The sequence below is a fragment of the Suncus etruscus genome, chromosome 4 (assembly GCF_024139225.1).
Source record: "Suncus etruscus isolate mSunEtr1 chromosome 4, mSunEtr1.pri.cur, whole genome shotgun sequence".
NCBI lineage: Eukaryota > Metazoa > Chordata > Mammalia > Eulipotyphla > Soricidae > Suncus > Suncus etruscus.
This window is the reverse complement of record NC_064851.1, coordinates 47,943,079-48,087,257: the sequence shown is the minus strand read 5'-3', so window position 1 is coordinate 48,087,257 and position 144,179 is coordinate 47,943,079. Positions and strand designations below refer to the sequence as shown.

Genomic DNA, 144,179 nt, shown 5'->3' with positions numbered 1-144,179 from the left:
TTTTGATTACTATAGCTTTATAGTATAGTTTCAAGTTAGGTAAGGAGATGCCTCCCAGCTTTTTGTTTTTCAGTATGTGTTTGGCTATCCTGGGTCTTTTGTGGTTCCAGATAAATTTTGTGACTGATTGTTCTATTTCTTTAAAGAATGGTGTCTGGATTTGGATAGGGATTGCATTAAATCTATATAGTAGTTTGGGTAGGATAGTCATTTTGATTATGTTAATTCTACCTATCCATGAGCATGGGATGTTCTTCCATTTCTTTAGATCGTCTTCAATTTCTTTCTGAAGCGTTTTGAAGTTTTCCTGGTATAGATCTTTCACTTCCCTTGTAAGGTTGATTCCTAGGTACCTGATATTTTTTGATACTATTTTAAATGGTATTGTATTTTTAATCTCTCTCTCCTCGATTTCGTTGTTTGTATATAGAAACGCTACTGTCTTTTGTGTATTGACTTTGTATCCAGCCACTTTGCTGTATTGGTTAATTGTTTCTAGGAGTTTTACTGTGGACTCTTTGGGGTTTTCGATGTATATCATCATATCATCTGCAAATAGAGATAGTTTGTGTTCCTCTTTCCCAATTTGGATTCCTTTGATTCCCTTCTCTTGTCGAATTGCTATTGCTAGGACTTCTAAGGTTATATTGAATAAGAGTGGAGAGAGTGGACAGCCTTGCCTAGTTCCTGACCTTAGTGGGAATGCTTCTAGTTTCTCGCCATTAAGTATAATGTTGGCTGTAGGCTTTTCATAAATAGCTGTAACTATCTTGAGGAAGGTTCCTTCTAACCCTATTTTGCTGAGTGTCTTTAACATGAAAGGGTGTTGGATTTTGTCAAACGCCTTCTCTGCATCGATTGATATGATCATGTGGTTTTTGTTTTTCTTGTTGTTGATGTGATGTATAATGTTAATTGATTTGCGTATGTTGAACCAACCTTGCATTCCTGGTATGAATCCCACTTGGTCATGATGTATGATCTTTTTGATGAAGAGCTGGATTCGGTTTGCTAAGATTTTGTTGAGTATCTTTGCATCTATGTTCATTAGTGAGATTGGTCTGTAGTTTTCTTTCTTAGTGATGTCTTTGCCATCTTTGGGGATGAGTGTGATATTTGCCTCATAGAAGGAGTTAGGAAGGATTCCTGTTTTTTCTATGGTTTGGAAGAGCCTATGAAAAAGTGGTAGTAAATCTTCTCGGAATGTTTGGTAGATAGAATTCGCCTGTAAATCCGTCTGGGCCTGGGCTTTTGTTCTTAGGGAGTTTTTTAATTACATCTTCAATTTCCTCTGAGGTGATTGGTCTGTTTAGGCTTTCTAGTTCTTCTTTGTCCAGTCTTGGAAGAGGGTTTTTCTCCAGGAATCTGTCGATTTCTCCTGGGTTCTCTATCCTAGCTGAGTAGAGTTGCTCATAATATGATCTCATGATATGTTGTATTTCTTGGGGTTCTGTTGTAATATCTCCCCTTTCATTTGTGATCCTACTGATTTGGGTGTTTTCCCTCTTTTTTTTTTGGTGAGTTTTGCCAGTGGTTTGTCTATCTTGTTTATTTTTTCGAAAAACCAACTCCTGGTCTCATTGATTTTTTGTATTGTTTTCTTAGTTTCTATGCTGTTTATTTCTGCTCTGGTTTTTATTATTTCTTGCCTTCTGGTTGTGGTTGGGTTTCTCTGTTGCTGTTGTTCCAATTCTTTGAGGTGATCTTTTAAACTGTTGGTTTTGTTATTTTCCTGTTTCTTGACATAGGCCTGTATTGCTATGAGTTTTCCCCCTAATTACTGCTTTTGCTGTGTCCCACAAATTTTGACATGTTGTCTCTTCATTATCATTTGTCTCAAGGAATCTTTTTATTTCTTCCTTGAGTTGCTCTTTGATCCAGCTGTTGTTGAGCAGCATGTTGTTTAATCTCCAGGTATTAGTTTTTCTCCATTGCTTCTTCTTGACCCCAATTTTGAGCTCTGTTGCATAGTGATCTGAAAGGGTACTTCTAATGATCCTTACCATCCTGGTCTTATGTAGGTTGGCTTTGTTTCCTAAGACATGGTCTATTCTGGAGAAGGTTCCATGTGGACTTGAGAAGAATGTGTATTCTGTTTTCTGAGGGTGGAGGGCTCTATATAAGTCTATTAGTCCTAAATCTTCTAATTTTTCATTCAGAGCTCTTATTTCTTTGCTACTTTTCTGTTTGGTGGATCTGTCCAGTGGTGATATTGGAGTATTGAGGTCCCCTACTATTATCACATTTCCCTTCATGTGTTTCTCCAGGTTTACGAGCAGTTGCCTCACATATTTTGCTGACTCTACATTAGGTGCATAGATATTGACCAGGGTTAGTGTTTCTTGATCTAGTGTTCCCCTGATCAGTAAGTAGTGACCCTCTTTATCTCTGATCACTTTCTTGAGATTGAAAGTGATTTGGTCTGATATAAGAATGGCTGTCCCTGCTCTTTTTTGTTTTCCATTGGCTTGAATAATTACTTTCCATCCTTTTATTCTAAGCCTGTGCTTATCCTGCATCTGTAGATGTGTTTCTTGCAGACAGCAGAAGTCCGGTTTATTTTTCCTAATCCAGTTCTCTACGATGCGTCTTTTAATTGGGGAGTTTAGGCCATTAACATTTAGGGAGATTATTGAGAGAGAGGACTGTTGTGCAGTTGTGTTGTGTAAGGTGGTTTTTGTTACAATCGGGGGTTTGGATTGTGTAATTCATCTCTGAGTAGGTCGTTTAGGATCGGTTTTGTTTGCACAAATAGCTCTAGTTCGGTCTTGTTTGAGAATGTTTTTAGTCTGTCCTCCCATATGAATGATAGTTTTGCTGGGTATTGGACTCTAGGTTGGAAGTTTTTTTCATTCAGTCGTTTAAATATGTTATTCCACTGTCTTCTTGCTTGAATTATTTCGACTGGGAGATCTGGTTTGATTCTTATGTCCCTACCTTTGTATTTGAGGTTTTTTTTCTCTCTTATTGCTTTAAGAAGTTCCTCTTTCTCTTTTTTTGCCATTTGGATTACTATATGTCTTGGTGTTGGTTTATTGGGGTCTATTTTATTAGGGACCCTCTTGATCTCCTGTATTTGCCCTGAAGTTTCATTCCAGAGGGTGGGGAAGTTCTCTGCTATTATCTCTCTGACTATTTGTTCTTCCCCTTTCCCTATTTCCTCCCCTTCTGGTATACCCACGATTCTTAGATTGTTTCTTTTGTCCTTGTTCATTAGGTACTGGACTTTTCCTTCCAGTGCTTTGCCTTTTATTTCTTTGTTGGTTTCTTGTTCATTTTTTGTTTGCAGTTTTCCTTCGAGTTCTTCAATGTGTTTCTCCAACTCTGTGTTTCTGCTAGTAAGGCTCGTTACTTTGTCTGTTAATTCCTTCACTTCTTTTTGTATGGACTCTCTCATGCTCTTTAACATTTCTTCTTTAATTTGGCTTATTCGTTCATCCATAGCTATCTTATATTCTGTAGCTAAGGTTTCTCTCATTTCTTTTATTAATTCTTGCATTTCCTTCCTCATTGCTGCTTTTAGTTCGCCTTCCCAGGGATCTGTGCGTTTTGGCGGACTTGGAAACTTGTTAGGGTTTGTCTCCGTATCTTCAGAATTTAGGGTTCTCTTTGATTTACCCATATTTTTTTTGTATTTATTGGTGTGCTTTGGAGTGCTGTTCCTTCCGATTTCAGCCTGTTTTGATCCCCTGTTGTGTGGGACTGGGTCTCCTCCCTGAGGGTGGATCTAGAGGTACTGTTGGGAGAGCTTGCTGAGGTTTGGCTCCTCCTTGCTCTTTCTGTGGCCTGATTCCTTGCTTTGCCCTATTGTTGTCAGCTAGTGCTGAGAGGCAGCAAAAGCCCAGGGGGGGGGGTGTGTGGAACCGGCGTGGGTGGGCAGGGCGCTGCAGGGGCGGGGCGAACCGTTCGCGCGGGCCGCGTGGGTGGGCGGAGCCTCCCTAGCCTCTGGAGGCCAGAGAATCGCTGCAGGGGCGGGGCGGACCGTTGGTGGGCCGCGTGGGTGGGCGGAGTCTCCCTAGCCTCTGGAGGCCAGAGAAACGCTGCGGGGGCGGGGCGGACCGTTCGCGCGGGCCGCGTGGGTGGGCGGAGCCTCCCTAGCCTCTGGAGGCCAGAGAAACGCTGCGGGGGCGGGGCGGACCGTTTGCGCGGGCTGCGTGGGTGGGCGGAGCCTCCCTAGCCTCTCAAGATTCTATTTTTTTAATACTGTCATTTTCATAGAAAGACACCAATTTAGATACCAATAACTATTTGAAGTCACCTAATTTTAAGAAACAAAATAAGTAGCAGAATGATCAATTAGCAACAAGAGCTTACTAAACCTTCTGACAATAACTTAAGGACCTCATTGAGAAAATAAATTTCACAGATTTTCTTGTTGCTGTAGTCTCTCTTTTTCTTCTTATTTTTTATTTTTCTTTTTTCTAATAAATTTGCCCCCACTTACCTGGAAACCAAAGTATTATGATCAATTATGTAACACATGATCTTATATGAAGTAATTTATTTGAAAATAAGGTGAGAAAAAAAGACTAGAACCTGATTTGGAATTATTTGGATCTGTGTACTTTTACTAGAAATATAGCCACACTGGCTTTGGTAGAACGTTATATTGTGAAACCTGAAAGAATAATAGTATATTCATTTGATTAATGAAACTTTTCAATTTTTCCATAAGAAAAACTTAGTAACAGAAATGATAGGAAAGTTGTCACTAAATGAGCACTTCCTCATACAAAATACTGAATGAAAACTTGTGAACTTGTGTTTGTGTGTGGGGAAGGTGTTAATTTTTGCCATTGATAAAAATAAAGAGAAGTTTATTAGCTAATCTTGAAAGAGATGGATTTGTGAGTCAATCTTAAAAGAGTCCCAATGATACTGCTTTTGGGGGAGATGTTTTAGTCATAGCCAGTGGTGCCCAGGGGTTACTCCTGGCTCTATGCTCAGGGATCACTCTGGGTGGGTACTATCCCACTATACTAGCCCTACTGTAAGTACTATTCTTCTGTACTATCCTCATTTATATAGTGGCATCTCTGAGGCTTAAAAAACTGCCATGTGGGCCAGGCGGTGGCGCAAGAGGTAAGGTGCCTGCCTTGCCTGCGCTAGCCTTGGACGGACCGCGGTTCGATCCCCCGGTGTCCCATATGGTCCCCCAAGCCAGGAGCGACTTCTGAGCGCATAGCCAGGAGTAACCCCTGAGCGTTACCGGGTGTGGCCCAAAAAAAAAAAAAAAAAAAACCTGCCATGAATTGAATTAAAGATATAGTACAGCAGATTAGGAATCTTACTGTACACAGTTCAACCTGCCCTTTTCTCCCAAGATTGCCAGCTTTCTGCTGCATGGTCAGTGTACCCATTATTGCTATGGCTTTGTTTACATCTGTCTTGAGAAAAGAGTGAGACAATGGAGGGGCCGGCGAGGTGGCGCTAGAGGTAAGGTGCCTGCCTTGCAATCCCTAGCCAAGGTAGGACTGCGGTTCGATTCCCCTGGCATCCCATATGGTCCCCCAAGCCAGGGGCAATTTCTGAGCGCTTAGCCAGGAGTAACCCCTGAGCATCAAATGGGTGTGGCCCGAAAAAAAACAAAAAGAAATAAAAAAAGAGTGAGTCAATGGAGTTGCCTGCTTCAAACATAGCAATTAGCATGTATTGTTTTTAAATAATTTACTTAACCATCCTCAGGGATTTTCATGTTTCAAACTCAGAGAGGAAGAACAATAGAAGAAATTTCATCAGTAAGAATAAACGAGATTATTTTAGTAGAGAGTTTCCCTATGCACCATGGGGTGTGACCAAAAAAATAAAATAATTTAAATGATTGATTGATTGATTAAAAAAGATACTGTTGGAAAAATTCATCTATACAGTAGGGCAAATATCTATATAGAGAGCATTTGTTCTTCATTACATGAGTTTCCTTTCTCTCCCTTTGGATCCTAAAGCCTCATTCCATTTCTTAGTTCAGGATATTATTCCCTTTTTTCCCTTAAATTTTCTTGAGAACCTACAGTTTTATAGATTATCTATATATGTCATTAAACTTGTTCTTGTCTTCTATTGATTTCTCTAATGTAGTGATCAACCAGTCTATCAGGAACCCAGAGTGATAGGGGAACTGTCCATCTCAACAGTCCTATAACATTTCCCATTGATAGCTTAATATTAATATTAACATTATTATAACATTATTGTTCCTTTAGCTGGATGTTAAGTCTTCTTTCTGCCTCATTATTCTACTGTGTTCTAGCACAGTACACTAGTGCTTAAGATACAAAAGAAACAAAATAAATACAGCATGGGAATATAATACTTGCATATTTATTGTGTAATTTCTTTCAGCATTATGGCTTGCTTTAAGTCTCCATATAATGTCAAAGGATATGGAACTGAAGGAAAAAAAATGCATAGTCATACAACTCAGCCAGTAATAGCAGAACTATTTCCAGTGTATCACTCCCTGTACCTCCTAAATAAATGGAGTAAACTTTTGTAACTTAAATCCTTCTTCAGGGTTTGTTTAAAGAAGAATATAACAATGGGAAAATAGCTTTCAGTAGAACTAGGCAATTTCCTTAAATATGCACACTTGTCAATAGACAAAAGAATATCTTAAAATTAATAAATTATATAAAAATATGCATTATTATGTTAGTTGCTTAGACTTTTATTTCTCTGTCAAATAGGAATGTATTACATACAAGTACTTTGTATGGAAAAGTGAACAGAAATTGAAGTTTATTGTTATTAAAAACTATGAGGCAGATAATAAATTCTTGTGTTGCAATTATATATTTGCCAAAAAACTGATTTCTCAGAATTCATTATTCTTTGCTACATAAGTGTGACTAACCTTGTACTCATATTTGTTACATAATTGGTGAGATTAATTGCACATATTAAGATACTTAACATTATTATTTTATTCTTCTCTAAAACAAAAATAAATTAATCATTTTTCATTTTTTCCTGTCTAAAATGTTACTAAAGCATATTTATAATCTCAAATTTCTAGAAACACTTCCTTGAAGTCACTTTTTTTTAAAAATTAAGTTGACTTGCCAAGAAACTTTAAGCAGCTTGCCTTCTTTGCTTTTCATTTGCAACATTGGCTCCAATAATGCCAAATATAGGAAGACTAATCTGTAGGAATTAATCTCCAGTGATTGATTATAAAAAGATTTCAATTATCAGGAACATTCCATGTTGGCCTTCAGCAAAAAAGGGTTAGTGTGCCAAATATGCTACTCATTGAATGCTAAGAAAACAAAAACTGGGAAAATTTATAACAGTTACTAGTGTTTCCAACAACCTTCTCTTAAGAAATGTTCCTGATAGAAAAAAACCATGATTTACGGGGCAGAAAAGATAGCATGGAGGTAAGGTGTTTGCTTTGCATGCAGAAGGTCAGTGGTTCGACTCCTGGCATCCCATATGGTCTCCTGAGCCTGCTAGGAACGATTTCTAAGCATAGAGCCAGGAGTAACCCCTGAGCACTGCCAGGTGTGGACCCCCCCCCAAAAAAAAAGAAAAAGAAAAAGGAAAGAAAAAAAACATGATTGGAGGGGTGATCATTTTCTTCAACTCTACTAACCTTACATACAGATTTTTTGTTTGTTGGTTGTTTGTTTTGGGATGGCACACCTGACGACTCTCAATAGTTACTCCTGACTCTGCACTCAGAAATTACTCAAAATTACTTGGCAGGCTTAGGGTACCACCTGGGATGCTGGAGATCGAACCCAGGTTGGCCACATGCAAGGCAAATGTCCTACCATTTTGCTGTCTCTCCAGCCCCTTACATACAGTTTTTTATCTCTCTTTCCCTATATTTGTCTTTATGGTTTTCTAAGTAAAAATTCATTAAAATTATTCAAGATAATATTTAAATAACTTTTATTTAAATCCCTATTTTAATTATTTTCTCAGTTAACAAATATCAAAATTGTTAACTTCCACTTGAAAAGTTCAGGATAACAAAGCATTTATTAACAATTATAAATGAAATTGTCTATGCATGATTTGGCTACATAAGATAACTACAAAATATAATTTGAGTTAAGAGCAAATAAATGCAAGGCTAGGTTTTTAATAAAATACAGTAGAGACATGGTTATGCAATTCACTCAAAAAGGCACACATAAGGGCAGGAGTGATGGCACAGCAGGTAGAGTGTATGCCTTGCATGTGGGCAACATGGGATGAATCCCCAGCATACCATGTGGTTCCCCCAAACCTGCCAGGAGTATTGCCTGAGCACCACTGGGTATGCCTCCACCAAAGGCATTGATTAAATCCTTATTTTGTATTAGAAATCAACATACTAACTTTTCTTTTTTTCCTTTTATTTAAAGTTAATTTCTTTATTTAAGCACCATGGTTACAAACATGTTTGTAGTTGGGTTTTAGTTATAAAAAGAACACCCACTTCACCAGTACAATATTCCCACCACCAATGCCCCCCATTCCCCTCCTCCCCCATCCCCTGCATATATTTAAGACAGGCATTCTATTTCTTTCACTCACTACCATTGTCATGATAGTTATCAGTGTAACATGCTAACTTTTCTAATGTAATCTGGAGATGTTAACAACTTAAAAATTTTAAAACCTTGCTCTATTTTAAAAAAAAAAAACTTTCATACCATTTTGGTATTTGCTATGGTTTGGTTTTGGATCACACTTGACAGTGCTCCAGGGCTACTTATGGTTACTTCTTGGAGTACAGTGCTATAAATAGGGACTAAACATGGGGTTTCTACATGCAATGCATTGCTTCAATACTATGAATCATTTCTCTGTTCCCTTTCACTATTTCATATATTTATTAATTAAGGCATTGGTTTTATCTCCTCTATTAGATTTTAATCAATTTCAAAATAGACAATCTTATTTACCTACACTTCCTCTAATAATCATATAAACACTTGGGAAATTTCTTAAACTGAACTGTATTTTATATAAATGTAATTATGGGGTGAGAGGTGAAATGAGCTATACTTGAACAAGCAATAGAATTTAGGACTTTCACATTCACAGCTGTTTTACTCTGTAACTTATAATGTATATAATTTTAGTGTCTAAAAAGTTTACTAATTTTTTTCAATTGTGTGCTTAAAATGGAAACATGTATGAAAGCCTGTTTGAATAAGACTATTTAGTGTTAAATTTTATTTTGACTCAGCAGATTGATTCTTTAACTGACTTCTATGAATGTGATCCAAAGTTGTGGGTGGCAAAAATGTAGTCTGTGGACCATATGTGTTCTCTAGGCTATATTCAAAACACAGAGAGTTCTTGAATTCCAGATGTAACTCAGGCTTCTGGTACACTATGTCTAAGAAAAGCCATACTTAAGATATTTGAGACAGTGATGAGCTGGTTCCTAAAAATTGCATTGCCCACCCTTACCTTCTTCACAGAATTTAGCTTTCATTTACCAAGTTCTAAACAGCTTTTGAGCAAATATTTGATAATATATACACAAGAACTTTTGTACACATTTTCATCTTTCATTTTTTTTTTTTTTGGTTTTTGGGCCACACCCGGTGACACTCAGGGGTTACTCCTGGCTATGCACTCAGAAGTCGCTCCTGGCTTGGGGGACCATATGGGATGCCAGGGGATCGAACCGTGGTCTGTCCTAGGCTAGCGCTGGCAAGGCAGACACCTTACCTCTAGTGCCACCACCCTGGCCCCCCATCTTTCACTTTTACCTCCATACTGATTCCATCAGATTTTATCCTCTAGCATTATTCTATTAATTTAAATTAATCCTTACCTTTGTAACTAGATTTACCATATCCTGATCACAAAAAAAAATCCAATATTCATTTATTGTGATGTTAGATCACAATAATTTTTACTAAAACTATGTGCTAAAGAGATAAAATAAATTCAAATAGTCAAATACTAGGGTCATTATAGAAATAATGCCAAGGAAGAATGAGGAGGAGGCATACTGGAGATAATACAGGGGCATTGGTCAAAGGTCTTGAGCATTTTAATGGTGTAAAGGTGAGGTAGCAATCTACATAAAAAAACATAAGCAAGACTGGAGTAATAGTACCCTACACCAGGTAGGGTACTTGCCTTGTATGTGGTCGATGATGGTTTGATCACTGAAGCTCCATATACTTCAGTGGGCACTGCCAGGAGTAATTCCTAAGTGCAGAGCCAGGAGTGACTCTTAAGCATTGATGGATTAAGGACCCATAACCATCAGAAACAGGTTTAAAATGGTTGAGAAAAAATTAAGTGAACTGCCCCGAAAGACAAAATGGTAAGAACAGAAACAACAGTCAATTCTTCAAGAGAAATGCAGCTAAGGGGGGAATGGAAAACTTTATGCAGCATCTCAGAGAACTTCTGTGCTGGAACAACAGCAATTAACTGAGTTCCTGATTGCAGGGGCTGCTGGCAAAAAAGCTGAAAAGGCACAGTGAGCCTGTACATTAGAGCAGAAGCCTACAGTGTGGGCTAATGGAAAACATGAAATTATGAATCCTCATCACCACCATAGTCTCTCAGCTCTCCAAAAGTACAAAGCCCAGAAAGGAAGATAGAAAAAAATCTACTGAAATCCCAGAAAATACAGAAAAAAGCTCAGAAGCATATAATATCTCAGAGATACATCAATATACACCTCAGATCTAAGTCTTTGTGTGTGTGTGTGTGTGTGTGTGTGTGTGTGTGTGTGTGTGGTTTTTGGGTCACACCCAGCAGTGCTCAGGGGTTATTCCTGGCTCCAGACTCAGAAATTGCTCCTGGCAGGCACGGGGGACCATATGGGATGCCGGGATTCAAACCGATGACCTCCTGCATGAAAGGCAAAATGCCTTACCTCCATGCTATCTCTCCGGCCCCAGATCTAAGTCTTAACTAACACTAACCAGGCCAAGAGTTGAGACAAGCTTCCCTGTATCCTAGAAGGTCAAAACTCTGAACCCAAGGATGAAGCCAAAGGGTCAGGGTAAAATACTGGGAGCATAAAATCAGAATTTACCTCAGTGATAGCCTTGAGAGCATAACAGTCATAATGGTGAAACAGAGAAACCCACTGAGCTCTTCAGAGAAAAGTCTGGATGACTCTACCAGTACTAATCAGCTCAATAATCTCTCAGACAAGATCTTTAGTATAGTGGAAATGTTTAATGAGCTGAAATAAACTATAGTACAGGCAATCACAAAACACAAAAATGTATGGTAGATATCATAAATACATACATGCATACATACAAATGTATGTATGATATTCTACAGGTAAGAAATGAATGGAATGATACATTAAAACTACCTAATAAATTGAGTTGTATGCAATCAGAAATCATAAACTTAAAGAGGATAGGCAAAATAAAATCTTAGTGAGAGACCTCAACAATAAAACTATAGAGATTAAAGAAAAATAGGTGATTTTGAAAATAGAGCACAAGAAATATCCAGAACACAAAATATTTAAAAATGCTTGAAGAAAAATGAATAATATACCAGAGAATTATGGAAGAAACCAAGAGTATAGTGATAAAAGTATCCAAGGAATAGGAAGTGCGATTAACAAAGAACTACTAGTGAAGGAAATCCTAAGAATTTTCCAAAAGTGAGATTTAAGAAATATTTGTCATGCATCAAATTAAAGAAATTAAAGATTTCTATCAAAAATAAACACAAACAGAAAAACTCAAAGACAATGGTGATCAAAGTGACAAAGACAGAGTCAGAAAATTGAAAACAGCAAAATCAAAGAAGGAACTTACATATGAAGGATCTCCTGTAAGACTTATAGCAGGCCTATCAAGTGAGACACTATAGGTCAGAAGAGAAACATGGCATACAGTTTTTTAAAACCTCAAAGAAATAAATACGTCACCACGAACATTCTATTCAGTTAAATTGTCATTCATATTTTTAAGTATTAATATAAAGCTTCATGAACAAGTAATAGCTTAGGAAGTCATAGTCTCAAAATAAGTTTGTACAAAGCATTAATGTAGCTTCTTTAAAAACCAAGACAAATTTGTAAACATCATAATATTTACCAAAGTATGCCAATAAATTATTTCATCTCAATTGTCTCAATATCATTTGCCTGAAATCTTAATGCCAAATTTTGGGTTATAATATCACCATTCTGCATCTATCTCTCGCCCTCTGACTTATTTCACCCAGCATAATAGATTCCATGTACATCCATGTATAGGAAACTTTCATGACTTCATCTCTCCTAACTGCTGCATAATATTCCATTGTATATATGTACCACAGTTTAGGGAGAGAGATAGATGCAGAATAGTGTCACTCATCTATGGGTTTTAAGAAAAATGAAAGACATTCTTGTAATAATTTTCAGAGACAAAAAAGAGGAGGGCTGGAAGTTCCAGCTCACTACATGAAGCTCACCACAAAGAGTGATGAGTGCAGTTAGAGAAATAACTACATTGAGAACTATCATAACAATGTGAATGAATGAGGGAAGTAGAAAGCCTGTCTAAAGTACAGGTGGCAGTGGGGTAGGGAGGAGGAATATTTGAGACATTGGTGATGGGAATGTTGCACTGAAAGGAAATTCACAGCTTATATACCATATAATTTATGGTAATGTAGCTTGAATTGGGAAAAAGAGATAATAGTAACTTGAAGAAATACATAATGAACTTAGCCTGTAACAAAAGTCTATGGTGTGCAGTTGCCTATTTCAGTGGTCTCTATGGACATAAGCATTAGATCATAGTAGCCGACGTAATTCAAAGAAAATGGATAAATTGGAGTATTTTGTCAAGACATTGTCATAATGAGCACTTTAGTTGGAAACTAGTATACTAGAGCACTGAAATTTGAATGTTGGGTGTCCAAATTTTATCTCCAAAACCACTGTGGTGGTTGAAGAGTTATTTATATATATACATATAATAAAATTAAAGCACTAAAACATAATGAAGTGAACACTTCAGTGAGAGTCTCTGGACATATTCTGCACATGTTATGGTTTTGTAGTAAAGCTTTAAGAAGTAAAGAGATGCCACCCAATTTCTTGTTTTTCAAAATGGATTTGACTAACCTATGTCTTTTGTGTTCCACACGAAATTTATAATTGATTGTTCTAAGTCTTAAAAAATGATGCCTGGGACTGAAGCTGTAGCACAGCAGTAGGGCATTTGTCTTCCCAGGGCTGAACCAGGATGGAACTCAATTCGATCCCTGGCATCCCATATGGTCCCCCAAGCCAGGAGTGATTTCTAAACACATAGCCAGGAGTAACCCCTGAAAATGCTTTCAGTTTTTCACTGGTAAGGATAATGTTGGCTGTGGACTTATTGATAGCTTTAATTATCTTGAGGAAAGTGCCTTCTACCACTATTTTGTTGAGTGTTTTTTATCATGAAAAGGTGTTGGAGTTTATCAAATGCCTTCTTTGTATCGATTGATCTGATCATGTGTTTTTTGTCTTTCTTTTTGTTGATGTGGTTGATTTGTGTATGTTGAACCATCCTTGCATCCCTGGGATGAAACCCACTTGGTTATGATGTATAATCTTTTTGACATGCTGCTGGATTTAGTTTACTTAGATTTTGTTAAGGATTTTTGCATTGATGTTCATTAATGAGATTGGTCAGTAGTTTTCTTTCTTTATGGTATTTTTGTCAGCTTTGGAAATGAGCATATTAGCTTCATAATAGAAATTAGGGAGCATTCCTGTCTTTTCTATGTTTTGGAAGATTCTAAATTCAATGGTAGTAATTCTTCTATGAATGTTTGATAGAATTCACCTGTAAAACTGTCTGGTCCTGAACTTTTATTCTGGTTGAATTTTGGGGGTGGGATTTTTGGGCCATACCCGGTGATGTTCAGGGGTTATTCCTGGCTATGCACTCAGAAATTGCTCCTGGCTTGGAGGACATATGGGACGCCAGGGGATCAAACCTCAGTCCATCCTAGATTAGCATGTGCAAGACAAACATCCTACCACTTGTGCCACCATTCTGGCCCCTCTTGTCAAATTTTTTAATTACTGTTTCAAATTCCTTAGATGAGATTGACTAGTTTAGGCTTTTTATTAAGTCTCAGGAGATCATATTTTTCCAAGAATCTGTCTATTTCTTCTGGGTTCTCTAACTTAACTGAATACAGTTTTTCTTAATAAGTCCTCATGATGTGTTTCTTGAGATTATATTGCAAACTCTCCCCTTTTGTTTTCCAATTTATTAGAGTATTTTATCTTTTATCCTTGTGAGTCTTGCCAGCAATTTGTCTATCTTGTTTATTCTATCAAAAAACAAGCTCCTGGTCTCACTGACTCTTTGAATTGTTTTCTTTGTTTCTATGTTGTTGATTTCTGCTCTAGTTTTCATTATGTTTCTTCTTCTACCCATGTTTGGATTCCTTTGCTGCTGGTTTTCCAAATACTTAAGGCATCCCTTTAAGCTATTTATTGTGTCATTTTACTCTTTCCTATTGTAGGCCTGTATTGCTATGAGTTTCCCCCTAATTAATTTCATTTTTGCTGTGTCCCATAGATTTTGGCAATTTTTTTCTTTATTGTCATTCATCTCAAGGAATATTTTTATTTTTTCCTTGAGTTTCTCTTTGATCCAGCTGCTGTTGAAAAGCACACTGTTTAGTCTCCAGGTGTTAGAATTTCTCCTCATCATTTTACAGATAATCTTGTTATCTGTTGTGTTGTGGTGTGATAGGGTGCTTGGCATAATTCTTATAGTTGCGAATTATTTAAGTTAGATTTGTGTCCTAAGGCATGTCTATCCTAGAGAAGGTTTCATATGTAGTTGAGAAGAATATGTATTCTGCTTTCTGAGGGTGGAAGGTCCTGTATATGTCCATTAATCCTAGTTATTCTAGTTTCTAATTTAGGGCTTTTATGTCTTTACTAGTATTCTGCCTAGTGGATCTCTCTATTGGCAACAATGGTGTGTTGAAATCTCCCACTACTATTAAATTTTCATCCAAATGTTTCTCTAGGTTTGCAAGCAAAAGCCTTCCATATTTGCTGGCTCTACATTTGGTGCATAAATGTTGATCAGAGTTAGTCCTTCTTGGTCTAATGTTCCCTGATCAATAGGTAGTGCCCAACTTTGTCTCTGAGTACTTTCTTGAGGTTGAATGCAATTTGGTCTGAGATAAGTATGGCTGTCCCAGCATTTTTTATTTTTCAGTGGCATGTATAATTAATTTCTATCCATTTACTCTTAAGCCTGTGTCTATCCTAAACTTTTAAGTATGTTTCCTGTAGGCAGCTGATGTCTGTGTTAAGTTTCCTAATTCAACCCTCTACTCTGTGCCTTTTAATGGGAGATTTTAGTCCATTGACATTTGAGGAAATTATTGACAGAAAAGATTGTTGTACTATTATATTGTTGTTGTTGTTGTTCTTGTTACAATTGGGTGTTTGGTTTGTGTAATTGATCTCTGAGTAGTTTATTTAGGGTGGGTTTGGGTAGCACAAATATTGGGAGTTCTTTTTTTGTTTGAGAATGTTTTTAACTCTCCCTCCCATGTAAATGAGAGTTTTGCTGAGAAGTGGACTCTAGGTTGGTAGTTTCTTTCATTCATTACTTTACATATGTCATTCCACTGTCTTCTTGCATGAATTGCTTCAAATAGAAGACCTGATTTATTTTATGTTCCTTCCATTATACTTGAGATTTTTTTCTTCGTATTGCTTTGAAGAATTCATCTCTCTGTTTTTTTTGTTTTTTTTTAAATAAATATAATTTTTATTTTAATCATAGTGGCTTACATATCATTGACAATAATATTTTTGGTACATATTAAAATAAAATCAGGGGAATTTCCATCACAAAATTGCCCTCCCTCCATCTCCTTTCCTGTCCTACCTCCCATATCCTCCTCCCTCACCCCCAGTGCTGCCAGAATAAGTGGTCCCCTCTGTGCCTAGCTTACTACTTAGTGGTCCTACCCCTGTTTGGTTTTGGTACCTGCCTTATTTCCCATTCTAATTGGGAGGTGGGACTAGTATCAAGTTATGTAGTTTTGTTTAAAGAAGAAAAAAAGTAATAAACTGGGGGAAAAAAATCAAATACGCCAAAAATGGGTGGAGTCCTTCTGGAGGCTCTCATCCTAGGTTGGAGAGACGAAGGGGAAAAAGAAGGTGAAACACCACAACAGTACAAAAAGAAGAGTCAAATAAAATATCCAGTGAGCACACCAACAATAAAGATAAGCACCACATAAAAGCCATGGTCTTGAGATTAAAAAAACATGGCAGAGCACATAAAGGAAGAAAAGAAAAGAAGAAAAAATAAATATAAATGGAGACAACAACTTCAATATCCACACCAAAACAAAGAAATCAGCAAAGACTAGATAAATAAGAAAAATTGTTTTGTGCTTTTTTCTTTTTTTTCTTTTTTTCTTCCCTCCTGCACAGGCACAGTAAATATTGGGGTTATTCGAAAAGGAATTCCCTTGGCCTAAGAGATACAGGGTTTCTCCACCCTGTATGTCACGTGATTAACTATAGACTCCTTTCAGCTTCATTTACTCTCCCCTTGATGCTTTTGTGGTGTATGGAAGACTTCTGCTTCATCATGGGTATTAGAATCAGATTTCTGTATCTAGAGATCTTGGTATCTGCACAGGTCAGGGAGTGGAACTTATGATGAAGTCTTTCTTTGTGGTTCTAGAAGTTCTGTTCCCTCAGTGTAATTTTAATCCATCTTCTGTGGTTGGTGGTCTTGGTCTTTGCACTGATCCTAGGATGGGGTCTGGGATAGCGTCTTTCGTTATGTTTCCAGAAGACCCATTCCATTGCAATCGTCTCAGACAGACCTCTGGAACTAGAGATCATGGTTGTTGTGCAGGTCGTAGCTCAAACCCTAGACTAAAGCTTTTTCTTTATTGGTCTCAGGAAATATACAGACCGGTCATGGTTCTATCAGCCAGTCATCTGTAAATCGCGATCTTGGCATTTGAACAGACCAAAGGATGACAAGTCTTCTGATTTTGTCTTATCGTTAGCTGGTGAGGTAGAATAACTTGCTTTTAGGTCAAGTTGTTCCCAGTTTCCTCATTTTCAGGATATCATATTAGAGCTGGCACTTGTTGGTGTCCGGACAGTATTAAGGATGTCCCAGATGGGATCTGTTTCCTGTGGCTGTTGTGAAGAACTGTGTCATTTCTATGTCCGGGATCCAGGGTTCAAGGCTGAACGGTTGGTGTCTGGGGCCTAAGTTGGGACCACATGACATATTTTCAAGGTGGAAGATGCCCCTGTATTGTAAACAAGTATGAGTTCTTATCTCTAGTAGATAAGAGCTCGTTTTTATACGTAAAATTTCCCCCTTTTTTAGTGTGCCTTTGCAGGGGGAAAATGGTGCTACATTATATTGCCAGTGCATTTGAGAGTGGAAAGAGAAGAAAACAAAAATAGGTCACACCCCAAAAAAGATAAAAATAGAAAAAAATATATGTGCTCACACATATATATATATAAAAAGAAAAAAATTTTAATAAAATAAAAAAGTAATTAAAGGAACAAAGTGATGCAAGAGACTACCTTACATTTGGGGAATAGCAGGTAAAGAGGTAGTGTAATACAGGTCTTATACTTATGATGGAAGTATAGGTTTCCCCATTGTCTTTTGAGATTTTCTTTTGGTGTGTGGGTTCCCGGGCACCTTTTCATCGCACAACCTGACCCTCTTGAGAGGATCCTTCACTTCCCTTGTATGGTTGATTCCTAGATACTTGATGTTTTTTGATACTATTTTAAATGGAGTTATATTCTTAATCTCTCTTTCCTCTACTTCATTATTTGTATAGAGAAATGCTACTGCCTTTTGTGTATTGACTTTGTAGCCAGCCACTTTGCTGTATTGGTTTATTGTTTCTAGGAGTTTTACTGTGGACTCTTTAGGGTTTTCAATGTATATCATCATATCTGCAAAAACAAATAGTTTGAGTTCCTCTTTTCCTATTTGAATTCCTTTGATTCCCTTCTCTTGTCTGATTGCTATTGCTAGGACTTCTAAGACTATGTTGAATAAGAGTGGAGAGAGTGGACATCCTTGCCTAGTTTCTGACCTTAGTGAAAATGCTTTCAGTTTTTCACCATTAAGGATAATGTTGGCTGTGGACTTTTCATAGATAGCTGTAACTATCTTGAGAAATGTTCCTTCCAGACCTATTTTGCTTAGTGTTTTCAACATGAATGGGTGTTGAATTTTCTCAATCGCCTTCTCTGCATCGATTGATATGATCATGTGGTTTTTGTCTTTTTTATTATTGATGTGGTGTATGATGTTGATTTATTTGTGTTTGTTGAACCAGCCTTGCATCCCTGGGATGAAACCCACTTGGTCATGGTGTATAATCTTTCTGATGTAGTGCTGGATTCGGTTCGCTAAGATTTTGTTGAGTATTTTTGCATCTATGTTCATTAGTGAGATTGGTCTGTAGTTTTCTTTCTTAGTGGTATCTTTGCCCACTTTGGGAATCAGAGTGATATTGGCCTCATAAAAGGAATTGGGGAGGATTCCTGTCTTTTCAATGGTTTGGAAGAGCCCGTGGATCAGTGGAAGTAATTCTTCTTGGAATGTTTGATAGAATTCACCTGTAAAACCATCTGGGCCTGGACTTTTGTTCTTGGGGAGTTTCTTAATTACTGTTTTAATTTCCTCCGAGGTGATTGGCCTGTTTAGGCTTTCTTTACTTCTCTTTTCTTTTTACTTTTTCTTTTTTTTGGGGGGGACACACCCGGCAGTTCTCAGGGCCCACTCCTGATTGTGCTCAGGGATCACTTCTGGCAGGCCTGGGGTGAGGACCATATGGGATGCTAGGGATTAAACTCAGGTCAGCTGTGTATAAGGCAATTGCTCTATCCACTGTACCATTGTTCTGGTCCCTGTTTCTTATCTTTTTTTTATAATAATCATTTGCACACATCAGTAAAATAACTCATTTTCATTAATAAAAGCTAGATTATTAAAAAAAAAAAAAAGCTAGATTCTAGGACCGGAGTGTTAGCACAGCAAGAGTGTGTTTGCCTTGCACACAGATGGCCCCAGATGGACCCGGGTTTGATCCTCAGCATCCCCGATGGTCCCCCAAGCCTGACAGGAGCGACCCCTGAGTGCAGAGCCAGGAGTAACCCCTGAGCACTGCTGGATGTGACCCCAAAAACCAAAAAGAGAGAGAGGGAGAGAGAGAAACCAGGACCCAGGGATATCATCAGAGCAGCCAGCCTAGCCTTACTGAGGCAGGATGCGAGGGAGGCACAGTTAAAGCCCCCCACCCCTGCATTGCCCCAAATGACATCCGTGAAGTCCAGAGCTTCTGAAGAGTGACCGGACCATTGGCCAGCCAAGCGATAACAGCACCCGGGGCCTTACTGCTCCTTTCCTCTCCACAGGGACTGAGTTGCGTGCATAGGGCTGGGCATGATCTTGAACCTGGCGAAGGAGCGCAAGCTGTTGGAGCTGGCGTGGAGCGTGGCAGGCATCCTGGAGCACATGCTCAAGCACTCAGAGGAGAAATGCCAGTGGCTGGTGGTGGTTGGCGGCCTGGATGCTGTGCTCTTCTGGTGCCACCGCATTGACACGGCCCTGATGCACCACTGTGCCCAGGCAGCCCAGTGGCACATAGTGGAGAAGTGGGTGGCCGAGTGGCTCTTCCCGCTGGCCTTCTTCAAGGAAGACGAGCCCCTGCGGCCATGCTGGCCACCAACAAAGAGGCGGAGCGTGAGGTGGAGTGCTCGGCACGCTGGCGCTTGTCGAGCCACCGGTGGCCTCACTCGACCCCAGCCGCTTCGCCTGCTGCCTGGTGGATGCCAGCGACAGGAGCCAGGGTCACAGCCCGACGACTTGCAGCGCCTGGTGTCCCTGCTGGATTCCTCGCACTTGGAGGCCCAGTGCATCGGGGCCTTTTATCTCTGTGCCGAGGCTGCCATCAGGAGCCTGCAGGGCAAGACCAAGGTGGGCAGAAGAAGCTCCCGGGTAGGTCAGGGAGCCTGGAATGAGATGAGATGGTCTGGGAGACTTCCCAGAAGAAGAGACATAGAAGTGGAACTTGAGGGGAGATGGAGGGTGCCAGGAAGATAGTACAGTGGGAAGGGTGCTTGCCTTGCATGCTGTTTGTTGACCAGGGGTGGATCCCATCGGGTTCCCCAGCACTGCCAGGAGTGATTCCAGGAGCACTGGTGAGTGGGACCATAACACACACACACACACACACACACACACACACACACACACACACACACACACACACGAAGGGAGGGAAATGAGATGGTTGGGGAAATGGTGCAAAGGACCAGGGGCATGATTTGCATGCAGGAGGCCAGGTTTGAACCCCAATACTGCATGGAACTCAGAGCACTAGCTGGAAATAATTCCCACAGGTGTGTCCCCAATAAAAGAGGAGAGGGAGGAGAAAGGGAGAGAGAAAGGAGAGAGAGAAAGAAAGAATGAGAAGAGAGAGAGGAGAGAGAGCTGTTTAGGCTTTTTACATCCTCCTTTTCTAGTCTTGGAAGCTGGTATTTTTTCCAAGAATCTGTCACTTTCTTCTAGGTTCTCTAGCCTGAGTATAGTTGTTCATAATATGTCCTCATGATGTGTTGGATTTCTTGGGGTTCTGTTGTAATCTCTCCCCTTTCATTTGTGATCCTGCTTATTTGGGTGTTTTCCCTCTTTTTTTTTTGGTGAGTCTTGCCAGTGGTTTGTCTATCTTTTTTATTCTTTCAAAAAACAACTCCTGGTCTCATTGATTTTCTGTATTGTTTTTTTAGTTTCTATGTTGTTTCTGCTCTGGTTTTTATTATTTCGTGTCTTCTTGTTGTGTTTGGGTTTCTTTGTTGCTGTTGTTCCAGCTCCTTATGATGATCCTTTAAACGGTTAATTTTGTTGTTTTGCTCTTTCCTGACATAGGATTGTATTGCTATGAGTTTCCCCCCGATTAATGCTTTTGCTGTGTCCCACAAGTTTTGACAAGTTGTTTCTTCATTGTCGTTTGTCTCAAGGAATTTTTTTATTTCTTCCTTGAGTACCTCTTTGATCCAGCTGTTTTTGAGCAGCATGTTGTTTAATCTCCAGGTGTTGGATTTTCTCCATTTCTTCTTTTTACAGTCAATTTTGACCTCTGTTGCATAGTGATCTGATAGGGTGCTTCTAATGATCCTTACCTTTGTGATTTTATGCAGGTTAGATTTGTATCCTAAGGCATGGTCTATTCTGGAGAAGGTTCCATGTGGACTTGAGAAGAATGTGTATTCTGCTTTCTGGGGGTGGAGGGCCCTATATAAGTCTATGAGCCCTAGTTCTTCTAATTTTTCATTTAGGGCTCTTATTTCTTTGTTAGTTTTCTGTCTGGTGGATCTGTCCAGTGGTGATAGTGGAGTATTAAGATCTCCTACTACTATCACATTACCTTTCATGTGTTTCTCCAGTTTTGCAAGCAGTTACCGTACATATTTTTCTGGCTCTGCATTAGGTGGGTAGATATTAACCAGTGTTAGCACTTCTTGGTCTAGTGTTCCCCTGATCAGTAAGTAGTGACCCTCTTTGTCTCTGATCCTTTCTTGAGGTTGAATGCAATTTGGTCTGATATAAGAATGTCCATCCCTGTTGTTTTTTTTTTATTTCCATTGGCCTGGAATATTGATTTCCATCCTTTTATTCTAAGCCTGTGCCTATCTTGTACTTGTAGGTGTGTTTCTTGTAGGCAACAAAAATCTGGTTTATGTTTTCTAATCCAGTTCTCTATTATGTGTCTTTTAATGGGAGAGTTTAGTCCATTAACATTTAAGGAGATTATTGATAGAGAGGGCTGTTGCGCAGTTGTGTTGTTTAGGGTAGTTGTTGTTACAATCGGGGGTTTGGATTGTGTAATTTGTCTCTGAGTAGTTTATTTAGGGTCGGTTTTGTTTGTACAAATAATGTGAGTTCATTTTTGTTTGAGAATGATTTTAGTCTTCCCTCCATTTTATGAATGATAGTCTTGCTGGATAGTGGACTCTAGGTTGAAAATTTCTTTCATGCAGACGTTTAAATATGTCATTCCACTGTCTTCTTGCTTGAAGTATTTCATATGGGAGATCTGGTTTGATTCTGATGTTCCTTCCTTTGTATGTGAGGGTTTTTTTTCTCCTTTATTGCTTTAAGTAAGTCACCCTTTTCTTTGTTTCTTACCATTTGAATTACTAAGTATCTTGGAGTTGGTTTGTTAGGGTCTATTTTGTTGGTGACTCTTTTCCCCTCCTGGATTTGCTCAGATGCGTCTTTCCAGAAAGTGGGAAAGTTTTCCACTATTATCTTCCTGACTAATTGTTCTTCCCCTTTCCCTGTTTCCTCCCCTTCTGGTATACCTACAATTCTTAGATTGTTTCTTTTGTCTTTGTTCATTAAATACTGGACTTTTACTTTTAGTGCTTTACCTTTTTCTTTGTTGGCTTCTTTGTTGTCTTTCGTTTGCAGTTTATCTTTGAGTTGTTCTATGTGATTCTTGAGCTGTGCGATTCTGCTCTTCTGGCTTTCTAGTTTTACTTATTTCATTTAATTCTGTTTGTAGAGAGTCTTTCATATTTTGTAGCAATTCTTGTTTAAGTTGGTTCATTTGTTCATCTATTGATATCTTGTAATCTCTGACCAGTGTGTCTTTCAATTCTTCTAGTATGGCTTGGAATTCTATTCTCATGGCTGCTTTTAGGTCTTCCTCTCTTGGGTTTGTGCGTTTTGGTGGACTTGGAAACTTGTTTCGATTTCTCTCCATCTCCTCTGTTATTAATATTTTCCTTGGTTTACCCATCTTTCTTTGCATTTATTGGTTTGGCTTGGAGTGCAGTGTCTTCAGGTTTCAGCCTGCTTTTGCCACCTGTGGCATGGGGCTGGGTCCCTTCTCAGGGTGTAGCTCTACATGAGTATGTTGGGTGATGTCACTGAGTTTTGGTCCTTCCCTTGTCCTCTGGACAAGTCTGGTCTATCGCCACCCCCTTCCTGCCAGACAGTGCAGGTTCACTCCTGGCCACAATGGTAGAGGGCGCCGTTGAGCCTAGATCATTAGCCCTACTCACCTGGGAGCCAGTCTGTGCTTCCTTCTTGCCCCTCTAGTCACTGGTCCTTTTGAATCTCTGTCTCCCTGAGCTGTGTATGATAAACTGATGAGTTGGTGATCCCCGCAAGTGCTCCCACTGGCCTTTCTCCCTGGCTTCATGGACCTAGGGTCCCCTGGGCTGCCCGTGCTATGTCAAAGAGTGGGCTCCTTTGGGTGGGCGCTCACCACATGCTCAGGTGGGCGGCCTTCTCGCCCTCCCCTGGCCTGTTTCAGGGGCTCAAGGCTCCCTTGAATAGGCGCCCTCCACTCCCTCCTGTCGGTGACTCCCCACACTCCCTCTGCCCTGTCCTGGGAACTCACGACTCCCTTGGATAGGCGCCCTCCATGCTTCGGTCAGCGACTCGCCACACTCCCTCTGGCCTGTCTTGGGAACTCACGGCTGCCCTGGATAGGTGCCCTCCATGCGCTCCAGCGACTCCCCACACTCCCCCATCTCTCTGTTTTTACCATTTGGATTACTATATGTCTTGGTGTTGATCTGTTAGGGTCCATTTTGTTTGGTACTCTTTTCACTTCTTGGATTTGTACAGCATCCTCTTTCCAGAGAGTGGGAAATTTCTCTGCTATTATTTCCCTCACTACTTCTTACTATTTCCCCCTTTTCCCCACCTTCTGGTATTCCTATAAGTCTTAGATGATTTCTTTTGCCTTTGTTCATTAAGTACCTTACATTTTCTTCCATTGTTTTGTCTCTCATTTCTTCATTGAAGTCTGTTGTTGCTGGCCTGCATTTTGTCTTCAAGTTTATCAATGCAATTCTCTATGTGTGTAATTCTGCTACTGTGGTTCGCTAGAATGTTTTTAGCTCCCTTAGTTCCATTTGTATGGATTCTCTCATCTTCAATAGAGTTCTTCGAGTTGGTTAAATTATTTGTCTATGGATTTCTTAATTTCTTTGGCTAGTAATTCCTTGAATTCTATTGTTAAGACATTAAATGCTAATTTTAGGTCCTCGTCTATAGGATTTGTGTGCTTTGGAGGACTTGGAAATTTGCTAGAATTTCTCTCTATATCCCCAACTGCTGGTGTTCCTTAGTTTCCCCATTGTTCTTTGCATTGGGTGGGTTGGAGTGCTGGAGTCTCACAGTGTTTAAAAAACAGGGTCTGTTTAATTGGATAAGAGGTGGTTGAAGGTATACTTGTTTTGGTTGGTTATTTATTCTAGGTAAGCAATGTTACCCAAGAATGATAAAAATGTTGTAAATTAGTTTTTTTGGTTTTTCTTCTGGTTTGAGGACTGTGTATTTTCTAAGGAAAATAAATTTTTGGCCCAATCTGCCTAAAATCATCTGGTATATGCTGAGGTATCTGAGTTTTGTGGGGCAGTGGGACTATGGGCTTTCTTTTCTCTGCGGGATGGGGCTTTAATGTTGGTGGCTGGGATGTATGGAGGTAGAAATTTGGGGGAGCTAATAAAAGTTTTATTCATCAAGAACTTAACAGTTTCCACCAGTTACCACAAATCCACAACTAACACCATAGTCAAAGTTGCAAAACTAAAGCCTTCTCTCTAAGACTACCTAAATATAACACAAGGCTGCAGATATTCACCAAAGTTATTTAATATACTATCGAAAGTTCTTTCCAGAGAAGTTAGGCAAGAAAGAAATATTAAGGTGCTCCAGATTTAAAAAAGAATGTCAAATTATCACTATTTGCAGATGACATATACTTAGAAGACACTAAAGATTCTATAAAAATCCTTCTACAAACAATAAACATTTATAATAAAATGACATGTTACAAATTAACACACAGAATCCTATGACATTTCTGGGGCCGGGCGGTGGCGCTAAAGGTAAGGTGCCTGCCTTGCCTGCGCTAGCCTTGGATGGACCGCGGTTCGATTCCCCCGGTGTCCCATATGGTCCCCCTCGCCAGGAGCGACTTCTGAGCGCATAGCCAGGAGTAACCCCTGAGCGTCACCGGGTGTGGCCCAAAAACCAAAAAAAAAAAAAAAAAAAAAAAGAATCCTATGACATTTCTTTAAACACTGGAAAAGATAGTTAGAAAAGAAAGACCTCCATTAATATATGTGTCTCAAAATATCAAGTATCAAAATCATCAAAAGGTATAAAACTCAAACTCATAATATTCCAAGTTACTACTAAAAATAACTAAAAGAACAAGAAATGAAAACACTTTCTGTCAGGGATAGGAAAGATATTGTCAAAAATGACCATCTTTCCCAAAGCACTGTACAGATTCAACAAAGACCCTACAAAAATGCCTATGAAATCTTTAAAAACAAATCAAATATTAAAATTATATGGAGTAATATAAAACCAGGAACTACACAAAAATCCTAAGAATAAAGACAATGTGAGACTTTTTCTTTCCCCAGCTTTAAATAATACTATAGCTAGAGTAATCATGACAGTGTGCTACTGTTGTCATACATTTTTAAATTCACTTTTTACAGTTTTTACTTTTTTTTATCTTTTGGGGTTAGAACAAGTACCCTTAATTACATAAATCCTGACCCTCATGTTATTTACATTAAACTGGCTAATAATAGTGGCAGGAAAAGCAGTAGAGAACTAGAAGCTTAGCTGGCCAGTAAGATCCAAGAGACTACTCAATAACCCTTGACTGAAATGCACTTTTTTCAGTGACTTTGGATTCTTGTGTTCCACTCCTTGTTGCCGATCCAGCCATTCCAAGGTTGGCACATACATGAACATGGTGAATACTGTGAAGTGCAGGTGACTGAAAGCAAGCTGCGGGTAGCAGCCATCAACTCCAGGGAAACCAGCCAACCAGTGAACCCTAGAATTTTCCTCAGAATTTCTCACATGATATGAAAATAAATACAAACTCTTTAAACCAGTGCAATAGAATTTAGAGCCAAAAGTCAGGTCTCAGTTATATGAAAATCTGATCTTTGACAAAAGTTCCAGGAGTTTGTAGTGGAGGAAAGAAAGTCTCTTCAACAAATAGTCTTAGGAAAATTCATCAGCTACATGTAGAAGAAAGAAATATAAACATTATTTTACATGTTATGCAAATGTTAATTTAAAATGTATTAAATACTGTAATTTTCAATCTCAATTCATAAATTATGTTGAGGAAAATAGACAGAATCCCTCACAATACTTGAATCTAAAAATGTCTTCAATGACTACTGGCCAAGCAAACAGAAGGAAAAAAAATTAAATATTGGGGCCGGAGAGATAGCATGGAGGTAAGGCGTTTGCTTTGAATCCAGAAGGATGGTGGTTCAAATCTCGGCATCATATGTGGTCCCTTGTGCCTGCCATGGGCGATTCCTGAGTGTAGAACCAGGAGTGACCCCTGAGTGCTGCTGGGTGTGACCCCCCCAAAAAAAAACAAAACGAAAAAAATTAAATGGGATTATGTAAATTGAAGAAGTTTCTGTACTACGAAATAAATGCTGTCTAAAATAAAAAGATATGCCACAATGGGAGAAACTATTTTTCCATCATTCATCTGACAAAAGGTTAATAACCAAGATGCATAAAACAATTGTAAAATTTAGCAAAAAAAAATCAAAAAGTGAGAGAAGAGATTAACACATCTCCTTACAAACTGGAGTTGCTCAAGATGTAAATAATAATAATTCTGTGTCATTTATTATCATGGATATACAAATCAAAATGAAGGAATACTACCTCATACCGGTAAGATTGACAACAAAAAGAGGATCAAAATAGTCACTGCTGGTATAGATGTAGAAGAAAAGAGCCCTATTCACTATTGGAGGTTGTCAACTGGTTCAACCTCTAAGAATTGAATTTCCATAAAACACAGAAACTCCACTTTTCAGTACTAACTCTGAGTTCAAAACCACTATTTCAAAAGGCACTGTTCCCTAATGTTTATCGCAACATTATTCACAATATCCTAAATCTGGAAATCACTCAATTGTCCAAAAACAGATAACTGGCTAAAGAAATTTTGGTACACATACACAACAGATTTCTATTTAGTTCCTTAGTAGAAGCAAATTATGCTTTTTACCACTATGTTGATGGAACTAGAGAGTATCTTGCTGGCTGAAGTTAGTCAGAAATACAGGGACAAACACAGAATGATTTCATATGTGAGATATTAAGTAACATAAGTAAAGAAAAATAAAATGGCCAAAGACTAGAACTTGCAAGTTGGCATATAAAACTTGAGAGCATATCAATTGCATTCTCATTCTGCCAACCCCATAAACTCAATCTATTGTTGAGATATATGTAAACCAAGTTGTGAAAAATTATAACTATACAAGCCATGCACCTGAAAGCTGGCAATCTCGGGGGGGGGGGGGCAATATGGGTTAAATCCCTGCCTTGCCAGAGCCATGCCAGAGGTTTGCATCACCTGCCAATGCTGCTTTGCCAATAATGCTGCCTTCCATACAGCTCATCTACATCTCTCTGCAGAGACACCAATCTGACCAAAATGCCAAGTATGTCAATATTCTGTCTGACATCACCAGGACTTTTTGAAGTGAATGCAGGCACCCTCTCACATCTTCTCATACTTCGGGAGGCCTGGCAGCTGAAAACACGCCCCACAAAAGCCACAGTATTAGGAAAAGTGCTTAGAATCCCTGGACTGTTTGGCCACATAGCAGCCATACAACCTTCCCAATTATTTTTAATACTGTAATAGCTATAGAAACACACCAATTTAGACACTAATGTGTATTTAAAGTCACCTATTGTTCAGAAACAAAAGAGGTAACGAAATGATCAAATAGCAACAAGAGCTTAATAAACCTGACAATGAAGAAAGAAAGAGAAAATTATAATCAATATCATCACTACAACAATCATAGGTATTATCAAGATTAATCTGTTGTTACAGCCATATTCCAGAACTTTTCTGAGCTGAAGTATTTTAAATTTTTTAGATTTTTAAAATTTTAAATTTAATGAATCAATGTATTAAATTTAAAAACAGCATATCTGAGATGGTGGGAGCATGAAAAGGGATCTTTGAACATAAGTGGAGAGATGTGACCGCTCTGGTGGTGGGCTAGGGGTTGCAGTGATGTGGGCAGAAAACTATCATTAACGGTATGTAAATCAAGGCACGTTAATAAAAATGACAAAAAGAATGAGAAAATGAAGAAATAAGAGTCAACACTAATATAATAAACACATGAGACAAGTTATAATTCATAAAGTTTTAAAAACTAAGGCTGCAAAGGAGGTAGGGTATGTGGAGAGAGAAGTAATATTTTTTCACTGGTGAAGTTTGGAATTAGAATGCTGAATGCCTGATACTTAGTTAAAACAGCTTTGTAACTTGGGTGTCTATTTAAAACACATATAAATAAAATCATGATAAAGGAACATGGGAAGATAAAGGTGAATGCATATTAATTTAATCACAGTTATCCTTTAATCACATAGATGGATTTAAATATTTATTGATTCTATGGTATTTTCTATATAAAACTGCATCATCTATAAATATTGAGTTTTGTTTGTTTTTCTTACTATTTTATTTTTTTTCTTAGTACTACAATTCTAGTTACTAACTTCTATAAAATGCTTGAAAAAAGGCATCAAAGTTTTCAAGTTACCTTACTCCTGATATCAACCAGAACCTTTACTATTTTACCAATTTTGGTATGCCTGCTATACCAATCCAGTATAGCAGTATATTTGTAAAAGATACTGTAAATCCTTTTATTATTCCTGACTTAGTAAAAATTTTCTCATAAATTTATATTAGTTAATTATATATATTTGTACTTTGTGCAGATGTACACATCTATTAAAATGCTAATAAATTGATAAAATAATAAAATATCAAAACCTTTCAATGTTATGCATGATAAATATGTTGCATTAGTGCTGTCAGATGCTCTTTCTTTACCAATGAGTCTAATTTTACCACTAAATTTTAAGAATGTACTAATTGCAGTGAGAACCTGTAATTTCCCCACAATTTGAAATCCCCCATTTTATTTCATCTTTACTTGAGTTCCTTCTCTTAGGAGGGAAGAGCCTCCTTAAATATGACTTCTAAGGGAAATGTCACAACAGGTACCACAGAAATCCAAAGAATTAATCAGAGATTACTCTAAAAATCTCCATGACATGAAATGAGAGAACCCAGAAGAAATATGTAGCTGGTATGTATTTGAATGAGTTGGCAAGTTAGGTCCTAGAGCAAACGCCCATGTGTGGGGTAGTGAGGAGGAAGTCAGATGTGTGAGACCCTTAAAAGCCCGCTGGGAGCAACTCCAGTAAGACGACTTGTTTATTACAAAGGGAGAAGAGACGTTTAAACTGCTATACAGCCAATAGGAAAAGCAGAATTTACCCATAGGTGGGAAGATGGAACAAAGGGAAGTGAAAGTCCTTACAAGTCAGGTGTACGTGTAGCATATTATGTCTGTGGATGTGACCTATGTGACTGGGAACCTTACATATGTGACTAGGAGAAGTGCACGATTTGTGCTCCAGTTGTAACATGCCAGATATTTGCTCATCTCCCTCTCCCCATACTTGAAGGGAGGGCTGCCTTGGCCTCTGGTACCTCTTTTCAAGTGTTCTAATTGGTAATCATAAGAGTCTGCCCTGATACAGTGGCGATCTCATGAGGTCCAACACTGTCTCTGAAGGACCCAGCTACAAATGGATAAATGATTGTACTCCTATAATCTTTCAAGGTGAAATCAAGATGATGTGGAGCACCTGAACAGATCCATTACTTCAGACACCATGACCAAGTAGAATTCATCTCAGGGATGCAAGAATTTAACATATGCAAATCAACCAAAGTAATATACCTTATTTAATAGAGAAAAATAAAAATAATATGATCATAATTAATTCAGCAAAAGCATTTACTAGATCAAGTGTCAATTTATAATAAAAAAAATCTCAACAAAAATGTAATTGAAAGAACTTTCCTCAACGTATTCAAAATACCACAAGCATACTCAAGAGGAAAAAAACCTCTCTAAGATCAGGCATAAGATAGATTGCCTACTCTCACCATTTCTATTTAATACTTGCCAGAGCAATTTGGCAAGAAAAATATAGTAAGAGCAATCAGATAGAAAAGGAAGAAGCCAAGCTCTCACTATTTGTGAATAACTTGATACTATATTTAGAAAAGCCTTAAAGGCACTACAAAAAGGCACCTAGAAATAAATGCTACTCAAAACAAAGAAATATCACTTCACATCAAAGAGACTAGCCAGCAAGGACCAACTTCTATCCTCCTGGTGTATTTGGGAACAAGGACATCACCCTCAGTGGATGACCTGAGACTCTATATTTCATTCTAACAATGCTTATAAGGGGCAAGAGAAACTGAAAAATGTGCAAGGTGGCAGGGGTCAGGGACATAGAAGGATAGCTGGAGGGGGGTGTGGCACCAGAGAGAAGATAAACATAAACATTGAAAATAAACATAAACATAGAAATGTCTCAGGAACAACACTGTGGACAATGAAAGTGGCCTGTAAGGTTGATAGATAATCTTCCTTAACCAGAGCTTTCTATGAGTGAGGACAGATGGCCTGGAGTTAAGCCTGAAAATAACCACAGTCATGGGGATATGGTGCTGTCCTTCTCCATCTCTGGAAGTTTTTACCCCAAGAATAATTTTACCTCAAGAATAATTCCCAGAGCAGTTGCTCTACAGATTCCTCTGGAAGAATTGCTCTATGAGGTTCCCTCTTACATGTAATTTGGGAACAATATCAGAGGGGAATTCCCTCACTTATCACAATGAATAAAAATAATCAGTGTTGGCATGGATTTAGCTCACTGACTAGTCCAGATTTTTGAAAAACAAGATCGACATTTTTCAAAAAACTAGAAATTGAGGTTCATATGACATAGAAATTCAACTCCTGGGACTATATCTCAATGGCCCCAAAACACAAAGCAGTAAAGGCATTTCCACTTCTATATTAATTGCAACACTATTCACCATAGACAAAATTGGGATACAACTAAAGTGCCCAAAACAAATAAATGGATATAGAAATTTTGATTTAATGGGCTACTTTTCTACTTTTCTAATGGGCTACTATGCAACTAATAAAAAATAAAGTCATGAAACATGGATGGACATAGAGAATATCATGATGAGTGAAATGAGTCAGGAGAAGAACATAGAATTATTACACTTTTCTGTGGGAACATTGTAGGAAACGAATCCCCGTAGAAAGGAGAAACGAAGAAACTACTGTTATAGTGATAATGGGAAGTGCTTACTTTGGACAAGAATGTGGTACTGAAAAGCAGTAAAGAGATATGCACGATACCCTTTCAGTAACAGTACTGAAAACCATTGTGCCCAAACAACAAAAAAAAAGTAAAACATCTGCCATAGAGTCTTGTTGGGGGCAGAAGGGCAACTGGTCACATTGGTGGAAGGGAAGTGGACACTGGTAAAAAGATAAGTGCTTCAACATTGTATGACTAAATTCAATCATGAAAACTTTGTAACTTTATATCTCACAGAAATTAAATAAAAAGTAACTTTTATTTTTTCCCCTCCCACCAAAAAGTAACTTTTAAAAACTGAAAAAAAGTTTTGACTTCTAGGTCAGCAACATAATTACCATATTGGAATTTGTTATAAATGCAAATTCTTTGGCATTTATATCATATACTTGTGAGGTATATGATTTGAAAATATTTCTACCATTCTGTAGATTAGCTTATCACTCTTTTAAATGTCTTTTGATGCACAGTGTTTTGTAATACATCTTGATGCACAAAATGTTTTAATTTTCATTAAATCACATTTATTTAATTTTCTCTTAATTCTTGTGATTTTGGTAGCTTGTGCAGTAAATCATTGCTAAGCTAAATATCATGATGTTTTCCATCATGTTTTAAGCATTTAATTTTTTTTTTTGGATTTTGGGTCACATCCAGTGACACTCAGGGGTTACTCCTGGCTATGTGCACAGAAATCGCTCCTGGCTTGGGGGACTATCTGGGACGCCGGGGGATCGAACTGCAATCCGTCCTAGGTCAGATGCATGCAGGAACATCCTTACCTCTGACCCACCACTCCAACTCCTTTTTAAGTATTTTTATAAGTTAGTTTCTTATGGTTGATCATTAATCCATTTGAATTAATTTGTGTATATGGTCAAGGAGCATATATAAAGCAAAGGATCCTGCTTCTTTTTACATTCTTTGAATGTCTTGTATTAAATTTTCCCAGCAGTACTTGTTAAAAAAAACTGTCCTTTCTATGTTGAAAAAATGAAACTTGGTATTATCATAGTAATCTGTTTTTAAACTCTTCTAATACACACTCAAATTTAGAATAAATTTTGTTTTGTTTTGGATTTTGTTTTTGAATCATACCTGATATTGCTTAGTTTTTACTTCTGGCACTATGCCAAGCATTCAATCCTGGCTAAGCTCAGGAGCCCATATGGGGGACTAGGGACTGAATCCAGCAAGGCAAGAGCTCTACCTGCAATACTATCATTCTGTCCCTAGAATCAATGGTTTTTATAATGTATTTTACTTTATTTTATACTGAATTGATCTAAGACTGGGAAAGTTGTAGTCAAATTGCAACAGTTCCATTGAAAGTCTAGACAACTTGAGTATTAGTTATAAAGGAGAAATCATTATTTACTTAAAACAACTCTTGTGTATTACGTGATTCACTTAATCTCATATTTACTGTTATAATCAACACCCCCATAAAAACAAAGACCCATAACATTTAATTATATTCTAGAAATAAGGTTTTCTAGGAAGTACACTTAAAATCATTTGTATTCATTTTTCAAAAGATTTTAACCAAACTTGATAAACAATTTTCACCTCAAGTTTAATACAAGTATAAAGTTTTTTTTGTTCGTTTTGTTTTGTTTTGGGGCCACACCCGATGATACTCAGGGGTTATTCCTGGCTATGCATTCAAAAATCACTCCTTGCTAGGGAGACCATAGGGGATGCTGGGGATTGACCAGGTTCGTCATGGATCTGCTGCATGCAAGGCAAACCGCTGTGCTATTACTCCTAATACAAGTATAAAATTTAAACTGCTGAATTTTGTATTAAAATATGTCTTGATATATGATACTTGATATTTTTATTGATACTTGGATCTCATTAAAAGAGCCCGACATATTATAAATATGAATACTTGTATCGTCAAGAGCTTGTATACATCCAAGTTAAATGAGCCATATTTAAATGTGGCAACAATGTGCATATCCATGTTGTCTAGCAGCACTCAGAAATTTATCTGCAACAAAGCTCTAAAAAAGAATTACATCAAATTTGACAAACACCTCATAATTCATTTACACACTAATTTATATGAATTATCTCGATAATCACCTCTAGTTAACTTACAAATTGAACTTTATTTCTTAATCAACTAGATCCTTCAATAGCTGGTCATCGTACAACCTTAAAATAAATGTTAATTGATTGAAGAAATAAAGGTCAAAGTGTTTAAGCCATATGCGGTAGAGCTCAAAAATCAAGTCAATATGTGTAGAGGAAAGAATTATTAGAGGATTTATGAAATCTGACCTAAACAAATTAATTCATCACTCTAGCCAAAGGTCTGTCAATGCATTCAAGAATCTCTTTAAAAAGGGAACATCTGTTACAATTTAAGTTTCTGCTCAAAAGTGAATGTTATGAATTATTCTTTCTGAAAAAGGATACAACAGTTTACAAAAATGTATTTGAAAGCTAATTTGATGTTACTCTTCTGTCTTTGAGGATCAAGGGGAAATACTTAGGGGATTTAGATTATTACTGTCTCTCTACTCCTTTTTTGGTGATAGAAAGGAATTTAAAACTCACTGGGATTTAAAAATGTTGAAACATACCATGATGTCAATGTCTAGAAAGAGTTTGCTGCTTTGATAAGTGCACTAAGGCTCTAACTACCACTTTGGATTTTTGTTTGTTTTTAGGACATTCCCAGCAGTGTTTTAGGACTTACTCCTGGTTCTACACTCAGGAAGCACTCATAATAGGGCTTTCTAATATTTGGGTTGTTAAAAAATAAACTAATTAATAAAGATGTAAGGTAATTTAAGCAAATGGATGTATCATACACATACATATATGTAGACCTATATAAATTTTTATACTATACCTTTTTTCTGGGCAATATTCCCACCACCACTGTACCCCATCTCCCCCCTCCCTCTTCCCTAATGTATTCAAGACAGGTATTCTATTTCTCTCACTCACTACCATTGTCATGATAATTGTTAGTGTTGTTATTTTTCTAACTGCACTCACCACTTTTTGTGGTAAGCTTCATATTGTCCAGTTCTTCCAGCTCTCATCTCTGTTTTCTCTGGATATTATTACATTAATATCTTTTATTGTTCTTCAGTCCCACAGATGAGTGAGACTATTTTGTGTCTATCTCTCTCCCTCTGACTTATTGCACTCAGTATAATAGTTTTCATGTCCATTCATGTATAGAAAAATTTTATAATGGCTGCATGGTATCCCACAGATTCTTTAGCCAGTTCTCTGTTGTTGGACATCTGGGTTGTTTCTAGATTCTAACTAATTTAAAGAGCTGCAATGAACATGCAGAAGGCAATTTTGTATTGTGTTTTTGTGTTCCTAGGGTAGATCCCTAGGAGTGGTATAGATGGGTCATATAAGAGCTCTATTTCGAATTTTTTCAGGAATTTTTATATTGTTTTCCAGAAAGGCATTCCCACCAGCAGCGAATTACACTAGCAGTGAATGAGAATTCCTTTCTCCCCACATCCCCATAAGCATTAATTATTCTTGTTCTTTGTGATGTGTTCCAGTCTCTGTGGCATGAGATGGTAACTCATTGTTGTTTAGATTTGCATCTCCCTGATGATTAGTGATGTGGGGCATTTTTCAAGTGCCTTCCGACCATGTGTATTTCTTTCTTGAGGATGTGTCTGTTCATTCTCTTCACTTTTTGATGGAGTTAGATTTTTTCTTGTAAGTTCTATCAGTACCTTGTATATCTTAGATATTAGCTCCTTATCTGATGGGTATTATATGAATAGTTTCTCCCAATCTGTGGGTGCCTTTGTATTATAGTCACTATTTTCTTTGAGGTGCAGAAGCTTCTCAGTTTAATATAGTGCTATTTGTTTATCTCTGCTTCCACTTTTTTGAACAGTGATATTTCCTTCTTGAAGATGCCTTTATCTCAATGCATGGAGTGTTTTACATATATATATACATATATTATATATACCTCCTCTCTCTATATATAGAATAAATATATTCTATATACCTTATGGTCCAGAATCTGATATCAAGGTTTCTAATTTGACCTTTGTACATGATGTTAGATGGGTGTCTAAACAGACACATCGCTATTGAGAAAATTTAAATGGTAATCAAAAGTCTTCCCAAAAACAAAAGCCCAGTTCCAGATGGATTCACTAACAAAATCTTTCAAACCATTCAATAGGACATACTACCAATCATTTTAAGGCTCTTTCAAGAAATTGAAGAAACAGAAACACTACCAAATAGTTTTTATGAAACTTACATCACCCTACTTCCAAAACCAGACAGAGATGGTGCAAAACAAACACAAAATTTACAGACCAATATCCCCAATAAACATAGATGCAAAGACCCTCAACAATATCTTAGCAAATAGGATCCAAGGCATCATCAAGAAGGTCATAAATAATGACCAAGTAAGTTTCATTTCAGAGATGCAAGGATAGTTTAACATACACAAATCAATCAATATAATATACCATATCAACAAAAGAAAAAATAAAAACCAGGGGCCAGGCGGTGGCGCTAAAGGTAAGGTGCGCCTGCCTTGCCTGCGGTAGCCTTGGACGGACCGCGGTTCGATCCCCCGGTGTCCCATATGGTCCCCCAAGCCAGGAGCAACTTCTGAGCGCATAGCCAGGAGTAACCCCTGAGCGTTACCGGGTGTGGCCCAAAAACCAAAAAAAATAAATAAATAAATAAATAAAAACCATACAATCATATCAACAGTGCATATAAAACATTTGATAAGGTCCAACACCCATTCATGATAAAAACTATCACCAAGATGGGAATGTAAGGAATTTTTCTCAGAATAGTCAAGTCATTGCCAATAGCCAATGGCAAATATTATTCACAATGGAGATAAACTAAAACTTTTCCTCTAAAATCTGGTACAAGATTGTCCCCTCTCACCACTCAACATAGTACTGGAAATACTTTCCATAGCAATTAGACAAGAAAAAGATATCAAGGGCATCTATACTGGAAAGGAAGAAGCCAATCTCTCGCTGTTTGCATATGATTTGATACTATATTTAGAAAATTCTAAAGACTCTACCAAAAAGCTTTTAGAAACAATAGATTCATATAGCAAAGTAGCAGGCTACAAAATTTTCACGCAAAAATCAATGGCCTTCTTATACACCAATAATGATAAAGAAGAAATAAACATTAAAAAAAATAATCCCGGGTGCTGGAGAGATAGCATGGAGGTAAGGCATTTGCCTTGCATGCAGAAGGATACTGGTTTGAATCCCAGCATCCTATCTGGTCCCCCAAGCCTGCCAGGAGCGATTTCTGAGTGTAGAGCCAGGAATAACCCCTGAGCACTGCCGATGTGACCCAAAAACCAAAACCAAAACAAACAAACAAACAAACAAAAATCCCATTAGTGCCACAGAAATTCAAATTCTTTCGAGTCAACTACAGTAAAGAGGTGAAGGAAATATACAAAGAAAACTACAAAACCCTGCTCCAAGAAATAAAAGAGGACACCAAAAAATGGAGATTGTCTTCCCACTGTAACTTCACCTTGTCCTCTTTCTTTGCATCTTTGTCTTCATAAAATAAAATTAAAAAATAAAGTATGAAAAAATGGAGATATAGACCCTGTTTATGGATTGAGAGAATTAATATCATTAAAATAGCAATACTCCCCAAAATATTATACAGATTTAATGAAATTCTTCTAAGGATACCCATGACATTTTTTAAAAAACTGTATCAAAAACTCCTGAAATTCATTTGGAACATAAAACACCCACTAAAAGTTAAAGTAGCTCATAGGAAAAAGAAGATGGGAAGCATCACTTTCTCCAAATTTAAATTGTACTACATAGTGATAGTGATTAAAACAGCATGGTAATGGAATAAAGAGAGACCCTCACATCAATGAAATAGATTTGAGTATTCAGAGAATGTTCCCAGACATATAATCAATTAATTTTTGATAAAGGGGGAAGAAATGCACAATGGATCAAGCAAAGCCTCTTCAACTAGTGGTGTTGAGACAACTGGTCAGCCACATGCAAAAAGCAAACTTGGACCTCTATCTTACACTTCTTCTTAGAACCTAACCAAAGTAGAAGAAATCCCAATAATTTTATTATAACATATAATATATAGTAAAAATGAAGATTAAATAATTAATTCTATTGAGTGAACATAAATTTGTTCAACATACAGTTAACATGTGACAGTGCCTAAACAAACTAATGCTGTTTTTATAAATTAGGTATTTCAAATCTAATAAATGAAAAATGTACATGTTAAGAAAACAATTTGAACTATTTTAGTACTAGCTTTAGGAAGTCAGTTATTGAATTTACTTGATAAAAAATACCTGATAAAATATTTAAGATATTATTTCAACTTTCAAACAATTTTGATGTTTCAATACTACATATTAAATTTTCCATGGTTTTTATTAAAACTTTATTAAAATGCATATTTGCTATTAAAGGTTTAAAGTTAATTCCTCAGCATAATGACATTTGTCTCCTTGTGGCAAAAAAAAATGTACCATTAACTTTCTATGTTATATCTGACAGTTTAATGAAAATCTGGAGTCATAAAGGGATTGCAGAATCTATAGAAGGTATATTATAAATCTACCATTACCTATTATATAATATACCTTTATCTGTGCAATTAAACTTTTGATTTAGGACTAATTAATTTTAGGGTAGAAAATAGGATACTTTCCAGACAAAACGAACTTCAAAACAATGACAATAAAAATAATAAGAGCTGTAGATGGACATTATATAATTCAGGGATCTGTACACCAATAGAAATCTGTACACCAATAAGCCGCAATGAAATTAGTATATATGTACTGAATAAAGAAAAATCAAGGGCTTCCTGATCCCTGCGGGAGACTGCTGAGGAAGATCCCCATGAACTTTTTCTTTTAATATCTTTATTTAAACACTTTGATTACAAATCTGATTGTAGTTGGATTTTAGTCATGTAAAGAACACCCCCCCTTCACCAGTGGAACATACCCATCACCAATGTCCCAAATCTTCCTCCACCCCACCCCACCCCACCCCTGTACTCTAGATAGGCTTTTTTTTTTTTTTTTTTTGGTTTTGGGGTCATACCTAGCAGCGCTCAGGGCTTATTCCTGGCTCTATGCTCAGAAATTGCTCCTGGCAGGCTTGGGAAACCATATGGGATGCCAGGATTCAAACCTCCGTCCATCTGCATGAAAGGCAAATGTCTTACCTCCATACTATCTCTCCAGCCCCATAGATAAGCTTTCTACTTCCCTCGTTCATTTACAATGTTATGATAGTTCTCAAGGTCTAGTATATTTTTGTTGGATTTCAGTCTGGTTGATCTATCAAGTGTTGTCAGGGCCGTGTTGATGTCTCCCACAATTATTGTGTTGTTATTGATATCCTTTTTCAGATTTGTCAACAATTGTATTAAATACTTTGCTGGTCCCTCATTGGGTGCATATATGTTTAGGAGAGTGATTTCTTCCTGCTGTACATATCCTTTGATTAATACAAAATGACCATCTTTGTCCCTTACAACTTTTCTTAGTATAAAGTTTGTGTCATCTGATATTAGTATGGCCACTCCAGCTTTTTTAAGGGTCTTGTTTGCTTGGATGATTTTCCTCCAATCTTTTATTTTGAGTCTGTTTGTTCTGACTATTCGGGTGTGTTTTTTTGTAGGTAGCCGAAGGTTGAATTCAGTTTTTCGATCCATTTAGCCACTCTGTGTCTCTTAACTGATGCATTTAGTCCATTGACATTGAGGGAGATAATTGTCATGGGATTTAGTGCCATCTTTGTATAGAAGTTTGGTATGTCTATTGGTCAGTCTTGTCTTAAAGTAGACCTTTTAGTTTTTCTTTTAAGGCTGGTTTTGAGTCTATAAAGTTTCTGAGCTGTTGTTTATCTGTGAAGCTATGTATATTTCCTTCAAACCTGAAAGTAAGTTTTGCCTGGTGTAGTATTTTAGGTGAAGCATTTATTACATTGAGTTTTGTCACTATATCCCACCACTGCCTTCTGGTCTTGAGTGTTTCTTTGACAGGTCTGCTGTAAATCTCAAGGATGCTCCCTTTAATGTAATTTCCCTTTTTGACTTTGCTGCTTTCAGTATTCTGTCCCTATCTCTAGGATTCGTCATTGTGACTAAGATGTGTTTTGGGGTGTTTTTTCTGAGGTCTCTTTTAACTGGTGCTCTTTGGGCATGCAGGATTTGGTTGCATGTATTCTTTAGCTCTGGTAGCTTCTTTGTAATGATGTTCTTGACCATTGATTCTTCCTGGAGATTTTCTTCCTAGGTCTCTGGGACTCCAATGATTCTTAAATTGTTTCTGTTGAGCTTATCAAAGACTTCTATTTTCATCTGTTCACATTCTTTGAGTAATTTTTCTATGGTCTGATCATTTGCTTTAAGGCTTTTTTTCTAATCTCTTCTGCTATTTGGAGTTGTTATGCATCTCATCTTCCAGCTGACAAATTCTATCTTCAGCTGCTGTTACCCGATTGGAGAGGCTTTCCATTTAGTCTTTCAATTTGTCTACTGAGTTTTTAAGACCTGTTATTTGACCTATTATTTTAGTTTGAAGTTTTCTGATTTCTATCTTCATATTCTCTTGATTCTTATTAGTGTTCTGCACAACTTGATCTCTGGTTTCTTTGAGTTCTGTGGACATCATCCATATTTCTTCTCTAAACTCCATATCTGAGAAACTAACTAGGTGGTTGGCCGTTTTCACGTCATCAGAGTTGTCATCTTAATTCTCTATGCCTGGTGTTGGTGTGCATTGTTTCTCCATTGTTATGCTTGAATTGTGGGTTTTTCTATATGTTGTGGTGGGGTATTCATTGGCTAGATGATGTGTGTGGCCATGAAGTGAAGCAGAGCAGTCATGCTCCTCTGGTTCCACCCTTTGCAGGCGGGATGACTCACCTCAGGAGAAGTCACGCCCTCAGGGAAGGATTCCTAGGCCAAAGCAAGCAGAGCGAAGGCCCAAGATAGATAATGTACTTTAGAGACATAGCAGAGTAGCCTATTCCACCATCTCTGGGCAGGAAGGACTCACCTCAGGAAAAGGCACACCCTGAGGGAAGGATGCCAGAGAGCATCATAGTTCCCAGGCTGAAGCAAGCAGAGCAAAGGCCCAAGATGGATGTTATGCTTCAGAGATACAGCAGAGCTGCTAATTCCACAGTCTCTGGGCAGGGAAGACTCACCCCAGAAGGCATACCCCTCACAGTAGGATGCCAGCGAGGATCAAAGTTCCCAAGCTGAAGCAAGCAGAGTGAAGGCCCAAGATGGATGCTGTGCTTCAGAGACACAGCAGAGCAGCTAATTCCCTAAACATCTTAAATGCTTTTTAAATGAAGGTTGGGAACATCAGGAAATATGAAAGTGTGATATCTCACTGTCTTGGGTTTACAGTAATTTGGCCATACTTTAATTTACCGGCTTTGTACCAGAAGAGCTCTTTCTATGCTCCACTAAGAAAGCCTAGAAGTAGGTTCGATGATCGGTAAACACTGGGCAGTCTCAACCAGCCTACAGGGCTCATTTTGTCCAAGAGATGTCTTGTCCTTCTTGGCCAATCTCAGCTGCCTTCTGTCATTCATAGATGAACAGAGAAATATCAAATCAATTGACTGAGCATACATGGATTTGTGGTAGCCACCCTTTGTTGTCAATTTGTCTGTCTATCTGTGTGGAATGCTGGAATTTTAGATCAAGTTGAAATGACAAGTAATCCTTAGACCTGCACAAGCTGTATTGACACTAGAGTATGTATCTGTCTTGCTTCCTTTGTGAGTTTGTTATTGTTGCTATTCTTCACTAGTCTCTGCTCCCTTCCTACATTGGGAGTTGGCTGGAGACCACTGGGAGGATAGTTTGATGCTAATCAGACCAGACAAAAGGGCTCTGCCTGATAGTAAGAACTATTAAGACATCAGAAACTGGAAAAGTTTGGAAAGTCAAACCTACAGGAGTTAAAACTCAAAGGAGAAGAGGCTAAGGATATCTTGAGAAAGAGGATGTCCAAGTCCCCTTGTTTTTAGCCTCTCAGGAATTCTTTAGTTTAGGAAGTTAAGAATCAGCACAAAAGAGTCTGAAAAAAAATCTACTCTAACTTTCAAGCATTGAGAAACAATCCCATTAACTCTAGTGGTTTCTAAGAATAGAAAATTATGTGAAAAAAGATTTAAATTATTAAGTTTTTTTCTTTCAGATACTACTGTTATTAAGTCTGCCCCATTCCTGACAATGCATTCATTATTAAGGTAAATTCATTTCATATCAGTCTTGTCACCAGGCATTAAATTTAATATTGGTCTTAAGAAAATGTGACCTACAAGTGTGAAATTCTTACTGTTTATGGTAATCTTAGTGAGCATTTTAAATTTCTTAACATCTGTATTTTCAAAATTTTAATTTTTAAAAATAATTTTTTTTTGGTTTTTGGACCACACCCGGCAGTGCTCAGGGATTACTCCTGGCTATCTGCTCAGAAATAGCTCCTGGCAGGCATGGGGGACCATATGGGATACCGGGATTTGAACCAACCACCTTTGGTCCTGGGATGGCTGCTTGCAAGGCAAACACCACTGTGCTATCTCTCCTGCCCCCAACAATAATATTCTTAAAGATGAGTATGTTAAGTTAATTTGCAATATGAAGCAAACTTTTCTTGTCAAATTGATTGTAAATATTCAAAAGTCATTGGAAATCTATAGAACTGATTAAATAATTACTTAAGGAGTCCTTAAAAGACTTTGATAAGTACCAGAGAGAACATTTTGCTATACTAGGTATAAGAATGTTTAGCAACTTGTTTCCACGTTTTTTGAGATATCAAGATCAAGCTCAGTATGATAAAAGGTTAAACATATAAGAAGTGGCAGTAAGGAATGTAGATGTATATTTTAAGCAAGAAATATAATGGACACAGATATGCTTATTGGAAAAGAAAGGAATTCTGTTAAAGTGAAACCATTCTGTTAAAGGAATTCTGTTAGAGTGGTTGTAAAGAATGAAAGTAATATGTAGAAGGTTTGAGGTTGTGTTGTAAGAAAAGAAGCTGGTAAAAATTGTTATTTTATGTTTATGTTTTCTGTGTTAATTATAAAGATGGAGAGAAACCACAATTCATTTCACGGACATGGTTTTGGTGTAAAAACTATTTTTGAAGTCCATAGAGGATCATAAAACTTCCTGTTAGAATCCAATGTAAAATCATCAGCCACAGCTTTTTAAATCATGAGATGGTATAGTAGGTAAGTTGAAACATCAGACATTGAAATTTTGTAAGACAAGAAAAGTAAAGTCATTGGCAGTATCATATGATTTAAATTGTTAGTTTATTCCTTTGTAAGTTCTGAATACAAATTTACCTTTTCTCAGAAAAGAGAATAAGAAATACTGGACTGTGAAGTAGTTTCACTAACTAAAGGTGATGAAAGAAATTCACACATTTTTTTGGTGAACATTTTATGCACAAGGTAGGGGTTGCAGTAGAACACCAAGCCTTTAGTACAGATTATCAGTTGAAAGCAAGTGACTACTTCTTCCATATTGAGCTTTGTTCTGTATTTTGAATAAAAAACGATTAAAAATTATAAGTGGGACTGGAGTGGTGGTGCTAGCCGTAAGGCATCTGCCTTGTGCTTGCCAGCCTAGAACTACCGAGATCCCCCAGCATCCCATATGGGCCCCCAAGCAAGGAGTGATTTCTGAGTGTATAGTCAGGAGTAACCCCTGAGCATCACTGGGTGTGGCCTAAAAACCAAAAGCCAAAAAAAAAAAAAAAGTAAAAAATAAAAGTGGTTTTGTTAGAAAATAAATAAAGCACAAAATGGGTTTGCTCTAGGACCTTTATTTATTTAATTGGGATTTTTTTTTTTTGAACTTCTGCTGTGGCCATGAGCCACCCCAACCTACTGATGGCACTTCAACAGAGGTGAGCTGAACCCCGCCCCTAACAGTACAGCCTGATCCCTGCTGTGTGTGTGTTTTCACATGGGGGCTATTTTGAATTGCAACTGCTGTATCTGTGAGCCACCTCACCCAGAAGAGCTCCTCAGGGAACATCAACAGAGGTGAACTAATCCTGCCCAAAAAGGGTGGAGCTAGCGGAGCCTGCTTTGTTTTGCTTTGTGGCTGTGCACATCTCCTGACCAATGAACCCAAGCACAACACATAGAAAATATCTTATTACAAGCATGACAACGGGGGAAACAATGTAGGCTTCCACCATACATAGAGAATGAAGATGGCAGCTCTGATGATCTGAAAAGTACAGACCATTTATTTAACCTCTCAGATAAGGAGTTTAGAGAATATGGAGGATCCTCATAGAAATCAAAGAAAGCATGAAACGAGCTGAACAAACCATAAATAAGAATCAAGATGATATGAAAATAGAAATAAAAAAATTCCAAAATAAAACAACAGGACTGAAAAACTTGGTAGGTGAAATGAAAACCTCACAGGAAAGTCTTTCCAATGGAGTAGCAGTGGCTGAGGACAGAATCAGTTAGCTGGAAGATGATATGCATAACAACTCCATACAACAGAAGAGATTGGAAAAACAGTCTTAAAACAAGTGATCAGACAATGGAAAAAATCTTCAGAGTATGAACAGATTAAAATAGAAGACTTTGATAAACTCAACAGAAAAAACATAAGAATCTTTAGCATTCCAGACACCCAGGAAGAAAATCCCAAGGAAGAATCAACAGTCAATGACATCATTGCAGAAAAACTCCCAGACTGCATGTAACCAGACCAGACAATAGAGACCTGAAACACTCCAAGACATGACGGATCCCACAAATAGAGATAGAATACTGAAAACTGCAAGACCAAAAAGGGAAATTACGTTCAAAGGAGCATCCTTAAGATTTACAGCAGACTTATCACAAGAAACCCTCAAGGCCAGAAGGCAGTGGTGGGATATATAGTGATAAAATTCAATGAAATGAATGTTTGCCTAGAATACTGCACCCAGCCAGACTCATGTCAGGTTTGAGGGAAGCATACCAGTACATAGCTTCATGGATAAATAACAACTCAGAAACTTTACAGACTCAAAACCATCCTTAAAAGAAAAACTGAAAGGTCGACTTTAAAACAAGACAGACCAAGAGGCACACCAAAGTCATACATAAAGATGACATTAAATTCTATGAAATAAATGCACCAGTTAAGAGCCACAGAGTGTCAAAATGAATCAAAAGCTGAATCCAACATTCTTCTGTCCATAAGAAACACATCTGAATAGTCAGAACAAACATGCACACAAAATCAAAGGTTGGAGGATAATCATCCAAGCAAAGAACTCCCTTGAAAAGCTGGAGTGGTCATATTAATATCAGATGACACAAACTTTAGACTTAAAAAAATTATAAGGGACAAAGATGGACATTTTGTACTAATCAAGATATAAGTACAACAGGAAGAAATCACACTCATAAACATATGCATACCCAATGAGGTATGTATGTTTAATACAGAAAAATGTAATATTTAATGCAGGCTGTTGACTGGACATTGCCAGGTTTGTACTAAAAATTCCTCCCTTTTTATCCCCTTCTTGGAATTCACAGATACCTTAGTTTCTAAATGAGGGGAAAAAATCACTTTTTTGCTCTTCTCCAGGTTACTATCTAATTTGCATAGATCTCATTTGCATCGATACTCCTTTTTGTAATCCTTTCCATTACCATGTTTAAATCCATACTATTCCATAATGTACACAGTTTTATATCTTCTGCTAAGCAGATTACCCAGTCAATCACAGCTCCCCCAAGGAGGAAGGAGAGAGGGTTAGAGTAATAAAAACACCTACAATGAATGACATAGAAATTATTATAAAATTTCCCCATACACAATTTTGCTAAGGACTTACATTTAAACCTTTAGCAAACTGAGAATTTATAAAAATCATACTTAATAATTAAAGTGATTCTCTAACTTTTTAAAATTCTTGGTATAACTCTATTCCCTGGATTGCTGTAGTAGTAACAATACAAACAAAATAACTTTGTTCAGAGAAATAAGAAGTAAATGACTCTTTAGACCAAAACTATTTATTTTCTTCTTTTGTAATTCATTCACAAACATCCTCAATTGTTCTGAGTCTACAGGAATGGATTTCTACTGTTAGTCACTAGATGACTATTTCTGCTTTCCCTACACTACTGAGAAAAACAGAAAAATTTTCTGTAAAACCCAATTTAGATGTTCCTTGTATGTGTCAGTTGACTTGTTCAATGGGGACAGCAATCTCACTATGACTGACAACTTCTGCTTTTACCGTCTTCCAGTAAAATTAATGGGTTGCTGTGCAGACATTTTTCTTCAGGTGGTTTTAACCTCAGTTATAAAAATAACCAGCTCTATAATAGTAACAATTATATTCAAGAAATCAGAACATTCATACTGCTAAGTCCCACTTCTCAGAAAGGAAGAAGATAAAGACTTTCTGTAGCTGTAAGGATTTTTCAAAGAGCTGTTTAGTAAGTGCCCCTGAAAAAAATTGTTTACTTGTGATTTAGACTTTTTGAAGAATAAGAATATTCTTAAAAAGCTGTTATCACTGAAGGTCTCTGAACTCCTCTTTGAAAGCAGTTGACTTAAAGGTAAGCTTTTGTATGCAAGAAGGAAATCAGTGAAAGGTATTTAGAAAGTTATCATATCCAGGCTTCTCTATCTAAATGCTCTGAAGACTTCATATATTATTTATATTGGTTTTCAGAAGACTTGGGTTAAAAACAGTTGATAAGTGATTAATAGTTATGGGTATTCCAGTATAAGGTGAGGCTGCCATAATGGTCTAAATTTTAAAAGATGGTGGAGGGAATATGATTTTTTACTTCTCCATGCTTCCAGGGTATTTGAAAACAAATGGTGTCTTGTTAAGAATTTCAAAATAGTATTTTAAAGTAAAGAGAAAACAAAGATTTACTAGATAGTAACAAGGGAAACAAAAAAAATTGTTAATTATAATAGAGTAACAAGGAAAATGAAAATTATTTGACATCATTTGTTTAACTGTAAACCTTTAATATTAATTTAGGTCACAGTAAAAACATAGATAACACAATAGTCTTACTTTAAAATATATAATGATATTATTTTTTCAAAAGCCTCTGAATTAATAAGCAATTTATTTCTAATTACATTACATAAATAAATGTCAACATCAGATATTAAAGGAGCAATTTTTAAATCACTATTGCACAGTACTAAAGACTACTTCTTGCCAACTTAATGGTTTTTAATAATTAAATTCTTATTTTTATCAGATAGTTTAATTTACTATTCTTGGTTTTTTTTTTTAACAGGTCTGTGAAAATAATCCTGAGAAGTATTTTGTACTTAATACATTACAAAAATGCCAAGATCCAATTTCAGTAAGAAACACAGTAACTCAGGTAAATTTAATAAATTCATGTAATATGTTGCTAAGTGTAAACTATTTACTCAATTTTTGTTTAGGTTATTGTTATTAGTATGTCTGAATTTCTGACTCTTACCTAAAATTTGTATAAAGGTTGAGTTTCCATAAAAATAATTAAATACATACTGGCCTCTATTGAGCTTAAAATTGTGCAATGCTGTAAGCCATAAGCATCCATATATTAATTGCAAATAAATAGAAATAATTTATTATAAAGTTCTGCTATGAGAAAGTGAGAACTTCAAAAATCTAAAAATTACAAGAAAGCATAGTATTTTCTCTGAAAATTAAGAACACTAGTCTCTTAATTATATTTCTAACATGATTCCTCATTTATATATGCTTATACATATTTATAAACATCATGGTTACAAGGTTGTTCATAATACAGTTTTTTTAACAGATAAAGTTGTTCACGATTGAATTACAGTCATACAAAATATAACAATCTTCATAACCAGTGTGCATTTCCAACCACCAATATCAACAGTTTCCCTCTCTCCCTCCCTGATGAACTCTTACCTACCACTACCCTCTCCCCCGCTGCCTTGGGGGCAAGCATTTTACTTCTCTTTCTCTTTCTCTCTCTCCCTCCTTTTTTCTTTTGTGACACTGTGGTTTGTACTACTGCCATTGAAAGGGTGCCATGAAATGCCCTTTCTATATTAGACTTTCTCTGCTCTAATTACAATCTCTGCTCTTAGTGCCAAGCTACCTACCATGGAATGATCCTCCTGATTTTCATCTCTATTATTTCTTTTTCTTTTTTTTATTATTTCCAGTGATAAGTGAAGTTATTCTGTTTATCCCTCTACCTCTGACTTATTTTGCTCAACATAATACTTTCCATGTCCATTCACATGTAAGCAAAATTCATGACTTCATTTTTTTCTAGTGGCTACATAGTATTCCATTATGTATACATACCACAGTTTCTTTAGCAACTCAGCTATTGTCAGGCACCTAGGTTGCTTCCAGATTCTGGCTATTGTAAATAGTGCTATGATAATCATAGGGGTGCAGCAGTAAGTTTTGTGATATGTTTTTGTGTTTGTAGGGTATATTCATAGGAGTGGTATTGCTGGATCATAAGAATGCTCAATTTCCAGTTTTTTGAGAAATATTCATATGTTTTCCAGATAGGTTGGACTAGAAGGCATTCGCACCACATCCTTCTCCCCACATCCATGCCAGAACTGGTTGTTCTTGTTCTTTGTGATGAGTGCCATTCTCTGGGTGTAAGATGATGCCTTATTGTTGTTTAGATTTGCATCTCCATGATGGTTATTGATGTGGAGCATTTTGTCATGTGCCTTTTGGCTATCTACATTTCTTCTTTGAGAAAATGTTCATTTTTCTCCCTACTTTTTGATGGGGCAAGATTTTTTTTCCTGTTCAGTTCTGTTAGCACCTTATATATCTTAGATATTAGCCTTTTATAATATGGATATTGGGTGAAAAGTTTTTCCCATTCCATTGGTATTCTTTGTATCCTAGTTACTATTTTCTTTGAAGTGCAGAAGTGTCTCAATTTAATGTAGTTACATTTGTTAATATCTGCTTCCACTTCCTTGGACAATGGTATTTCTTCCTTGAATATGCCTTTAGTCTCAGTATCATGGAGTGTTTGCCTACATTTTTCTCTATGTACCTTGTGATTTCAGGTCTGATGTCAAAATCTTTAATCTAGTTTTACTTGACCTTTGTGCAGAGTGTTAAAGAGAGGTCTGAGTTCACCATTTTTGTATGTGGTTAACCAGTTGTGCCAACACCACTTGTTGAAGAGGCTTTCCTTGCTTCATCTTGTATTTATTGTCTGTTTATCAAAGACTAATTTGGTTGTTTTCCTGGTTGTATTTGAATAGTCTTTGAATAGTCAAGTCTATTTCACTGATCTGAGGGTCTATATTTATTCTATACTATGCTGTTTTAATTACTATTTCTTTATAATACAATTTAGAGTTGGAAAACTTAATGCCTCTCATCTTCTTTCTCACAACAATTGATTTAGCTACTTGTGGGCATTTATTGTCCCAAATGAATTTTAGGAGAATTTGATCCACTTTGAAAAATGTCATGGGTATCCTTAGAGGGATTGCATTAAATCTGTACAATGCTTTGAGAAGTATTGCCATTTTAATTATGTTAATCCTCCCAATTCATGAACAGGGGTATATGTTCCCATTTCCTTGTGTCCTCTTTTATTTCTTGAAGCAGTGTTTTAAAGTTTTCTTTGTATAGATCTTTCAACTCTATTTAAGTTGACTACAAAGTACTTTATTTTGTGAGGCATAATTGTGAATTGGGTAATTTTTGTAATGTCTTTTTCTTCTCTTTCATTATTTGTATATAAGAAGGCAATAGATTTTTGTGTGTTAATTTTGTAGCTTGCCACTTTACTATACAAATCTATTGTTTCTAGAAGCTTTCTGGTAGAGACTTTAGGATTTTTTTTAAATCTAGTAACATGTTATCTGCAAACAGTGAGGGCTTGAGTTCTTCCTTAGCTGGATTCCATTGATAGCTTTTTCTTGCCTAATTGCTATGGCAAGTTCTTCCCTTACTATGTTGAATAAAGGTGGTGAGAGGGAGTAACCCTGTCTTGTGCCAGATCATAGAGGAAATGCTTTTAGTTTTTCCCTATTACCTCAGGCTTGCTGTGAATGATCTTGACTATATTGAGAAAAGTAGTTCATCACAGAACTATTCACAATCTCAGAATCTGGAAACAATTCAAGTTCCCAAGAACAGATGAATGGATTAAAGAAACTGTGGTACATCTTCACAATGCAATACTATGCAGCTATTAGGAAAATGAAGTCATAAAATTTGTTTATACTTAGATGGATATGGAGAGTATTATCTTGAGTGAAATGAATTAGAGGGAGTGGGATAGGCATAGAATGATTGTATTCATTTGTGGAAAATATAAATTATATATATATATATATATATATATATATATATATAATATCCACAGACAATAGAAATAAGGCCCAGGAAGACTAGTTCATGGTAGGAAGCTTGCCACAAAGAGAAGGGAAGTGCAGTTAAGGCAGAGAAGGGATCAGTATGATACTTATATTTGTAAATGAGCACTCTGGACAAAACCTGGGTGCTGAAAGGAGATAAAGTGATAGGCATGATACCCCTCTGTAACAATACTACAGACCTGTGTCTATAAAAGGAAATCACAACAGAAAGAAAGTGAGAGTGAGAGAAGATAAAAGGGGGTGGAGAAGAAGAGGTGGAGAAAGATAGGGGAAAGGAGGATGTGGAGAAAGGAGAAAATAAAGAAAAAGAAAGAAGGGGCCGGGTGGTGGCGCTAAAGGTAAGGTGCCTGCCTTCCCTGTGCTAGCCTTGGACGGACCGCGGTTCGATTCCCGGGTGTCCCATATGGTCCCCCAAGCCAGGAGCAACTTCTGAGCGCGTAGACAGGAGTAACCCCTGAGCGTTACTGGGTGTGGCCCAAAAACCAAAAAGAAAAAAAAAAAGAAAAAGAAAGAAGAGAGAAATAAGGTGAAGGAGAAGGTGAAGAAAAGATGAAGAAAAGAAGGCGAAGAAGGAGGGGAGGAAGAGGAGAGGAGGAGGAATAGGAGGAGGAGGAGGAGGAGGAGGAGGAGGAGGAGGACGAATAGGAGGAGGAGGACGACGACGACGAAAAGGAGGAGAAAGAAGACAAAGAAGATGAAGAGGAGGAGGAGGACGAGGAGAAAAAGGAGGAGGCAGAAGGGGAGGAGGAGGAGGAGAAGGAGGAGGAAGGGGAGGAAGAGGAGAAGAAGGAGGAGAAGGAGGAGGAGGAGATGACTGTGTAGCAGAGGCAAGAGGAGAGCAGGAGGAAAACTGAGGACATTGTTAGTGAGAAATAGTAAAGGATTTTTTTACATTGTATGACTAAAACTATCATGAATAACTTTGTATCTGGGGAAAAAAACCAATTATGAACAACCTTGTAACCATGGTGTTTAAATAAAGTAACTAAAAAATGAGCTAGGAAAGTATTTCTTTTTTATTTTGTTGAAAAATTCTTAAGAGTAATTAAGGATTAGCCTTAATTTTTTCATGATTAATAGAATCCACCAGTGCAATGGATTGATTTGAGTCTTTCCTCAAGTGGTTTTGATTATTGATTCAAGATCCTTTTGGTTATGGATATCTTTACGTGTTTTATTGTTATGTGATTTTTATCTTGGTAAACTTTGTTTTTAAAATGTTTTAGATTTCATTTCTTATCTAGTATTTTTTATTATACAATTGTTTCCTTGTTACATTTCTATCTCTTAGAAATGAACACTATGTCCTCACTTTCAATCCTATTTAAATTTGTTTAAAGTTTTGTGCGTTCTGATGCCATGTAGGTTCTCAGGACTTAAACCTGGCTCTGTTACATTCAAAGATCACTCCTGACACATAAGGAATCACTTCTGGTGGTGATTCTAGGTCCTCCTATGGGAAATATATGAGGACTCAGAGATTAAACCTGGCTTCAGTTGAGTGCAAGGCAAATGCCCTATCTGCTGTGCAATATCTTCAGTGCTTAGAGTTTTAATTTTTTCATTGATCTTGATAATATATAACAGCTTTATATTCAACTCAGCTGGACTGAGCAATGACCAACCGCTCATGGTTACAATATTGGACTGCTCCCTGTGGCTATTTTTGCTGAGTATTTAAGGTTGCAATGCCCTTTGACTACTTTAAGCTTGTTTCTGATGTCTTGCAGCTGATGTGGTATTATAACAGTATTCTAACAGTCCAGTCAAGATGAGTTACTGCTGTAGATTGTGGTCCCAAGTACCCAGTCACAGATGGCCAGTGGGCTTATTTCCATAGTTATGGGGAAGGGTGTTCTTTTGTTAGTTCCTGGCTATAATTAGGTACAATACAATGATGTTTGGATAGACTTTTGGTACCAAGTTAGTGTAAAACTTTTTGGCCAGATGGGTTCATTCATATTTGCCATATGCCTGAAAAGAGATATGGAAAAAACAAGTAAGGATACAACTAGTTGCTACTTCCATTTAATAGGTCAGATCTGGTTTGAGATTGAAAAGCCCTTTAGGTTCGCCTCTTACAATGATTTTTTGGAAGCCACTGTTGACTGTTGACCCTTTTTAAGTTATGAGCAAACTGGACAGCAGCAATCAGAGAATTTTGGCTTTTGTGAGGCCCATTTTAAGTGAGTTTTTGTTCAACATATGGGGATAAGAATTTGAACCAACATTGCCTTTATATTGGAAAGGTCTTATAATCCTCTATCATCATAGCTTGTCTTGTGTTTGTCTTGTGTTCCAAGAGTCTGTGTGTAAGCTTTCTTTTTCTGGTTTCCAAAGTTTTGGAAGGCTTCTAAACTGAATGGATTTGGCTAAGCACTCAGGCTCTAATCTGGTTTGGCCAAGTGCAGTGATGACCTGGTGAGCAAAGTGGAGCAAAGATAGCTAGCTGGCTTCTCCAAACACCTGCAATTTCAGAGGATTGGTCTGGTTTAGCTTGAGCATCAGAAAGGCTGATGCTGATGCCTCAACATGAAGCCTCCACAACGTGACAGCTTTCAGCCATGTCTAACTAAGCTTGCTGGAACTCTGCTGCGCTTTTCCCCTCCTTAACAAGGACACACTTCTGAGCTACTCCCATGCTTTTCAATGGGACTCTCCTTTTACCTTTGTTGCCAAGGGGCGTTTCAACTAGCCACTAACATGTTATGCCACGGGGCTATCTAAAATCATCAGGTTCCCTTCTCATCTCTTACCAATTTTTCTCATTCCATCTTCAGAGTTTCCATTTTGATGGATGCCCAGAACCAATGAGAGAAGGTTTAGTAAGCTCTTGTTATTAGCTGAACATTCTGTTATTTCATTTGTCTCTGAACATTAAGTGACCTTAGCTACACATTGGCATCTAAATTGGTGTGTTCCTAAGGGGAAGACAGCATCAAACACAAAAAGTTGTCTAGGAATTCAAAGCACTATTAATGACACTGCCGTTTTTGTGGGGTCTGTTTTCAGTTGCCAGGTTTCCAGGAAATAGGAGAATGTGAGAAGGAGGGTTCCTCCACTCACTCACTCACTCACTCACTCACTCACTCACTCACTCACTCACTCACTCAAAAAAAAAAAAAAAGCCCAGGTGATATCAGCCCAAATACCAGCATACTTGGACTTTGGTTAGATTGGCATCTCTGCAGAGAATCATAGAGGATTTGGTCTTCGTGAAGTAGGACCAAAGGCAAAGTAGTGATTATGGGTGATAGACACAGCAGGCATGTCTTTGGCAGAACTGGGGCTTAGTTTGCCTTCTCCCCCCAATATTGCCAGCTTTTAGCTAAGTGCCAGTATAGTCATAATTTTTCACAGTTTGGTTTGCATCATTTTCAATAAAAGTGACTCTATAAAGCTGGCCCAGTGTGAACATGGCAATTGTGTTCGTGGGTGTCTTTATTTAAATTTGCTTTGTTTACACATCTTTTCTTGATTTTTCTACATTTTGCTTTTGTTTCTAGTTTTTAATCCTTTGTCTAATCTAGCTATTTTTAAGGCCTTTCAGGGACACACTCTATTAAATTGTTTTCCCTTTGAATATATTTCTTTTGTAGTCTTGTGATTTTTATTTGAGTACTAGATATATAGCTCTACTATTGTAGTGACCATAAATCAAATTTACCCTCTTCTCTAGGATTTGCTTTTAGTTTAGTTTTACTGTGCTTTTCTTTTCTGGATTTATAATTACTATAAGGAATACTAGTGTTGATGAACAATCTGAAGTATAAACTTAATGTATTCTTATGTCTTTTCTGAGGATTTTCTGTGGCATGTGTGGTAATTGTCTAATTTTACTAGTATATACAGTACTTTAAAAATGATCATTATTATATAGCTCTCCAAAGAGGTAATGGTGAAAATGAAGCATGAAATTAAAGAGATTTTAGAAAGATTTTTCTGTATGTCACTTCAGAGGGGAAAAGGAGCTGTTCAACAATGATTACCATTTTGTTTGCCATTCTGTGATCAGAAGCAGTAAGAAGCACAGAGTCTGAGTGTTGGGAGGACAATTTTTTTTCACCCTAGTTCTCACTTGCTTTATGTAAGTTCTTCTAACACATATGCACAGCTGCCTGCTACTGTCTGATGGCAGTGTAGCTGCTACATATGTGCAGTTGAAGTAAATTAAATTAACAGCATATTCATAGTTGAGCTTAGGGATTACTTCCAAAGGTGCTCTGGGATTATATGTGGTACTTGGAATCAAAGGGACTGATCAGGGTTAGTCAAATGTAAGGCAAGTGTCTTAGCCCCTGTACTATCTCTCCTGTGCTTCCTTTGGAAATTTTATATGGAAAACTATTTTATATAAAAATGTGAGTGTGGGCAACGTTAAATCTTTTTTTGTTTTGGGAACCCAGAGGCTTTTGCTGGCACAAGGGACTGAGAGGCTTCAAGCTGAATTCCTTCTACCAAGCTTAAATGGGGCTATGGAGCCTATGCTCCCCCAATAGCCTTCCCTCTTTCTTCCCCTGGACTCCAGGGTCATCCCTGGGGCCAGTGAAGTAGGTGCCAGAGAAGACTTTCAAGGGGACCCCAGGCCTTCCCCACCCCCACCCAGTACAAGAGGTCGGGTATCGGGGAATTCTCGGCAACTTTCTCATCAATCTCCATTCTCAAAACCGCGCTGGGGAACTCATAAAGTACTTTAGATAGTTAAAAGGATATCATATGGCTCATAATCTTAGAATGCTTTTAGGAAAGGAAATGATATGCTCAAGATCCACTGGACAGTATTTCATGGTATAAACTCCATGCACAAGGCCTACTATCATATAACTTCATTTTCTAGACTTGAAAATTATGATTGTTTTTTAAAAGTGCTCTATATACATAATCTAATACATGAAACCTTTCTTCAGTAAAGTTTACCATCACTAACCATGTTTTGTCTAGAAAATGGAAAACTGTTAACACCAGACTAGCCAGCTTTCTTTTCTTTCTTTCTTTCTTTCTTTCTTTCTTTCTTTCTTTCTTTCTTTCTTTCTTTCTTTCTTTCTTTCTTTCTTTCTTTCTTTCTTTCTTTCTTTCTTTCTTTCTTTCTTTCTTTCTTTCTTTCTTTCTTTCCTTTCCATTCTTTCTTCTTTCTTTCTTCTTTTCTTCTTTCTTTCTTCTTCCCTTCTTCCTTCCTTCCTTCCTTCCTTCCTTCCTTCCTTCCTTCCTTCCTTTCTTTCTTTCTTTCTTTCTTTCTTTCTTTCTTTCTTTCTTTTTATTTTAGTATATCTTATTTACTCTTTTCTTTTTAAAAAGGTGTCCTTTTTCACTGTACCTGGGTCAGTTTTTAAACTGTAACCCATGGATTTATCGTACGTGTATGCCGATAAAAGCGCATGAGATTGTGTGTTTACCATACCAATATTTATTCAATGCCCTCTGTGACATATGTCTATTTCATGGTATTGACTCCACATTAGTGTTCATTACCATTTTACTTAGCTTTCTAGACTTGAATACTATGATTTTTTTTTATAAAGTCACTATATACAATCTAATTCATAAAGCCTCTCTTCAGGATAGTCTACCCTCACCAAGCATGACTGGCCTATAAAATGGAAAACCTCTATATTAGACTTGTCATCTTTTTCTTATTTTATTTTTTTAAGCATTCTGTCCCATTTCATTTGGGCCAGCTTTTCGACTGTAACCCTGGGTTAATCCTTAGTGTCTGATGATGTATGCGTATGAGATACAGGTCCACCATACCTATGTCTGTTTAATGTGTGTTTGCAATATACAGAATGCCTACATTGTATACTGTCCTTCCACCATTGGTTCACCACCTTAGAAGCCCATTTCTAGTCCTTCACTCCCTCACCCCACCTGCTATTACCCTGAATTTAACCCTTTTTAGCCTCATTTCATGGCTCCTCACAAAGCAGATCACTATCCCCACTCAAGCCAGCTGCCAACCAGCACCCAAAGTAAAAAGATAAACTCTTAGCCTGAGAAGAAACCAAAACTCTGTTGCTATTGATCTACTCTTATTGGCCTCCTTTCCTCCACCTCCCTTCACTGTGCACCTTTGCTTGCTACCAGACTCAGTTTCTGAGAAGTCCCCACTCAAGGACATTTTCTGATATGGGACTGCTAGGAGCCATTTTTCAGACTCCTGAGGCCAAATCACAGATCAAAGTGGTGCCCCGAATTTTACACCCCCCCTCTAGACTATTTATAAAGACTTAAAAGTGACATGTATATCTCCTTTGAATATCTTAGATGTATTCCCTTCACAGCTATAACCCCTATTGAATATCCTCTTATATAGCAACAATTCCCCCAATGTCTTGTGTGTGTGTGTGTGTGTGTGTGTGTGTGTGTGATCTGTTAGAAAAGTCTCTCTGTTTAGAGTTGATGTTAGAACCAAGTTACGGGGATTGTTGGACTGTTTTCTCAGCCCCCTTATGCACCAGTAATATCTTGTGGCATTGTTCCTTTTTTGCAGAGGCACATTAAAATGGGAAAATATTACATATGCAAACAAGTTCTCATCTAATAGAGATAATGTAATGCAGTGGGCCTTACATTCTCAACATTGTCACAATGACTTGGCTCAGGCCTCAGAAGAATGAGCATTGTTTATTCATCCCTGAACCATGGGTATCATCTACAGAAACAACCACAGTTGTCTATAATATCACCAGGAAGTAAACCTTTATCAGGGAAGACTCTACCATTGCCCTGGCATTGACTTACTCCAGAGAGGGTTCTTTATTTTTTTTGGGGGGGTCACACCCAGCGCTCAGGGTTGGTCTTATGCCAAAATACTGCAGAGGTAAGGTTTACTTGCTACTGAACTTTTTTCTTTCCTTTCTCTTCTATTTCTTTAGTTTTCCTTTCAATTTTCTATTTTTTAATAACTTTGATTTTGGTCATCTTTTTTTTTTTTTTTTTTTTTTTTTTTGGTTTTTGATTTTTGGGTCACACCCAGCAGCGCTCAGGGGTTACTCCTGGCTTCATGCTCAGAAATCGTTCCTGGCAGGCTCGGGGACCATATGGGATGCCGGGATTCGAACTGATGACCTTCTGCATGAAAGGCAAACGCCTTACCTCCATGCTATCTCTCCGGCCCCTGCTTTTGGTCATCTTGAAACAAATGTATTATGATCAATTATGTCAACTATGTGATGCATTTTCTTTAAATAAATTAATATAAAAATGTGAGTTTAGTTCTTTAAGGACATCTAAAGACAGCTCCTAAAAACTCTTACATATTTATTTTCTAATTTTTATCCTCTTTTTAATCTAATATATATTTACAGACATTTTAAAATTCACAAGTGCATCACCTTTAAAATATCAAAAATAGTAATTTCTAACCAAACCATGTATTAGACAATCCACTAGTACAAAGCAAATTTCTTGAATATTGAGATTTACTAATATAGTTCATGGTCAGGTTTTATAAATATTTCTTGTAAACTTGTAAAGAGGTCTATTCTTCAACAATAGAATGTAGTGATTTATTTATACTTATTAGACCAGTACAGTTAAGTATGTGACTTGACCCTATTTTCTTTTGACTATTTCTGTAAAGAATAGGGACTGGAGAGATAGCACAATGGTAGGGTGTTTACCTTGCATGTGGCCAACCCCAGACGAACCCATGTTCAATCCCCGGCATCCCATATGATCACCTAAACTGCTCAGGATTTCTGAGCGCAGAGCCAGAAGTAACCCCTGAGCACCACTGGGTGTGGCCCCCCCAAAAATAAATAAGAATATTAAAAGATCACACCATGCTTGTGTGTTATCACACACTTATCAAGTAACTTATCAAATTACTCTTTGAAATTCTGAATGTTTTAAGATCTGAGACAAGTATAGATAGTAAGTTGAGAAACAGTTTAACTTCTGAAAAACTATGCCTTTTATCATTTATACAAATAACTTCTTTATTCTTAAGGCTGTTTGTATTATATTTCTAATACTAATATTCTGAGTCATTCTATTTTATGACTATTATTAATTATATCTTTTATTTAACATTTTTATTTTGTGGGCACTGTGATTTACAATACTTTTACTAATAGGGGTGAATGCATAACCTAATACTGCATTACACTGTCCCTGAGAAAATAAAATTCATCATATCTTTTTATATTTATCTTGTTTTAATTTCAGTGTTGTTTTTTGTTGTTGTTTGATTTTGGGCCACATCCAGCTGTGCTCAGGGATCTGTGTTTATCTTTTAAGTGATATACATAAAATGTGTGTCACTTGGTATATTAATTTTAGTTTAGTTAACTTATTGATATTAAGTTGTTTTTATTTAATCAGAGAATACCTTTTATTAGAAAATATCTATTCAATAAATTTTTATTTTGTTTTGTTGCTATGAGGTATTGAGTAGAGTTCAGGGCTTACTTCTAGCTCTGCTCTCATGCATCACTCCTGATGGGGCTAATGGGACAATATTTTGTGCAGGCAAGCACCCAACTGTACTGTTTTTCCAGATGGGTATTAAATACAAGTTGCTTGTAAAACTTCATTGGCACATTCAGAATGCCTCTTCATGTGCTGAGCTAGGAGCCACAGGTTTTCATTAGTGCTTAGGAAGTTGCATTGCGGTAAGGAAAGCAGCTAATGGTATAGGACAGAAACCCTTAAGTCAAGCAAAATAGGAAGTAATCTTTTGAGGGTAGCCCTTATGAAAATTATTCAATTTTTTAAAGGGCTTGAAGTGAGTTTATTGGTGCATTGGTTTTGTTTGGAAATATTCTTCTGTTGCATTCATTTATCTGACTATAAAATTAAGATTGACTACTTTGTCTTTCACATTAAAATCAATATTCCATTGACTTCTGGTTTTATTTTAACTATTATACTATCAGAAAATTGCTGATTATTCTAAATATGTAATGTTTTGAAAAATTCTTTATTTCTTTTGTATTATTTCAATATGTCTACAGATACATATTTATCTTTCTCTTTATATCTTTTATTTCCTTGGGGATGGGTCATACCTGGCAGTACTCAGCAATTACTCCTGGCTCTGCACTCAGGAATCTCTCACTCCTGATGGGGTTCCAGAGACCATATTGTGTTGAAGATTGAACCAGGATGTAAGACAAATGCCCTAACCACTTCACTCTCACTCCAGTCTCCTAAATGTTTTCTTTATGATTCACCCTACATTGTTTGTTGAACATGAGAAGTCAGCTATTTGTTATGAAACTTTTACTTCATTTTGTACATTTGGAAATTCAATTTTAATATCTATTTATTATAACCATTCTTTATAGTTAACTACCCTACTATGGATCATTTCTTTAAATCTCTCAATTCATAAATTATGATGATGAGTTTAATATACTGCTTAACTTAGTTTTCTTGTTTGTATTTGTTTTGGAGCCATGCCTGGTGATGTTCAGGGGTTACTCTTGGCTATGCACTCAGAAATTGCTCCTGGCTTGGGGACCATATGGGATGCTGGGATCGAACCGAGGTCTGTCCTGGGTCGGCCCCATGTGAGTCAAAAGCCCTACAGATGCACTATCGCTCCAGCCCCTAAACTTGGTTTTTAATTTTAGTAATTAAAATGTTCATTTTTGTACATTTAGATTTGCTTTCAAAATAGTTTTATTGGAATACTCTCATACACAGCCCCTTTAGTTGTGGAAAGAGGTTGTGCTCAGAGCGTACTCCTGACCCTGTGCTCAAGGATCACTAAAGGTGCTCAGGGGGCCATAAGTGATGTCAGGAATGAACTCTGACAATATATTTTTATTTCTCATATTTTCAATTTTATTTTTAAAATATAAATAAATATATTTATTATATAGTTAATTATCTAACAGTTCTCATAACTGAAATAATTAGCTATATTGTTCTGTTGCCTCTTTCTCCTATTGTCTCTTGTTTCATGCATTTTGAAGTTTAGGGACCATAGATTGCTTTCTAGGGCTCTATCTCCAGGAATTTTGGAATCTTTAACAATTTTCTTCCTTCAGAGAGGTTGTACTTCTTTTAAGGAATCTGGATGTAATTAACCTGGCAATAAACTTTGTGTTTACATTGGCTTGGGTTTAACTTCATCAGGCAGATCATGTGAACTCAAGTTTTAAGTCCATTTGAGGTTATGGTTGTGGTTACTAAATGTCAGAGGAAATTCATTCTCATGTACCCCTTTATTAAAAGAGGTGATGCTAAAACAGGTAAAAAATTTTTTAATTTTTAAATTTTTCTTCTAGCTTACTCTTTTAGTGAGAGTGTTAGATTTATATATATATATTGTTTGTTTGTTTGTTTGTTTTTTGTTTTTGGGTCACACCTGGCGGTGCTCAGGGGTTACTCCTGGCTGTCTGCTCAGAAATAGCTCCTGGCAGGCACGGGGGACCATATGGGACACCGGGATTCGAACCAACCACATTACGTTCTGGATCGGCTGCTTGCAAGGCAAGCACTGCTGTGCTATCTCTCTGGGCCCTAGATTTATATTTTATAACTTCAAATGAAAATCTTTTTTTTTTTTTTTTTGGTTTTTGGGCCACACCCGGTGACGCTCAGGGGTTACTCCTGGCTATGCGCTCAGAAGTCGCTCCTGGCTTGGGGGACCATATGGGACGCCGGGGGATCGAACCGCGGTCCGTCTCCTAGGCTAGCGCAGGTAAGGCAGGCACCTTACCTCGAGCGCCACCGCCCGGCCCCAAATGAAAATCTTTTTAACTTGGGGCCTTGTAGGAACTTAAAACTATGTCTTCTGTTCCTACAAGCCTGTTAGCAGTTTTGTATATGGGATGGACAAATAACTTCATGAAATCAGTGGCATAGTTGTAGTAAGCTAGTTTTCAATTTCCTCTTCAATTTTTGGAATGACTATTTTATTCACTTTATTCCAACCTGCAATTCCTAGCTTTTGATTGAAGAAATTTTTGACTTATCTGACATGAAATATAAATTCTTACACAAATAAATTTAAAGACACTGTATTTAAGACAAAAATCATCTTCTGTGAATATTTTTATATAGTTATAATATGGGATGAAAATCAAGAATAATTATTTTACACTTGATTATTTTAGGAATTAACTCTGAAAATATATTTAAAATTTTTGGTAAATATTTAAAAATTTTTAAAATTTTATTTAAAATTTTTGGTAAATCAACTAACATTTTCTAAAGTATTAAACTATTTTTAAATTATAGACTGTTTCTAGGGGTCATTAAAATTACTTCAAATCCCAATATCTAATTAGTCCGTGGGCTGGAGAAATAGTACAGTGGCTAAGGTGTTTGTCTTGTATATAGCTAACTCAGGTTCAATTTTCAGTACCATATTGTATCTCTCCCATCTCCCTGAGCCCCACCAGGAGTGATTCCTGAGCATAGAGGCAGGAATAAGTCCTGAATAATATTGTGTGGTCCCTTCATAAATAAAGCAAAACCGACTTTGGAGAAATTTCAAGGTGCTGTAGACTCAGACTCCTAACATTAATCTGCCACTAATTAATATCGTTGCCCTGCTATGCTTATCTCAAACTGTCCTTTTATTAACCTATTTTTTTGCTGATTCTTTGTAATTGTAACAAACACACAAAAAATCAATTCCACCTCAACCATTTAAATAGTATGATTCAACATTATGTCCATTACACTGCTGCACAATGCCTGCAGATGTACCTTGCCCTAACATGTCTTTTACCTCATTCTTTACTTCCTTGTACAAATAGCTAAAATTCTCAACTTTCTATGTTAGATTTCATATTAATATGGTCTGAACATTTGTATCCTTTTAAAACACATAAGTTGAAATTCCAATGTTAGTGTTGTGGTATTAAAAAGTGAGGCCAAATTATGTTGAGATGGAGCCCTCATGATGAGAATTAAATGGCTTATTTTTTTTTTTTTTGTTTCCCTATTTTCTCTGTTGTTAGTATTAATGTTAGGATGACTGGGGGTTTCACATTGGCTATGTTGCTCACACATTTTTGTTTTTAAAAATGTGTGAGTTTACATACTTGTCCTCAATACTCTATAAGGTATGGGCACCATTAGTTTTAATACTTGCACACATGTTCTCTGAGGATTATACTTTTAGTTTAGGTACAGAATTCTGTTTGTCCTCCTTTATTTTGTAGTTTCAATAGATTTGTTTGTACTAGATCTCCTCTTTGCCAATTATTTTGCATGACTAGTGTACAACATCATTTGAATTAACTTCAGGAATTCCAAAATATTTTACAAGGCATTTAGTTTCTCTTTGCCATGCACCACATGGTTCCCCTCCCTGTTAGCATTGCTAGTTATAGCCCTGGTGGTTCACAAGTAACACATTGCCAAGCCCAAGCATTGAACGGTCAGAGCTCCACAGTCGGGTCAAGCACAGCTGAAATTGGTACCTGAACACTTGGAATCCCTCCATTCCTGCAATTTCTTTCTGTTGGGAAAAACATGTTTGAAAATAATCTTACTTTGTGAAGCATATATCTCACTAGGACATATTCTTAGGTTCATTTTTGCTTTACAATGGATCATATCCATCATATACATTGAGATCAAGTAAAAACCAATCAAAAATGGGGAAAATAAAGGATATAGGTTATAGGGGTTATGTCAGAACAATACTTTATGGTAGATGAGTATTCCTTAAATCACATAAACTTTTTTATTTAAATGAAAAGTAGCTTATGAATTGTCAACCATATAGAAATCAGCTCTTACAGATAACCATCTTAAATCAGTGATCCTCAAGAAAAATTGTTATTAAAATATTAAACAATTATTTATTTCAGCAAGGTAAAAATTCAAATTTTCCTAGAAGTTGTAGATTAAGAAATGTAAGCTTACTGAAAATTACTCTATTACCATTGATTTTAGAAATGTGAATAATAAAACTAATATATATTTAATCATTTCTCATTTCCATACATTTTTAAATTTCAAACATCAGAATATACATTAAAATAAAGTAACTATTATGAGCATTTTTACTTGCCCTTTTTAGTCATCTGTACATAAATGGTATATTATCTATTGTTATTTGGATACTAATCTACAATTCAAATAAGTAATAAGGTATATACTGCCAGCTATTAGCCAACTTACGAGACTGAAGAAATGGCTATGCAGAACTGAAACTTTCAAGTGGTTGTATTTAATGATAACTATAGAAAGAGCATGCAGCTATAATATATTATGAAAGTTACTGCAACTTATCTAGAGGGAACTAGATAAACAGTATCATGTGAAGTGCAGTAATTTTGAGATTAAAGGATAAATATTAGATGCTTTTACTTATTTTTACTTTTTTTTACTTATTTGACTTATGGAGTAATAAAAGAAGGGAATGCAAGGTACCAAATGATGACTCAGAATTACAGAAATTAGAATGGTAAGGAAAGAGGAGAGAATGGTAAAAGGGAGAGAATGAAAAGGTGGATTGGTGATAGCAGAAAAGTATTGGTCAAGAACAGTGGATATTTTGGTGATATAGAGGGAAGTAACAATGTACATAAAAGACCATAATAATCAATAGTAGTATGTTGTATAAGTATATCCCAAACTATAATATGTAAATTAATTAAAAATTTGCCAAGGAAATGTATGGGCAGAGAGAGGAAACCTTGAGTCATTGGTAGAGAGATACTGGTAATGGTTTTGGAGATAGAATGCTGAATGACTGAAACTCTGTTAACAACCTTGTGAATCATAGTGAATGAATACACAGGAAAAAGTAGGGCCAAATGGGGCCAAAGTAATAACATGGCAACAGGGTGTTAGCCTTGTATGTGGCTGATCCCAGATGAACCCAGGTTTGATTCCTGCATCCCATATGGTCCCATGAGCCTGCATGGAATGATTTCTGAGCACAGAGCCAGGAGTAACCCAGAGCACTGCCAGGTGTGGCTCCCAAACCAAAAAAAAAAAAAGTGGGCCAGAGATAGTAAAGGTACTTGTCTTGCATGCCATTGACCTGGGTTCAGTCCCTGACACCCCATATGTTACCCCTGAGCCCTGCGAGGATTCTTGAGCACAAAATCATGAGTCCTGAGCACTGCTGATTGTGGCCACAAAACAAACAAAAAGTATAATAGTAAAAGCAACAAAGATCTCTTATTTTATCAGGCGCTGTTTTATGTGCTTAACTTATTTTTAAGCTTTTTATAAAGATTATTATTAGCCTCCCCCCCCCTCATAGATAGAATATTGAAGAAGTTAAATGACTTAAGCCTGTTTTTTTTTTTGTTTTTGTTTTTTTTTTTTTTTTAGTGAGTAGCTATTTCCACACAGTGGATGAGGTTAGTATTTCTTTAATTTTATTTTTGCTTTGGACCACACCCACTGTGCTCAGGGATCACTTCTGGCTTGCTCAAGACCATAGAGGTTATGGATTGTGTGTAAGTATTCAGGCCTGGAATTAATATTATGTTAGATTAATATAAGGTTAATATTACATTAATGCTTTATTGGGGAGCTTATTCCTGGCTCTGCACTCAGGGAATCACACCTGGCTGAACTTAGGGAGAACCTATCTGGGGTTGAGAATTTAACATAAGTAAGCCTCAAGCAATGTAACCGCCCTCCCTATCATACTATTGCTCTGGGCTGTAGATTATACTGTTAATTTTCAGTGTTTGTTAAAGGATATCCATTGCAAAGAGTAACATTGTTTTCCTCATCATTATTATTATCCTCCATTATTATCCTCCATATTATGCAGAATAATGGTTCCTGAGCCTATTTATATCCTAATCCTTGGAACCTATGACTCTACAAGGCAAAGGAATTCTGATGTAATGAAGAGGCAGACTTGGAAACTTGTAGATTACATTGACTCTTCAGATGGGCCTAATGTTATTATGTAAGCCCTCACAAACCTAAGAACCTTACTCAGTTGCAATGGACAGGATATAACCATAGAAGGAGCAAAGAGAGAGGATATCTCTGGCTTTTAAGAGGAAGAGGTCTATTAGTTGAAGACGTAGAAATCTGAAAGCAAATAAATGTTTTCCTGTAAAGTGTCCTGAAAATAATACTGATATCTTTCTAGCCCAATGATACCTACATATGGAGACATGTTTCTTCCCACTGTTAAAACTATTTACCTGTGGGTAACTGATTACAGTAGCCACAGGTAATTCATAAAGGTCCATTCAGGCTAACTGAATAGCATAAAATGTTCTGCAGTATGCAGTCGCAGCATGAGCATGGACAGGAACTATTTTTAGGATTAATTAGCTCACGAAGTCTGGGAGAGTGCAATTTCCATGTGAGTGACATACCCACACTAAGCGTGACCTGTATCCTTGCAGATGACAGAAATAGCCTGAAAGTTTTTCTCATACTTGATTCTACAAGTCAGTGGTGACCTTAGACGCTGCATAGAACACCACTGCAAATTCTCATGGAACTCTTTTAACTTCTATGATGGTGCCAGTTGCTGGTTTTGCACAACAGCGTTATTTATTACTGGCTGTATTTTAGAGCATGACTCACTTGGTCAGGGAGGGCTTGTTCGCCTTTCCAGTGTCCTGGTACCGTCGGAACTTAAGACTTTGTTCTAAGACTAGGTCTCCATTCTGGGGATCGCCAGGACACCGCCTGCGACATCTGCAAAAATCACATTTTTTTTTTTTGAAAAGAGGACCTCGAGGGTCGGAGTGGTGGTGCAAGAGGTAATGCGTCTCTGCCTTGCACGCGCTAACCTAGGACGGACCTGGGCTCGATCCCGGGGCGTCCCATATGGACCCCCACCCCAAGCTAGGAGCAATTTCTGAGCGCATAGCCAGGAGTAACCCCTGAACTCAACGGGTGTGGCCCCAAACCCAAAATAATAATAATAACAATAATAATAATAATAATAATAATAATAAAGAGAACCTCTTTTTTTTTTTAATGCCTTCCCTTCTCCCAGGAAACCCACGAGCATGTGGGGTTGCTCCAATGGGAAAGAACCCCAGCAAAGGTGCTTCTGGGCGCCCAGGGTTGCAACCAGCGTTGCTCATAGTCATCTGCGGTCCTGGGATTTGACTGGGCTCAGAAGCAACCTAAGCACATTACTACAGTTATCTGCCTCCAGGATACTACTGTACTACCAAAACAGCTAGCCAGGTCTGCGGCAGGAAAAATAATGAGTCTCCCCTCTCGCGAAACTTCAAGTATCGCGTGACTAAAGGAGGAGCGGCCTCCAGGTTCTCAGCCTGTATTTTGCTCTCGCGAGATTTCCTTAGCGGTTCGGAATCCCGTTCTCGCGAGACTTAGTACTGCGCTGTGGTCGGGTATCCCCCTTGTGAGCTGGCGTCCCGGGTGGCAGCTCTCTTTCGGGAACCCAGCCGGCCTCAGGCTCCCGAGGAAGGGATGCTCGGCGAGCGGTGGGAGGAGGTATTGGCCGAGCTCCTTAGGGCCGCCGCCTCCACCCTGCTGCCCTCGTCCACTTCTCGGGCGCCCAGTACCCCGAGTTTGCCGGGTCCCACGCCCTGGCCCGATGGACCCTTGTGCCGCGGAGCCTCGCGCCGAAACCGCAGGCAAAGGTACTATAGGCCTTGAGCCTGCGCGGCGCCACCCGGCATCCGGGTCCTTGGGTCTCACGGGTCCTCCCCGTGTGGCATCTATCGGTGCTATTTCAGGCGGTGTCGCAGCAAGTTGGGCTCCTGGGCTGGCTTCCCAGCCGTGACACACAGCCTTCGGTTCTTCCCCGTGTAAAGCACGCGTGTGACGGTGCAAGTGGCCCCCCGATCCCGTGCATGTTTGCAGGGCTGTCCCAAGATGGCCCCACGCCGCAGGCATCGCTGGTCTCCCATCACGGAGCAGGACACAGAAAGCACAACGCAGAGCGCGCTGCATTCCCGCTTGGGGTGTTCAGTTGTTCCGAGTTCCTAGGTGTCTTGGTGGTGGTGTTCTCGGACTTGAACTTATTGCTGTGCCCGGGGTTGTGCAGCTGGCTGGTTTCCTTGGAGTAGGGTGTTGTGAGATGAGTGTCAGAGCTGCATAGGGACTCCGTTTATCAGAGCACTCTAAGGGGCGTGATGGTGGATATATTCGTAGTGGCCCGCTGCAGAGACTTTCGGCTTCAGGCTAGGGAGACGCTGAGCTGAAGCTGTTGAGCAGAGCTGATAGTGGACGTGCAAGCAGCGTTCCTAGGGCCAGGACGCCGTGGAGTGCTAGCATAGCGATTAAGGAGTTTGCCCTGCACATGGTCCACCGGGGTTTTATCTCCAACATCCCATATGGTCCCCCACCCACCCACCCCCCAGGAATGAGCGCAGAGCCAGGAGTAACCTTTGAGCATCTTTGGATGTAGTCCAAAAACCTAAGGCTGCTCTAGCTTTCCGTTTTACTGTTGCAAGAAGGAACAGGTGCTCTAACTCAGTTTTTTTTTTATACAACCTTTTTGTGCAAAGGCACACTTTCCATGAAAAAAAAAATCACGAGGCACATCACCATTAGAAAAGGTTAAAAAAATTAACTCTATGCCTATATTGACAATATATAAAGTAATTTTTTTAATAGGAATCAAATACAAAGAAATTATTTTATGATTACTTTATTATGAACTAATCTAATGATTGGTCTATTTGTGAGCCAAAGCCGCATGTTACAGATGAAATTGGAATTTTCCCCACGGCACACCAGACAATATCTCACGGCACACTAGTGTGTCACAGCACAGTGGTTGAAAAACGACAAGGAAAAGGTGCCTGTGAGGAATACGTGTGCTACTACATTTAATGCAGTGCCCCCCTCCCCATGCTTACAACTACATATATTGGCTCTGTGTTAAAACAAATCAGCCCTACAAGGATTTGAGCATCACATTTTATTCTAGGTGCTCGTTATATAGCAATGAACCACAAATTGTAGAGAACTTGTATATAATGTGTTGTGGAAGGAACTGAAAGCTCAGGACCTGATACTGGAGAAGTTCGTGGTCCTTGTCATGAACACAGTTAAATAGTAATAGGACATAGAGGAGAAGGTAGAAAAGGACGTTCGAGATGCACCAATTCAGAATTTTATCCTCCCTGTCACCTTCATCTCCTAGTGTTTTCTGTACAGCCCTCCTTCAAACTTCAATGAATCTCTTTAGTTTTAGAAAATACCTAAACTCAGGAACCAAGTAGAGTTCTAGAAATAATACAAATTCCTTAAGATTTTTGCACTTGCTGTATCATCAGAAACTCTTCTTGGCCTTCTTCTAAGTAAAATTTCTCAGAGAACTGTTCTTCTAAAGCACTTACTACGTTTCATGTTTGTGTGATTTAAAAACTTTCTTAGTAGATGTTGAGTAAAGATCTGTAAGAGTTTTTAATTCAACATGTTTGCTGAGTGCTTACTGTTTGCTGGTTTTGGGGATAAAATTTTGAATACAGGCACATCTTTGGAAAGGAAATTTCTTGGTAATGAGAGAGGACAGATGGTTAACAACTGAAAAACATAGCAATTATCTCTGACATAAATGCTAATGGTACTTATTTGAGATAGAGATTAATAAGATACTCTAAAACTCTAAACTCTGAGAAGACTTGCTCAGCATGTTTTAATTGTCAAAAATGGGCATCAGATTGCAGGATTAAGTAGGAGATAAATTATAGTGATTCTTTTTAGATCAGAGTAGTTTGGAGTTGATTTTGTTTTATTTATTTATTTATATATTTTTGGTGCACTGAATACTTAACAAGACTTTAAGCTGAGGATTTATCCAGAAGTTAGGTGTGTGTGTGTGTGTGTGTGTGTGTGTGTGTGTGTGTGTGTGTGTATTTGTGATTAAACTTTATGAAATTGTTGGGCTATAATGGTAGTGGCAGGGGCCAAACCCTATGGTACTTGGGGGTTCCCTAGGCTATCACTTATGAACTCTGAGGACACTTTAGGTAGCAGGGGTGGAACCTAGACCTCTTAAAAGAAAGACCTATGTACTAAGAATTTAAGTCACATGCTCAGCCCTAATGTCTTATATTTTACAATTTTCAATTTGTTAATTATTGATTGGATTTGTGTGACAAGGGTCAAGGACAGCATAGACTAAAATCTAAAACAACGAAAAGCCAAAATATGATGCTATAGAAAAAATTGTCAATAATTGCATTAGAGAGATAGGAGCATGAAAGAAAATGATACCTTTTTTTGGGTGCATTCAGAGGTATGGATGTAGAAAGTAATATATAAAGAAAACTAGGAGCCGCCTAGATGTTTTCTGTCTTAGAAAGTTAGATGACATTTAGTGAAATTCAGAAAAGCTAGTTTGAGCAAGGCTTAATCACTCATTTTTACAATTAACTTCATTTTCTATCCATTGTACGGTACAGGTTTGGTGAATAATTAAAATGGAATCATGTTGAATCATAACAAATTAAGTCTTTAAAATTTAGGAGACATTTGCTGAGTAGAAAATAAGTCACATGATACAAAAATGTACTAACAATTTCTTATAATGGTGAATTTAGTATCATTAGGATTAGATCCCAGTGACCTACCTAGTACTGTATAGTGGATCAAGAGTTTAATTGCATGGTAAAATTATTTTAGGATATTATTAACAGTTCTTGGTAGTTTGTTAAAGTGTATAACCAGAAAACAAATTTTTCTTTATATACTACTAATATTAGTTAACATAATTTCAACAATGTTAGTGGGAATAATGGCTTTATTTTTTGGAACAATTGATGCCATTTTACTTTTTGAAACAGTTCATACAATGAGTTTTAATAAATTCAAAAGCATAACTTGAAGGCCTTGAGAAAAGTCTAGCAAACAATCTGTGGAATTTGATCTTAATAAGAAATGAGTGAGAGAATGAATACTAGTATTTTTATAGTTATAGACATATTCTCCTGGAATTCTTATAAAGAATTCCATTTGTAAAATTATTTGAATTTCTTACATTTGATACCCTTAACTGTACTGAGTCAGACATTCTCCCTTCCCCATTGATAGTATTTTATTTTTTGAATAAAATAATGAAAGCTACCATTGCTTTAATTTGTAAAAACAATCTGTACAGTTAAGCACAACTTCACATAAATTCACAGAGAGGTGAAAGAATAACATCATAGCTTAAAGAGCTCGTAATTCATCTTCCTTGAGTCTTAGCTCTATAAAATCTAGAAGGGAATAAGTTGTGAGCAAGTTGGCACACATCTCTATAGTTGATGTGGAGGTTTCCTTGATTTGTTTTATATATATATATATATAAGTGTATATATATATATATATATATATAAGTGTAGTTTAAAAGCAGCAATATTGGATGTGAGTAGAAACAACTGTCTTTGGATAATGGAGATAAAAATACAGACAAGTCATAAAGTATTACTTTCTAAGTGTTTTAACGTACTCATTACCAAAGCTTTCTTATTACCATATCATGAATTTGCTTACATTATGTTCACTAGTTATAAGTGATGTTTAATGATCAATGGTTCTCAACCCTAGCTGTACACCAGAATCATCTTTTGGATTTAATATTACAACAAAGTAATAAACCAAACGCCCATGGTACATAATCACGAATCAGAATCAACAATTCTTATTAAAAATAGATTATGACAGAGCCAGGTAAGAACCATTGACAATAAATTATGTACCTTTTCTACTAATTATTTAGGGAGGTATCTGATGATGTATTTTGGGAAATACACAAATTATAATTTATCATTCAGTTATTTAGGGAAAACATTGATATGAAATCATTTTCCCATACAGCAGAGGAAAAATGAGATGCTGTGATACTTTATAAGCTTAATTTATTTTTTTCTGTTATTACAGTTATATGGTATCCAGGAGAAAGATGTCTTGCACCTTCTCCAGATAATGAAAATCTTTGTGAAGCAACCATAAAGTCTGTTACAGTGGATGAACATGGAAAGTCATTTGCAGTCATCTTTTATTCAGATTTTCAAGAGAGGGAAGTACCTCTTAAAAGACTTCAAGAAGTAAAACCTGTTAAAGACTACTCCAGGAACTTCATATTTGATGATGAAGATTTGGAAAAGCCTTATTTCCCAGATAAAAAATTTCCTTCATCTGCTGTTGCCTTTCAGTTATCTGAAGATGGAGACACTATTCCTTTTACTATTAATAGGTATCTGAGAGATTACCAAAGAGAAGGAGCCCAGTTTCTTTATGGACACTTCATCCAAGGAAGAGGATGTATTCTTGGTGATGATATGGGACTGGGAAAAACGGTACAGGTACTATTTTAATTACTTCACAATTATATTTTAATATTTATCATTTTATAATATATGTAGCCATCTCTATTATTATCATGTTATATATAGGTTGTCTCTACAGGCTTGATAGTAATCATTTGGACTCAGACTATTGTTTTAAGAGAAGATTTTAATTATTTCAGTGTCCTTGCTTTTAATTGGTCTCAAGATTTTATGTTTCTTAAATTTTGGGAGATTTATGCGCTAAAGCTTGATCTGTTTCTTCTAGCTTCTCTAACTTTGCGTTTATAAAAGTTATTTATGATAGTTTCTGGAGATGTTTTGTTTTCCTTTGATTATTTGTTGTAATTATTTCCTTTTAATTTCTAATCCTAGTTCTAGGGTTTTTCTTTGTCTATCTTATTTTTTTCAAGCATCAGCTCTATGAATCATTGAGATATTGTCTTTTCTATTTCTGTTTTATTTATGTCAATCCTTCTGACAACTAATTTTAGGTTTTATTTTTTTTTCTTAGGCTGTATACAGTGTTTGAGCTTTCTGTTTCTGGATATAAGCCGATATTCCTGTGAACTTCCCTCTTACTACTATTTTTGGTGTGTTTCATGTATTCTGCAGCTCATGTTTTTATTTTGTTTTGAGAAAATTAAAATTTTTCCTTTGATTTCTTTAATGACCCAATAGTCATTCAGTAGATTGTTGTTTTGTCTCCCAAAATTAACTTATTTCTAGTTTCTCTTTATGGCTGATTTTTTGATTGTGATACAAAAAAGATACTTTATGTGATTTGAGTTTTTATGACTTTGTTGACCTACAAATGTCAAGGCTACTTGGTTAGAAATCCTTGTGGGATTTTTGTTGTTGTTATTTTTTTGTTTGTTTGTTTTGTGGGGGTTGTTTGGGACATCTGGTGGTGCTTAGAGCTTTCGTCTGGTTCTGTGATCAAGGGCCATTCCTGACAGTATTTGGGAGGTCATATGGAGTGCCAGGGATGAGCCCCAGGTAGGCTGCTTGCAAGGAAAATGCCCTACCTGCTGTGCTGTTGCTTCAGCCCCCAGAAATACTTATTGAGGGAAGTTGTTCCTTATTGATAATTCTGTTTGTTTAATCTGTCCACTGATTGGTGGGTCTGAAGTGTTCGAGTTGCCTATTAATGAATAGTAAGATTTATGATTGCTCCATAGTCTTACAAAAAAATTTTTTTTTCAGGTTAGAGGCTGGAGAGATAGTCTAAAGACTGCTTTGCACAAAACTAACCCAGATATCCCATTTGGTCCCTGAGTGCAAAGCCAACAGTGAGCCATGAGCTCCACCATTGTTCTCTCACTCCCAAACAAATCCTGAATTTTTTAATTTTAGCAGTAAAGTATGTGATTATGTATTTTTTGAGATAATACATTTTTCAGATAAAACTGGCATGTAATAAATTGCAGAAATTGACAGTGTACAGTTTACAGGTACCCTAGAAATTACAATACTAGAATGAAGATTTAGTCAATCACCATTTATATTTTTATAAATAAAATGATCCATAATTTATATTTTATTAATAGTATTTGGCTTTAATTGGACTTAAAAATTGGAAGATGGAGAATCTGAATGCAAAATTAAACATTTTTATAAAAAATTTCTAGTATTTTCAGAATTCTCAATTGGTGGTTTGAAAATACTTTTTAAAATGCATTTATATAATAATTATCTAATATAACTACAATCAACAATTTTATCTGCTTGAGAACCTTTGCTTAGAGGAGATGGAAAACTGGTTAATTTGATATTTGTTCAGTGAAGCTTAGTTAAAAGAGGGTCTTGTGAATATATATAGTATTGAGTGTTTAAAAATTAAAATTTTAGAAAGTTTTAAAAATTAGAAAAGATCAGTGTTGTAAGTAGTCAGTGTAGTAGTCCATTGCAACTAAAATACAGAGGGCCTGAAGCAATAGCACAGTGACAGGGCATTTGCCTTGTACACGGCTGCCCAGGACGGACCTCGGTTTGATCCCCCAGCGTCTCATATGGTTCCCCAAGACAGGAGCTATTTCTAAGCACATAGCCAGGAGTAACCCCTGAGTGTCATCAGATGTGGCAAAAAACAAACAAAACAAAGAAACAGACATGGGCTAATAATTGATTTAATTTCTATTCTTGTACTAATTTTTACTCCCTAGCCTATACTACTTTCATCTTTCAGACATTTATTTAGTTTTTAATAAACTGCATTGATTCAGTAAGTTGGTTGACATTTATTATGCATATAGCATGGGCCTGGTCTAGACTCTCTACATAGTAACTTTGGACTAAGATATTTTACAGATACTTGCCTTGTACATCGTCACCTCTGGCTTAGTACTCAACACTCATTTGGTTCTTTGATCTTTCCAGGAGTAATCCCTCAGCTCACAGTAAGGAGTAAACCCTGAGCCCCTCAAGGTGTGAGCCCTACATCTAAATTTAATAAGTTAAAAACACAATAAAAATATATGTAGTTTAAGAATCAGCATTCTGTTTTAAGAGGTGAGAAAAGTAGTATGTCTATCTGTGATAACCAGATAGCCTCCACCATGTGGGTGTTATTTTATCCTTTGTTTGTTGTTAGATTTGCTTTTGAGAACATACCCAATTTGAGACTGATTCAAATGAAATCAATTAGGACATCGTTTCTCCCTTTTTAAATTAAAGTCACAGCTCTAGTATAGTGTTTGAAAGGTTTAGGTATAACAAAGATATGTTCTTTGAATTGGTAAAATGTTCTCTTAAAGTCTTAATAAAAATTACATTTTTACCTATATGCTTTGTAAACTCAGTTTTAGAATCTTTTTTGATCACCTAAAATATAATTTTGTGTACTCTAAAGGATCACTTAATTAATGTCTTTTGGAACACGCCCACTTGTGCTATATCTACTCTTGACTCCTTGGGGAGGTCACTCATGGTGGTACTTACAGGAGCCAAATTGTGTGAGGGATTGAACCTGGCCTCTTACATCCAAAGCATATGTTCTAGCCCATTGACTTATCTCAGCATTCCTAAAGATTCTGTTTAAATCATTATTTCTGTGTTACTGGATGTTTAATTATCAAAGATATCATTGCTGAAGGTTATAATTTTTCAAAGTATAGCAATTCAGTCTATAGAATAAGCTTACTGGTTAATTATGGCTTCCTAACATTATTATTGCCATTATATATATCTATATATATGCACACACATATACATACACACTATATATTTCTGTAGATTCAAAGTTTTGCTTAAATATACAAGTTCTTTAGACAAAAGTCAGTTTAAAAATGTTGCTTAGGACTATAGTAATAAAAAATTAATATTATTGCTTATTATTCATGAAGAAAGAATATGAATCTAGTATGAGAGTCTAACTTTCAGGGCTACCTACAAATCTTAAAGTAGAAACAATAAATCATCCTAAGGACTTTTTAGATTTTATTTATTTTTTTTGGTTTTTGGGTCATACCCGGTGGCGCTTAGGGGTTATTTCTGGTTCTGTGCTCAGAAAGTTGGTACTGGCAGGCTCTGGGGACCATATGGGATACTGGATTTGAACTGAGGTCCGTCCTATTTTGGCCACGTGTAAGGCAAATGCCTTACTGCTGTGCTATTACTCTGGCCCAGGATCTTTATGATTTTATTTATGTACTTTTTTTAATATTTGGCTTTTGGGCAACATCCAAACAATTCAGGGTTTACTTATGGTTATGCACTAAGTGATCATACTTCTATTTTTAATTTAAACACCATGGTTATAAGTTTGTTCATAATATGTACAGTTTTTCCCCCACACAGATGAAGTTGTTCATGATTAAGTTACAGTCAAATGTACAACAAGCCTAGCCAGTGCATATTTTTCTCACCACCAATGTCCCTAGTTTCTCACTTATCCTCCCTTGCCTTTGCCTTCTTGGAGTTGTGGCCTATTCAACAGACATGAAGGAAGTGATAAATACTAGTTATAAGAACTATTTTTCTTCTATTTCTCTCTCTCTCCCTCCCCTGATTTTTTTAATTCTTTTAGACACTTTGATCTGTATTACAGTGCACATTTTCTACTACCAATGTCCCTTGTTTCCATCCTACCCACCTCCCCCACCTGCCTCTGACGGGCATTTTAGTTTTCTCTGTCTCTGTCTCACTCTGTCTCTGTTTCAGTCTCTCTTTCTCTCTTTCTCTTTCTCTTTCTCTTTCTCTTTCTCTTTCTCTTTCTCTTTCTCTTTCTCTTTCTCTTTCTCTCTCTCTCTCTCTCTCTCTCTCTCTTTCTCTCTCTCTCTCTCTCTCTCTCTCTCTCTCTCTCTCTCTCTCTCTCTCTCTCTGTGTCTAACTCTTTCTCTCACTTTGGTTTTGGGATCATACTCAATAATGCCCAAGCGTTATTTCTGCTATGCACTTAGAAATTGCTCCTGGCTTGGGGGACATTATGGGACACCAGGGATTGAACCCACGTCCTTCCTGGGTCAGCCTTATGCAAGGCAAGCGTCCTACTTCTGTGCTATCACTCTGGCCCCTCTCTTTGTCTCTTGCTGTCTTTCCTTTTGTGACAGTTTGGTTTGCACTATTATTAATGAAGGGGTACCATACATGTCACTTTTTTCCCTTTCAGCACCCAGTTCTTGTCCAGAGTGATCAATTCTAACTATCAGTGTTCACTCTTGGCTGAATGTGATCATTCCTTTTTAGTTCTCAGGAATATTTAAAAATATAAAGAACATAGCCTTCTTTTGTCCTCTAAGAATTATACAATGTTTGCTGCCTTTGATGTATATGGGATTTGTTTATGATGTATCTATGAGTTTTGTCACACTATTTTTCTTTCTCTGATTTACTCTGTATATCATGAGTTAATTGAAGAAAGATGGCTTATAAATGTTTGCTTGACAAGAATTTAGAAAGGAATGCCTATGAAAACAGAAAGCTATCCCAGAGAGGCATTTTATTACAGATAATGTGGTTTTGGGTCTTTTACTATTCTAGAGATGACTGATCTAAGTGTTTACTGTTGCTCTTCTCATGTCTAAATATAATTTTAGACCTATTCTGTATTAAAACACTTCAAAAGTTAATTTTATGATTCTTTTTTAAAATATGTCATTGACCTAAGAATGAATATTTTGGGATGTTTTATTGTACTGATATGTAGAATAGAGAAGGTGAGGTCTCTACCAACACTATCCTTTGCCTTTGCCTTCTTGGAGTTGTGGCCTATTCAACAGAAATGAAGGAAGTGATAAATGCTACTTATAATCCTGTCTCTAAATCTACCTCAGTAATTCTTCACAGTCCCCCTTTCCGTATTTTTATGTGGCACATTACTGCAAACATTACCTTAATATAATTAGCTAAAGGCATGTCAGTGCTTTTAGTTATCCATTCCCATGTCAGCTAAAAATCATTTTATTTTTATTTCCACTTTTTGGGATTTGTGGATAAATTTGTGGATTAATCTCTTATGTATTTATGGGAGTTAGTGTAAACTAACCAGGATACAAAGATTCTGTGAGAGTGAATTAAGTACGTCTCATATAGTTAATTATACACACATATATGAAGTAAAGAAATTTCATTTAAAGGAAGACAAAAGACACTCAAGAGAACTTAGGCTTCTCCAGAGACCGAAGAGAGCACCATGAAATGAGAGGAAGGAATTCTACATTCCAGGATGGGATGTCGCAATTCCAGAATGCAATGCCATACTTTTCATAAATTATAAAGTTAGTTGCTTTCAGTGAAATCACCCAAAAATGAGATTCTTAAATATTTTATCTGTATTTTTAATGAAATTTTTGTTTGTTTGTTTCGGGGTCACTTATATGGTGGTGGTTAGGGTTACTCCTGGCTCTGCATGTAGGAATTATTCCTGATTGTGCTTGACAGACAGTGTAGAATGCAGGGAATTGAGCCTGGGTCAGCTTCATGGAAGGCAAGCGTTCTATCCATTGCACTATCTTTCTAGTCCCATATGTTTTTTGTTTTTGTTTGTTTGTTTGTTTGGGTTTTTTTTTTTTTTGGTTTTGTTTTGGGACCACACTCCTGGTTCTGTGTTCAGAAATCACTCTTGGATGGCTTGGTGGGCCATATGATATGCTGAGAAATTAAAGCCTGGTAGGCCCCATGCAAGGTAAATGTCCTTCTCTGCTATGCTATCATTCTGGGCCCCCATATGTATTTTTAATGGAATTTGACAAATTAAGTATTGTATATAATCTTAGACATATTAACAGATTCAGTTATAATGTTTTTTTTTGCTTTGTTTTGTTTTTGTTGTTGTTGTTGTTTTGTTTGTTTTTTTTTTGGTTTTTCATGCCACACCCATTTGATGCTCAGGGGTTACTCCTGGCTAAGCACTCAGAAATTGCCCCTGGCTTGGGGGGGACCATATGGGATGCCGGGGGATCGAATGGCGGGCCTTTCTTGGCTAGCACTTGCAAGGCAGACATCTTACCTCTAGCACCACCTCGCCAGCCCCTATAATTTTTTTTAATAATTATTTATTATGTCACTGGAGATCTGCAGACCTGCCCATTGTTATCAGTACAGTACAAACAAGACAAAACAAAGTATTACTTCTCTCAAAGTGTCTTCCATCCAAGCATTTATGTCTTTGACTTGGGACAGAAGAATATGAAATAGTCTGAGTTCCTTCTCTGTGGCCATAGGGTGTCAGGTGAATAGGAATAGCTTTCTTATGGAGCCCTGGAGAAAGTGTTCTATTATTTTTGTACAGTGTCAGTTATTTGCTTAATTGTTGCCTTAAACATGAAGTTAATTGTACAGATTACTTCCCCCAGATTGTACAGATTACTTTCTCTGACTGCTTTAAAGTTTTATTATTTTTTTTGTCTTAAGTGTTAAAGTTTATACTATAAAGTATCTACCCACTTAGGAATTTATAATTTTCTTTCTTGGGTTTGATGTTCTTAATGGATCCTAGAACATAATGATTGGTTTCTAAAATAAGTTATTAATATATTTATACTATTTTTTCAAAGAATTCTGGACTACTAATACTCTTCTAACATGTATGATTTAAATTATAGTTTCTATGTCCATGTTAAAGACTTTTTCTAGAATAATTAAAATGTAATCTATTTCTCTAAAGAAATTATCATTTTGGGCTCTTTGGGGGGGCACATCAGTGATACTCAGGGGTTACTCCTGGCCCTGTACTCACAAATCTCTCCTGGTGAGCTTGAGGGACTATATGGGTATGCTGTAGATTGAATCCAGGTCTGCTGCATGCAAGGCAAGGCAAGCACTCTACCTTCTGTGCTATCTTTCTGGCCCTTATATGACCACTTAAATCTTCATCCTTCATCTCCCAAATATTTCTGATTAAATTTTTTTGGCTACTTTCATAATTTTTAATAAATAGGTTAACTGGTTCAAGTATACATAGCTGTTAAAAACTAATGCTGAAATTTGAACTAAAGTTCAATTTTATTAAATATTTTATGCTCTTTATTATGTAAGGTTATATTTCCTTAATATCTATTTCTCAATTGAGATTTGGAGAGTAACTTACTCACAATTTTATGCATTTTGATAATAATCTAACTTAATATTTATACTTATATACTTGAGTATAAACTCACCCCCCCTAATTTTACCCTAAAACTGGGAAAACAGTGACTCGAGTTTAAGCCAAGGTGGAAAATACAACAGCCACTGGTAAATTTAAAAATAAAAATATATACCCAAAACAATTACAACAAATGAGGAATCAGTAGGTTAAATGTTTTTCAATATTTATTGTTACAGAAAAAACTGTAAGCTATTCAAAACTGGATTCCTCTTCCTCATCATCTGTATGTCCAAACAGAGCTTTAGCTGTATCTGATGTGAGGGTATCAGCATAGATATTGTCATCATCACTGAGTTTGCAGATATCATCACTGCTGTTGGTCTCATACAAAGTGCAAAATATTGTGGGTTAAATAGTTTAGTGGCATCCAGTTCAATTCAGCCACCTGCCTGTTCAGCTCTGCCGCAACTTGTGGAGTGAGCTGAAGCACCACCCCTTTAACAAACAGCAGAAGTTGACTAGAGACTATGTGCAATTGATTCCGTACTTGTGCACCAATCAAATAACCTGTATGACCCGAGTATAAGTCAAGTTTGGGTTTTTCCAGCACAAAATTTGTGCCAAGTTTTTCCTGAAATTTTGTGCCAGAAAAACTCAGCTTATACTTGAGTATATAGGTAATTCTATATTTAATTCTATAGCTATATATATATATATATATATATAGCTATATACTAAATAAAAAGAGTTCCACAACTTTATAAGCATTACCAGTAAAGGAAATTAATTTATTATACAAATGTACAGTTTATTCTAGTAAAAAATATGAAGTGATAGTTACTATGGATAAAAGCATAAGAATGTGGGGGCTGGAGAGATAGCATGGAGATAGGGTGTTTGACTTGCATGCAGAAGGATGGTGGTTCGAATCCTGGCACCCCATATGGTCCCCAGAGCTGCTAAACAAAAATCGTCTGGATATTGCCACGAAACGAATTTTCCAACTCGATCCTGCGCCAATCATTGCAAGGCTGCTTGGACCGCCTCTAACTCAGCCAATCCAAGCAGGCTTTTTATGCGTGCAAATTAGACAATGTTCTGTACCTGAATCTACACTGTAAATAGCCTGCTCAGATTGGCCAGAGTCAGAGAGGAAGTCTATTGCAGTATAAACTTTGAACATTTGCTTGTTGTGATTAGCTCACTTGTGGTACATACAGTTGCAGCACAGGAATGTTCTGTCTTATACAGCGAATATAGGCTTAAACCCATGTTTTAACTGTAAAATTAGGAGGTCGTCTTATATGCCCCGTTGTCTTATACGCCGGAAAATACGGTATTTCTCTTTTTCTCCAGGTCATTTCATTTTTGGCTGCAGTTTTACACAAAAAGGGAACTCGTGAAGATATTGAAAATAACATGCCAGAGTTTTTATTAAGAAGTATGAAAAAGGAACTGTCTTCTACAGCAAAGAAGGTAGGATAACTGGAAATGAATTATGACAAATGGGTGCCAGAGCAATAGCAAAGTGGGTTGGGGTTTGCCTTGCATGGCCAACCCGGGTTCAATATCTGGCATTTTATATGGTCCTCTGAGTCTGTCAGGAGTGATTTCTGAGTGCAGGGCCAGAAGTAACCCCTGAGAATAGTGGGTGTAGTTAAAATAAATAACAACAAAACATAAACAAAAACCCAAGATAAATTTTCCAACAAGGACATAGCAAATCAATAATCACAAATTGTTCTCTCGTTTATTTTCTCAAAATTATATTTGCTAATCCTTTAAGCTTTGTTGGACAAAGTAACATGAAATAAATTTGTTCTGTACCTTCCAAGTTGCCAGGCTGGGGTATAGGATGGAATTTAGGAATACTGACCCATGAAAGGATCATTTTACTCACATTCTTAGGTCGGCAAGCCGTGGCTCGTGAGCCACATACGGCTCTTTATACTTTTTAATGTGGCTCTTCTGTGTGCCTGGCAGCTGCTCCAGGAGTCAGGACTCTGTTCCTAGTCTCTGTCAGTGCTCCTGGAGCGGCGGCCTGGCACACAGAAGAGCCGCATAAAAAAGTGTAAAGAGCCACATGCGGCTCGCGGCTTGCCGACCACTGCAGGGTATTCTCAGGACACTTTTCTTTTCTTTTCTTTTTTTTTTTTTGGTTTTTGGGCCACACACCCGGCAGTGCTCAGGGGTTACTCCTGGCTGTCTGCTCAGAAATAGCTCCTGGCAGGCACGGGGGACCATATGGGACACCGGGATTCGAACCAATCACCTTTGGTCCTGGATCAGCTGCTTGCAAGGCAAACGCCGCTGTGCTATCTCTCCGGGCCCTCAGGACACTTTTCAATGTCCCTATTCAAGTGCTAGTTGTAATAGACCCAACTACCATATTTCCATCCAGGGAAAGTGGGTCTGGAGCAAGGTCGCTGCAGGAAATAATCTAAACACTTTCCCCAGGTATTGGAAGACAGCAACCCAGCTCTTTCCACCTACCATGGCACCAACACCCTGTCTCTGCTTGGTTTTGCTTAGGAGAATTGTAAGGAGTTTCAGTGTAGCACCTAGAAATTTTGTGTGTGGCTAGTTACCCAAAAACCTAAAACTGTGTGACTGTTTGCCATATGGTCACATGACAACTACTCTTAAACAACAGCATTAAATGTATGCCCTGGGCATATATATTATGGGAGCACAGGTCCCAAAATTTTACAGACATCTGCCCACTTGAAGATGCAAACCAAAGAATACCATATGGATATAACAGATTCATAAATCAACATTGATCCAGTCTAAGTCTTGTCAGTAGTTAATGTGACATAAAACAACCTCTTCCACCAGTGTTCCCAGGTTTGCTCAACTCTGCCCCTTTTCAGTCCCCAGCCTACCATTTAAAACAATATTAATTTACTTTATTGAAAGAGCAAGTATCATTGTTGTTTTGACTTGCATCTCCCTGATGATTAGTGATGTGGAGCATTTTTTTATGTGCCTTTGGTCATCTGTATTTCTTCTTTGGGGAAATGTCAGGGAGATGCATTTAGAACACTAACAACTGCCATGACAATGTTAATGAGTAAGTAAAGTAGAATGTCCATGTCGAATACAAGCAAGGTGTAGTTGGAAGGCTATGGGGTGAATTGATGGTGGGAATGCTGCACTGATGATGGGGGGGGGGTGTTCTTTTTGTGACCAAAACCCAACTACAGTCATGTTTGTAATCATGGTGTTTAAATAAAGATTAAAAAAAATTTCAATTTGGGGGTGGACTACCCAGCAGTGGCTAGGAGCCTGGGAATATACCCAGAATACATCTTAGTAGTACCCAGTGCTCAGACAGCTCAAGTGCTTTTACTTGGCAGAGTGATGTTGTTCAGACCCACTGGTACTCAGGATCATTTTGGTTGGTTCAAATCATATATTTTCTACAGGGGATGTACCAATTTACATTGTTGTTTCTTTTCTTTTTGTTTCATTCTCCTTTTATATGAATTACTTTTACTTACCTTAATGGTAATTCTCTCCCCTTTTTCTTTTTTTATCATAGTGATTGTATATTTTCTGTATAATTTTTTTTTCTTGGTATTGGTTCACCACTGCTGCAGTTGAGTAGCTGGAGTTGATCCACTTTTGTAAGTATATTGTTAATGGTCTTTTAAAAACAGATCTAGTTGCCAGTTGTAGTTATTCTTACTGCCTGTTATTGGAGATCTCTATTAATTTAAAGTAATTTAATTTAATTAAAAAGTACATCAGAATTATTATTTTCTTTTTAGATGTTCTTAATAGTTGCTCCTCTTTCTGTCCTCTATAATTGGAAAGATGAATTGGACACCTGGGGATATTTCAGAGTTGTTATTTTACATGGTAACAAAAAAGATCATGAATTGATTCGAATAAAGCAGAGGAAATGTGAAATTGCCCTAACAACTTATGAAACACTGCGGTTATGTCTGGATGAACTTAACAGGTATTGGTGCTTTATGTAAATTTACATATGTATATATTGTAATTTTAAAGGTCTTCATGTTTATTAGCTAGATTTATTTCATTCAGAATTATTAAAGTAGTTGATAATGATTAATGTTTTTGATTTTGTTTTTTTGGTTTTTTGGTTTTTGGGTCACACCCGGCAGCACTCAGGGGTTATTCCTGGCTCTACACTCCGAAATCACTCCTGGCAGGCTCAGGGGACCATATGGGAAGCTGGGATTCGAACCACTGTCCTTCTGCATGCAAGGCAAATGCCTTACCTCCATGCTATCTCTCCGGCCTCAGTGTTTTTTTCTTAAGAAGGAAAATCCTGCATCATTTTTTCACAGTTCCTTATGACTGTTATTTCTGTACTTCTCTAAAAATACTTTTTAAAGAATAATAAAACTTATTCTAAATCTATGTAAGATGATTTTTAAAGTGTCTGTAGTTTGCATATGAATATCATGAATGATTTTAATTTGGGGTCTATTATAAATGTGGAGAGACAAATACCATTCCAGGTCTGTAGGTACTCAAAAAGAGACATTAATTTATGCTACCTATATTTTATTGGGGATTTGAGAGGCAAGTGAACATAGTCATGTTAATATTATAATATGAATCGGAGGATGAAATGTGGGAGTACATGAGGAGCTTGTGTGCAAAATAAAGTTATCAGGGAACTTCCCAGTACTATTGACTTAGAATTTGAGTAATAATTGACATGGTAAAAAAAATTACCATGAATTGATTAACTGTTAAGGAGAGTAATCCAAGAAGACAGAATGAATGGTATTTACAGAGCCTTCAGATAAAGGTACTCTGAAAGAAGCAGAGAAGTAAATTCATTATGATTGCAGCCTAGTGTATAAAAAGTAATGGCTGACAGATAGCACTGGTGAGCTAAGCCAGAAGAACATCATTAAAAGTTCTTAAAGATTCTTTGATAATTTTGTTTATTGGGATAGTAGAGTGCCCATGAGGTGTGTTTTGCAGATTTCTAAAATTACTTTTAAAGTGATCATATAAGCTTTTTTTTTTTTGGTTTTTGGGCCACACCCAGTAATGCTCAGGGGTTACTCCTGGCTATGTGCTCAGAAGTCGCTCCTGGCTTGGGGGACCATATGGAACACCCGGGATCAAACCACAGTCCATCCTGTTCTAGCGCTGGCAAGGCAGACACCTTACCTCTAGCGCCACCACGCCGGCCCCCATATAAGCATTTTGTAAGAATCTACTGAATTTGTAAAAGATGAGATCCAGACTGAGTGCAAACATACTACTTAAGATTTGTTCAATTAGATATTTTTGATTTAAGAAAAATGGCATTATCTGTAAATTCATGAGTCCATAAGCCTGAGTCTTGGTTTTGAACCTCTAGCCCCCAGAGGTATTTGTCCTTTATCTTTTGCTCATCAGGTTTTTGAATATTAGTTTTATACCTCTGGTTTATGTACACTGGAAAAGCTGGCTATTTTAAAGATGTAGAGCATAACAAATCACAGGTGGTTAAGGTTCAGTCCAAGGAAACTACTGCCATCCACTCATGTCTTCTTCCAATTACAAGTATCCAGTCCTCAGGTCCCACAACTTAGTGATAAGTCAGTGGTTTCTTAGAACTGTCTTTGGATATGTTTTTCTGCTGGAATAGTTCTCAGAATTCAGGGAAATATGTTAGCAAGCTAATTAGAAAGTGATAAAAGTACAGAGAGCCTGATGAAGAGGTGATACTAGGATAAAGTATAGCAGAATCTTGGGGCTGGAACAATGGTGCAGCGGTAGGGTGTTTGCCTTTCACATGGCTGATCCAGGACGGACCTCAGCTGGATCCCGGAGTCCCATATGGTTTCCAGGAGTGATTTCTGAGCGCATAGCCAGGCATAACCCCTGGGTGTCAGCGGGTGTGTCCCAAAAGCCAAAAACTAAAAAACAAACAAACAAACAAACAAACAAAGCAGAATCTTTAGTGCAGGAATTTGGGTTGGATTGTATCCCTTCTGGTATATAGATGTATTCACACCAGTTTGGAATCTCTCTAAACCCCATTTTTTCTGATCCATGTGCACTTGGGAAAGAAAAGTTTATTCTATAGCTTTGTAATTATCAATAAATTCAGTTTTTTTTGTTTTTGTTTTTGTGCCACACTTGGCATTGCTCAGGGGTTACTCCTGGCTGTCTGCTCAGAAATAACTCCTGGCAGGCACGGGGGACCATATGGGACACCGGGATTCGAACCTACCACCTTTGGTCCTGGATCGGCTGCTTGCAAGGCAAACACCACTGTGCTTTCTCTTCGGGCCCTCAATTTGTGATTTTTAAAGACATAGTCAATTAACTGCATTCCTAATCTCTTCTCTCTGGAGAATGGGGGTGTTGACACAGTTAAATTTCAAAATTACTTCATTGTTGGGCTTTCTGTTTATTCTGATGTTTTAGAACTTCATTGATTGCCTGCAGCATCTGTAATATCAATCATTTTATCATGAGGCTGTCTTACTTTCATTGAATTGACCAAGGGACTGCTTAAGTAACAATGAATTTTAGTTTTTCTCAGAGCTTATCACAATTTTTTTTTTTCATTTTTTGTTTTGTTTGTTTTGGGGCAGTGCTCAGAAGTTACTACTGGCTCTGACCTCAGAAATCACTCCTGGTAGGGCCATATATGATGCCAGGAATTGAACTCAGGTCAGCTACATGCAGGCAAATATTCTTCCTATTGTGCTATCATGCCACACTTCATACAATTTTTTTGATAAAAATTTTACTGTTTTTTAAAATTCTGATTTAACATTGCAAGTTTTAAATCTTATTTTGTATTTGTTTTCTCCTTTTTTTTTTCTTCTTCTCACATTGTAGTTTGGAATGGTCTGCTGTCATTGTGGATGAAGCTCATAGAATCAAGAATCCTAAAGCCAGAGTGACAGAAGTTTTGAAAGCTTTAAAATGTAAAGTTCGTATTGGTCTTACTGGAACCATTCTTCAGAACAATATGAAAGAACTGTGGTGTGTAATGGATTGGTAAGTGAAATTTTTTATATAAGTTTTGGAAAATTGTATAATATTTTAACTTAATATTAGCTTGTTTACTAGTTATTTCTAGAAAGCTAGTTATTTAAAATGATGGGAAAGAGTTGTTTGGATGCTTGATTTGCATGCAGATGGCCTGGCTTCGATTTCAAAAACATATGACCCCTCCAAGTACCATCAGGATCAGCTCTTGAGCACAGAATGGAATAGCCCTTCACTGCTAGAGTGGGTTCAAATACTAAAAAGGGGACATTATATAGTGGGTAGGGCACTGGCTTTGCAGGCAGCTGACCTAGATTTCATCTTTGACAGCACATAAGGTCCCCAAGCTCACTAGGAATGATTTCAGAGCTCAGAGCTAGAAATAAGAACAAAAACAAAAAAGGGGTAGAGCCCTAAAATAATAAAACGAAAGTCAAGGGAATGGAAGGTATCAAAAGATGGACAAACCCTTGACCTTAAACTACAGAAATGAAAGTTTTAGGGATTCAGAGAAAAGGACAGGGAAGATGGAAGAAGTGGACTGGAGGCCAAACAGAAGCAAAGATTGGAGGCTTTGGACACATTGGTGGTATAAAGGTCAGATGTATTTATACATGTAAACCACTGAGATTGCACTACTGTAAGCAAACTATAAATTATTAGACTTTAAATGTTCCTATTAAGGTAAAGTGGACTGTGTGGCAGTAAGGGGGACATTAAGGGAAGGAAGCTAGTTCATTGGTAGAGAGAAGTTAAGAGTAGTGTGGAATTAGTGATGAAACATTATCATTATTGGAATGATTATTGACATTATTGAAACCATTATTGGCAACTTTGTAAATTACAGTGCCTAAATAAAAAATGTACTTTAAAAATAATACAGTTTGTTTATAGAAGCACTTGATCCCATAATATACAGAGTAGATAGTTGCATGAAAACCTATTTTTGTTTTTTGTTTTTTTTGGGGGGCCACACCCGGTGATGCTCAGGAGTTACTCCTGGCTCTGCACTCAGAAATCGCTCCTGGCTTGGGGAACCATATGAAATGGCAGGGGATCGAACTATGGTTTGTCCTAGGTCAGCACGTGCGAGGCGAAAACACCCTACCACTTGCGCCACCGCTCTGGCCCCATGAAAACCTATTTTTATATAATACTTCTGGTTCTTGAAGTATATATCTTGTTTGGGTTAAAAATTCCATCTAATTATGTTTATTTACTGAAGTTGTAAGAACATTTTATTTTCTTGGCTGTATTATTGTCATTAATAAGTGACAGTATAGCTTTTAGAAAAAAACTAATTTAATTTTTATTTTTAGATAATTTTATAAACTCAACATAGGGCCGGAGCAATAGTGCAGCTGTAAGGCATTTACCTTGCACACAGCCAACACAGGACGGACCTGGTTTGAATCCCAGCATTCCCATAAGGTCCCCCGAGCCTGCCAGGAGTGACTTCTGAATGCAGAACCAGAAGTAACTCCTGAGTGCAGCCAGGAGTGACCCCAAAACCAAAAATCAATATATTTATACATATATTGTTGTTGTTATTATAATAATAATTATTATTATATACATTATTTTTCTGCCTTTATTAAAGGGCTGTGCCAGGACTCTTAGGTAGCAGAACATATTTCAAGAAGCAGTTTTCTGATCCAGTAGAACATGGTCAGAAACATACAGCAACAAAAAGAGAATTAGCTACAGGCCGAAAGGCCATGCAAAATCTTGCCAAAAAGATGGCTGGCTGGTTTCTCAGGAGAACCAAGACACTCATTAGAGAGCAGTTGCCTAAAAAGGAGGATCGGGTGAGTACTGAATTTGAATCAGTTGTTCATTTTTTGTCATTTTATAGCTTTAAATTTTTATTTTTAAGTTATAATCTAGTTTCTATGGTATTTTATGAATACTGAATTTTACTTTTTGGTGTGGGAAAACACTACATAAAAAATGTTCAGAACATTAAATTGAACTCAAGTCCCTTACTAACTTAACTAACCTGTTGGGTTATTGTTGATTTACTTTACACTCCTATTTAAAAAAATTATTTTTGATGTCTTTATTTTTCAATGAAGTATGTTCTCACTTATATGTAGAATCTTTCAAAAAGACACCAAGTCATAAAAACAAGGAGTCGAATTGTGATTGCCAGTAATTGAGGGTAAGGAAAATGGAGTGATGCTTGCTGAAGACTTACACAGTAATTGCCAGGGATTTAATGTATAACACAGACTATTATCAGCCCTATTGTTTATTTACTTTGGGGGAATTGGGCCACACTTGGCAGTGCTCAGGGATTACTCCTGGTGGGCTCAGGGGACCATGTGGGTGCTGGGGATAGAACATGGGTTGGCCATGTACAAGCTGCCCTACCTGCTGTGCTATTGCTCTGGCCCCTATTATTTATATGTTTGAAAGCTCCAATGAAAGTAGAACTTGAATAGTCTCACCACAAAGAAATTTGTAATCAAGTGAGGTGATGATGTGTTGATCATTTTACTGCTGTTAATTGTTTCATTATATTTATATACATAAGTAAATATAATGTGTCAGTTATCAGTAAATTACATATTAGTGACTGCAGAAAATATATTTCACAATCTCTCCATATTTTACTAATTGACCATCTTCAATACTCTGTCTTAGTTTCTTTTAAGGGGTGGAGCAGACCTTCTAAAAGCCTCTCTCAGTGATGGTTTAGCCAGCTGGGCCATATGGTTCAGTGCAAGGAAGCAACACAGCCCAGATTCAGCAGTGCTTGAGATGTCTAGGTCTACACTCTAATGCACACACTAATGCTGTGTTAAAAGAGTTTGGAAAATGATGACACGCTGTACCAAGGATTAAAACTTGGGTTCTCTTGCATGCAAGACTTCATGTCCCTGTCCTTGACCTCTCTTCTCAATCCCTTTATGACCTTAGTTGTATAAACTAGTGTCAAGGTAGATAAAATAGTCCATGTACACATATACAAAATCTAGTATTTTCTATAGATATCCCTTTATTTGCTTGAATGCACATATTTCTTATTTTCAATAACATGTACACATATTTATAGTGGCTTTTCCCCTCTCATTTGTTAAAGCCATGTTAAAAGTTATTTTTAGTTTTCTGGTACTAATTACATATCTATGAGAATTTTCATTTGTTAAAGTCATAGTAAAAGTTATTTTTAGTTTTCTGGTCCCAATTACATATCTATGAGAATTTTCCAGTGTAAATATATGCTTCAGAAACCTAAGGCAAATGTATCACCTGTAATTTAGTGCAGTATTCTATATATTTTCTTCTTTCCTTGCACAAAATAGCAACTTGTTGCTTTTACATGTATTTCAACAGATGAATATCTAAAGAAACTGTGGTACATATACACAATGGATTATTTTGCAGCCGTCAGGAGAGATGAAGCCATGAAATTTTCCTATTCATGAATGTATATGGAATCTATTATGTTGAGTGAAATAAGTCAGAGGGAGAAAGATAGACACAGAATAGTCTCATCTATGGGTTTTAAGAAAAATTAAAGACATTATTGTAATAATCCCAGAGACAATAGAGTTAAGAGCTGGAAAGACTGGAAGGACCACCTCACAATTTGAAGCTCACCACAAAGAGTGGTGAATGCTGTTAGGGAAATAACTACACTAACAGCTAGCATGACAATTTTAAAGAATGAGAGAAGTAGAATGCTTGCCTCCAATAAATGCAGGGGTGAGAGATGGAAGCCATTGGTGGTGGGAATGTTGCATTGGTGAAAGGAGGTATTCTGTTTATGACTGAAACCCAACTACAAACATGCTTGTAATCATGGCGTGCACCCGCCCACAATGGCGCTTAAATAAAGACAAAATTTTAATCAATCTGTGTTAAATTTGGCAAAATATCAATTGAAAATACTTTTTCTTGTTTTCATTAATAAGAAATTAAAATAAATTAATTCCTAATTTCTCAAGTGTTAGTATTCATTCTTCTTGAAGAATAAACATTTTCTGATAAAATATTATTTTATATTAAAAATTTAAAATACAAATCAGTTCTTTATTGAATCAATGTGAGAGACACAGAGATATAAAGCTGTTGATGGTTGAGTTTCAGTGTTCTAACATCCTTCTACCAGTGTACACTTCTTGCCACCAGAATCCTGTTTTCCTCCTGCTCCACACCCTAGTCTGCCCTCTATGACAGTCACTGTTCTCTATCACTTGCTCTCTCTTTTTTCCCCACCCTCTCTCGATCTCCCTCTCTCTCCCCTATTAAGCATTGTGATTTGCAATACTGTTATTGAAAGGGTATATCACTTTTCCTTCTTTCAGCACCCATTCTTGTCCAAAGGGATCATTTTTAACTATCATTCCCCAACTATACTTCCCTGTTCTTTTTTTTGGTTTTTGGGTCACACCCGGCGGTGCTCAGGGGTGACTCCTGGCTGTCTGCTCAGAAATAGCTCCTGGCAGGCCCGGGGGACCATATGGGACACCGGGATTCGAACCAATCACCTTTGGTCCTGGATCGGCTGCTTGCAAGGCAAACACCACTGTGCTATCTCTCCGGGCCCTACTTCCCTGTTCTTTGTGGCAAGCTTCCTGTCATGGACCATTCCACCTAGCCTTTGTTTCTATTTCTTTGGGTATTATTCTCATACTATATGTGGTTTTTTTAAATATACTTCATATTAATCTAAATCAATGAAAACTATCTTTTAATGAAAACTATTTCTAGATATTCAAGGAAAAAATTCTTTCATCTTATCCTTATCATTTCCCCCCTTTGGGCTATACATTTTACTTATTCTCACCTATTTATATGATGGGTTAATATGAAAACATGAAAAATTCACAGTACACTGAGAAGTACAAAAGTAAGTCACATAATTATTTTTCTTAGACTTGGATTCTCTTTAATTAAAAAGAAAGGATTTATTTGAAAATGAAGTTGTTATTTGTATAGTTTAGAGTAGGATAGTGGTAAGGAATATAGGAGAACTGACTGTGATGCTACGCCTAAAAGACACCTTTGTAAAAGTGGTTCCACTCTTCAAATATATGAAGTCTTATGTGCATTGTGATTATTACTGCTGTCTTTGCAGATGGTGTATTGCTCTCTGACAGATTTTCAGAAAGCTGTCTATCAGGCAGTGCTAGACACGGAAGATGTAACTCTGATACTTAAATCATCTGAACCTTGTACGTGTAGTAGTGGCCGGAAAAGGCGAAACTGTTGTTATAAGGCAAGTATTGCATCTTTACTCTCTTACTTTTGATCATGTAGTACTTTATTCTAGTGCTGGTAAAATGCATTTCCTCAGCAGTTTTTAAGTTCTAAGTCTTTAAATTTAGAAGCCATCCATCAATAATCATTTTCAAAAATATTTTTATATTAGCAAATAGTAACCAACAGAATATACTACATAAATACCTTTATAAAAAACCTAATTTTTAAAGGTAGTTTCTATTTTCTGTCTTCAACATTTAGAAAGAAGTTTCCTACTTTCAGCTTGAAATTCTAATTTATTTTCAGGGAGTTTTTGATTATTTCTTAACACTAAATTCTTTGATAGCATATAATTATAATTATTCTAATATGAGATATGGCATTAAGATGTTAATTAGTAGAAACTGTTTCAGCACAGTAAAAGTATTTAGAAAGTAATTGCACTCTTAAAAACCAATTTTAACCTTTATTTAAAATTCTTTTTCTGGGCCGGAGAGATAGCATGGAGGTAATGCATTTGCCTTTCATGCAGAAGGTCATTGGTTTGAATCCCGGCATACCATATGGTCCCCTGTGCCTACCAGGAGCAATTTCTGAGCATGGAGCCAGGAGTAACACCTGAGCACTTCCGGGTGTGATCCAAAAACCACACACACACACACACAAATTCTTTTCCCACTTATTTTATAATTATCAAGTTTTCTGTCACATATTCAGATATAAAGACGATACCCAAATAAATATTTGTCCAGATAATATTCATACCATTTTATTAATTTTGTTGGTTCTTACCTCTTCACTCCTTTGTAATAGTTTAGGTACCTTGGAAATCTTGTGTTGTAGATGAAAGAACAGAGTAAATAGCCTCTGTAACTTTGCTATTGTTGCCTTAGAATTTTACCAGGAACCTCTTAAGAAGTAGCTTATTTATCTATGTATATCCTGAGGAAATTCTTTCTAGTGGACGTTCTTCCCCTTTTAATAAAAACATCACTAAAGTATGAATTGCCAGAAGTACAATTCCCTGGTAGTGATTCATGCATATAAGTAGGAACAGTAATCATCATTTTCTCAGAATTTATGATGCCAATAGTAGTCATAATAAAAATTATTGTCATGTGTTTTTGACATGAAGGAGGGGTCAAATAACCACATGAATTTTGCTTGCTTTTATCATTTGTATTTTTTTTTCTGATTTCAGACCAATTCAAATGGGGAAGAAATAAAGACCTTATATTTCAGTTACCTCACAGTCCTGCAGAAGGTGGCAAACCATGTTGCATTACTGCAGGTTGCTAGTGCTTCCAGACAGCAGGTTCGGCTGGTTTTTTCCTTCTCTTATGTATTAGGGAGAAATACTTTGTAGCCTTTTTAACTTTTAGCCCATTTTTATATGATTTTTATATGAAATTTCAGAGGAAACTGTCTTGCTTCATTTGGGTCACAAAAATATATGAACTTAAATTTTTAATCTAACAGAAATGTTAGGTTATATTAAAATAATCACTTTTTTATGCCTTTGATAATGTTCATTTTATTTGAATTAACCTTTTTGAATGTCTTACTAAGGTTGAACAAAACTTTTTTTTTTTTTTTTACAAAACTTTTTTTTTAGTCTTATTTCAGAACACAACATCAAGGCCCTTTTAATGACCTTCTTCAGTAAATTTACATTTTGTGTTTATAATCTTAATGCTGTTTAAAAGTAATTTTAAAATCTAAGTTGTTACTATTCTTTCATTAGGGAGTATTTTGTTCTTGTTTTAGAATTTTTTTTAAAAAAATAATTATCTTAAAATAAGAATAAAATACATTAGGGAGTATTTTGTTGTTTTAGGATTTTTTTTTTTTTTTTTTTTTTTTTTGGTTTTTGGGCCACACCCGTTGACGCTCAGGGGTTACTCCTGGCTATGCACTCAGAAGTTGCTCCTGGCTTGGGGGACCATATGGGACACCGGGGGATCGAACCGCGGTCCGTCCAAGGCTAGCGCAGGCAAGGCAGGCACCTTACCTCTTGCGCCACCGCCCGGCCCCATGTTTTAGGATTTTTTAAAAAAGTAATTATCTTGGCCAGAGCGACAGCACAGCGGTAAAGCATTTGCCTTACACGTAACCAACACAGGATGGATGGTGGTTAGAATCCCAGCATCCCATATGGTCCCTGGAGCCTGCCAGGGGCGATTTCTGAGCACAGAGTCAGGAGTAACCCCTGAGCACAGCTGGGTGTGACCCAAAAATCAAAAAAAAAAGGTAATTATCTTTTAATTATAGAACCATTCCATGATAACTATCACCTCAATATTTTCTAAATGACAGATGACATTAGAGATGGCAAACTTCCAAAGTAATATATTTCTTTTAAATTATTTTTCACAATCAATTTCAAAATATATACAGGTTTAAATGTGTTAAAATCTCTTCTTATTGTTTTCCTTAAGGAAACGCTTATCAAACGGATATGTGATAAAGTGTTTTCTAGATTCCCAGATTTTGTGCAGAAAAGCAAAGATGCAGCCTTTGAAACACTTTCTGACCCAAAATACAGTGGAAAAATGAAGGTAAGTTTTCTTTTTTCAGGTGATACACACAAAAGAATATATAAAAAACATTATCAAATGGGGGCTTGGAATATAGTGCAGTAGGTAGGGTGCTTGCCTTACACAGAGCCAAATTCAATCCCCTGGTTTTTGTATGGTTCCCTAGCTCCTACTAAGAACAGTCCTTGAGCACAGAACCAGGAGTAATAGTTGTATATTTGAAGTTTGCTTGTGGTTGTATTTGACTCACTGATGTTCAGTTGTATATTTCTAGGTTCTTCAGCAGCTTCTAAGTCATTGCAGGAAAAACAGAGATAAAGTTCTTCTTTTTTCTTTTTCCACCAAGGTGAGTTTTATTTCAAGTATATTAGTGTTTGGTTAAGCGCTAATTCTGGAAGCACACAGCCCAAGGATCTCACCCTGATTTTTGTTTCCCACTTAAAATACAAAATGGAAGAAGGGTAACTTTCAAAACCTACTCTCAGATCTTTTTTGTAGCATGGTTACTGTCATACAAATTTTCTGTTGGTTAAATTAATAATTAAAATGTTCTTTAAGATAGTCAGAATGTAAAATATGGCAAAAGTATTAAAATATAATTGTTGCAAGTCAGCCCCTGAAGAGGTTGACTGATGGAGGGATGGAGGATGAGGTCTTTCACCTCCAGCTCGGAGCACGCATCTGCCACCCTGTCTAGCTGACGGTTCTGAGGTGAAACGGCAGGTAAACAGCTCGCAGACAATCAGGCTTGTGGAAATATTACCTTTATTCAGTGGACAAGACTGAAGTCCAAGGTCTCAGCCTTAGTTCCAGCAAAAAGCCTCTCGCCTTCCACAGACCCTTGTTTTTATCCCCCAGAATCAGGTACCACCCAATGGTGGAATCAGATACCACCCACTGGTGGAAGTAGAATCAGGTACCGCCCTAGGGTGGGGGCAGAATGCCAGATCACACCTAGGGTAGGGCACAATCACCGATAAGGGTAGGGTCAGTAACATAATAATCCCCTAAAATATTTACATACACATATAATTACATAAATTTCTGGCCAATACTTTCATTTTAATTAAAATAAAGACTGACTTTTTCTTAAAGGATTGATTCTTTGAAAAAAAAAATCTTACTATATTTAAAACCAGTTTCAAGGTGTGTCAAAAGACAGAAAATCACTAGAAAGAAATTAACTGCAATCATTTATTCTTGCTGATCCTATCACTATAATGGTATGAAAATTCCTATACCTTAAATTCATTTTGCTCATCTCTGCCTTTCCTTCCTAGTTACTTGATGTGCTGGAGCAGTATTGTATTGCAGCTGGGCTTGATTACCGTCGACTTGATGGAAGAACCAAATCAGAGGAAAGGATCAAGATTGTGAAAGAATTCAACAGTACAGAAGAAGTGAATGTCTGCCTAGTCTCCACAATGTAGGAAAATACATGATTTTTATCTAACTGCTATTAGAGTTAGTATAATTTTTACTATTATTGGATTAATTGTTTTTTTAGGTTTTTTTGGGGGCCACACCCATTTGATGCTCAGGGGTTACTTCCTGGCTAAACACTCAGAAATTGCCCCTGGCTTGGGAGGACCATGTGGGCCACCAGGGGATTGAACTGCAGTCCTTCCTTGGCTAGCACTTGCAAGGCAGACACCTTGCCTCTAGCACCACCTCACCGGCCCCATCATTGGATTAATTTTTAATGGCTATGTCTCTAATATTTTGTTTGATTTGTTTAGAAAAATTAAAAAAATATCAGCAAAAATGCTTTCATGACTGAAAGAATCTTGAATTTTGCTTAAACATTTTCTCAGTTCCCTTAGCATTGAATTGCCTTTATGTATCTGGATTTATAAAGATAGCAGTTGAAAAATATGGATGTGCCCTGTTAGAAATTTTCTGTAGTAGCATCTTATGTTTTGTAGCTTGTATTACAGATTTAACTCAATGGTTAAGTTAATGATTAGTTGAGAGTTTTTGTTTTTGATTTTGGCTCTCACATAGCTGTACTCAGCTTATTCCTTGCTCTGCACTTAGAGTTCACTCCTGGCAGGTTTGGAGGTCGATATAGGGTGCCAGAGAATGAATCCAGGTCTTTGCCATGTGCAAAGCAAATGCCTTTCCCTCTGTACTATTGCACTAGTCTCAGAGGATCATTTTGTGGCAGTTGTTTTCATTCTGGGCTCCAGGATCCCGAAAGGGCTCTTTTCTTTCCTGTGGACTTTTTCCTCTTTCTCTTTCTTATTTCAACCAGGCAAATATACAGTTTAGCTGAGATATACTTACCTGGAATATTCTAACAGTTTTAAAAAATAATTCTTGAAGATCTTACAGAAGTATTATTTGAATATCTAAAAATAAAAAATATCTATCTAGTCTATGTATATGAACTTTACAGTGAACTTTAGTGACCAATTTTTTTTTTATTTTATTTTTTTTTTCTTCACAGAATTATTTATGGTACATAGTAACAATGAATGAGGGGCATTCCCACCACCAGTGTTGTCCTCCCTCCACCCGGTTCCCAAAATGTATTCCATATCTCCTTCCTTTTTCCCCCCAGAGTACTAGTGTAACTGGTCTCCACTTTACAGCTCATTGTAGATTATCTATTCTGTTGTCGTTTGAGATAAAAAGGATAAGAAAAAAAGGAAGAAAAAATTTGGTAGCAACTACCAAAAAAAAAAAAAAAAGAAAGAGAAAAAGAAAAAAATGCACCCGGTTAATAAGAAAAGAAAAAAAAAATCACCAAATAATCACAGGAGTGAAAGGGGAAGAGAAAAGTGGAAGAAAAGAGAGAAGGAAAATAAAATAAAAAACTAACAAATCAAAACAAAACAAGAAAAAGAAGGGGTGCTGGGGTGGCAGGGTTTGGCATTCCCTCCACTTTTTTTTTTTTTATAGGCACAGTAAGCATTGGGGGAGAATGGGAATTCCCGTGGCCTAAGAGATTCAGGGCTTCTCCATCCTTGAAACATACCATCATGGAAAGTGACCAATTTTTTTGATTGTTTTTGTTTTTGTTTTTGGGCCTCAGCCGGCTGATGGTGCTCAGGATTTACTCCTGTCTCTGCATTTAGGGTCACTCCTTGCAGGCTCAAGAGACAGTATGAGATGTTGGGGATCTAATTTGGGTTGGCTGTGTGCAAGGCAGTTGCCCTACCCACTGTACAATTTTCTGGCTCCATCAGTGGCCATTTTTTTTTAAAGGAATATGCCAGAGAGGTAGAAGAATGTTACATAGGTAATTAACTTATAGTTTAACCATCCCTTTGCAATGCCATGTTGTTTTGATTATAGCATTATGGTACAGTTGAATCTTAGAGCAGCTTTTAAAAAATACTTTTATGTGTTCTTTTTGTTTTCTCCAGGGCTGGTGGTCTAGGTCTCAACTTTATTGGTGCTAATGTTGTTGTATTATTTGATCCTACTTGGAATCCAGCCAACGATCTTCAAGCTATTGACAGGTGTGATACTTGGAAAATTTTAAGTAGGGGCCAAAGCGATAACACAATGGGCAGGGCATTTGCCTTGCAGATGGCCAACCCATGATCAATCCCGAGCACATCTCATATAGTCCCTCAAGTTTGCCAGGAGTGATTTCTGTGTGCAGGACCAGAAGTAACCCCTGAGTGCCAGTGTGTGTGTATGGGGGAGGTGACCAAAAAACCAAAAACAGAAAAAAAATTAAGTGGACTGTAGATATATTTAATCTAAAAGTATTTTTAGCAGGAAAATAGAAAAGATTTATAGAATGCACAGGTATCGAGTCAATTCTAGATGATAGAAGACAGACTGTATGTTCAAGAAACTAGCAGTAAAAAATACTATAATATAGACCTGGGGAGACAGCTCAAAGGATGGGTTGCATGTTTGCATAGTGAAATTTGCTTAGTTGAATTCCAGAGCCAATTCTTAGCAGTGCTTGTCCCCCTGAGAATCATTGGGGACAACCCCTAAGCACTGAAGTAGCCCCAAAGTACTACCAACTCTGGCCACACAAGCCAAAAAAGGGGGAGTAGAGAGATAGTACAATGAGTAAAGCACGCACTTTACATGTAGCTGACCCATGTTCAGTCCCCAGCACCCAACATGGTTGATCCCCCAAGCATCGCTAGGTGTGACTCTTGAGTCAGGGCTGTAAAATCATCCTACGTACCATATTTCCAACCCCAAATGGACAGATCTGAAGTAGGGTAACCACAAAGAATTAATATACCAAGCCAGTCAGGAGAGAACCATGGAGTCCAGTCAGAGTCTCTCCTTATGGTCTCTGTGTGCCAAGCCAAAAACCAAAACTTGTCTATTTACCAGCCAGGATGGGGAGGGTTCAGTTCAGTATGAGACAAAAGTACCTATGCAGGTGGAAAAGGAACAGTAAATTGGGGAATGCCTTCGTTTTTTTTTTTTTTTTGCCTACGGGCAAAGGGCCGTAAAGATAGCACAGTGGTAGGGCATGGTAGGCATTTGCCTTGCATATGGCTGACCTAGGAGGGCCCTGGTTCAATTCCCAGAAACCCATGTGGTCCCCCAAGCCTTCCAGGAGCAAATTTCTGAGTGCAGAGCCAGGAGTAGCCCCTGAACACCGCAGGGTGTGGCCCAAACCCAAAATTAATTGAGTTTAAAAATTTTTTTTTAAATTGTAAAAGCATTCTTTTTTTCATTTGTTGTTCATGTTCATTGGTTTGGAAGTTATACCATGCAGTTCTCAGGTGCTAAACGGAAAACTATCCTACTCCCCCCCAACCCTAGTGCAGTATCTTGAAGTTGCCCCTCATGGTGCTTAGGATTTAAGACCCGGTACAAAACCACCTACTGAGTCACATCCCTAGTACTAAAGTGCATTCTACTGGAAAATTAGTGTGTTGCTTCTCACAGCAGTTTTATCTCTTGTTCAATATATGAAGGAATTGACCTTGCAGGTACTTCTTGTTTAAAGCTGATTTCATTTCATGAAGCTCATAAGCAAGTTTTAAATCTGACAAAGGGTTTCTAGAAGCAGTGTTGGTAGAGGATCGCAATCCAGGGTTTTCTTTCATCTTCTCAAAGGTTATAAAGAAGTGACTTGTGTGAAACTCAGACAAGCTTTTCTATAGGATACTTTTAGTCCCTTGTTTGTAATTAGGCATGGAAAATAAAGAGTTATGAGCCATTTTAATAAAACCAGTAGTTGGAAGAAAAGGACCGGTGTGGAAACCAGGTAAAAGAAATAAAACCAGAATAAACACCATGAAAAACATGCATAAAAAGCACTCTTATTCTTTGAAATTTAATCTGTTTCTGAAATAATAATAGTATTCTATTGCATATGAATTACTGCCAAAATTTTAATTCTGATCTGTTGTGTCATTGAATCATTTGGAATATTGTCCATTCAGAACCTGAGACTGCTCCTAAAAACTTAATCTCAGGAAAAATTTTGGAAAACTGACCGATATTCATAAAAGAACTAAAACTGTATATATGTATATAGAAAATATATTTTCTATACTTTCTTTCCTATTTCTCCAAATAAAGAGCTTTGGTTTTGTCCTATTAAATAACATCTCTTAAGATATAAAATATTAAGATATTAAATAACATCTCTTAAGATAGTATAAGAAATAGCTTTTAAAAATTAATTTGTGGGTCCGGAGAGATAGCATGGAGGTAGGGCATTTGCTTTGCATGCAGAAAGATGTTGGTTTGAATCCTGGCATCCCATATGGTCCTCTGAGCCTGCCAGGAGTGGTTTCTGAGCATAAAGCCAGGAGGAACCCCTGAGCGCTGCCGGGTGTGACCAAACAAAACGAAAAAACAAAACCAAAAAAAATTTAATTTGTGTTTTAATAATGTCATTATTTTGTCTAAAAGATAATGCCTGAAACCAAAGTAGTTTCATTTTATTGGGGGAGAGGAGTGTTAGACTATACTTATATGTGCACAGGGATCATTCCTGACACACCTATGATGACAGTAGTAGGTGTTTGGTATCAAACTTGGCTTGGCCACACGCAAGGCAAGTGCATTACTGTACTATCTCTAGCTATTCAACTAAATTTTTTTTGTTTGTTTGTTTGTTGCAGAGCATATAGAATTGGGCAGTGCAGGGATGTCAAAGTGCTTAGGCTGATATCCTTGGGAACTGTGGAGGAAATCATGTACTTACGACAAGTATACAAGCAGGTAAATATGTTTTCCTTTGTTTAAAAACTAAGAATCATTTGTCTAAAACTTTATCTTTAATCAGAGTCTGAAATTTAATAAGATCATATAAGAACACTTGAGAACAGTGTTCTTTAGCCTTGAAAGTACCTGGAACCTGACATTCCACTGGAATAAAAACCAACATGGGTAGTTGAATACTGCTGCTCTAGGATCCCCTTCTATGAAATGCTAAAGTTGGATTACATCCTAGTTTTATATTCATTTGATATCTATTTAAGATCAAATCTACCAAGCCTAAGAATAAACTAATTTAAGTTTATGCTATTTTTTTTTTCAAAATTTACAGTTATTTTCTGGGGATTTTTCTTTTACTTAAAACATTTATCCACATAAGAAATATTTTATCCTTTTTTTTTTTTTTTTTGGTGTAGCAGTATTATTATTTTTCTCAGGTATCTTTAACCCATTTTGGGGGAAAATATGATGTTATTTTTTTCAAATTAAGAGAAGTTCTTAATTATCTCAGACTAGTAATAAGAGTTTTTTGCGAACTACAGAGTTTTTTTGTTAACTACAGTAATTTTTTTCAATCCCATTACTATAGCTATATATTTCCTTTTTTGTTCATTGATGTGACTATGAAATAATAAAAGATGAGGATTATTTTTTAAGCTTTGCATGAAATAGTTACTTTTAAAATTTTTTAAATGTGGGCTATTAAGGAAAATTTACATAAATTTCAAAATATATTAGCAGTTTTGTGCATAATATTAAGACATTCGATTTATATACCTATGTAAAGTTGGTTTTTGAGAAATATCTTATCAGCTTATTGATTTACAGTTTTGTGGAATTTTAGGCGCTTAGCTTAATTCATCTCTATGTATGTAGTTTTCACCATGTCCAAATAAATTTTAAAGAACAAGAATATCATTCTTATGTGTGTGATTAAAAAACAACAACAATAAAGGAATAGGAAATGGTCAACATCTTCAGAACTGGATATTTGTCTGTAGAACTTATCTTTGGGGGGTCTGGCTGGGAGAGGACCTTTGAATAGTGATGAAAGGAAGTAAACTCTCTGGCAAAGATGTATGGTGTTGGGATTATATATGTATGAAATTGATAATTGACAATACCGCAAATCCTGGTATTTTAATGTTTTTAAAAAAAGGCCATATCTTTGAGGTAACTGTATTTGTAGTATCACTGAGGGAGGCTTATCCAGAATATGGCTCAAATTATGTCAAATTGCAACTAGCAAAGGATTCTGTTTTTAACTGATAATTGGTAATAATAATCTCAAATAATAAGTAGAAATACTTAGAGAAGGAAGATAGCTTTAATTTTTTTAATGAAATCGAAAAATCCCTTTATCATTGTTTAGAAAATTAAATACTTAAATCATATACCTTTTCAGTAGTCATTACAAATATTACATTATATGTAAAATAGTAAAGATGAATATTCAACAAGTAATTATTGAAAAGTTTAAAATAATCAAAATTATGAAAATAACCTTTTAAACCATTAGATCCTAATCTCTGTAATTTATGCATTTCAGTTCACATGGGAAAATGGATTCTTGTAGATGTGAGGTGAGACTAAGCTGTATTTTTGACTTGTCCCTACAGTACAAGTATCTTTATAAAATGGCAGAAGAATTATGAGACAGGAGAAGGGAAGCCAGACAACCAAGAAGACAAAGATGTGGGGGAAATGGTCACAGCTAAGGAATGCTGGACAGCTTAAAGAAACTGGAAGAGGCAAGGAATGAATTCTCACCTTGAGTCTGAGGAGAAAGGGGCAGACCTACAAGCAGATTTTCAGTCCAATAAGATTAATTTCAAATTCTTGCCTCCAGAGTAGCAAGAGAATTAATTTCCATTATTTTATAGCACTGAATTTCTTTTACTTTGTTAAGGAGCTGTGGGAACTAACATAGATACTAAAAAAAAAAACATACTTTTAATTAATATTTTGTCAGTGTTAACTGAGGTTACTGGAAACAAAAACAGACTACTAGAGAAAGAATCCAGAATGTCTCTAGAGAAAGCCTAAGTCACAAAGCATACTTTAGAAAAATAAGACTGTTGATACCAAAATTTGACAAAAACATTGCAAGAACATAAAATTACAAATTATCATCTCATGAATATTTGTAGGTTTCTTTAGCAAAACTATGTGTTTTTAAAACTTTATGTATATTTTTTAAGTATGATAAACATAAAATTTATATTCTACCATTATAATGTAAGTTTAATAGTACTATCATTGCATTGTTGTAAATAAATCATTCTGACTTAACTTTAATATTGTTTTTACAATAGTACATATATTTCATATTTGTAGTACTGCTACATCATGCCCATCACTAGAGTACAAAATCCTCTGCTGTTATTCATAATTCTCTACACCTCTCCAACATATCCACTTTCTTTGTTTTTGTGGTATCCTCAGGTTCTCTTGCTCTCAGAGTTAGTTTCCATTGGGGATTGTATGTTTTTCTTTATAGTGAGCATATGAGCAAAATTATCTACCAGGTACTTGTCCTTTTCTTTGTGATTCATTTTACTTAGCATTATTTCCTCAGTTCCATCCAAACTGCAGTAAACTGCTCATGTCTGAGTAAATCTGGAGAGAAGAGAGAGAGAGAGAGAGAGAGAGAGAGAGAGAGAGAGAGAGAGAGAGAGAGAGAGCGAGCAAGAGAGAGCGAGCAAGGGAGCGAGAGAGGAGAGAGAGACAGAAAGAGAGGAGAAGAGAGAGGAGAGAGGAGTAAGAGAGAGAGAGAGAACCACACAGTTTCACATCTGTTGTTGGGCAACTTAGGTTGTCAAAACTTAGCTATTGTAAGTAGTGTTCTAATTAATTTAGATGTCTTTTAATAAATACTCTCATATTCTTAGGGTAGATGCCAAGGAATGAAATTGGTAGATCATTTGAAACTTTTTGTTTTATGTGATTTGATTTCGGCGATTGGGGCAAACCTGGCAGTGCTCAGGGCTTACTCTGGCTCTGTACTCAGGGTTCACTTCTGGTGAGCCTGAAAGAACTATATTGAGTGTTTGGGATGGAACCCAGGTCGGCTGCATGTAAGACAAGCACTATACCCACTGTACTATCACTCTGGTCCCATTCTAGTCATTTTTCTTTTGGTTTTGGGGCCACACCCAAATCCGGCGATGCTCAGGGGTTACTCCTGGCTATGTGCTCAGAAATCGCTCCTGGCTTGGGGGACCATATGGAATGTGGGGGAATCGAACCATGTTCCATCCTAGGTTAACGTGGGCAAGGCAGATGCCTTACTGCTTGCGCCACCACTCTGGCCCCCCATTTTAATAATCTTTTTAAAGGTCCTGAAACTGTTTGCCAAAGAGGCTAAGCCATGTAACAATTTCACCAGCACTTATTTTTGGACTGTTTGATATATAGCCATTCTCACTGGTGTGACATGATATCTCATTGTTTTTTTGTGTGTGTATCTGTGTATGTTTTGTATTTCCCTGATAATTACTTAAGGTGAACATTTATTTAATAAATTCTGTTGAACATCTTTATGTTTTCTTTAAGGAGATTTTAATTTAAGGAGATTAAAGGAGATTTTAATCTCCTGGGCCCCAATTTTTTCTTTTTTTTAGGCCACACCTAGCAGTGTTGAGGGGGGTTTACTCCTGGCTCTATTCTCAGGAATTACTCCTGGTGGGCTCAGGGGACCATATGGAATGCCAGAGATAAACCTGACCAACCACATCCAATACAAATGCCCTATACACTATGTTATTACTCCGGTCCCATATCCCCATTTTTTATGAAGTTGTTTGCAACTCTGTTGGGCTTTGAACATATTTTGTATATCACAGAATTAGCCCTTTGATGTATAATTTGTGAGTTTTTTCTTTCAGCAAAGTGTCTTGTTTTTGGCTTTATTTTCTTCTTAGTGCAGAAGCTTTTAGTTTGACATAAACCCATTTGTTTTTGTTGTTGTTGTTGTTTTTTGTTTTGTTTTGTTTTTGGTTATCTTTGCCAGTGGGATATTATCATTGAAGGCTGAGGTCAAGATCTTAAGAGAGCCCTACCTATGTTTTTGCAATGCATTTGTATCAAGGTCTTTCATTTTGAATTGACTTTAGTGTACCATCCCCCACTCTGCTATCCCCACCTGTCTCTAGAAATCTTAACATTTTTAAATGTAAGATCTCTTTAACAAAACTAGCCATATTATTATATTGTTGTCACTGTAAAGGGTAACTGTCACTGTAAAGGTAACATCTTCCCAAGAAATTAAAATGAAGTTTTCTCCTTAAGGAGATTCTTCTGCCTTTTCCAGTAAACATGTGTCTATGCAGGGTATGCCATTATTAGAGCAAACACTTTAAATGTATCATGTATTTTTCTATTTTAGCAACTTCACTGTGCGGTGGTTGGAAGTGAAAATGCCAAGCGTTATTTTGAAGCAGTTCAAGGGTCAAAAGAACATCAAGGAGAACTTTTTGGTATCAAGAATCTCTTCAAATTAAGATCCCAAGGGTCTTGTCTTACGAGGGACATTTTGGAGGTGTGAAATTGACCTTTTTGATATTGTTTTAAGAATGGTTTTCTTCCTCAGGAAACTTGAAATACAGTGTTGGTGATTTTTTTAAATGCCTTACATTTAAAATAATAAGAAACGAGGTTAAGCAAGAACATTGAGACAAAAGACACAGTTTAGGCTATACCAGTGCTCAGAAATTCCAATATACAGGTATAGAAAGGTTCAGTACCACTGGGCTATCTGTTTGGGTCTGATTGCTGGTCTGTAAACTGGTATGCAGGACAGATGCCAGTCCACAGGTATAAAAGAGTGAAAGAGCTCATCATATTGTCTAGATGATTGTGTATTATATAGTAAAATTGGAACTGTAAAAGAGTAAGAAGCTAGTGTAGATACAGCAATAATCCAGCCACGAGATGATAGTGCTTTCCAGCATTATGATAATGGTGGGTGGCATGCCAGATATCTGGATCCTAAATGTATTATTCTTGCAGCAATGGCAAGATTTGTTGAGTTAAGTTAGAGAGTATGAGAAAAAGTGAAGCACCAAGAAGGACTCTAAAGTGTTTGACTTGAGGACAAGAATACTGACGTTGCCATTTCCTTATTACAGATGTTTTCACAGCTTTAACTTCCTGTGTTGCTACTACTACAGACAGTGTCTACTAAAGAGATTGAAATAGCACTAGGAAAGAGACTCTTCTTTGAATAATAATCTGCAGGGTATATTCTCATCTATTGGCTTGGATTTCTGGTGTCTAGAACCGTGTCTCTAGACATGTCTGGGTAATGGCAGTGTTAAGACAGAGACAAAGCCTTGTCTCGTCAACAAATAAAATTGAAAAACAAATTATTCATATCCTTTTGAAGGAGAATTTCATTTTCTAGTATCTAGTTCATTGATATTTCTGCCAAGTGATTAGCAGAAATGTTAAGAGCAGGCTTTCCTAAATAGTGTAGCAAGTCTTAAATAATGGTAATCTTTTCTGTGAGTTTTAGTTTAATATTAAGATGGACCTTTTCATTTTCGATACTTGCCTCATCAGAGGAATAAGTCAATATGCAAACTAGAATATCAAATTCCTAGTCTCAAGATTATTTATGGAATTTGAAGTCTTGCTTCTTACATAATTTTTACACAGGCTTGATACTGGTAGATATGATTATTGAGCAAATGAATTATTTTTCACTCTCCTCCTTTTAGAGCTTTTAATGGAGTTTGCTGCAAATTAGATAGCTTCCTATCTGAAAAGAATAAACCTTAACTCAAGAGTATTAAGAGTATTGTATGTGCTCATCACATTTTTGCTGTACAACTTTTCCACCTAAGAATTTTGTGGACATATGGAGGCTCTGGAAGCTATATGAATTCCTTGATAAATAGATGAAAAGTAGCATCTAGGGAGTGAAAAGCAAGCTGAACAAAGTTTTTCTTCCTTTTATAGAACATTATTACTCTTTATCTGACTATTTTTGCCCTGTATTCTACATTTGCTTTCTAAATAGAGAGAAGGCCAAGTGGAAGCAGGTGTCATGACAGCCACTATGTGGTTGAAAGAAGAACCTGGAGCACAGAGACTGGAAGTGGTAAGCAACTTTCTTATACAGAGCCCAGAACTTCTAGGAAACACGTATTGTGACCTTTTTCACTTTTTTTTTCCCCTTTCTCTTTCCAACATGAAAGTCTTTTATTTCATTCATATGTGGATGGATATTAAGAAATGATCAAGGGACTAGACAATATCCAATAAAAACAAAACCTTAGACACTGCCAACAGAACTGAGATGACCAAGTGTGTGGGAAGAAGAGCTGGAAAGTGTCCTGTGTTCTGTGGCAGACAGTCATGAGTATCTTGGTGGGGAACCCCTAAAACACAAATATTTATGCTCATGTAAATCAATGTTGCAACAATTAAAAATAGTTTATTAAAGTTAAGGACACAGTCCTGCAGTAAAATGAATTTAGATTCATTTCACATTTGATATCATAAGAACAAACTCAGGAGAGATTCTTAGGCATTGCTATCTACACTGGAATTTTAACTATACAAGACAGTAAATCCAGAATTAAATGTGTTAGATGACTGATCCAACATAAATAACTTTATTAAGCAAAATTTGGGAAAAATAGCCATATATGTTTAATATTAAATCTAATAATATTCTCAATCAAGCAGACTATTTTTTTTGTGGGGGTGGGGGCCACACCTGGCAGCACTTAGGGTTAACTCCTGGCTCTGTGCTCAGAAATTGCTCCTGGCATACTCAGGGGATCATATGGGATGCCAGGGATTGAACCTGGGTTTGTTCCAAGTCAGCATCTTGTAAGGCAAATGCCCTACCACTGCTCTGTTATCACTCCAACACCTCAAGCAGAGTTTTATTTGAGTTCTTAGTCTTATAGTTTTTAGTTCATTCTAGCACAAAGTCTATGTTGTCATCAGAGGTCTTTAAAAAAATTTTTTTTGAACCAGAGAGAGAGTACGTATCAGAGGTTAAGTAAATTGCCATGCACAAAGACAATCCAGGTTTGATTGCTGACCTTGCATATGATTTTTTGAACTTTGTCAGGAGTGATCCCCAAGCATAAAGCTAGGAGTAAACCTTCAGTACCACCAGGTATGTCTCCCCAAAAAAGATAGCCACTAATAATAATATGTACAGAAGATATTTTTTGTTATTTTTACATTTTTCTAAGTATTTAACTATAATATATACCTGTCCAATATGAGGAATATATGATGAATATTTTTCTAAGTTTATAGAAATATACAAAAAATCAATTATTGTCAAACGTATTACTAGATAATACTTTCTCATTCTTTTACTAATAAAGCATCAATTTTAATTAGTTTTTTATAGATTAAGTTTCTATAATTTACAGTTCTGTTGATAATGGCTTCTCATGTATGTAATTACAGCCTCACGCTTATCACCAGTATACTCATCTACCTTATCCAAGGACCCCAGTATCCCTCCCTCTTAACATCCTAATTAATGTAATGTAATACTGGGTAGTATATGTATATATTCTTTACTTTTGGTATCTCCATACAAAAACATTAATTTGAAGACTGATATATTTAGTTCTGGTGTGAAAAAATTAAATGTTTATTTAAATTTGTAACAAATGTTATTGTTAAATGTCTTCAATATTTCTCATGATCAAGATTCGTATTTGATCTTATTTTTAATAATTTATTTTCTATTGTGAAGCCTTTGTTCTTTTCTACAAACTTGGTTCAGTCATAAAGCAATATTAGAAGCATCTCTTAGACTGCAAATAAACAGTTTGCAGTTTTTACTTTTGAGACCAGAATTGGTCTCCAATCATTTCCTCTGTTTTTCTCATACTCATAATTTGATAACAGCATTCTCATTTTAAGTTATGTTTATGAAAGTTCTTCAATTAAAAATGAAAAATATAGTGACTAAACTATAATATTGAATCCATTGTTATTTTTAATACTTTCAGAAATTACCAAATGATGTATATAATATGCCCAAACTTCATTCTCTTTTTTTTTTGTTTTTGGGCCACACCCAGTGACACTCAAGGGTTACTCCTGGCTTTGCGCTCAGAAGTCGCCCCTTGCTTGGGGGACCATATGGGACGCTGGGGAATCGAACCGCGGTCTGTCCTGGGTCAGTCACACTGCCTCACCGCTCCGGCCCCCTTCATTCTCTTCTTGACAGATTTGATATATTATCTTGATTGGTTGTAATGTTTCTGTCATTGCTTCTTATGTAGCCTCAAGAACTGAACTGTGAAGAACACAGAAGTGCAGCGGAGCCCACAGAACTACTGGGCAAAGAATCTTTTGATCTCCTTAGTGATTTTAGTGAGGATGAATCAGAGGGAAACTCAAGAATAAAGACTATTGCAAACAAATCATTTAATTCAAGTAAAGCTCTGGGTCCTCCTGGCCAACCTACCTTACTCCAGTGTGGTTTTTCTAAGTTATTTGAAGTACAATGTAAAACAGTTAAGGACAATGGGGGAAATAATGTCTCTCTTGATGAAAGTTCTGATGAACAGTCTATAACCAGTGATATTAATTGTCAAGAAAATCCTGACTCTCTTGGAACTTTAAAACATCAGAACTTTGGTGCTGTCCTAAGCCCACCTGAGAAATGTATTTTATTAAAAAATGAGAAAATACTAGAACAGAATGCTTCTTTTGAGTCTGATGGTAAAAAGAAATTTAAAAATACAGCTGACCTACAAGATGCCATAGAATCAGATGAAAGTGATGTTATTTTTCCCACACAGTATACTATTGGAAAATTACCTACAAATAATCAAAAGTTAAAGCCACTCATGGACAGCTCTGAAGATTCTGAAACAGAAAATTCTGTAAAAATAAGAAATAGTGGTGATGATAGAAACACTAATGTCAGAGGAAATGGACTAATTTCAATGCAGTTAAATCCAGAGAACATGCCCTTGAAACCTCTTCTGAAAAGAAAAAGCACCAGTGATATTAGTGATGAATCCGATGACATTGAAATTTCCCCCAAGTCCAGAGTAAGAAAGCAAAGAAGTACTCGTGCTTTGAAGTTTAAGAGAAACCAAGAAAATAAAAGAGAGCTGAAAGTAAAGAAAACAAACCCAGAGTGTACAAGTGAATGTTGTAGCTCTCAGGATATCGATGATTATCAGTCTTCAGATGATTCATCTGCCAGCTATATTAATTTCTCTGAACAGAGCCAAAGACCAAAAACTGTAAAAGAAAGAATGAGTTTTTCTTCAAAATTGTCCACCCCTAAGAAAAAGACCACTTTCCTACCAAGGAAATCACTGAAAATTTCAAATAAGACAGTTTCTAATCAAGAACAAATATGTGAATCAATGGACAAACTTTTAGGTAACTACAAAAATTCTGAAAACTTTTTCTTTTATACTTGTTTTGTGCAATCACTTCTATTTTTCAATTACTCAAACAGATCAGGAGGTGAGTGGGTCGAAGGACTAGGGAAAAGCTATAGGACTTTCTCTTTCTGAAGACCCCCTCCTTTTGTTTCTCAAAAGGCACAACTTCTATACTAATTTATGGTATTATCACACAAATACATAAAAAAAACCCTGGATTCTACAGTTTATCTGTTTAAAAAAGAAATCTATTCACTTGATTTCTTTACCATCCCTTTCATGACAGTTCTGTTGAAGAGTTAGAGCCATATAATTCAGTTCTCAAAATTCGCATCTTTGTATTCTTTTTGCTATTTAACATGAGATTGTATTAAACTTCAGATTCACTGTTATGGGGCAGTTTTTTGGGAAGCACAAATGTAATTTCTTTTCTTTCTCTCTCTATGTTCTTGGTCAATCTATTAGTGCTTTACAAAGTGGGTGATATATAGCACTCCTTGGGCCCTCTCCACTCTATCCAGGTGGTGGGGTTCCTTGTGATAAAGAAGGTAGATTGTGGGGAGAGTTATAATGCTGAACAATTTAACTTTTGGAAGGGAGATTGAGAGAGGGGTGTCAGGTCAAACAATTTTGAGAATTTCTGTTAGACCCTGGTACTATTTCATAAGTTCTCAGTGCTTATAACAACATTCAGTATAGCATAGGCTTTTTTGCTTCCATTTTTTTTTTTTTCATTTTGTGGTTTAGAATGCATATGTCAGGAGCCATTTCCTTTCATTTACTCCTGTTTACCCAAATATACAGTTCTTACGAGAAGAACATGCTTACTTCCTTTATTTACCAGGATTGGTTTTAATCTTTTGTTTGTATAACAAATTGATTCTAATTTTTTATGTTTTCTTATAATAGTGTTTTTAATTACTTATTTTATTTCTTTACTTTGGCTTTTTTATTCAGAGACTCAAGTTTTTGTCACATTCTCTCAAATCCTATTTCCTTTTCTATTTATTTTTTACTTTAAAATATCCTGTTTTTCTTAAAGCATTATCTGTTCCCCCCCCCCTTGGCCTCTTCTAGATTAGCCTTCATTTCTTCTTCTTTTTTTTTTTTTATCTTTTTTTGGGCCACACCCATTTGATGCTCAGGGGTTACTCCTGGCTAAGTGCTCAGAAATTGCCCCTGGCTTGGGGGGACTGATTGGGAAGCTGGGGGATCAAAATGCGGTCCTTCCTTGGCTAGCGCTTGTAAGGCAGACACCTTACCTCTAGCGCGACCTCACTGGCCCCTCATTTCTTATTTTTAAAAGAACTTTCACAAATTTGTATGTTACCATTGCCATGCTAGTTTCTGTATCATTCCACTTCTAGTATATGTGCTGCAAAAAAAAAAAAAAAAAAGCACAAAGTATTGTGTTGATTTCTAAGTCTACCTGAATTTTCATTTAAATCTGAGTTATGTTGTTGGTTCCTGTATTTTTTAAATCATCTTTTTAAGTTGTTTGCTTTATTATAAAAATAAGTCTGTTTAGTAAGTATATCTTTCTGGCATATTTTCATTTTATGAATCTATTTTGTTGCTAGTTACTTTCTAATATTCTTTATGAAATTGCTCATATTTATGGAAATAGTTCCCTTGAAACTTTGGAGTACAGATTTGAGAACTATTTCATATTCTATTGTAGTACTTTAAAGTTTGCTGGGGTTCCTGACTCTGCTCCTCTTCTTGCTCTGCTCTTTTTTTTTTTTTTAATTTCCTCACTTTATATTCTTACTATTTTTATTTTTAGACTTTAGATCCTGCTTGTTGTGACACTCTCCAGTGTTCCCTTTTTATTTGGCCCTGCTATGGGCACAAGCTTTGAGGGGAGTGTGAGGCATTCTCACCTGCTGTGAGCTTCAGGCCTTATTGGCTATCCCTATACCCACCTAGTACTGGAGATCAAAGAACCCTCCAGATTCAGTTCCTCATCACAAACTGTCCCATTATAACATCAGTGAATTCTGCTGACTATTCCAGACTCTCTTGCACTATGTCTTTCCAATACTATTCTGTTGCTTCCTTCTTCTGTCACAAAGATTCTGTTCTCAAGCCACATGTGTAATTATTAGTGGATTACTATCACCTTCCTGAGGGCCCAGAGGGATATTTGTCATCCAAGTTGGTTCAGGCATTCCTAGTGACTTTGGCTTTTCTATCTTGTTTTCATGAAGGAAGTCTGAGGGAAACTGAAAGATTACTTCCTTGCTATGCCATCTGCTGAGAATCTCTCTATAATGCTGTGTTAAGCATTGCTTATAAAAATGACTCATTACAAAAAGCACATGAAGGGACTGAAATATAAGCAAGAATATTTTGATATAGAAATTTTGATCTTTGTATTTGACTTAGTTACAGATTGCACACTCTTGTATAGTTCCTGGGTAATTTTGTTTGTTTTGTTGATGTGGACTCATGGAATAGTACTAGAACTAGAGCCTGAGCTGGCTTTAGTGCCCAGCATTGCAGGGCATCAGACAATCACATGGAGTGGCCATATGTTACCCTAAAGACCCCTGAACACAGGGTGGCCCAACAGAGCCAAATGGCACTGCATCCTCGAGTCCTAGCATTGAGTCACCTGGGTATCTGACTATTGCCAGGAGTGGCCTGGCATTACCAGCTGGGGTACCTGAATATTGCTAGAGGTGTATTTGGGCCCCCTCAGCACCATTTGAGAGCTGCCCCCCAAACAAAAAAAAAGTTAACATTTTTTTGGTCCTGTTGGTATAAAATACTTTATTATCCTTTGGTTGTCGTCTAGAGTTTTTGGTTGGTTTGTTTTTTGGGCCAGTAGTGCTGACGGCTTACTCCTAACTACCCCCCAAGAATCACTCGTGTTGAGGTTCTGTGGACAATGTAGTGTGCAAGGGGTCAAACCTGTGTCAGTTACTTGCATGACAAGTGCCTTACACACTGTGCTATTGATCAATCCAGCCTGTCTTCTGATTTTAGATTTGAGGTGTGATAAATTATTGCATAAACTTTTCTAAAAAATCAGCTAAATTTTTTGTTGCCCTTTTAAATTGTGCAATAGGTCATGTATGAAACTAATGCTGCTTTGTATAATCTGACTTACAAAATTCAAAGGATTTGAATATTTTTTCTACTGGAAGATTCCTTTTGAAAGTTTTAAAATGCTTTCATACTTACAACCAGGTATTTTGAAATATAAGAAGAATTTTATCTTAGCTGATCTTTAAGTGTTCTTTTTGACAGTATTCTGGTTTTTATATGATTGGCATGTCTCACTGAAAGACATTCTGGACCATATTGAAGATCATAATAGTTTCACTGTCAAAACTGTTTGAAGGAGGCTTTTATAAACAACAGTCCTATCTTTTGCTTTTATAACCACAATTTGAAGGGTAATATTAGGTGCTTAGAAGCAAAGCAATTCTTTTAAAAAATGTTAATGTTTTTAATACTTTTGTATAAAACCTTTATGGTTTTGTCTTTTCATTTTCTTAAAAGCTTTCATCTTTTCCCTGGGCATATGTACCCCCCAAAAAAGACAAAATATAATAGTAAAAAGTAAACAAAGTCATCCCTGGTCAGAATCCCCAGGTTCCTGCTCTTTCACTCTAATTAAGATGAAGCTAGCACTGATCCTTAAAGGAAAAATTTTTTTAATTCCATTTTGTATTTTTGGTTTTGGAGCCACAACTGATGGTGCTCAGGATTTCCGCTCAGTGATCACCCCTGTCAGTGCTAGAGAACCATGTAGTGTTTGGAATCAAACTTGAGTGCCTAGATTACCCCTGTATTTCCTTTTTGCTCCCACAGTAGATATTTTTAAATCAGTTATGACATCAAATTTACATTATTAGGATGACTCTCTGCCAAGACTTTTCTCATGGGCAAAACCTCATTTCAGATTTCAATCTAAAAATTGTTACCTCATCTCAGTTCATATTAATCTCTGCCAGTGTTTCTCCTCTTGTAGTATAGCCCTGGGCACTGTTATTAGGAGGATCCAAGGGGCAGTAGCTACCTAAGGTACAAGGTGGTGTGTGCAAGGTGCCTTGGGCAGTAGCGTGTTTGTTCCCCTAAAGAGTGTTGATTTCCAGGTATTATCAGGTCATATTGTAAAGAAGTAAATGAGGGGAGCATTGCCATTAGGTTTGGAATCCTTTGACACATGCCAACATATTGAACTCTTTGTGTATGTTCTAATATTGTGATATTAACGTATACATTGAATCTCCTGCTGGGAAATTCAAAATAGCACTTTTTTATATTTTATTTAAACACCTTGATTACATACATGATTGTGTTTGGATTTCAGTCATGTAAAGAACACCACCCATCACCAGTGCAACATTCCCATCACCAATGTCCCAAATCTCCCTCCTCCCCACCTGACCCCCGCCTGTACTCTAAACAGGCTTTCCATTTCCCTCATACATTCTCATTATTAGGACAGTTCAAAATGTAGTTATTTCTCTAACTAAACTCATCACTCTTTGTGGTGAGCTTCCTGAGGTGAGCTGGAACTTCCAGCTCTTTTCTCTTTTGTGTCTGAAAATTATTATTGCAAGAATGTCTTTCATGTTTCTTAAAACCCATAGATGAGTGAGACTATTCTGCATTTCTCTCTCTCTCTCTCTCTCTCTCTCTCTGACTTATTTCACTCAGCATAATAGATTCCGTGTACATCCATGTATAGGAAAATTTCATGACTTCATCTCTCCTGACAGCTGCATAATATTCCATTGTGTATATGTACCACAGTTTCTTTAGCCATTCGTCTGTTGAAGGGCATCTTGGTTGTTTTCAGAGTCTTGCTATGGTAAATAGTGCTGCAATGAATATAGGTGTAAGGAAGGGGTTTTTGTATTGTATTTTTGTGTTCCTAGGGTATATTCCTAGGAGTGGTATAGCTGGATCATATGGGAGCTCGATTTCCAGTTTTTGGAGGAATCTCCATATCGCTTTCCATAAAGGTTGAACTAGACGGCATTCCCACCAGCAGTGGATAAGAGTTCCTTTCTCTCCACATCCCCACCAACACTGCTTATTCTCATTCTTAGTGATGTGTGCCATTCTCTGTGGTGTGAGGTGGTACCTCATAGTTGTTTTGATTTGCATCTCCCTGATGATTAGTGATGTGGAGCATTTTTTCATGTGTCTTTTGGCCATTTGTATTTCTTCTTTGTCAAAGTGTCTGTTCATTTCTTCTCCCCATTTTTTGATGGGATTAGATGTTTTTTTCTTGTAAAGTTCTGTCAGTGCCTTGTATATTTTGGAGATTAGCCCCTTATCTGATGGGTATTGGGTGAATAGTTTCTCCCACTCAGTGGGTGGCTCTTGTATCCTGGGCACTATTTCCTTTGAGGTGCAGAAGCTTCTCAGCTTAATATATTCCCGTCTGTTAATCTCTGCTTTCACTTGCTTGGAGAGTGCAGTTTCCTCCTTGAATATGCCTGTAGTCTCAATGTCCTGGAGTGTTTTGCCTATGTGTTGTTCTATATATCTTATGGTTTTGGGTCTGATATCGAGGTCTTTAATCCATTTGGATTTTACCTTCATACATGATGTTAGCTGGGGTCTAAGTTCAATTTTTTGCAAGTGGCTAGCCAGTTGTGCCAACACCACTTGTTGAAGAGGCTTTCCCTGCTCCATTTAGGATTTCTTGCTCCTTTATCAAAAATTAGGTGATTGTATGTCTGGGGAACATTTTCTGAGTATTCAAGCCTATTCCACTGATCTGAGGACCTGTCCTTATTCCAATACCATGCTGTTTTGATAACTATTGCTTTGTAGTAAAGTTTGAAGTTGGGGAAAGTAATTCCTCCCATATTCTTTTTCCCAATGATAGCTTTAGCTATTCTAGGGTGTTTATTGTTCCAAACGAATTTCAAAAGTGCCTGATCCACTTCTTTGAAGAATGTCATGGGTATCTTTAGAGGGATCGCATTAAATCTGTATAATGCCTTGGGGAGTATTGCCATCAAAATAGCACTTTTTTTTAAAGGCAGCTGTTTCAGTATACATGAAGTACACTGCTGGGAAGGCTGTTGTGCCATATCCGCTTGGTATATTGAGAGTAGCTTGTGCTACTCTCAACATGATGCTCAAGGATCATTTTGGGGTACAAAGGACCGTGTTGTGCTAAAGATCAAATTCAGATCCTTATGTGCAAAATACATTTCAGCCCTTTAAACTCTCTGGCTCCCACATTGCTTCTTTGTTTCATTCTGTTTTTGTTTTTCTGGGTCCCACTCAGCAGTGCTCAGGGGTTACTGCTTACTGTGCTCAGAGATCACATCTGTCAGGGTTATGTGGACCATATGGGATGCTGAGAATTGAACACAGGTCAGCCACATGCAAGTTAAAGCGCCCTACCCACTATACATCTTCCCTATTGCTTCGTAACTGTATATCACATAATAAACAGCAGTTATCTCCCTCCTAGATGGCGTTCAGGAAGTGGCTTACATTCACTCAAACCAGAATGTAATTGGATCAAGCAAAGCTGAAAATCACATGAGTCATTGGGCTGCTCGTGATGTATTTGAATTGAAGCAATTTTCTCAGCTTCCTGCTAATATAGCTGTTGGCACTTCTAAGGTAAGAACAATATAAGGTAATATCTTTAATTTTCAGTTCATTTTATGGAAGTTACTTGATAGAAGTCTCCTAGGTTCTTTTATTTCGGGGGGGGGAGGGTGTTGAGCCATACCTGGTGGCACTCAAGGGTTACTCCTAGCTCTGCACTCAGAAATTGCTCCTGGCAGGCGTGGGGTACCATATAGGATATCTGGGATAGAAACAGGGTCCATCCCATGTTGGCTGCATGCAAGGCAAATACCCTACCATTGAGCTATTGCTCCAATTCTTCATTTTTAAAAAAGTTAATAAAACTATGTGACACCCATTTGGAGCACTGTAGTTACCGAAGATGTTTTGAATTAAAAGATAGATCTATAGGGCTGGAGTGACAGTACAGGAGGTAAGCCATTTGGCTTGCAGATGACTGACCCAGGTTTAATCTTTTGCATCCTTGAATACCTGCTGGAGTAATTCCTAAAGCACTGCCAGGTGTGACACACACACACACACACACACACACACACACACACACACACACAAAGCTGTATTTTAAATATCTACTAATGTTGAATTGCTTAATATTTCCCTTAAAATTCTGCAAGAAATGAGGAATCTGAGGAACTTCTGCTATTAGATAAGAACCAAAACTATTGCTGTACAAAAATAACGTATATGATCTTGGAGCTTCCCTTCCAAATTTTTAATCTAATGTGAAGATGATACAATAACTTCATGCAGAATGTGTATTATAGGAGAATATAATGTCAAAAGTAATAAATATTGAGCTTTTTGCCTTTAAAATTACTCATGTAGAAAAATGATTTATTTTATTTTAGGCAGACAGTTTTTGTTAGTTTTTCAAACTACATCCCCTTAAAGCCATGCTATTTTCAATCAATTTTAATTTAAAATATTAGATCACTTTGTAAGCTGCTGGAATAGATGCTGATGAAGTAATCTAATAATACTGATTATTAGTATATTAAAAATATATCAGAGAAGAAATTTACAGTTGTATAATTGCATACAAAAGAAACCTGAGAATAGCCTCTTGATATAGAACCAATAAAATGTCCCTTTGTAATATTTCTTTTTTTTTGTTTTGTTTTTTTTTTTTGTTTTTTTTTGTTTTTGAGTCACAGCCGGCAGCGCTCAGGGGTTACTCCTGGCTCTATGCTCAGAAATCGCTCCTGACAGACTTGGGGGACCATATAGGATGCCGGGATTCGAACCACCAGCCTTCTGCATGCAAGGCAAACACTTTACCTCCATGCTATCTTTACGGCCCCCCTTTGTAATATTTCTAAGGAAAGTTACCAAAATGGAAATTCTTGAAATGTACTTTTCTTTCTTTTTCTTTTTTTTTTTTTGCCCCCCCCCCTACTTTGCTTTAAATTAGCTCTTTCTAGGAATATTTCTTTAGCCTTCTTTTAGCTGTACTGATAAATTTTTCATCCTTTTAGCCCCAACATTTTTTACCTTGACAGTATAATGTCATCAGAAATCTTTTTCTCTTCATAATGATTATTTCATTTTTTTCACATTTCAGGAAATAAATTGTGGTGTTTACTTGGAGTTTCTGAATTCTCTCCCATCACACAGAAACCAACTCGATTCTTATAAAGAAAAAAAAATTTTTTTGGATGACTAAATGATGGTAGGGGTGAAATACTCAGATGAATTTTAGCACTACTCAGCAAAAGCCCATTCCCATGCCACCAAAGCCGCAGGTCATACATAGTCTGTATAAGTAGTTTTATCTGAGTGATACTCAAATTCCAACATTAAGATTCAGTCTTTCAAATTTGGGCTGGGTTATGTCTGTGTCTTTGTGTTGGGAGTTTGGACCCAAGCTGCATTCTCAGAGAACCCTTCTCACTGATTTTCTTGCCAGGGAGTCCATTTGTTTGAATGTGTAGGCTGGGGGGAGAGGGGGCAGAGTAGAACCATATGGTGTTTGAGGCCCCCAGAGTCATACCCAGTACTGCTCATAAGTCCCCAGGCCTATCTCTGATGCACAGGTATGCACCTTAACACACTTGCTTTCTCTCTGGTCCCCTTTCTTTAATTTATCCAAAGGTATAATCTATTACCTCTATTCAAAAATCTCTGAGAAACAGAATTGTAAACTTATCATCAATAAAAGAAACATCTAATAATGAAATAATAAAACATTGAATAATAAAAACTAAACATCTAATAATAAAAATGACCGTATTTAAAAGAAAAGTACAACCTGGGACATACCTCATGTTTTTCCCCTCCTAATTTAATTAAAACTTAAGGAAAAAGAATATACATGATGAACTTCATTATCCATTTACTGAAGTGTATTCTTCCAGATGCAGAGAAATTTTAAAGCTAGCTTTACCACAACTCTGAGAGATCATTAGAAAGTCAATTAATGAGTATTTAAAATCTAAATCATTTAATTTCTTACCTCAGAAAGGTGTATGAGGACACAGTAATACTTATAAAATGCTCTGAGCAGTGCCCAAAATCAAGCAAGTATTTAATGAAAGGGTCTTTCTACTACTACTGCCACAGAATAGTACTGATATCTCTTAACTCCTCCATAGAGTACGTCAGAAGGAAAAGTAATATGGAAACATTTGTATGCAAGCATATCTTATTATAAATAAAAACGGTGTTAGCAAACCTGAGCTTTGTACATTCTTTAAGAAATAGTGTAGAGGTAGCTGATGCAGCCAATAAAGCACTTACCTTGCGTACACCTGACCTGGATCTGCTCCTCAGCACTGCATATGTTTCCCTGGCCCAGTAGGAGTGATTTCTGAGCATAGAATCAGAGTAAGTCCTGAGCACTGTTGTTCTCAAACAATATGTAAGGTGATGAACAGCACAGGTTTAGGGACACATGGAAAGCATCAGCCTGGGTCTGACATCTAAGACTATGCTCACCACTCACATCAATGCAGGTGTTCCTGGAGACCCTGTTCACTGGCATTGTGACCTTACTTGTCTTTGTGCCTACATGCTTTTGGCCTAATTATACCAGGAGTGACACCTGAGCATTGTGACTCCTTTTAGTGACTCTCTTGAGCATTGTTTGAGAGTCCTAACCTCTTTTGTACTTTTCAGGAGCAAAACTATTTGTGGCAGACTACTTTTTTTGCTTTGAACTTTTTGCATATGAAAAATAGAAAGCAATTTAGTGTTTCATAAGTTATATTTATTTACTTTAGAGTAGTCTATATTAGATTTAAAGTTACTTGTAACTTTTTTAAGTTGATTTTTTTTTTTTTGGTTTTTGGACCACATCCAGTGATGCTCAGGAGTTACTCCTGGCTATGTGCTCAGAAATCGCTCTTGGTGTTGGGGGACCATATGGGACGTCAGGGATCGAACACAGGTCCGTCCTGGGTTAGCCGTGTGCAAGGCAAACACCCTACTGCTGCACTATCGCTCTGGCTCTGATAGATTTATTTTCTGTGCATATTCATTGATTAATGTAACTGCTTCCAATTCATGTTATCTCTTGAGTTGCTGAAAGACATTTAAATGAGAAAAACATCATTCTACCATCATACCAATCCTTTTTTATTGTTTCTCTCTATATATAATATTGATATTATATATATATATAATTCCTATATATGTATTTAATTCTCCATTTAATTTTCTTCTGAAAACTACCCCAGTAATGTCAGAGATAAGGAATGGTACAGTGTCATTCTACTGTATGTTTATAAAATGGTTGAATTACAAGTTTCTGGAGACGTTAATATTTTACCTACATAAGATATTAATGATATTTCAAAGCTCCTAGAATTTCTAAGAAATTTTTGCTTATAACCACTGATTTTATCGTGTCAGGTCAATATTACTTCATTCAGCACCTTTGATGAGTAAATCACTGAGATGCCATCGCCTCGTGGCAGATCTTCCTGTCACTCACTGAGAAGCTGTACTGCTAGCAGTATGGTGCCGAGTGACATACTGATTTGCAGTTCTGAAAAACAATTTTTTATGGTTATGGAAAAGAGAATATGTGAAGGTGAAAGGAAGTGAAGTGATATGAAGACAAAAGACTTGCCGTACTCAAAGACAGTATCTCTAATGCTCTTACTTACTGAACTCCCCAGACTCCCACCTCTGATACATCTTTCATCTGGAGCTCACATCCAGAATCTTTTTGGTTCAGAATTCTTCTAAGTGCTACATGTCTGTCATCAAAGTTTCATTAGAGACCTCTACTTGTCTGAAAAGATTGTGTGTGTGCATTGTGTGTGCCAGTGCATGTGTGTGGTCTGTGTGTGTGTGTGTGTGTATGTGTGTGTGGTCTCTGTGTATCTGCAACTAGATTTAGATATGTTGCTTCATTTTTGAAGAAAACAGCACAAATCCCACTTTTTTGTATGTGCTCTTACATGAAACAGTAGTCATAATTTCCAAGAATTTTTCTTACCAAAGAATATTAGGGTTATGTCTGTGAGACTTGTACAGAATTGAAAGGAATATAGTACAAATGGCAAAGTTTACAAAAGAGAAATAGCAAGCATCACAGTTTGTTTTTTTTTTATGAAATCCTGCTGTTCTGAGTACTCTTGATATAATTATTGATCATTTAATTGACAGATCAATAAATCTGCATTTCTGATCAGTTACTTATTAGGCGGCTTAAGATGTCTTTTTTGTTTCTTCATTACTTATATCTTATGCTTTTATAAATTAATTACCATTTTAGAAGATAATATATTGATGTTTAAAAAAAAAAAAACCTATCCTAAAGACATTTGCAATTAATTATACCTGTGTCCTTACTAATACAAACTCTCAAAGTTCCAACCATTTCAGATGATACCTTATTTTAAAAAGTTGAGATGTGTAATAAGTGGGCAAAACTTGTGATTTGTATTTTAAAAGCTCAGACCAAAAGAATTGTTAGCGTTTGTAGGAATTGAATATACCTTTATTGGAGTTAATTCATTCTTTTAATATATTGGAAGTATGTCACTTAATTTAGCTATACCTGTTTGTGATGTGGTGCCTCATTTTCAGCTGCATGTTTTCATCTTAAGTTTACTTAAAGTTTTCTGAAAAAAAAAACTCACAAAGACAGCATTCAATTAAGGATTAATCACTATGGCAACTGGGACTTGTGACTGAAAGGGGGAGGATATGTTCTCCTCTCAGTTTCCTGCCAGCTGTCATAGTTAACCACTACTGCCTGAGTTTAAGCCAAAATATAGACTGTGACCAACTCTAAGAAACTATATCTGTATTTTTATAAATTGGTACAAGTATCAGACTATAAAAGAAGACTTAATCCCCTGAATTGGATGACAGACACTTGGCACTCTTGCCAGTGTTTGACAGAGAAATAACGGGACCACTTTGTAGTAAAACCTGGATTAATAGTAAACCCTTCTTTATGTTATTGCAGTGTGGTGTAAATGAGAGAACTAAGCATGCAGTCAGCCTGAGGCAGGATGGGGGAGCATAGAGAGAGTCCCTTTTATAAAACCAGTGCAGGTTTAAGCACTTGTTGCGAATACTGTAAATACAAAACGCTGTGTTTGTAAGAACTTCTCTTTCTTTGTGTTAGATTGGCATTTTGTAGATTATTTAAAGAAAGGATTTCTCTGAGCTATAGTGGATTTGATTGCAGTATGTTTACATAGCTTTTGGGAGTCAGCAAGGAGAGATGACTGTTTACAGTCAGTATACTTTCGGAGAAATACAGCATTCCATTTACATACTTTTCAGGATAGTGAGTGACATGATGGTTAAAAGTAATTGTTCACAAATGACTGGATTATTAAGTAGTCCAGTAAGTAAGGTTTATGGTTTCACCATGTAATAGAATTAACTTACTAGATGGGATTTTTCATAGTCCTTTCATTTTTTCTATAATTTCTTTTTCATTTTACCTCACTGGATGTTAATGTTATGGTTTCTATAGAAGAAAATTATTCTTTAAAGCAATTTTAGTAGAAGTTAAAATTTTTGTATGAAATTATGTAACCAGTATTGTCGTAAAAAATATTTTATTTCTCTTAGAATTAGGATTAATCTAGAAAGATGGTATAGCATTTCTGAAGAATATCTTTACCTAATAAGAAAAGGAGAGCTGTTAATTCTAAGCATATATATATATATGTGTATATATATATATATATATATATATATATACTTGCAAGTATAATACATTTATCTTGTTTTTTCTATTTAGAGGCTAAGAGAACCTGTGGTATATTTTTCTCATAGTATGTCTCCATATTAGTGGAAGTGCATGCAGTTTTTTAAAGAAATATTAATGTTTATTGTTCTAATTATTATTTAATACTACATATGCATTCAGGTCCATTCCTTTAATGTGATATGGTATAACCTCCTTAATATCTAGCTGATTTGTCATAAGAAATGTCAAAATTTGTATTTGGAAGGAAATAAACAAACACATTAACTATAGGTTAATGGGTATGTGAATTGGTGCAACTATTTAGAAAATACAATGGAGTCCTCTAAGATTTTAAAGATGGAGCTACAGTATAATCCAGCAACCCCACTTTTGGGAATCTAGCAGAATGATACAAAAGCATTAACACAGCAGTATATTCACCCCAATGCTTATTATAGCATAAGTTACAAAATCTAAACTAAGGAAATGACTGAAGTACCTATCAATAGATACTTGGATAAAGAGGATGCATACATTTAGATAGTGAATTACAAGTTAGTGATTAAAATAAATGAAGTCAGGGTCGGAGCGATGGCGCAGCAGTAGGGTGTTTGCCTTGCACGCTGCTAACTCAGGACACACCTGTGTTCAATCCCCCAATGTCTCATATGGTCCCCGAAGTCAGGAGCAATTTCTGAGCAAATAACCAAGAGTAACCCCTGAGCATCACTGGGTGTGGCCAAAAAATTAAAAAAAATTAAATGAAGTCTTTCCATTCCTGACAAAATGGAAGTTTGAAAGAATGATGTGAAGTAAAGTAAGTTAGAAGTATTTAATGATTTTATTTAGATGTGTGATATAAAGAAAGAACACTGAGGCCAGCGAGGTGGCACTAGAGGTAAGGTGTCTGCCTTGCAAGCGCTAGCCAAGGAAAGGACCACAGTTTGATCCCCCGGTGTTCCATATGGTCCCCCCAAGCCAGGGGCAATTTCTGAGTGTGTAGCCAGGAGTAACCCCTGAGCATTAAACAGGTGTGGCCCGAAAAATCAGAAAAAAGAAAAAAGAAAGAACACTGATGAATAGACCCAATAAAAGAGAAACCAGTGGCCACTGGTAGGGACTATAGATAAATAAGGAAAAGGCGAATGGGTGGAGAGAGACAAAGTAGAGGGGGGATAAATACAAAATAAAAAGGATAATAGAATAAAATAAAAATAATAAAATAATATACATATGAACTTGCTGGCTAAAATAATCTTTGCTTATTAGGAAAAAATGATTCTGACCCTTTTATCTAGGGACTGTTATGATTGCATAATACATGAGTAGAACTTATTTGAATATTTTCTCTGAACCAGTTAGAAGATCCCAAATAATGAAATAACCTTTTCAAGTAATGCCTTCTAAGTAACTATATAAAAGATTAGAGATATAAGGCCTCATTGAATGCTCATTAACTCTAGATATTGACTTAAAGAATCTTAAGCACTCACCAGCCCTTCTCAAATATTATTGTATTCCTCTATGAAAACCGTAGTATCAATTGGACATGGCTACTTAATGGAATCACCTATTGCCTTGTTATCTTGAGAATCCTGCACATAGGGGTTATGAAATTTTATAGAAAAATAACTATCAGATTAAGAGATATGATGTTAGGTTGTTGAGATTCTTAGAGACTAATACATTTTATTGATTTTTTAAAAATAGAATAACTTTGGCAGTAGGCAACTTAAATCCCTATAGTGTTTTGATTTTCTGTTTCTCTTGTGGTTTTTCTTCATTTGTTTTCCATTCATTTGAGAAGATTTAAAGTCTTTGTAATAAACTTTTTACTTTTCCATTATAACAAGTCAGTCTTAATTTTCTAAGATTACCTGCTTGTGGTGAATTGCTTTCACTTTAGCAGTTTAAAAATATCAGGAGGATGAGTGCATCCTTTAAAAAATATTTTTCATGCCCCCTGCACTTCTCTGTTCATTGCAGTACAATTTACAGTAATTAGAATCTGAAAACAATCCAGGTGCCTGACAACAGATGAGTGAAAAAAGAAACTGTTACATCTATACAATGGAATACTATGCAGCTGTTAGGAAAAATAAAGTCATGAAATTTACTTATATATGAATGGTTATAGAGATTATTATACAAGTGAAATTAGTCAGAAGGAGAACGATAGACAAAATAATCTCACTCATTTATAGGATATAAGAAAAACAAAAGATAATATGGTAATAGCCAGAGACAATAGAGATAAGGATCAAGAGGACCAGTCTATGGTAGGTAGTTATGGTGGATGCAGTTAGGGTAGTGAATGGTCAGTCCTCTGTGACAATGATAGTTGGAACTAATCACTCTGGATAAGAACTGGGTGCTGGGGCTGGAGAGGTGGCGCTAGAGGTAAGGTGCCTGCCTTGCAAGTGCTAGCCAAGGAAGGACCGTAGTTCCATCCCCTGACATCCCATATGGTCCCCCCCCAAGCCAGGGGCAATTTCTGAGCGCTTAGCCAGGAGTAACCCTTGAGCAACAAATGGGTGTGCCCCTCAAAAACAAACAAACAAACAAAAAGAACAGGGTGCCGGTGCTGGAGAGGTAGCACAGTGGTAGGACATTTGCCTTGCATGCGGCTGACCCAGGATGGACCTAGTTTCTATTCCCAGCATCCCATATGGTCCCTTGAGCTAAGAGTCTGACCGCAGAACCAGGAGCAACCCTGAGTGAGCACTGCCTGGTGTGCGCCCCCCCCCCCAAATAATGGGTGCTAAAAGGGGATAAAGTGATATGCATGATATCCCTGTGGGGAGGGGGGAAGAGAGGGAAACTGAGGACATTGGTGGTAGGAGATGACTAAAACTCAACAGTTTTGCAACCACAAATAAAGTGCTTAAATAAAGTAATTATTTTAAAATAAAAACCTAATTAATAAGAAAAATAACCCCCCCAAAGGAAAGACCAGATAGCTTCCTGCAAACATTTATTTTTATGGATTCTGCTCTAATGTTTAGCTCTTAAATCTACTTCGAGTTAATGTTTGTAATGGCATAAGGTAAAGGTTCCGTTTGATTTATTTTTACATATTGTGTCTAGTATATTTGAAATTCTAAATTTTAAGTAATTGCATCATTTTATATTTCCACCAGCAATATGGAATTTCAATTTCTCTGCTTCTTCACTACCACTTACTATTATAGAGGGTAGATCACACCCAATAGTACTTAGAACATACTTTTGGCTCTGTGCTCAGCAGTGACACCAGATAGGGATCGGGAGAACCCATGTAGTATCAGGATTCAAATCTGGTTTAGCCACATGCAAGGCAAGTACCTTATCCTCTGTACATCTCTAGCCTCAAACTTTACTTTGTAGGCTTACTGCATTGTGAATTAAAGAAGAAAGACACTCCTTACTTTTTCAGTTCGCACAGACTGCTTCTATGTTATGAGGAAATATACCACTGCTCAAATTAATTGTAATTAACTCAATATTATTGGATAAATTCACCTTTAAGTATTTCTCCTTTTCTGTTCAATTTCTGTTCAATTTCAAGTGAAGAAAACCAAAGTCAGAATCATGGGATAGATATTTCCTTAGGCAAATAATTTTGTGTATATATATATATTTTTTTAAGAAATTAAGACATATGGAGCCTGAGTGGTAGCACAACAGTAGGGTGTTTTTGCCTTGCATGCAGCCAACTCGGGACAAACCTGGGTTCGATCCCTGACACCTGACATCCCATATGGTCCCTCAAGCCTGCCAGGAGTGATTTCTGAGCTCAGAACCAGGAGTAACGAACCTCTGTGCACTCCAGGTGTGGCTCCAAAATGAACAAACAAACATATAAAAAAAAAAGAAATTAAGACATTAGGATGAGTAGGGTGTGGCTTGGTGTATAGGATTGGCCTGTACTAATTCCATCTTCAGCACAAAGGAGGGGTGAAGGAAAGGAGGAAGCTTTTGTAGGAAATGGAATTTTTGCTTTCTTTCAGACTTTTAGACTGCTTCAATCCTTTTATTTCTTTTTCCAGACATATAAAGAACAACGAACAGTAGATACATTGACACGTATAAAGAAAGACCAACAATCAAATGAAGAAAATATTTCACTTCCCATTTATCTTTTACATCCTGTCTGCCAGAAGAAAAAAGAAATTTACCATACTGAGCAAACTACCTTCATAATAGGAGAAACACCAAAGGGAATCCGCAGGTCCGTTATCAGTAATACTGTTGAATTGTTTGAGTAATTCTCAAAGGAAATATAGCTGTTTGATTTTTTTTTGAAACATAGCTGTTTGATTAAATAAGAAGTATTTAATTTCTAACCACAGCTGTCATTTGAGTATTTCAGAGAAAAATCTGAATTTGTACCTTTTAAAAAGTAAAGTACAAATACTCGCGATATTTTGAAAAGACTAATTCCTAAATTGGCAAAAACAAAAAATTATTTCATTTCTGTACAAACGTTATGCATTAATTAGTTTAATATTGATTGAGCATCTACTACATATGTTGGTGTTGTCATCTCGTTCCTGACTAGTTGCACAACTCGCCAGGGTGGCAATGGCAGTGAGGGGCTGGAGGAGGACTGGTGCAGCCTCTGGGAGCAGCTACCTAGAGACACAGCTTGTTTATTGGAGTAGGGGCAGGATACTTACTTTACATACATGCTTTGCCAATTAGGTTCAAAGGAATATTTTATCATGGAAGCAGGCGGGCTTCCTAGGCCAGGAGACAGTGGTGTGTTGTTCAGTGTTTTAAGACAGATGAAGAACAGGAGGCCAGTGGCACTGCTTGATAAAGCGCCTCATTCCTCCCGCGGGGGGGGTGGCCATTTCTTGCTGAGCGCCAGTAAGGGCTCTTCTGCAGGTCATGTCCAGAGAATGCTTAAAAAGAGTTTTCACTTTCTCCTTCCTGGGGACCATCTTTCATGCCCGCCACATGTTGGCCTTGCCTAGAGCAGAGCTCCTCCAACTTCGGCCCGCGGGCCACGTGCAGCCCACCGAGGACATTTATAGGCCCCCGCCCCACTGGATGTTTTTGCTGTAGCGGCCTGCCCTGCTAGCTGCCCACTCCGTACTGAGCCCACAGTGCGCATGTGTGGCATTTGTGCAGTACTCTCCAACTCCCCCCTTTTCTGTCTCTCAATTCCTCCTCCCAGTCTCAGTCATGGGTCCTCAAACTACTGCCTAAGGGCCACTATTGTTAATAGTTTTTTCTTTTAAATGATAGTTCGGCCCTCCAATGGTCTGAGGGAAAGTGAACTGGCCCATTGTTTTAAAAATTACACTCCTTGTATTATTTCAACACCCTGTCTCCCTAGCCTCCCAAATATCACCTACTTGGGAAACACTGGTATAGAATCAGTAAAAGGGCAGGGATGAAGATATAGACAGATATAATGATATATGCTCAGCAGTTTTTTGTTTTTTTTGTTTTTTTGTTTTTTGTTTTTTGTTTTTTTTTTTAGGGAAATAGGTACATCTGGCTGTGTTCAGGGCTAACTCAAAACTCTCTGCTCAAGAATCACACCTGGCAGGGCTTAGGGGACCATATGATGTCTGTGATCTAAAGATCTACTGTTTGTATAGCAAACCTGCTATACTATCTCTCTGGCCCACTCAACTAGGATTTAAAGTCATGTTAAAGGAAAAGAAATTTCAAAAGTGTAGTTGTGAAACAAATTCTTTATAAAGTAAGAAAGAAACTGAGTGAGAGAAAATTCTTAAGTGATTTTTGGTCCCCACTTGAGAGCAGTTCTGCTGACACACTGCAGACACAGAATAGTGATTTGGTTAATTTAATGACTCAATATGGAAAGAAAGAAAAATTTCAGAGAAAATTTTCAGAGAAATTGAATTGAAGAATTTTCAAAGAAGTAATTCTCCAGTTATACCTAAGCTGGAGTTGGAAAGGCTGATGATGATAGGGAAGTCTGAGTCAGTGAAGGGAGAACTTTATGAAGCCAAATTCAATAGCTGCCTTGTTGTCTTAAAGGTAATGGAGCAATTGAGCTCAAGCATGAGATGATTTAATTTAGTTCAGGAGTTTGAATTCTAAAGAATGATAATGATATTGGTATATGACCCTGGGTAAGGAGTCTAACATAGAATTGAGACTTTGGAAGTTAGGTAAAGAAATTGGTAGGGCAGGAGTTGGATGAGATAGCTATAAGGTATTTTTTTTCTTTTAATTTTCAGTAAGGTACTGTGATCTACAGTAACTGATAGTTTCACGCATATATCATTACAACATCATACCATCACCGGAGTATCAACTTCCTTCCACCTAGATCCCAAAGGTTTTCCCTTTCAACCATCTTCCTCCAATCCTCCAGTTTCCTATATGCAAATTAGCATTTCATGATTGTAGAATCAACACTCCTGTCATTTCTTGAAAAACTGTCTTGGTTATCACTAGTGTTGTGCATTGATACAAACATAGCACATACAGTGCCTTACTCTTCATGAAATGAAATTCAATAATTAATATGTAAAATTACCGTATTTTCCGGCATATAAGATGACCCCCTAATTTTGCAGTTAAAACATAGGTTTAGGCCTATATTTGCTATATCAAATAGAACATTCCTGTGCTGCAACTGTATGTACCACAGTGAGCCAATCACAACAAGCAAAGGTTCAAAGGTTATACTGTCATAGACTTTCTCTCTGACTCTGGCCAATCTGAGCAGGCTTTTGACAGTGTAGATTCAGGTCCAGAACATTGTCTAATTTGCATGCATGCATAAAAAGCCTGCTTGGATTGGCTGAGTTAGAGAGGTGGTCCGAGCAGCCTTGCAGTGATTGGTGCAGGATCGAGTTGGAAAATTCGTTTTGTGGCAATATTCAGACAATTTTTGTTTAGCGGCATATTGAAACATTTTTCGGGATATACTCGGCGTGTAAGACAACCCCCGATTTTCGGTTGACTTTTTTTGTTTCAAAAGTCGTCTTATACGCCAGAAAATACGGTAAGTTTTAGGTTAGAATGATATTTACAAAACACCATTTACAAACATACTATAGTAATTTTTCACAGATAAAGTTGTTCATAATTAACAGTCATATAATGTAAAAAACAACCTTCACCAATGTGTATTTCCACATCAATGTCAACAGTTTCCCTCCCACCCTCTCTGATATCCCCTTCCTCCCACTCATCCTCCCATTTTACATTTTATTTCTCTCTCTTTCTCTCTCTCACTCCCTCTCTCAACATTGTAGTTTGCACTACAGTTAATGAAGGAGTGCTATGCATGTCTCTTTCATAGTAGACCCTTCTCTACTCTAACTGCACTTTCTGCTCTTTGTGGCAAGCTTCCTACCATGGACAGGGTCTTCCTAATCCTCATCTCTATTGTCTGGATATCTCTAAGTTTATCCCTGTCCCTCTGACTCAGTGAAGTGCTGACACCACTTTCTTGCTGACTTTCCCACTTGATGAGAATCAAGAGTCTACACAAGTCTCCAGACTCAGGACCATCTGAGGTTTTCAGTTCTACTTTTACTTCTAAAAGCTTAAGCAAAGAGATGATGATTTTAGCTATGTTTCACCCCTCTCCCTACTTAGTTCCCAAGAGAAATTTTTATTTTACTTCTTATGCATTAACTACTCTTGATACACTTGTTACCACTCTTTTGGATTTTTTAGATTTTCCTAAGTGCATGTATGAATTTATTAAATTTTGCTCGCAGAGTAACTAACACTCCTTGGCTGTGCCTTATACTTTCTTTATAATTTTTGAGAACATTTATTTTAAAGGTCAAAAATGAGGAAAGCAAATTAAAATCTGAAGTGAATTCTAATCAAAATTTATCCTGTTAGCAGCCATGCAGCCTAACTTCTTTGTGCACTATTCAGATTAGATGGGATCAAAAGCAGCTCTCCCAGAGGTGACAACTATGGGGTCATAGGTCAGCATGGCACAGCAAATGGCAGAAGGAATTTGGGTCATCTCTTATTTTAGGTTTATCAAAAAGTTGTTTGAAATGTTTTTGTTGTATTTGTGTTGTGGTAGGAGTGAAAAAAGGAAGAAAAATTACTTTAGCCTTCGAACATTTTTCTATATATTAAGGTTCTTTTTTTGGGGGGTGGGGTTTGGGCCACACTAGTAATGCTCAGGGATTACTCCTGGCTATGCACTCAGAAATCGTTCCTGACTTGGGGGAACATATGGAATGCCAGAGTATCAAACTGCGGTCAGTCCTAGGCTAGCGCTTTGCACCATTGCTCCAGCCCCTTTATTAAGGTCCTTTAAAATTTTATTTCATCTTACTTAAATTCAATGTGGATATAAAAATAGATTATTGAAATTATGATTCTCTTGTTAGCTTTCAATGTGCTGACTAGAAGACTAGATGTTATAGGATCACACAAAAAGATTCAGAGTCCTAGGTAAAGTTTAAGAATTTTAAGGAATTTTGCTGGCTGCCAACTACATGGGGCCCCAGACCCAAATTACATAGCTCTGATCAGAAGCCTGATCTTCCAAGCCTTTTAAAGAGTGGAACACGTACTCCCATAGCAGATGTGCAAACAGATAAGCAGTTATCTATTCCAGGTTACATTTGTCATGATATAGTGGGGAATATAGTTACAATTTCAAGGTTAGTTAGTAATCAGAAAAACTCTCTCTTTAGTCTTGATTGATGTTTACTTGGTGTTATAGTTTTAATGAATGCTTCTCAGGAGGTTGTCTATCACTGGTCACAATTACAGGGTTATTCATGGAATTTGTTTTGAGGAAGACAAACAGCAAAATGGTGGTCTGGTGGCAAGATGGTTGCTCTTGTGTTAAGCCATTACCTAGCCTTCTGGAATCCCATATGTTCCAGAAAGGCTTGATGGTATAAATAGAAATAACTTGAAAAACTGATTTCATGAACTAAAATATTTTTAATAGCATAAAGAGGTCACATTTTAATGCAATTTTATTATAGCATATGCTAAATGAATTGGAGCACATTGTTTTGTGTGTGATGAGTTCTTTAAAAATATAATACAATAAAAATAACCACTGGTTTTATTCATTATATTTTCAGAAAGCAGTTTGAAGAAATGGCTTCTTTTAACTTATCATCTGTAAAGGAATTTGCTGAATGTATAGCTAATGCCACTTCAGAAGAACGACAGAAAATGCTGAAAGATTTTCATGCTTCTCAGCATTTGGAGATAAAAGAATTTTTAATGGATTCTGCCTCAAAAGTTACTAAATTTACCAATGAGGAAGGAGCAAGAGGTAGAAATAAGTTTGTAAAAAAAGAATCTCTTATAAAAGATAAGTTTTCAAAATCCAAAACTATATCACACAAAGATTCTGCTAAAAAAAAATCTCCAGTTTGCAAGCAAGAAGTTTATCAGGGAAAATCAAAGCTCGAAGATAATGGTTCTTGGAGAGAAGATCTTTATAATGTTGCAGAAGTTAAAAAATCTAACCATAAAACTGATAGTGAGAATGCCAGCCAAGCTTCCAAAAGAAATGTACCATCTTGTTCCCCGAGTAATAAAACTGAAGCTTATGAGAGAAAGTTTAAAGGGACCATGAAACACCAACAGGCCTTAAGAACAGACGTTCCAAGAAAGGAACAGCTTTTCAAAATAGAAAATAAAAAAATAGAAAATGCAGGGTTAGAAAACACTTCTGTGGAGCACTTGCTTGGTGATACCTCTGTTCTTGAAGACCTCTTTAAAAGTCACCAAACCAATTCCACACAGCTGCCAAAGAAAATTCTTTCGGGACCCATGAAAAAAACAAAACAGAGATCAAAAGATTTCTGGGACATCTTGAATGAACAGAATGACGACAGTCTCAGTCAACTCACTGACTTGGCAGTAATAGAGACTCTGTGTGAAAAAGTGCCCCATAGTACATCTTCTAAAAAAAAAGAGGAACTACAGACTTCTCTTTGGAAATCAAATGAGAACTTTTTGTGGAAAAAAATTAGCTCAAGTGATGAGGTTGAAAACACTACCAACATAAAAGAGTAATTCATAAATGAAATTACTATGCCAGTGAACTGCCATCCATTTTTTGCAAACATTGTTTTCCCTGTGTTAACCTGAACACATTGTCACTAACCAATATATTGTCAACATATACTTTTTTATTAAGCTATTGTTGTAGGAGTTTTTAAGTCTGAAATGTAAATATTATCATGTAGTTATCTTCTTTGATAACTTTGATTCATATGATTCATATTTGAAGAATATATTATGGTATCACTTCTGTTATGAAGTGGAGATTTTAGATTTGTTTTGAGACCTGAAAGTTGTAATGTGTAATTATATGACTTTAAGAAAATAACTTGCCCTGATATACAGCCACTTCCTAATATGAAGGAGAAAATGAAGCCTTTAAACTAAATCAACATGAATGTCCTTTGAGTTTAAAATATCTTAGTTCACTCTCCCAGATATCATAAGCTAAGTTATTCATATTCATAAGCTAACTTATGCTCAGCCCCAACTACCAAAACCCAGGAAGATCTACATACTGAGACACACCCCAGCTCTTTCATGTATCATGTATCATATCGTGTTCTTCTTAAGTAAAAGTAATCAATCTTAAATATTGCGCTGTGCCAAAATAGCAGACTTAGAACTTTTCAAAATCAAACCCTTCATGTGTAACTCTTTATATGGCGTGTGAATCTAAAGTAATGTCTTCATGACCATTATCTACCAACACCTTGCTTCAAACTACAAAACTATGATTTAATCAATAATATAAAGCGAGATTACTTTTATTTTACACCAGTCTAAACACGAGTGTTTTTATTTGAATGTCTTATGTTGAATTTATGTGGTTTATAAACCAATGGCATGTGATCCGAATTCTTCACCTCTAAGGCATTGTGATCCCCCAAGTGAGAAGGGAAAAAGGGTCGTCCTGGGGTGGGGGTGGGGGGATCTTCAGGTTTTTTCTCAGGCTGGGTTCTCTGCAGCAAGTGCTGCTAGTTGCCCTATGGGCGGGCCCCTAAGGGCAGTCTTCCTTCCTCTCAAGCCTTGGTTGCACTCTTCAGCATATTTATCAATGAAATGGTTTCAAATAGAATAATCATTTTCGCCTTCCTTTGGAAGTTTCTTGAAGGCCATCCCCTGCAGAGGCTTTTGCCTTTGGGGAAAAGCGAATAAAGCTAATCAAATTATCCTCTGGCAGGTGGAAAATTTGGAAGCAAACTCCTAGGGCTTCCGCCTCGAAGCACAAGTCTACTTTTCTCTTAGACTCCACATGCAGAAGCTCCATCTGCAGCCCGTGCCACACCCCGACACTGGGCTCTGGACCTCGATGTCTCCAGGCCGAAAGCTTCAACTGGCGCCTTCCTCCCATCTCTTGGGTTGGGGACAGCTTCCCAAGGAGACCAAGAGCGAATTTGTTCCCAGAAGCCTCCTGCCAAGAATCCAAAGTGCAGGTTAGCGTCTGCCTCGCACCCGGATGAGTGCAGCCTAATCCAGTACTCTCCCCTCTCCTTAATCCATTTCTATACCTCTTGCCTCCCAGAAACCTTTGGTACACACCCTTAATTGCAAAACTCCCGTTTTCCTTTACACGATCTCTCCTCTTTTCAAAAAAAAAAGGGGGGGGGGGCTCTGAGGGACCTGGGCAATTGCACCCCACCACCCCACCACCCCACCACCCACGTGGCCAGAATTCACTCAAACTTTGCTTTTTGTGGACATATATTTGGCACACTTTTTGTGGTGTTGAAACCTTTGGATGTCTGGTTCCTTCACTGACAACCAAGGGAAATCAGGTGAGAAAGTGGTGAGCCCCCAAAGAACTTGATTGGCAGGTTAAAGATGGCAGATGCCTTTTCAAAGTGATGGGCTTGTCTGCAGGATTGCAGAAGAGCTTTGTTTTTTCCTTAATACAGTGATAAATATTTTTCTCTTGATTTTTAAATTTTTATTAAATAACATGTACGCAGTTACTTATAGTTGGACGTTAGATATGCAATGTTTAAGCAGGGATCCCACCATCCTGAAGGGTCAACTTTCTACCTGGCTCCTTCCCACCCATCAGATTATCTCCTTGACAGGCATGTTTCTCAGTTTGGTTGTTGAAGTTTGAATCTCTAGTTTTCAGTGTTGTTGACTCTGTAATTTAGATAGTAGCTGACCCTTTATATCACCCATGTACTTGGTGTTTCCTATTTATCTCTTTTCCCCTCCATTTCTTTCCTTCTCTGTCCTCTTCCCCATACTCTGTGGCCAAGGCCAATACAGGCGCCGTGCTCGCGCACACACACACACACACACACACACACACACACACACACACACATCCTTTCAAACCTTGCATTCCCTCATCCAGTTATTTTATATACCACACATACACGGAAGACTTTTATTTTGGGGGGCACACCTGGTGACGCTCAGGGATTACGCCTGGCTATACGTTCAGAAATCGCTTCTGGCTTAGGGGACCATATGGAACGTGGGAAGGGAGGATTGAACCGCGGTCCATTCTAGGTCAGCCTCGTGCAAGGCAAACACCCTGCTGCTGCGCCATCTCTCAGGCCCCGCATGAAAAACTTTTAAGAAGAGAAATAAATGGGCATTTTAGAAAGAGTGGCTGCAGGCCAGTAGCTGCCAGAATGAACAATAAGTTCCCCCAGTAGCTGATCCCTTGAGTCACATGCCATCTTCTGAAAACCTTAAAATGGATCAGTTTGGAGAAGGCTAGGATGAGGGCAACTGGCTGGAGGAGGGTGGTGTGGGGTGTCTCTGCTTTCTAGTCCTGAACTCAATTCTGAATCTCTTTGTGCTGTGCCCCACAATGGCAGTGCCACTAGGATTGTATTGGTGCCTTCAGATAAATGAGGCACCACAGACATTCTGGGGGACTCCAGAGTTCTCATTTACTGAGTTCTTATGCATTATTTGTCAAACTTCTCAAGGAAACATATCATTTGCCCAGAAATCCTTCCAAGAAGTTGGTATTATTGTGATCCTTGTTTTAAAGAGAAAGAAACTGAGGCAGAGAGGATCACACAGCTCAGCAGCAGAAGCCCTTCAGAGCTCAGCAGACCATAATGGATCATTTCTTTATCATCATAGCACACGTCTACAAAAAGGCTTGGCCTTCCTCCAAGGACAGGATGGCCACAGCACCAGCTGGAGGCCAGGTGACATGTTTGTCCTGAGTAGATCAGCAGGTAGAGTTCAGCTCACATTTGATGTGGAATGCTTCAAAATCTCCAGATACTCTTCTTCATACTTGTAGTTTGCTAGTCATCTGAGGAGGGTTGTTGTTTGGGGATGAAAGGAATGGGCCACAGTCAGGAGTGCTCAGAGATTATTCCTACCTCAGGGATGGCTCCTGAAATACCAGGAATCAAACAAGAAAATCAGAAGTTGACACAGGCTTCTTTCATTAAATCCTGAAATGACAACTCTAGGGCCTGGCTTCCATTTCCTGCTTGGGAACTGTGGTGATTACTTTTCACCTGCTGTGTTGGATGTATTGATAGTGGAGTGACACTTACAGATTGAAATAGGCACTAACCATGTAATGATCCCAGGGAAAGGTGGGAAAAAAGTGGCGCAAGTTTGAGAAATGCAAATGAGGGATTCAGAGAGTGAATCATCAATCAAAAGAATGACGAGCTCATGAAGATGCTCATGAGGAGGCCTGCAAAAAAAAAAAAAATTCAAGAAGAGATAAGTCTTGACTGTGCCAGAAGTCCCACCTAAATTATACTGATAAGTGGGCTGGGTAACACAACTTTAAAATAGGTTAGTGTACTAGTGAAAATTTACAGGCATAAGGGGACAGTGGAGGAAAGTGGTAAAGAATTCCAAGCACAAGAAAGACCAAAATCACCAAAGTGATACCAACAAGTGCCAGTTTTGATAAGACATCCTGACAATGAGGAAATGGCAACAACTTTATCTTACCTCATCACCTAACGATAAGATGAAATAAGAAGATACATCATCCTTTGATCTGTGCAAAAGGTAAGATCGCTAACTTCAGAAGACTGACTGTGACAACCATGACTGAGCAGAACCTATCCTGGGACCAATAAAAAAGACTCTAGTCTAGGCTTTGGCCTACAACCTGTGCAACAACCAAGATCTCTAATTCCAGAGGCCTGACTGAGATAACTGCAACTGAGCAGAACTTCTGGAAACATAACGAAAGACTATCCTAGGCTTTGCCCTAGGATCAGTGCAAAACTCAAGACCAAGAACTACAAAAGACTTATTAAAACATCAGTGATAGAACAGAAATTCTAGAACCATAAAGAAAGACTCTACCCTGGCTTCATCCTATGACCTGTGTAAAAATCAAGATCTCTAATTACAGAGGCCTGATTTTATCATCCACGACTGAGCAAAATGTTTCCAGACATCGCAAACGAACCTAGGGGAGAGAATAAGAGCATGTACGGAGCCTGTAGTTATTCCCATGACAGCATACTTCAAGGGCAGAAAAACCCTGTATCTCTTAGGCCATGGGAATTCCCTTTCTAATTTTCCCAATATTTACTGTGCCTATGCCAAAAAAAAAACACACACACACAAATTATTTTTTTTGTTATTGTTGTTGCTTGTTTTTGGTTTTCTGTTTTTGTGCTTTGTTTTGTTTTTATCTCAGGACTATGGTTATTGTTTGGTCATTGTCTTTATTGCTGTTGTGCTTATTGCTGTGGTGTTTTTGGGGTTTTTTTTGTTTGTTTGTTTGATTGGGGTTTTCTTTTTTTTTTTGTATTCTTATGTTTTTTCCTTTCCCTTTCTTCTCTTAAATTGATATTTATAGTCTCTAGAAGGATTCCTCCCATTTTTTGCTTGATTGATTTTGCACCCCCTTTTTTTTCTTCTAACCAAGAACCACATAACTTAAACCATCTTGTTCTATCTCAAATATTGGAGGAGAAATAATAGAGGGTCCCAAAAACCAAACAGTCAAATGAACATCGAATAAAAAATGATCTCACTTAAACACCAAATCCAAAGTCAATGACAACAGAATCAATACCCAATCTACAACATGCTAGACACAGAGGGAACCACTTATACTAGCAGCTCAGGGGGCAAAGAAGGGGGATATGGGATGCATGCTGGGAACGGGTGGATAGAGGGAGGACAACATTGGCAGTGGTAATGCCCCTGATTCAATGTCACTATGTACCTAAAATATTACTGTGAAAGATTTTTAATCCACTGTGGTAAAAATAAAAATTATTTAAAAAAAAAACTTACTAACCTTCAGCTAGGGCTTTAATGAGTTCATCGATGACTCAATAATTTTCAAAAATATACTTGCTACTAAAATTTTTCTTCTTTCTCTTTCATCTCTTTAGTTTTTCTTTCTATTAATAACTTTGCCCTTGTTCTTCCTGAAATAAATGTATTATGATCATCGTGTCAACTATGTAATGTATTTTCTTTAAATACATTTTTAAAAAAAAGATGAGTGATTACTTTTTACTTCACCCACCTTTGTCACCAAGGTAAGTGCTAGGAAAGTCAGAACTCATGGAGTCGTCCAAGTGCACCTATGCACTAGGCCCAGTGGTCGGCAACCTTTTTTTTTTTTCAACTGAGCCAAATCTCGCCAAAACCACGATTGAAATTTATTTTGATAGCCACACAGGGTCTCAAAGACAGAGGCTAGGAGCGGCCTCCCGGCACACAGAGAGCCGCATTAAAATGTGTAAAGAGCCACATGTGGCTCGCCAGCCGCAGGTTGCCGACCACTGCACTAGGGTATTTACATCTGACCAGCAACTTGAACTCTACTAGACATTTCTTGGGGAGCTGTGGAATTCATATAGCACTGAGGACTTTGTTTTTGCAGGAAAAGTAGTCCTTCCCTTCACCCAAAGCTAGTAGGCTTGCGATGTACCCTCGCAGACAAGAATTTAGGAAGGACATAAAATAAATAGTGATGATAAGCTTATTCAGGATATAGGAGTAGAGAGCAAGAGAGAGGAACACACTAAGCGGAATGTATGGATCTTCTGATGACAGAGAGCAGGTGATCCTCCTACTTTGTCTCTATAAAGTTACTTTTACTGTGTTTTCTCAAATTACACCCTACCCTACTCCAGGAGAATAGCTAGGATGTTGTCTTGTCTTATCACAGCCTTTGTTCCTAATGGAGCCTCCCCAATGAGGCTGGAGAAATAGTATGGCCTATAGAAGTTTGCCTTGCATATGGCTTATCCAGGAGTTCAATTCCCGGCAACCCCATGGTCCCTGCCAGGAGTGATTCCTGAGTGCAGGGCCAGGAGAACCTCTGAGTACTTCTAGTTATGGCCCCCAAACCAAGAATGAATGAGCATATATATATATATATATATATATATATATATATTCTATATATATATTCTATATATATTCTATATATATATATTCTATATATATATTCTATTTCTTTTAACTATGTTTTTATTGTGCTGACACCTAAAAGTATATTCATCAATACTATGAGAATGGTGATTTTAGTATCACCATTAGTCTCTGTCAGAGATTATCTAAATTTCAGATATATTTAGCAGTTTTCTTCTATTTTCAAAATCTGCTCAACAGCTTCACAAAATTGAAGTAACTACCTTTATTTAGAAATATATAATTACCACATATATATGTTTATACATGTGTTTATATATAAACTTAGCTATATATAACTTATAGTCACATATATGACCTATATAAACTATATTTCATATAGTCGCTAACTAGCTCTAAGAAAGAACAAAACTTTCAGCAACATGAATGGAACTATGCTGATTGAAGTCAGGCGGGAGAAAATGGATGGACATAGAGTGATCTCTCACAAGTGGGACTTAAGAACACAACAAAATAGTAACAACAGTCCAAAGACATCAGTGGGTGAACTGATTCATAAGAAAGTGAGTGGGGGTCTTGGGCGAGAGGGGTCATAAGATCCTTGGGAAAGGATTGAATATACCAGTGATGGGTGTGGTGGAATTAAGCATGAAAAAACAGTATTGATGGCATGTAAACCACAGAACCTCAAATAAAAAAAAGCTGTTGATAACTATTGCTTCAAGAACCACAGAGACTTAATTTTTGTGTTTTTGTGCCTGGATAGAGTTCCTTCAGGGCCTGGCTAGGGAAGACCCTCTGTAGAGTTGAAGGGATATTTTTTAAAATATATCTTTATTTACTATGTGGTCTCAGATTTCTAAGGAACATACATTCATTTCCCTATGATTCATTAAAATGCTGATGCAAGGACCAGAGAGAAAGTGTGTTGATTTTTGTTTGTTTTGGGGTCACACTCGGCAGTGCTCAGGGGTTACTCCTGGCTCTACACTCAGAAATCGCTACTGGCAGGCACGGGAGACCATATGGGATGCCGGGATTTGAACCTCTAACTTTCTGCATGCAAGGCAAATGCCTTATCTCCTTGCTATCTATCCGGCCCCAGGTTGATGGGCTCTTATTTGGTCCTGTCCCATCATAGGACAATTAAGTTAGCAATAAACCCAGAAAGAATGTCCAGAATAGGACTTGCCATATGTAGTTCTTCAACAAATAACAGTTCCTTTACTTCAGTAATTTTCACATAGTTCCATAATGTCTGGACTTGATTCCATTACTTCTAGTTCATTTTTATATCTAAAGTTTTTTAGTTTCACAGTAAATTTCAAAGGAAGAGAAATGCCTTACATCCCTTTGACTTAACCTCTCATTTGCACCCTGCACTAGAATGACACTTTTGTTAGAGTTTATGAACACATATTAGCACATCATTAGCCAATAAAGATATCATTTTTTATTAGACTCCACTCTTATGATCCTAGTCTATGGTTTGGGACCAATGTATAATAACACATAGAGCAGAATTTCTCAGCCTACTATTATATTGCACCTTATAGGTTCCCAGTACATTTCAGGGAAGAGGAACAGTTGAAAACTGTACAGTGAGGCCATTGCACAACACTTTGGATGGCAACTGAAATAAAACAGGCCAGAGGAGTCACAGCTGGAAAAATTTTTAGAAATAAAAATATGAAGTGTTTTCACTATCCTAGAAATCCACAGTGCTCTGTCAATTCTCTTCCCTCTCCCCCAAGAACTACTTTATATCCTTTTATAATTTCCCTAATATTTTGCATTTTCCAGAATTATTATAGTGTTGGAATCATATAATATGAAATATGCATTTAACATTTCTTCCTCATAAGTCCAGGTTTATCCCCAGAAAAAAATTGAAAGGATGAACAGACATTTTCTAAAGAAGACATACAATGGCGAAAGAATCATTCATTATCACTATCAGAAAAAAAGCAAATCAAAACAATGAGATATTGCCTCACACTTCAGCTGAGAATGACATATCAAATAAAACTGGAAAGAACCAGTATTGATGAAGACTCAGAGAGACTCACAGTTAGGGAGAAAGTTTTCTGTTCAGTCTCTAGTAAAAGAGTATGGACACTTTTTCAAAAAGAAAAATTGTAACTCCCATAAAACCCATCAGTTCCACTTCTAGATACTTACCCCAAAACCATTAATTCAAGAAGATAGATGCACAGTTGTGCTCATTGCAGTACCCATTCCAGAATTAGATTGTGGATACAACCCAATAGTCCAATGACAGATGAGTGGATAAAGAAATTCAGGCATAGAGAGAACGGAATACTATGCAACTATAAGAAATGAGCATCAATCATAGATTAATGAGCATCAATCATAGAGCACATAAATGTGCTCCATTTTTTGTTTCTCTGACAGTGTTTTATCTTCAGGTACATCAGCTGTTTTTGAATTTTCTTGCTTTGTAGCTTCTAATAACTTTTCATGAATTCTAGCCCTTTTTTAATCATGTGCATAACTCTTCCAGATAATGATGCTTACTATTCAGGTGTCAATTGGTGATCTCTGTTCATCATCCATTTGTTGTATAAGTAGCACAAGTAACCTTTAAAGAATCAGTTTATACAGACAATACATGTGTGTTGAGAATCCTAAGCTCATAGTACAGAACATAAGACAGAGGTGTATCCATCATATTGTTTAGCTTTAAAACATCATGACCAGGGGCCGGAGAGATAGCACAGTGGTGTTTGCCTTGCAAGCAGCTGACCCAGGACCTAAGGTGGTTGGTTCGAATCCGGGTGTCCCATATGGTACCCCGTGCCTGCCAGGAGCTATTTCTGAGCAGATAGCCAGGAGTAACCCCTGAGCGCTGCTGGTGTGACCATAAACCAAACCAAAACAAACAAAAACCCATCATGACCAACATAATTATACATTGTGTTACCCCTCCCCAAACTTCCTGCCTATCTCATCTGGATGGTGAGACCCTTCCACAGTTAGGAAGGGGTCTATGGTTGCTAATTAAGGGGTTGTCTGGGGGGAAGGGGAGAGGCAGAAGCAGCAAAGAGAGAGATCAGACACTTGATGGATGCAAAGCAGCAGGAAAGTGGCTGCTTAGCTTAGAGGCCATGTTTAAAAAAAAAAAAAAAAAAGCACCTGGCAATTAGGGCTTTGTAATAAAGCTGGATGTCTCCTGAAACTTCAACTGACTGTCTGTGGATCATTTCTTCGCTGTCACCCTACCTCTACAGGCCCGCTGGTGGAAGAGGCTGTAGGCACCGGGCCAAGCCAAAAAAGGCATCATCACCATCCACACCACTAGAACCTTATAATTAATAATTAATACACCATGTAATAATTAGGTGATGAAATATTATATCATCCAATTTTTGGACATGAAAATCCGTGTGCAACAACTGTATTGTGAAGAGATACGTAGAGGTATTCTATAAAAACAAGTCATGCAAAATATGTTATTATTGTGACATTTGGCATATTGTTATCCCCAAAGTATTAAATAGATCATCAATTTTCAGAGTTCCCAATTTTTTCTGGAAAAATCCCAAATATATAAATGTTCATTTAAAACAGCTCCAAATGTGTTTTTTATTTTACTCCTCATTCACACTCTGTTCTGGATCAGTTTTTCTCAAAACTGTAGAACAAAAGTTTAAGCAAAAAATGATGCTCCAGGAGTCAAGCCAAGTGGGGTTTTATTACCTTTCTGGAAGTCAAAATACATTTTCTCATATTAAAGATTCATAAAAATAAAATCTTTTAAATAAGTTTTCCTAGATGACTTAGCCACATGCATTGTTTTTTATTTTTGCATGCAGGGAGTCCTGAGAAGTCCTACTAGTGTTTCTTTTTTGGAGGGACTTGGGGTGTACACCTGGAGATTAAGCCACGCCTGGCTGTACTCTGGGTCTTCTTTCAAGGAAAGAAACTCATAGTAGTGCTCAGAGGACCATATGTGGTGCTGAGACTCAAACTTAGATTGACCATATTCAAGGAAATTTACCTCCCTGCTGTACTATTGCTCTGGTGGCTAACAGGCCCAGTTATTCCACTACTCAGTTCCTGCAGTAATTCCCCAGTAAGCAGCCAGCAATGGTGGGGGGGATCATGTGGTGCCAGAGATTGAGCAGGGCTAACCATATACTGTATATAACTACAGTCTATCCCTGGTCGTGTCTCCTCATCCACCTCCACACATAAAATCCCTATGGATAATAAGTGAAAACACTTGGTGGATTGTGGATATAACGTTTTTGTGGATATTATGCATATCTTTTCAGCATCTAATTCATGTCCAGAGTGATCATTTTTCAACTATCATTGTCATAGTGGATCCTTTTGTGACCTAACTACAGTCCCACACTACTTGTGGCAAGCTTCCTACCATGGACTGCTCTTCCTGGCCTTAGTCTCTATTGCCTCTGAATATTATTACCATACTCTATAATTTTTAATATTTCACAATGAGTACAATCATTCTATCTCCCTGTCATCCTGACTCATTTTGATCTGCATAATACTCTCCATATCCATTCACATGTAAGCAAATTTTATGAATTCATTTTTCATAACATGTACAACATTACATTGTGTAGATGTTGTACTGTTTCTTTATCCAGTCATCTGTTCTTGGGCACCTAGATTGTTTCCAAGTTCTGGCTATTGTGAATAACAGGGGAATGCAAAGGGCTTTTCTGCATTGTGGTTTTGGGCTCCTTGAGTATATTCTTAGGAGTTGTCTGAATGGGTCATATTGAAGCTCAATTTCTATTTTTTTGTTGAAGAATATCAATATTGTGTTCCAAAAAGAATGGGCCAGTCAACATTCTCAACAGCAGTGAATGAGAGTACTTTGTTCCCTTCATCTGTACCAGCACTAGATGTTGGTCTTTGTATGTGTGTCAATCTCTGGATGTGAAATGGTATCTCATTGTTGTTTTGATTGGCATCTTTCTGATATTTAATGATGTAGAACATTTTTTCAAGTGCTTTTGGCCATTTGTACTTCTTTATTGAGGAAATGTCTGTTCATCTCTTCTTCCTTTCTTTGGTTGGGATTAGATATTTGTGTCTTATTAAGCTCTACCATTGCCTAATCAAGTGGGAACTGAGTGTATAGCTTCTCCCATTCCATGTATTTTTGTATCCTAATCACTGTTTCCTTTAAAGTACAGAAGCTTCTTAGTTTAATGTAGTCCCATTTGTTTATCTTTGCTTCCACTTGCTTGGTCAGTGGTGTTTCATCCCTGAATATGTCTTTAGCTTCAGTATCACAGAATGTTCTGCCTAGATTTTCCTCTATTTCCTTTATGGTTTCAAGTCTGATATCAAGATATTTAATTCATTATTATCTTACTTTTGTGCACAGCATTAAAAAGAGGTTTGTGTTCACTTTTTAGCGTAGTTGACCAATTTTCCCAATACTACTACTTTTTGAAGAGGCTTTCCTTGCTTTGTTTAATATTTCTTTAACCTTTATCAAAGACAAATTATCAGATACCTGTGGGCTCCTCTCAGGATATTCAATCCTTTTCTTTGTTTTTGTTTTAGTTTCTGGGCCACTCAGGGGTTACTCCTGACTTTATGTTCAGAAATTGTGCCTGGCTTGGGGGACCATACGGGACACCGGGGGATTGAGCCGAGGTCCAACCTAGATCAGCCACGTGCAAGGCAAACGCCTTACCGCTGGGCCAGCACTCCAGCCCTAATTTTCAATCCTTTTCCATTATCTGAGGGTCTGTCTTTATTCCATTACTATGCTGTTTTCATGACTACTGCTTCTTTAGTACAATTTGAAGTTGGGGAAACTGATGCCTCCCACCTTTTGTTTTCCCCCAAGAATTGTTTTAGCTATTGTTTTAGCTATTTGTGGAGGTTTATTGTTTAATAAAAATGTCAGGAGGTTGGGTTTTTTTTATCTATTTCTTTGAAAATAGCATAGGCATCCTTCTAGGATTGCATTAAATCTGTACAATGACTTGGGAAGTATTATCATTTTAATACTGTTTATCCTTTCATATATGAGCAGGGTATATGTTTCCATTTTCTTTTGTCCCCCTTTATATCTAGAATCAGTGTTTGGTAGTTTCCTTTGTATAGGTATTTTATCTATTCAGTTAAGTTTATTACAAGCACATAATGAAAATTCTATCTTAAAATAACCCAAAGGGCACATATAGATTCAAGACTATGAGAAGTGGAATAATGACCCTCACTTTATTTACTTATATAAAGTATGTTTGGTCTTTATATGTGCTTCAATATTTTCACTCAAAAGTTTTCAAATTTTGTGCATGTAAAGAATGCACACTCTGTGCTGATTATCCTGTGCTTATCATGATTTTTTAAATAATGTATTGATATCTGGGGTTCTCAAAGCCCAGAGAAGAACTTCCCCTTCCAGAATTAG

At 37.0% G+C, this 144,179-nt stretch overlaps 1 protein-coding gene across 1 annotated transcript; it reads left to right on the top strand.

Moving 5' to 3' along the window:
- Positions 1–66,019: 66,019 nt before the first annotated feature.
- Positions 66,020–131,546, top strand: ERCC6L2 (ERCC excision repair 6 like 2). The gene is made up of 19 exons (XM_049772309.1): positions 66,020–66,265; positions 70,500–70,924; positions 79,791–79,910; positions 82,208–82,401; positions 85,263–85,424; positions 87,016–87,223; positions 90,502–90,642; positions 91,828–91,941; positions 93,065–93,184; positions 93,438–93,509; positions 94,444–94,589; positions 96,535–96,630; positions 99,229–99,328; positions 103,713–103,865; positions 105,348–105,428; positions 107,593–108,709; positions 115,169–115,323; positions 125,479–125,660; positions 130,495–131,546. Exons 1-19 carry the CDS (start codon positions 66,220–66,222, stop codon positions 131,438–131,440), a joined length of 4,578 nt encoding a protein of 1,525 aa, XP_049628266.1. The 5' UTR covers positions 66,020–66,219; the 3' UTR covers positions 131,441–131,546.
- The last annotated feature ends 12,633 nt before the right edge of the window (positions 131,547–144,179 follow it).

Coding starts and splice junctions, on each gene's coding strand:
- ERCC6L2 (XM_049772309.1), top strand. CDS start 66,220: ATGGACCCTTGTGCCGCGGAGCCTCGCGCCGAAACCGCAGGCAAAG. Junction 93,510..94,443: donor TTTTTTCTTTTTCCACCAAG/GTGAGTTTTATT, acceptor TTTCCTTCCTAG/TTACTTGATGTGCTGGAGCA. Junction 94,590..96,534: donor GTCTGCCTAGTCTCCACAAT/GTAGGAAAATAC, acceptor TGTTTTCTCCAG/GGCTGGTGGTCTAGGTCTCA.